We start from the raw sequence: 144,179 nt of genomic DNA, 5'->3' as shown, positions 1-144,179 counted from the left end.
AAGAAAAAAAAAATGTTAGTAATAGGAAGGATAATGATAAGGGAGTAGCTGGACAAAGATGGGCAGTTGAGGGACAGTTCCTTGTGTTCTTTACCAAGGGAAAGGCTTGAGTGTATCTAAACACTGATGATGTGAAATAACTAGGGGAGAGCAAAAGAAGACAGGAGTGCTTTCAATTGCAAATGACAGAAACCCAGCTACTAAGAGTGTCTCATTCAAGCAGACTCTCATTTTTCTCACAGCATAAGAAATTAACTTGGACAGTTGCAGGCATTGCTTCTGCAGGTTAATTCTGTCAGTGCAAGGGTTGACGTCTCTGCATTTATCTTGGCCTTTCTTTCTTAGGCTGGGATCAAGGCAAGAAAGGGGACGGGATGTTGCTGTCTAACCATGGTGCTTTGATCAGGAAATCAGGAAAATGTGTTCAGAGTACTCCAGTAGACTCGTTTTTCTTTTGTGATATTGGGGATAATCAGGGGTGCTCTGCTACTGAGTTATATCCCCAACCCTTTTTCTTTTCTTTCTTTTTCTTTTTTTCTTTCTTTCTTTTTTCTTTTCTTTTTTTTTTTTTTTTTTTTTTTTTGAGACAGGGTCTTGCTAAGTTGCTGAGCACTGGTTTCAAACTTGGAATCCTCCTGAGTCCCTGGGGTTTCAGGTGTGTGCCACCACGTGCTTGGCTCCTCCAGGAGACTTCTGCTTGTACCTCATTGGCCCAGTTCTGTATCACATAGACAACCCTGACTTTAAGGGAGACTGGAAAAGCATTTTCATCCTCATGGTGGAAGAAGTCAAAGGAGACAAGTCCTGGGAATGCAATTAGATCACTTAAATGGTAGCATATGCCTCTTTGCAAGTGAAGATAGTAATATCTAAGTTTGTAGCCTGCAGGTGAAGGATTTCCCATTGGAGATTTTGTTTTCTCTGACATTAGAAAGGAGATCATACGTGAAATGAGGTACAGAACAATTGAGAGTGGTGAAAATAGGAATTTGAGAATTTGAAAAACTGGGAACTGATAAAACTGATTTCAACAGTTAGATTAAATGAAAAATAAGAAATGAATAGGGCACATGCATACAGGTTTATGTGAATTCTCAAGGAGTAACCATTGGGCAGTAACAATCTTATTCTTCAATTTACATTATACTTTTTATGAATATAAAGTCATTTCCTATTTAATGCTTTTGACTTTCAATTCTGCTTAAATGAAATTTATGATATTCTTTAAAATTTTTTTGTTTTGGCTATAATAATCATTATTCATTTTCTAGGTAAGTCTCTTAGAGATTTATATTCTGAGTTTGTGGGAAATTTATACATATTTTTATATAGATTTTCCCATAGCTTGTATTTGGAAAAAAAATCAAATTTATAGAAAAACTAAAAAAAAAAAATACAATGAATACCCCCATGCTATTCACTCACATTCACACTTTCCTATTTTCTGCCTTTTTTCTCTGTCTCCTCTTTCTGAGTCTTTGTGTTGTCTCTCTATCTTACACAATACCGACATACACACACACACACACACACACAAACACACACACACACACTCCACAAAGACTTTTTTCCCTAACCATCTAAAACTTTAAGGTGTAGACAGTAAGATACTCCTGCCCTAAATATTTCAGGATGCAACTCCTACAAATGGAAGCATTATCCCATGTAATCACAACACCATAATTGTACTTCAAAGAATTGACATCATTTCTAATGTTTAGCATGTTTTAAGTTTTTCATTTATCTTCCATCTATCAATCCAAGAGTCTGAGGAAATTACTTGAAAACAATTTATTTTTTTAAATTAATTTTACAGATTACCCAATGCCCTTAGGAATAGGTTGAAATTTGCCCTTTATCAGGGCTTTCCCCATTTTTTCTGGATTTTTGTTTTAGATGTGAACAACAATGTATAGTATCTTATATGTATGTGTGTGTGTGTGTGTGTGTGTGTGTGTGTGTGTGTGTGTATGTGTGTATTTGCATTGGCCTTTATCTTTAGCTACATACTCATCCTTCCCAAGTTGAGAATCAGCCTTTTCATCCTGGGAAGGTTTTTGACTATGAATGAATATCGTGTGGTAGATATATGGTTATCTACATTATCTATTCAACAAACCAGTTAAAGTCTATATTTGAATTTTTAAAATAAGCTATCACTTTCATTGTTTAAATTATAAATGTGACAATATTTGCCCAAGTAGATAAAGTAGCTATTTTATGGATATATTGTAATTGTTTAATAATAAAATATAACCCAGCAATTGAGTTGAAGGTATTTCATAAAGAAATGAAGTTTAGATGAGTTAAAAATGTTAGTGATTAATGTGTCCTGGATGGAGGATACTGTAGGAAACACTGGGTGTCCTAAATACAAACATAACTCCTTATCAAGGAGCTGGAATTCTAAAACAACACTGAAAAGGGACATGTAAATAAAAGACCAGATAAAGAAACAGATGCACAATGAGGTTATTTGCCAAATGCAGGACTAGGATTAAAACTATTCAAACAGGAGCAAGTTTCTTGAAGATTTATATTGCCTCCTTTAATTTTCAAACTGATTTAATCTGCAAATAAAAAAATAGGGTAATTGTGATTTTAATAATTTTTTTTTTTTTTTTTTGTACCAGGGATTGAACTCAGAGGTACTCGACCGACCACTGAGCCACATCCCCAGCCTTTATTTAGAGACAGGGTCTCACTGAGTTGTTTAGCACCTCACTTTTGCTGAGGCTGGCTTTGAATTCAGTATCCTCCTGTCTCAGCCTCCAGAGCCCCTGGTTACAAGCATGCACCTCCCTGCCCAGCGATTTTAATAATTTTATGAGCATTTTCACAATTATACGAAAGTACACAGTTGTCAGATGCTGTGCTGTTTATTCTTGCGAAAGCACTGCTGTCTGGTGTGTTGTAGTGGACTGGCACAACCTTGGGCTCCTGCAGCTCCCCAGGTTTAAAACTGAAATTTCTCTAATTATACCTATTCTTGACAGCATCAGCTGCAGGGACCCAAGATGCACAATTTCCCCAAGATGGCCCCAGTCACGACACTGAGCTCCAGTTGTCCAAGTGGAGTGATTGGTTTCAGTGTTTGAATTATTTCTAATGAGAAACATTACAGATGTAAAACTACACTGAAAAAAAAAAAAAAGGATGTCTCATCTCCCTTTGCTGATAGATGCACTCACATTAACTCCAGTGGATTCTAAGCTGTCTGCCAACTGAGGCCTGCACTTGAGGAGCCAAACCTGGCTGAAGAAAATCATGGGGCCTTACTTAATTCATGATCAATGGCCTGAGGGCCTGATAGGTCTGGCTGTGGCTTTCAGGCCCATTTACTTTCCCTCTGTCCCCATTCCACTCATTCACAATTAGTGGTTTTACTTCCTGCTTCACTGAGAAAATGGAAGCAACAGAAGAGAATTTTCTCCCTGATGTTTTCATAAGCCACCTCTGATCTAGTGGTGATTCGTTGACTCCATCTTCCTTGTGTAGGATCTGACCTCTTCTCACCAGTTGCACACCATTCATCCAGGCTCAATTTTATGATTGTCTCACTGCTTCTACCACTTCCCATCTCACCCCCAAAACACACCCACACACACATACACACACACACACACACACACACACACACTTATCAAAACAACAGCCAGAGTGATCCTGATAAAAATATACATTAATGTTATTCTCCTTGAACTTTCCAGTAGCTTCCCAAATCAAAGTAAAGGCCAAGAGTCTTTCCAAGGCCCATAAGCCTTCATGATTTGTCCCCTATGCACTTCCATGACTGAAGGATCATGACATGGCCCTTGTTCCACCCCAACTCTTTCCTACTCTTCCTCTCATCCATGAAGCATGGTCACATCTCAAGGGCTTTGTCCTTGCTGTTCCCTCTTCTGGATAGAATGCTCTTTTTCTAAGAAGCTTGCTCCCTTATGCACTTTCCACCCTTCCACGGTACCCATCACCTTTTCCATGCCTTTTTCCCCATTGCACTTATCACAACTTGACATTTGGCTAATTAATTACATTTTATTGCCTCTCTCCACCATTAGCATGTAAGTTCCCTGCAGGAGAGAGAGAGAGAAGGGGAAGGGGAGAGAAACATCTTCTTAAAGCATATATATACATATATATGCATACATGTATATATCCATAGACGTGTGGACACATCAAAAGTGAGTAGTGGGGCTGGGGTTGTGGCTCATGGTAGAGTGCTTGCCTAGCATACGTGAGGCACTGGGTTTGATCCTCAGCACCATATAAATATAAATAAATAAAATAAAGATACTGTGTTCATCTACAACTAAAATATATTTTTAAAAAGTAAGTGGGATTGCTTCCTATTATGATTATAGTATAAATACTAATATGCCAAAATATCAAATCATTTTTTAGATTTACAAAAAAATTACAATGAATGTAATTTCATTTTCCTGGAAGACATAATTCTGTACATATGTATGTATGTGTGTATATATATATATATATATATATATATATATTTTTTTTTTTTTTTTTTTTTTTTGTCTCTTTAGATCACTGCTGTATCTTCAATGCCTGGTACCTTGAGTGCCAATAAATACCTGTTGAGTGAATAATTTATTCTATTCCTCACAGATTTTTTTGAAAATTGAATGTCTTTTTTAGAGAAATAAATTGTAAGTGCAAACATACTTTAGAAGCTATATTTTACTAAACTCTATATTCAGTATAGCATTTCCATATCCACTATTTATTTTTTCATACCAACTATTTTTCTAATGATTAAAGCTCTTATACAGGACCTTGTTTTGGGTCTCATTATGAAAAGTATTAGAACACTGAGTAAATTAATACTGGCATCCTGATAAGATAATCAAATTTCAAGTTCAGAATATCCTCTAAAAGCTTAAAATTGAAGGAAAAAATATAGATACAGTCATTCTGTTGCTATTTTAGAAGTCTAGGCTGCTCGCAGATTTATGTCTTCCAGGCAAATGAAATTACATTCATTCTCAATTTTTTTTTTGTAAACCTAAAAATCATTTGTTATTTTGACGTACTAGTATTTTTACTAAAATCATAGCAGGAGGCATTGATATTCTTTTTATTTCAGGTTTGCTGTGATTCCACCCATTCGCACTAGAGGGAAAGCAGATAATTAGACTGTTACTCTGTGGCCCTGTCATTTCTAATATTCTGTGATTAAATGGTGTCAGTGATCAGTGTGATTTGGAAAAACAGGATTGTTTACATTTATAATAAGCAGTGTGTTGTTCTTTGTTAGTTCTTATGACATCATTTTGCTAAAGTATAGAAAATTGCTAACGTATAAAAAATATTAAGCCCTTTATCTTGGGTTTTCAGGAGAGCCCTACCTGTGCTAGCTTCAGCACCAATCACTTCTTTCTATAGCTATGCTAAACTCAGATTTAATCCACTCTCCTCTCTTGCCTGGATAGTTGCAAAGCCTTTTAGCTTCTAGAGTCAGTACTTTGACAATACCTGTCACTTGTCTCAATACAGCTTCGGGTGATCTGTTGGTGGTTTCCCACTGCATTAGAGCAGAGTTTTGCAAACTCCTTCCATGCTTAGAGTCTCACCTGAGAGACATGCCCATCTCACTGGACTCCCCTCCTACCTCTCACCCCTCAGTTATAGACATTCTTCTGGCCTTTGAATATGCCAAGGCTAGGCTTCTTATACTGGTGGTTTCTTCTCCCTGGCAGCTCTGGTATCAGCTCATGATTTGGGCATCAGCTCAAATGGAAAGAGAGACCTGCTTCCAATGTTACAACTAAAATGATCCTCTCCACTCACTCTCTAGCCTTTTAGCCCTCTTCTTTTAGTCATAAAACCATGTGATTTATTATTTATGTGTTCTTGTGCTTATTGTCTGTCCCTGCCTTCTAAAATATAAGATCTCTGAGTGCAGGAATTTTTGTTTCCATTGCTACCATTCCCCAGCACTAATAGTACCAGTAGGTACTCAGTACATTGATATTTCAGGGTTAGATGAATGAACCAGATGCCAATGACAGAAAAAAATATTAACTGAGAATGTATCATACAGAAGGGCTAAAGTTCACTTTAAAGGGAACTTAATGGACTTTGAATACTGTTCCTCATTTGTCATGATTTGTATACATAATTCTAAGCCCTTACTCTTTAATACGTTGGCTAACTCTTATTATAAAATAATTCTGTTCAATTCAGTATCCTGATTTACAGGTGTGTAAATTTTCCTCAAGCTAATAACCAAAAGTTATGGAAAGAATCTCAAAGAAGCCAGAGATACATATTGAAAGAAAACAATTATTATTTACAGGTTAAAAATAAACTGAGAGGGCTAGAGCTGGGGCTCAGCATTAGCGCACTTGCCTGGCATGTGTGAGGCTCTGGGTTCGATGCTCAGCACCACATATAAATAAATAACAAATAAAATAAAGGTCTATCAACAACCTAAAAAAATTAAAATATATAAATAAGTCAAATAAGCTGAGAGCTGAATATGGTAGCATTGCCTATAATCCAAGCAGCTCTGGAGGCTGAGGCAGGAGGATGAAGAGCTCAAAGTCAGGCTCAGCAACTTGGAGAGACCTTGTCTCAAAATTTAAAAAAGTTCAAAAGCAGGGGGCTGGAGATATGACTGAATGATTAAGGGCCCCTTTGTTCAGTCCCTGGTACCAAAATAAACAAATAAATAAATAAACTGAGAGTTCACTTTAAAAATAAATAATCTAGCCTTACTTTAAAGTGCAATTTAGCAAAACATTTAAACAAGCTTTACTATATCATTTCTAGAATGAATAATAGAAAAAAGCTGTCATCTTAATTCAGTTATGTAGAGAGAATTGAAATAGTATTATGTACATATTAGAGATCAGTCTTAGAAATAAATGTGCCTCAATAATGCCAAACATGTGTAGACAGTACTGGATTGTGTATATATTTGGTTGTTGATAATGCTTTGAATATTAATTTGACACTTTTCTTCTACTAATTTTTTTTTGTTAAAAATTGTATAATTCCAGGTAATCTAGATAACAGGAATATGCAATGGAGATTTACTATTGGGGGTTTAAGTAGAGTTCAATGGCTACAAATGATTTCACTAATAGGAAAAGAATAAGACAAACCCTCTGTTGACCTTTGTTTCACATTAAAATGACCGGAGTTTGACACCAAAATGACAGCTGGTTAAAACAGCTTGAGATTTCAAAGTGCTTGAGTACATATAAATATTATGACTGATCTCATAAGTGTGTTGGAAGACGGTTTAAGAAAGGTCCTTGGTTTAACAGTTTGCTACATTCTCCCCTTTGGGTTGAAGGGAAATATCACATGCAAAAAAAAAATGTTTTTATCTTCTGGATTTTTATAGGAAATAGAATAATTAAAAACATGTAGTTGAACTTAAGAGACCCAAGATTGAATTGTGAATGTAAATTGCCACTTGGTGCACAACCCTAAGATTTAGATTACTGTAGTTTGGTGATGTGACAGATACTTCTCCAAATTAAACTCCTGCCATCTCAGGAGTAATAGTCATATAGAAAGTGCGTCACTAACATGGGTTTTTGCCACTTCCCCTTCTACAGCAGAACATGTCAGGGCAAGGTGAGTCTCTTGCACCCTGGGCTCACAGTACTGCAAAAGGCATAGCTACCATCAAGCCTGGATTCTTTAAAATGATCTCAGCTTTATTTTTGAAAGTGACTTTTCACCATAAACATTATAAGCGAGTTCTTTTTGAGTCCTTTGTGCCCTTTTCAGTGGACAAGGGAAACTTGGGATAGCTGTGTAGTAAGGATAGGAAGCTAGAGTGATAAACAAAAGTCAGAATGATATAGTTTGTTATTAGACGGAATAAAGTAAGGTTATCAGCAGGACAGAGTTCAAGCAGAAGCTTTTCCCATGAGGCTTGTAACATTTCTGAAAGGCATTAGCATCAATTAGAGAAGAATTAATTCAGAAAAGCAGAGGTTGGCTAGGGTCATGCAGTCAAGGAGTGGGGTGCAGATCTGAGGCTGGGGGCTGCACAGCAGAGAAAAGGTGACACTAGTTTTGAGCAGGCAGGTGTGAGAAGAGGAGGGCGGCGGCATATGTGGAACAAGCTGAGATGAATGGTTTTCCTCATTGACTTTCTGGTTTTCGTGTGTGTGTGTGTGTGTGTGTGTGTGTGTGTGTGTGTGTGTGCATGGTACAGAATTCAAACACTGTAAGAGGAAATCGAATGACAGTAAGATCAGCTTCCCACCCCAAATCCCGGTCCCCAGCACCCCTCCAGAACGTCAACAATACTCTCTTATAAATCCTTCCAGAGATACTCTGGCATGAACAAGCCTTTTATACAACCCTTCCCTGTTTTACACCAACAGTAGCATTCTCTCCAGTGCCTCATTTTCACCCCCATGGCCTGCAAGCCTACACCTTGGCTTCGTAACTGAGTAGATCAAGGACCTCATTCCTCTCAGGTGCCTCAGTTCCTCTTCAGAGAATGTTACATGTGGGTGTACCAATTCCCTACTCATGGAGATTTACATTTCTTGGTCTAGGATAGAGAACTGGGTGGTGGTAGGATGGGGCAGAATGGATACTCTTAATGTCTACTCTTTTATTGTTGTTTTTTTTTTATGTTTTATTTTGAGATGGGTCTCACTGTGTTGCCTAGTTGGGCCTCACACTCCTGGGTTCAGGTGATCTGCCTGCTTCAGTCTCCTGAACATCTGGGGTGACAGGCATGCACCACTGTGTCTGGCTTAACATAAACTCTTTTACTGAATTTGTTATGTATATGTCATTTACAAATGCTGGAGAAAAAAAAATTCTTTTAAAGAGTCAAAATATGAACCTACGTCCCCTCTGCATCCTCTGTACATTTCTTTGCATGTAGTTTAAAATCCAGTCCATGCTTACACAACCCTGTGTCTAGGCTGGCCTGTGTCTGCCCAGAACATTTGGGGCCTATGCTTTTGTCCCCCAACTCCAGCCCCACTTCCAGTTTCTCTTTTTCTCCTAAGCAGTGAGAAAGTATACACACCTTTGTTTAATCTTCTTCCTGATGCAAATATGCTTATTTTCTTTACACATCAGTGTAAATGAAGCTTTTCTTCATCAGTGACTTCTGCAGAGAAAACTCCAATTAGGTTCCCTTGTCTCTGTCATAAGAAAGACTCTGTCATAAGAAAATTAAATCATATATTTACTTGTCTGGATTTTAGATAATATCTACTCCATATAGCACTGCTTATTAGTCTAGGGTGGAAGAAGCAGTTTTTGAGACTTAAGACATCAATTGCATGATTATTCCCTAATATATAAATGGAATATTTGAAATCAAATATTTGAATATCAAACACTAATTGTTTTCTTGTAGCTGTTTCCTTGCCCTCTGTGTGTGTGTGTGTGTGTGTGTGTATGTATGTATGGGTGTGTTTGTGTGTTTGTGTGCTCCTGAGTATTGAACCTAGGATTCTCATGCATGCTAGGTAAGCACTCTACCACTGCACTCTACCCTTATAAAGCATTCTTTTTTATCCAGAATTTGTCATCTGAGTTATTAGATCATATAGGTCATTCTTCTTTTCTTAATTAAACCATAGAATCCACTAGAGGGTGTGAATGGACAGAGAGAAAGAAAACTTAGTTCATTTTCTACTCTATAGCTCAAGTAAGAAGGTTCTGTTTAAGAAGACTAAACATTTCTGATTATATTTTGGGCTTGAGGGAAAGAGGAAATTCACATCAAAGAATAACAATCAAAAAAGTACATTCTGGGGGCTGGGGCTGTGGCTCAGTGGTAGAGCACTTGCCTAGCACGTGCAAGGCACTGGGTTCAATCCTCAGTACCACATAAAAAATAAATAAAAATAAAAGTATTGTGCCCAATTACAACTACAAAAAAAGTACAATCTGTAATTGTTTTGGTTTCTGTTTACTCTCAAAATAGTTAATTATACAAATAGAATATTTTATTAGAAAGAATTTACCAAATCAATATTCTTTGAATCTGTAAATATGACAAGAATTGCCTTCTCAGCTCTTTAGCTTTCTCAGTTGTAAAATAATTTGCCCCTTTCCATGAGAATTTTTTACTGTCAAATTATTACTTCCTTTGCCTTCTTATTAACTGTGGAAAATGTATTAACGTGTGTTTTCTGAAGAGCCAAGAGTGCCTTATACTAAAAAAGTAATCCATTGTAATGCACCACCCTGGAGTTATAATAATTTAACAAACTCTTTTATGTTAAGAAGAAATTGTTTTATGTCTTTGTTTTTCTTGAGTACCTGGTCTAAACACAATGGTTGGAGGGCGTCCAAAACTGAGTTTTGTGATAAGCTAAAGTCATTCTTTTATATATTGTTTCTCTCAGCATTGTGTGCTGGATAAGGGTGAACGCAGAGAAGCAGAGAGAGAGCAGAGGCCTATCCTCCTTGGACCTCTCACTCACTCTCTCCTGCGCGTCACTGGGAGCTTTACCAGTATTTCTTACCAGTAAGCTTGCCTTATCGGAGAATCACCTGAGCTGATCCTGGGTGAATTGGTGGGTGAATTGAGGGTAAAGTTCTGATGTGATAAGCGACTGTTCCAGCAAAGAGCATAATAGGGAGGAGCAAATCAATTTTTCCAACCAATAATTTACAAAGGAGAAAACTCAATTCATCGACAAAGGGGACTTTTTGGGTGTCGCATAACAAATTAGAGGAAGTTGGCCACCTTGTGCAGGTGAGTACTTCTACCAGGATCCCTCGTTTGCACAGTTTCACTGGATAGATCTTTCCATTCGTAGAAAGTAGAACAAATTCTTGTACTTTAGTGGGATTGTTTAGCTGCTTTGTGTCCTATTCTTTTGGGATGAGATAACATAACGGTATGTTTAGATTTCCGGATTCCAGTATGTAATGGTGTCAGTTAATCAGGAATGCATGGACTCTCTTTCTGTTTAAGTCAGATAAAACAGAAAGGGCCTCGAAAGAGCTTTCTGTCCTGGTTATTCTTTTATCTCCTGAGCCTTGTACAAAGGTTTCACCCCCACCTCTCCTAAGAACTGCCCTTGATAAGGTCTCCCATGACCTTCATCTTGCTTAATACAGTGGTCCATTATCATCTTACTTGGATCTTGAGCACAACTTCACATGTTTAGTCACCTTTTCCCCCCTTTAAATAGTTTCTTAACTTGGCGGAAGCATAGATGTCTTCTATCTCACTGCCTGATCCTCCTCCCTCTCCTCTGCTGGGTCTTCTCTCCCTTCCTGACTTCTAAGCATTGCCATGTCTCAATACATGGCCCTTGGAGCTCTCTTCTTTTATAGTTACATTTACTCCCTGGATGTACTCATTTCATCTTTTGCCTTGAAATACCACTTGTATGTCAGAGACTCTTCAATTTATTTCTCCAGCTTCCATGTTTCCCTTTAACCCCACAAGATCTGCGGAACAACTACATTGGAATGCCCAATGAGCATCTCAAACTTAACATGACCCACCCACCCAACCCTAACCAACTGGCTCCCCCTCTTCTCAGTAAATGGCAACTCCAAATAAAAACTTTCCTATAATCCCTGACTGCTTTCTTTGTTTCATGCCCCATATCCAATCCATATGGGTGAGCTGTGCTAGTATCTTCAAAATATATCAAAGGTCTGGCTACATCTTATCACCTGTACTGCTGCCATTCTGCTTCCAACTGCCATCATCTCTGACCCGAAATATTGCAAGTCAGATAAAACTAACTGGCATCCCTGTTTCTACTTCCCCACTATCTTCTGTTCTCAAATGAGGCCATGTGTGGTGGTGCATGCCTATAATCCAAAACTATGGGGAGGCTGAGGCAGGAGGATTGCAAGTTCCAGGACAGTATGGAAACTCAGATTCTGTGTCAAAAATAAAAAATAAAAAGGGATGAGGTGTAGCACATCGTTAAGGACCCTTGGGGGTCAATCCCTAGTAGTAGGGAGGAAAAGAGGAAGAAGGGAACTATTGTTTAAGCACATAAACCAGATGATGTTACTTCTTTGTTCCAAATCCTCCACCTCAGCTGGAGGGAAAGCCAGCATCCTTAAAATGGTCTAGCAGCTCCTCCCTAACACTGACCTCCTCTCCAGGTGCCCAGTATGTCTCAACCCTCTATGCTACTACCTCCAGGGCCTTAGGAATGTTCTTCCCTCTGACTCTCATGCTTGTTGTGCTCTCACGACAGGTCTTAAAGGTCACTTCCTTAAAAAGAACAACATGACTACTTTATTTAATATTGACTAATATCTTCCAATGCTTCCAAACCCTCACCCTGCTTGAATTTTTGTATTTATCCCCACATGACCTACTAATTATTACACTTTTAAATTTTCTTTATTATCTGACCTCCCCATACACACACACATACACTCAGATGTAGTACCCTGAGGGCAGAAAACTTTTTTTTCACATTTGTTTTTGTACCCTGAACACTGGAAGAAGTCCTGCTATATAGTTAGCTCTTCGTAGATATTTGTAAAATGAATGCATGGTTTTTTAAAATGTTTGCATTTCTGGACATCCCAAGGTGTACAAAGGAGCATTCTATACTTGTCTAGGAGTCAAAACTAGTCTTTTGTATATTTGGTTGACTATTTAGCAAACTATAACTGAGCATCTACTCAGAGCCAGGCACTTTGCTTGACACTAAGAATCGAGAGGTGTGCAAAACATATCACTGCGCTTTTAGAAGCTCATGGAACTCTTTCCATTTAAATTTTTATTGTTCAGTATAGCTGCACATGGTGGTGCATGCCTATAATCCCAGTGGCTGGGGAGGTTGAGGCAGGAGGACCATGAGTTCAAATTCAGCTTCAGCAACTTAGCAAGGCCCTAAGCAACTTAGCTAGACCATGTGGCTAAATAAAATATAAAAAGGGCTGAGGATATGACTCAGTGGTTAACTGCCCCTGGGATCAATCTCCAGTACCAAAAACAACAACAACAAACCCACAACAATAACAACAAAAAGACTTGTATTAACATATAAGGAATAATGAATTCTTGTATGCTTTCTTAGACCTGAGGAAATAAAGCATTATTTAATGCAGGTACATTCATTTGCATCTACTCACCTCGCTTGGTGTTTATCATTCTCATACATTTTTAAAATTTGCTTCATATGGACCCCTAAAGCACAAATAGTATTATTTTACTTACTTAAGTGGTGTCAAATTCCACTTTTTGCTTTATTCTTTAGATATTATTTGTGAGATTCATCTGTATGGATATACATAAACATTTTAACTGCAGTATAATATGCCACTTGTCCATTCCCTGGACATATAGGTTGTTTCCAGTTTTTTGGTGTTATGAATATTATTGAAAAGGCTGCCCAATGGAACTTTCCACAATGATGTCAGTGTTTATACCTGAACTCTGCAAAACACCAGTCACATATAACTCCTGAGCATTTAAAATGTGTTGTTCAACTGAAAGATTGAAATTTTAATTTGTCTCATCAGAACTAATGTGGTTAGTGTATTGGAGAGTGCAATTCTAAACAATGTTTGTCTTTGGGTGTATGTGTGACTTTATCTTGGGCAGACTCGTCTGAGCTGGTATACACTTTTTATAACCAATAATTTGTATCTTCCTATTTACTATCTTGAAATTCAATTCACAAATAACTTATCTGCACACATTGTAAAAAAAATCTCTATGATGCTGTTACTATAAAATTAAGTAGGAATATAAGAAAAGTGATTTTAACAAAATATGGGCATTTCAATATATCGGTGACCAGAGATATACAACATACATTATAGGACATGATGAAGTGGTTTACAAATACAGACTGATAAAAGTTTGTGACATTGCTATCTCAAACATGACAAAGGATGTTGCTATTGGTGATGTGAGCAACTCTTAAAAAGGCTTTGAACAAAACAAAATTCAGTATTTTCCAGTCGTTACATCCCTGAAGTATTTGGGATACAATGAAAACTAAAAGTACTTGGTACACTCTTAGATAATTATAAATAGGTTTGTCACCCACATGAATGTTCTACTAGAACTTCTAAAGTCACAAAGGATACAGGACAATTCTTTCTTTAATGAGACCATCCTCTAAATTTCAGGACATACAGGACACCTGACCCTTATCTACTAAATGGCAGTAGCACCTTCCCCACCCCATCACTATTATAAGCACAAGTGCCCCCTCAGTTACAGTGATGGTCCTGTGGAGACCCATGACCTGTTGTATACCCAGCAGCAAAACTATTGGGTCTTAAGTTATGAGCATCTTCAACTGTACTGGATATGTACTTGTTCTTCAAAGTAACCCCCAGTTACTCCAAAGTTCACCCTGGTGTTTAGACTAATTTTCACTTACACCAACAGTATATGAAATTTACCATTTATCCATACATATGCATGTTTTACCTTTTAAATTTACATTTGTCCTAGGTTATAGCCTTCTAGTTTGCTGTTAAAAACATAACTTTGCCCAAATTCTGTGTATAACTTCCTCCCATGTTCAGTATCTCCTCTTTCTGTATAAACTCAGAACAGCACACCTGCTGACTCAAAGGCAGGTGTAGTCTCTTCTGCCATTTTTCCAAGTGTAGCTTTCGCCCAAGAAACACTGGACTGATCCCCACGTCTCTCGACTAGCCCCAAGGATATCAATCTCCACCTCCTACCCTTCCCTTTCTTCAACTATAGGGATCTGATAAGGGTTGCCTGAGTATTCAGAATTTGCTCTAAAAATGTCTTGAAATTTGAATCTTGGGTTTCATAAAACAAATGCAGAATGAGGTAAATGGAGTAAGTTCAGTACTGTTAATAGGACTGCTAATGATCTGACCTTTAAACTTAAGATAGCTATAAAAGCAATTATTGCCGCCATCTTGGCAAAATTCCCCACAACTTTGGCTCACAACAAAAGCACTTTTTCTCATACTCGGTTGACTTCAGCTGGGCTGGGCAGTTCTGCTCTAAGTTGTGAATTGGCTGGGCTTGCCTCTAAATTTTGGGTTGAGTTCAGGTGGGCTCCATATTTTTTACCCTAGCTCGATGGGCAGGGGCTACCTAGGGCCTGCACTTTTCCAGGAAGATCATTAGAGGACAAGAGCCTGAGCTCCACGCTTCACCTCATGCATATATTTGCTTTGTTATTCAAATTTACTTGATATAATTCTCTTTAATATGATTATGTGGAGATTACTTCCAGGTAAAAGAATATGCATGTTTGTACAGGAAAATTTGTGGCCTGAAATCACATTACTGGGCAGGAGTTCAGGCTGTCTTGCAAGTTATGCTTTGGTCATGAAGATTGAAGTCATTCCTGAACATAAAGGAAATACAAAGTGGATGATATTGATATTGTCTCCTCTCTTATCACTGCCTGTCTAGTGGCTGGCGCAAAATTCAGAAAGAGAAGGATATTTTACTAAGAACAATGGGAGACATATTTCTAGGCAGCACTGGAAGTGTTCATGTGCAGAAACAGATAAGTCAACAATAAAGCACACAACATGTCAATCTTTATTGAGCAACCCCCTTTGATCACACTTCAATGATTATATTTACAATATGAAAAAGACGTTTTGCATAACAATACACTGCATGATAGAAGTTTATCTCAACATATCATCGTATTTAAGGTCCTCTCTGATTCTGAGGCCAAATGAATTAACCTATTATTTCAAATTTTCCTTTCCACATAGACTGCACTTATAGATGTATATTTGATAATCAGGGTTTTTTTTTTCCCAGTGATTATGACAGAGACTGTGGACAGCAAGCCAAGAAAAAGAATCCTGACTGTGAGAAGAAAAGCAAATGATCAGTTATGAAACACAGTAGTCTGTTAGAATCAACATGATCAGGAAGAGCAAAGTTGAGCTAGTGATGCAGGAAGTCATGATGGACCCAGGTGCAAAACTGTGGTCCCAGGATTTCCTCTGGTATAAAATTATATGAGAAGCCTTGGTTTCCAAGTGCAGATTTTCCACAGGAGAAGTATAACACTTTACTAAAATTTTTAGTGTCAACAAAAGAAAAATAACTTGGCATGATCTATGTTATTTGGGAGAAGTTTTTCTCCAGAAATCCATGTGGACCCCTGAGATAAATGGGAATTACAATCATTCTAATCCAATTTTAAAGGTAACTTGGAGGAACAAAGGAAATGATAAAGGGGAATCTTGTGTGTGTGTGTGTGTGTGTGTGTGTGTGTGTATACATACATATACACACATTTTCTTTTCTCTTACCAACCACATTCATGCTGTCCCCATGGTCTTGGTTTCTATGTGCCACAAAGGGATCAGAGTTATTTGGTTTGAAGCATGGCCTCCAGTGTTTCCACAATGGGTTGAGAGGGGAGGACTCAATAGTCATTTCCTTCCTCATTCTCCATGACAGAGCCCTACTTTTGTTTTAGTATCTTTGCCCTCAAAGGACTCAGGTACGTACACCATCAGTGATCTAAGACAAAGTAATGCCCCATCCCCTATGCCTGAGAGATTGGAGGAGGAGAATTCTGGCTGGGTATGGGAGCAAAGTTTTAGAAAACACACACACACACACACACACACACACACACACACACACACCTTTTTGTTTTGCCTCTTTCACAAAAAAATACAGGGAGAAACAAACTTTCTCTGATTCTACAGTGTTGGTGTATACAGAATTGTGATGCTGAAGCCATTTTTTCTGCCAGGAGAAGAGCAAAAAGACCACCTTAGTTGATTTTTTTTTTCTTTTTTCTTTCTTTCTTTCTTTTTTTTTTTTTTGAAGTTACTGTTAATAGAATTGTTTCCCCAATTTCTTTCTCAGCAGATTCATTGTTGGTATATAGGAAAGGTATTGATTTTTATATATTGATTTTGTAACCTACTACATTTCCTAGAATTTATTGTAACCTACTACTCTGGGTCGAATTTCTAGCACTATATTAAATAGGAGTGATGAGAGTGGACATCCTGGTCTTGAAACCAGAACCCTAACTCTCATCTTGTGCAAAAGTCAATTCAAAGTGGATCAAAAAACTCAGAATTAGACCCAAAACACTTACAACTTCTAGAAAAAAAAAACATAGTCAACACTCCAGTATATTGGCACAGGCACTGACTTTTTTAATAAGACTCTTAAAGCTCAAGAAATAAAATTCAGGATCAATAAGTGGGATGGCATAAAATTGAAAAGCTTCTGCATAGCAAAGGAAACAATTAAAAGCATGAAAAGAAAGCCTAAGGATGGGAGAGAATCTTTGCCAACTATTCTTTTGACAGGGAATTAATATCCAGAATATATGAAGAACTCAAAAACCTTAACCCATCCTCACCTGCCCCCCCAAAAAAAAAACCCAAACTCACCCAATCAACAAATGGCCAAAAGTTCTAAACAGATATTGCTCAAAAGAAGAAACAAAAATGGACCAGTCTTCACTCAATGCAAAATAAAGGACCCGTAATAGTCAAGCAATTCTAAACCAAAAGAGCAATGCTGGAGGCATTACCAAACCTGACTTTAAATTATACTACAGAGCTATGTAACAAAAACTGCATGGTAGTGGCATAAAAACAGACCAATGGTACAGAATTGAAGACACAGAGAAAAATCTACAAATGGATGGAACTTGAGAAAATTATATTAAGCAAAATAAGCCAAACTCAGAAGTTTGAGGGGCCTCTGTTTTCTCTTATATGTGGAAGCTAAGAAGGAAAAAAAGAAAAGATCAATAGAGGAAAAGGACTAGGGGGTGGGAAATAGCAATGGAGAGGGGAGTGCTGGGAAGTGATATTGACCAAATTATATTGTTATATTTGTGTGCATTTATGAATTTGTAACAACAAATCCCATCATGATGTATAACTATAATGCACCAATTTAAAAATGTGGAAACAAACTTAAAAAAAAAAAACATCAGATCTAGTTGGTCCTTTAATAACATCAACTCTTTTTTGTTTTTCCAGAGTCATTTCATTTAGTGCTTCAACACAACAGAGTGCCTTTGAAGTGTGTGTTACTAGGTAAACTGTCCCAGGTCATTTAAAAATGGGTGTGGTGTGCTTTGAAAATAAATGGTTACATTAATTATTAACTGTAAGTATTCGGTTACATAAAGGAATTAATTTGCATGTTTCAGAGGGCTGATAAACACTGCTCTCTACAGAAAAAGTGGCAAAAAAGAAACTAAACTATGTAATTTTGAATAACATGTGGTTTGGGGTTTTCCTAGGCATTACTAAACTTTATGGCAAACCAACTGAGCTGTGCTTCAAAGGAACTTGTTTCTGTTTCTCTTTTTTCATTTTGTTACCTGCCAGACACTAATCAGCATAAACACTAAGAGTATGTTCCAAACAAGAAGCCCATTCCGCTTTGCTCATTTTAAGTTTTGTTTTTTTTCTTAGGATTAAAGCCATTCCCTCAGTTCTTACTGAAAAATCAACTTCCTCTTCTTACAGACCTACTGTTCATGAAAAGTGGGGTTCTATGAAGATTAAATATGAGGAAAATATGACCTTTCCTAAAAGGAAATTTACAGTGTGATTGTCATCTGTACCAGGGACCTACAATCAGAAGTCTTCATCTCAGAGTCACAGTTAAGAACTCTGGTACATATAAAACAGGTTTTTTCAAAACGTGACTCAGGTATTACTTCAAAACGCATCCACTGAATGAAGCACACTGGCAAAAGTTGATGGTTATCATGAATATGATCAAAGATAGTTTAATCCAATTTAAGAGCTGGATTTGTCAGATGTAGTGTCTCAAGTCATTTGGAAAAACAAATGATCTCTTTTTCCATCTGAAATTTTCTACAAGGCCCTGTTCTTAATGCCCCTTTGGTTTCTAGAATAACTAGAAGGCTTGTAGACCTGCCTTAGGGCAGAAAGAAATAAATGGATTGTTAGCAAGAAAGAGTATCTTTTCTTTCTAGTACACCTCTCTCTGAGGAAAAAGTGTTTTGTGAAGTCATGGAGTAAAATAGAAGAAAAAGCAGTGAAATTTGACACAAACCAGTTTCTCTAATACTATATCTAATTTGCAAGGTTCCTTGCCCCTGTAACACTATAGGGTAGTGGTGGGGGGGGGCTGGGGGCAGAAACAAATCTGAGTTGTGTCTTCCTCCTCAAGTTGCTAAAAATGTGCCTGAATTTTAAGTTTATTGTTCTCTTACTCTTCAGTATGGTTTCGCCACTAATCCATGTAACCCTAAACATCTACTGACTAGTTTTATGTAATTTTGAACTTTATATACATGGAATAATGTTGTTTTCTTTTTTAACTAATTTCTTACATTCAAAATTATCTACTGGGGAAAAAAATGTGGGAACCATACATTTCCTGATTTTAAATTTTGTTACAAAGGAGAACAACAGTATGGTGTTGGCACAAAACCTGACACATATACCAGTGGAACAGAGTTGGAAATAAATCCAAACACATCCAGTTAAATAATTTTTGACAAGGCACCCATAGGGGAAGGATAGTCTTTTCAATAATAGTGCTGGGAAAACCTAGCTTCCACATTGGAAAGAATGAAATTGGATCCCTATCACACCAGAGGTGAAAATCAACTCTAAATAGATAAAAGACCTAAATGTATGACTGAAACTATGAAATTTCTAGAGGAGAATAAAAGAACATGGGGGAAAACTCCCGGACCTGGAACATGCCAATGTGTCAATTGTTTTTTTTTAATTTTTATTTTTGCATGTGATATTAAAAGCTCAGGCTATGAAAGCAAAAATTTAAAAATAAGTAGGACTGCGTCAAGCTATTCTGCCCAGCAAAGATAACAACCAAATAAAACAGTCACTTATAGGCTGAGGAAAAATATTTGCAGACCATGCATCTGGCAAGGGATTAATATCCAAAATTTATAAAGAACATTTACAACTTAACAGTAAAAAAATCAAACTGATATAAAAATGGACAAAGAATCTAAATAGTACACAAAAATTACCTACAGGGGGTGCTTATTATGCACAAAGGCTTGGGTTCAGTCTCCAGAACACATCCCCAAAATTGCTGACAGGTTTATATAAAGGTGTTCCACATCATTAATTATCAGGGAAAGGCAAAGTGAAACCACTATGGGATATCACTTCACACCGATTAGGGGGTGTTATCAAAAAGTCAAAAGGTAACAAATGTTGGTAAGAGCTTGAGAAAAGGGAACCTTAGCATATTGTTGGTGGGAATGTTGACTGGGACAGCCATTATAGAATACAGCATAGAATTCTTTAGAGAAATTAAAAATAGAATGACCATATGACTCAGCCATCCCTCTTCTGGGCATATAACCAAAGAAAATGAAATCATCACCTCTTAAGGGTATCTGTATTCTCATGTTCACCACAGTATTAGTCACAATAGCCTAGGTACAGAATCAATTTGCATGTGAGAGAACAGATGAATGGATGGGGGGTTGGGAAGCAAGGAGATGTAGGTCAAAGGGTATAAAGTAGCAGATACACAGGATGAACAAGTCTAGAGATCTAATACAACATGAGGAATGTACAGGTAATAAAAGCTTGCTATTTTTGGAATTCCTTCTAAATGGGTAGATTTTAGCTGCTTTTGCCAGAAAAACAAAGAAACGGTTCACTATTTTAGATAATTAATATGTAAGTTTGCTTCCCAATAGTAACCATTTTACCATCGTGTATATATATATCCCATAATATCATTTTATATACCTTAAAATATATAAAATTTATTTTTAAAAATTGTCTTTTGAGATTTAGTTTTGAGGCATGTAACAATAGTGTATTCATTTTTCGTCACTAGAAACTACACCATCTTATGGATATGCTATAATTTACAAACTTATTTTTGTTTTGGATAAACACAAAACTTTTTACAGTTTTTTATTTATTTGTTTGTCTGCTTAACTCTTAAAACATGGCTCCCTTCATCATTCTTGTATATATTCTTTACCTAAAATTATTAGCCTTGAAATAGAATTGTTGGATCATTAGACATGCACATCTTTTACTTTGAGAAAATGGCAACTATTTTTCAAGAGTTCTAATGGATAATCACATTTGCTGTCTGAGAGTGCTTGAGAATCTCTTCAACACTTAGTATTATATAACATTTAATTATTGTTGGTATGATTGATCTGTGTGTGTTTTTTTTAAATTTCCTATATGCTTGCTGCCAGTCCTGCCCATTTATACCTTTTGCCCATTTTTTTTTTTCTATTAGATTATCTGGGGTTTTTTTTCTTAGTATTTTTAAAAATTATCTTTGGAATTCTGGGTATTATGGAAACAAATTCTTTATTAAGTATATATATGTTAAAAATAAATTCCTCTCAGCATATGATTTTACTGGGTTTATTGATGAACAGAATTATTATATTAATTTTAATGTAGTTCAATATATCAAACTTTTACAAATGATTTGCTTTAGATCTTTTTTAAAAGAAATACTTATTTATTCTGATGTTATTTATTCTCCTTGATTTTCTTTTAAAAGTTTTAAAGTTTTGCCTCTCACATTTAAGTCCTTAGCCCAACCTGAAATTCTGTAATGTATTTCCAATAAAATTTTATGATTATTTTCCACAATTGCTTACATATTGAGACAATTGCATGTTGTATTTCTTTATAGTTTGTTAAGGTAGTGTATGGAGTGAATGTTAGTATTAGATGTTATATGGAGTGAATATCAGCCAATAAGCATTAGATATTAAGTTACTATAGTGTGTGGAGTGAATATTAGTTAATAAGTATTAGGTATTAGTATTAGGTATTAAGGTACTTTAGGTAAAATGTGCTTTAAGTAAAAATGCTTTGACATTAGCTATAGCAAATGTGCTTCAGGCAAACATGCTTCTCTGTTGTAAAAACATGTTGGGACAAGTATACAGCGTGTTAGATATAGATAATATTAACTCTAGGCAAATGTGTTACAAGTGCGCAGTGTGGATAAGATAGTGATGAGTGCGAAGTGTGTTAAGTATGGATAAGGTAGTGAAAAACAAATGATGTAAAGGAAAAACCCCAATAAGATGTAAACAAGTTAAGCTTAGTATAAATATAAGGCACGGAGGACAGGCAGCACCTCTCAGGTTAGGCACTGACACCAGCCGCCTGATTGGTCCGTCCGGTCTCTGCTCCGCTGCTGCTGTGTGGACTGCTGTGAGAATAAACGAAGCATTGGAAAGACATCTCCGTGAGTCGGTGTGGTGTGTTCGCGTCGCCGGGATTCTGGTCCGGATAGGACACGGCCGGGGACCCGCCTGCGGTTGACCTCCGAGACCAAGGCCCGCTCTAGCTTCGGAGCTGCTCGCGACAGGTAGTATTAGAGAACTGAACTTGAGAACACTTAATCAACTTGCATTCCTGAAATAAAGTCAACTTGAGTATAATGTACATTTTGCAATTTAGTTTGTGAATATTTTTAAAAAATTTTTATTAGGGAGATTGACCTATAATTTTTCTTGGTTTGGGTCACAAAGTTATTTTAGCCCAACAAAAATTTGTTATTATTTATACCCATAAATATATTTTGTCAATATTAACCTATATGCATTACTTAAATTATGTTATTGTATTTGTGTAGTCATTAAACTATACTTAGTAGTTGTGCATTTTACATGTAAATTATGCCCCAATAAAGTACTGGCTTTTTTAATTGAAGAATATAGTGAGCAACCAATAATAGTGGAGTATTTCAGCTCCCACCATTAATTTTAGTAAGAAAGTTAGATAAGTAAAACCTAACAAAGATGTATGTCAAATAAAAATTTATCATTTCTTTCATTTTGAAAATAGACAACTTTCATTTTAAAAACATTTCTTTGGTGAAAGTCTGTGGATGGCAGTCTGTTTTTGTTTTTCAAAAAGTAAGTTTATGAGAAACTAGTTTCCTGCCAAAATGTATACATGGGAACATGTATGGATGGATGTCCTTTAAACATCCTACTAGAAGAACTAGCCAATACAACAAAACATGAAAGGGAAATACAAGGTACAGAGATCTGGAAGGAATAAAACTATTGGCATTTGCAGATGATGTAATTGTCTAATATAGAAAATCCAAGAGAATCAGAAACAACAAAAAACTCCTGGAACTAATAAATGATGACAGCAAAGTCGCTGTAGTGAAGGTTAATACAAAATAGTCAATTGCTTCCCCCGTACACCAGCAGAGAACAAGTGGAATTTGAAATTGAAAACACAATACCATTTACATTAGCACTGCAAAAATGAAAGACTTAGGTGTAACTCTAAAAGAATGTGCACAGGATTTATATGAAAAAAAAAACTAAAAACCTTAAATGAAAAAAGTCAAAAAAAGAGCTAAAGAAAAGAATATTTCATGTTGTTAGACAGGAAAATTCAACACTGTCATGATGTCAGTTCTCAATTTTATCGATCGATTTAATGTAATTCCAATTAAAATTCAAGCAAGTTATTTTGTGAACATTAACAAACTGATTTACAGTTTGTATATATGCAGGACAAAAGCCCGAGACTAGCTAACACAATATTGAAAGAGAAGGATAAAGTCAGAGAGCTAATAGCAACCTACTACAAAACTTACCATAAAGCTAGAGTGATCAAGACAGCATAGTATTAGCAAAAACTACATATCAATGAAACAGAATACAGAACCCAGAAATAAAGTCACACAAACATAGTCAAGTAATCTTTGACAAAGCAGAAGAAGTAACAACGGACTAAAAAAATAGTCTTTTCAACAAATGATGCTAGAACTACTGGACATTTACCCACGTGTGTGCACGCACACAGACACATACACAAAGTGAATCTAGAGAAACATTATGCTGTTTATAAAAAATAACTCAAAGGAGATCACAAATCTAAGTATTAAATGCAAAAGTATAAAATTGCTATAAGATAGCAGAGCAGTAAACCTCGATGATCTTGGGTGATGATTGTTTTAGCTATGATGCTAAAAGCAAAGCCCATGAAAGAAATAACTTATAAGCTGGACTTTATTACAACTAAAAACTTTTACTTTGGGAAAAAATAATAACAAAAGAATAAGAAGACAAGGCATAGAATGTGAGCAAAGGAATACTTGAAAAAGGACTGTCAAAATATACAAAGAACTTTTAAAACCCAACAAAAGAAAACTAACGACCCAATTTAAAAATGGGCCAAACAACTAAGAGACATGTCACCAAAGAAGATATATAGATGGAAAATAGCAAATGTTCCACATGGTGTGTTTTCAGAAAAATGCTAGTTAAAACAACAAGATAGCACTATATATCTATGAGAATAGTCCAGATCTAGAACACTGGCAATACCAAGTGCCGTTGAGAATGTGAGGAACAAGAACTCTTGGTCACTGATGATGGGAATGAAAAATGTACAGCCAGTTTTAAAAGACATTTTGGCAGTTATTTCCAAAACTAAATATACTCTTAACCTAGGATCCAGCAGTTATGCTCCTTGCTATTTACCCAAAGAAGTTGAAAGCTTATGTCCACACAAAAACCTTGCATATGTATGTTTATGGTGGCTTCATTCATAATTGCCCAAATTGGAAGCAACCAAGATACTTCAGTGAGTAAATGGATAAGTAAACTGTAGGACATAAAGGCAGCAGAATAATCCTCAGCATTGAAAAGAAATGTGTCATCAAGCCATGAAAAGACAGGGAGGAAATTTAAATTCAAATTGCTAATCAAAGAAGTCAATCTGAAAAGGCTACATACCATATAATTCCAACTCTATGACATTCTGAAAAAAGAAAAACTTCAGAGAAAGTAAAAGATCAGCCATAGCCAGGGTTTCAAAGGGAAAAGAAAGTTCACTAGGTAGAACACAGAAGATATTTAGGGCAGTGAAATTGCTCTTATGATACTACAGTGGCTGATATATGTCATGTTTTTCCACGTCTAGAGAATGTACAACACCAAGACTTGAGTCTAATGTAGACTGTGAATTCTGGGTGACAGTGATGTGTAACATAAGCTCATCAATTTTAAGAAATGTACCACTCTGGTGCTAGATATTGATACTTGGGGAGGTTGCACATTTAGTTGAGAAAAGGTCAGTGAAACTGTTCATACTTTCTGTTTATTTTTCTGTAAACCCCAAACTGTACCACCCCCAGTATCACTAGATTAAACATGTAGCTGTTTCTTCTCTGTTTCTGAGACACACTTTTCAAAAATAAGCTTCCAAGTGTTACTACATCTTTGTCAAAAGCTGTGGAAAATACATCTCATATTAGAATTTTGGGATTTTTTTCACTTAAGACCCACCTGAACGCTGATATTCTTGAAATATCTTCTGGGTTCTTGTGTTCTCTTGAAGTTAAGAGAATACAAGAACAAAATATAAGGTTTTACGTTGATGAGTTATTTGATGATATTAATGTCAAGTTGGTTCTGAGCAATAAGGATGCTAAGTTTGGGGTATCTGTGATATCATTGAAACTTTGTTCATTTATTTATTTATTTATTTGTTTGTTTGTTTGTTTGTTTATTTGTTTGTTTATTGTGTGGTATTAGATATTGAACCCAGGATTTCCTGCATCCTAGATAAGTGCTTTACTACTGAGCTACATCTCCAGCCCTTTTTATTTTATTTTGAAACAGTTTCTCACTAAGTTACCCAGGCTTGCCTCAAACGTGCAATCCTCCTGCCTCACATCCCCAAGATTACAGGCATGTGCCACTGTGCCTAGCAGCTAATACCATTGAAACTTGAGACGATTCCATCTCTTTGGTCTGGGAAAATTGTAAAAATGTTTCATGTTCCATGACAGAAAATAACTGGATAACGCCACTGATTAATGCCAACTGCATTTTCATATAGTGACTTGAAATTCAGGCCGTTACAATATAAGGAATTTCTAGGAGTACCAATGTATGGCATAGGTGTAAAGCTAATTTTTTAAAGGGACTTACAACTCAACTTTAACACTTGACTTTTAAAAGCCTTCTTTTTACCCACTTATGTAAAGAAACATTAATGTGTTCCTCAAAGGCTGCTGTGAAATCACAAACAACAGGAAATGAATGAGAGGCATATTCACACCTTCTGAGTGTGTCCATCTGCATATATTTGAAAGATAATTTCTCCAGGCAAAAATTTGAATGCCTCTTCTACAGTATTTTTTTTTACTCAGTCATATTAATTGTACAGATTAATGGGTTTTGCTTTGATTTTTCCATATATGTCTATATCATGCTTTTTCTTCCCATACATGCATATAGCAGCGTCTCTACTATCCCCTCCTGCCCTCACCCCCATCTTTTCCCTAATAGTTCATCTTCTTGGTTCCAGTCTTTTGGTTTGTTTGTTTACACATGTGAAAGAAAACATGTAATACATTTTCGTGTCTGGCTAATTTTGCTTTACATGATAAAGTTCATAATTTCCTTAACATGATCATTTCCATCCATTTTCCTTCAGGTGACATGATTTCATTCTTTGTGACTGAATAAAATGCCACAGTTTTTTAATCCATTCATCTGTTAACAGACACTAAAGCTGATTCCATACCTTGGACATTGTGAATAGCGCTGCAAAAAAACGGGTTTGCAGGCATCTTTTTTGTATGCTGACTTCATTTCCTTTGGTTATATACCCAGGAGTAGTATAGCTGGGTCATACAGGATAGGTACTTTTAGTAATTTGATGACCCTCCATACTGCTTTCCATAGTAGCTATACTAATTTACATTCCAACTGTGTACAATTCCTTTATATATATATATTCTCTCCAGCATTTGTTATTATTATTATTTTTATAATAGCCATTATGACTGGGGTGAGATAGAATCTCAGTGATATTTTGATATGCATTTCTCTGATAGCTAAAGATATGAATTTTTTTTTGGCTGGGTGAGGAGGTGGCACATGCCTGTAATCCCAGTGGCTTGGGAGGCTGAGGCAGGAGGATCGTGGGTTCAAAGCCAGCCTCAGCAATATCGAGGCACTAAGCTATTCAGTGAGACTTTGTCTCGAAATAAAATACAAAATAGGGCTGAGGATGTGGCTCAGTGGTTGAGTGCCCCTGAATTCAATCCTTAGTACCCCCCCCCAAAAAAAAAGAAGATGTGAATTTTTTCATACATTTATCACTTGTACTTCTTTTGAGAAGTGTCTGTTCAGATCATTTGCCTATTTATTGAATGAATTTTTTTTTTGGTAAATTTTTTTAGTTCTTTATGCCTTCTGGATATTAGCCCTCTGTCAGATAAATAGCTGGCAAAGATTTTCTCACATATTATAGATTGTCTCTTTCCTCTGATGATTGTTTCTTTTAATGTTCAGAAGCTTTTTAATTTGATATAATCCTATTTGTCAATTTCTGCTTTTATTTCCTAAGCTATTGGGGCCAAATAGGAAAGAGCATATCTTGAATGAGACCTTGTGAATAGGTGGCTGGTATTAGATTTCTGGATGGCTGCCTCCATTTTTGCCAGGTCACCTTGTAAAATGAGTGAAACCTATTATGCCAAGAATGTCAGGTTTCCCAGAACTTGCAATGGTAAGAAATGTGGGCAAGCTGTGAACTCCCTCTATATTAAAATGACAGCAATACAGTTCACTCAACTGCTTTTGCCATAATAACCATAAGCAAGAAAAACTAAGCAGTAGTTTTTAAGAAGGTTAGACAGTATGGAAGAAGAGTAGTGAGGATACCATTTGTGAAAATGGAATAGCTTAGAGATAAAAAAAAATACTCCTGGCATATACACAGAATAGCAAAAGGAATGAATCAATCATCAGAACCAGTATTTATTGTCTGTCTTCTTTGTGCAAAGTGGTTCCAGTTCTCATAGCACTTGCATTGGTCATGAAAATCAAAGTTAACTTCATCTCACATCCCAGCTACTCAGGAAACTGAGGCAGGAGGATGGCAAGTTCAAGTCAGTATGGGCAACTTAGCCAGACCCTGTCTTAAAATAAAAAATAAAAAGGGCTGGGGATGTAGCTCAGTAGTAGAGTGCCCCTGGGTTCAATTTCTAGTACTGGAAAAAATGAAAAATCTAGGAACTGTGGTTATAGCTCAGTGGTACTGCAGTTATCTTATCCTAGCTGGGGGAGACCTGCCACTCTAGTAAAAGTAAGAAGGGTACACAAAAGGAAATTGTCATTAAGGAAAATAGTCACAAACAGGATATTTTAAACAGAAAGAGAGGGAGAGCTCTAGAAAGCTCTCATTCTTTTTTACTACTGGGAAAAAAAAAGTTTATTGCAAGGGCTAGTCTAAGAAAATAACAAATAAAAGTCACCTAATTTACTGAAACATTTAGTGAAACATTTACTAAAACATTTACTCGTTGCAGCCACTGGTTGTCTTAAGTATTAGGACACACAAAAGAAAAACATGACTCTACCTTCGTCTAATTCTATAAACCAGTGCAGTTGAATAAATCACTTTCAAAGAATGCTATTGTACATTGCACGTCACATGTGACTTGACTGTACATGCAAGTGGAGTTGGTGTGTGAGTCAGGTTCACCACACCCTGATAAAAAGATGAAGCTGCAATTGCTTATGTCACAGAAAGCTCCATTATGAGCTCCTGGCTCCGAAGAGAAGGTGTGCCTCAGACCTGATCGAATTCTCAGAAGACAGGGCGAGGAAGTTGAAAATGCTTTTCTAGGGGATTGGACTGATGAGGCAGACAGTCACTGATCCACAAGAAACAAAGAGTCTTTGATTTCAGACCAGCCTTGAGGCCACACTTGCTAGAGCTTCTTTGACTTAGTTTGCCCTGATTAGCAGATAAAGTTCAGGTCACCTCTTCTCACCATCAGCAAGCATGCATGCAGAGACAGGAACTCCTGAAGAGTGCTTTCCCAGAAGCAGTAGAGAAGTAGGAAATAAATCATGTTTTTTATTTCATTTTTTTTATTGCACCAAGTGAATGACAAAGCAGTATTGCCCATGTAGTTTTATAATCCTTCAAAAACATCACTTCTAAGTGGGGGGTGAAGAACTGATCGATTAGTATTCCAGTTAAACTAAATTACAAAAGTTCAGACCTCTTTTTCATAAAATCTTTCATCCTTATTTCCTGGCTTAAAAAAAAAAAAGTTTTCTTTCTGATTGATTTGATATCCACATTAATGGAGAGCACCTTGAAACCTTTCACAAAGATTTCACCTTCAAAAACAAAAGAGAATAAAAATAACAGATCTCACCTCAACACACTGTCTCACACTGGAGACATTCGTTTTATCAAAATTACCTAGAATAGATGATGACTTAAGTGGATGTGAATCTTCTCTACCTGCTATTTTCTGCAAAAAAAAAAAAAAAAGAGTTTACTTATTCTTCCTTCCAGCTCATCTTTGGTACCCATAAAGATGATATGACAAATATGCACACAACTTTGTCAGAAGCACTAATGTGGTTTATCAGAGGCCGAGGCACAGAGAGAGCCTGGGTGTGGCATACATGAGCAAGCTGGGTGTCGAGTCAATGAAAGATAGTGACTAAATGAAGAATCATGGAGAAAAACCAAGAGCCTACAATTCTTCTTGACAAATGCACATATAAAAGTTACACTGGCATAAATCAAAGATAGGCCAACACAAGTGGAGGTGTAAGATTTTAGGCTAGATTTAGGGTCAAGACTTTCAGTAAAATGATCTTATCCTAGCTGGGGGAGACCTGCCAGTCTGGTAAAGGTAAGAAGGGTACACAGAAGGAAACTGTCAGTATGGAAAATAGTCACAAGCAGGAAATTTTAATCAGAAAGAGAGGGAGAGATCTGGAAAGCTCTCAGTCTTTTAGGGAGTCAACTTCAAGAAACTAAGATAAATCCACAGGTCTACTCTCTTCTACATCTGGATTAGTTCCCAACATTTTATTCTTTATGTTTGTGAAATACTGCTGAGAATTCCTTTAATGTGAGGTTTTAGTTTGGGGCTGGCATCACTTCCTTTGGGACACCTTCATCCTTGTATCACAGTCACTTTCCTGATTGATGTGGATAAACATGCATTACCTCTGGGGTCTCTCGAGCATCGTCAGTGTCCACAGTCCCACTTTCTTTTCCTTTGTTATTTCATTTTCAGTGGATTTTAATTTTTGTCTCCTTGCTGCACTGTCATTTTTCTTGGGTCATTCTCTCTTTCAGTGATCCATTTTTGTGAAATGTCACGTGGGTATTCCTCTTTCTTTCTTTCTTTCTTTTTTTTTTTTTTTTTGTAACTTGGAATTGAACTCTGGGACATCCCCAGTCCTTTTTTGTATTTTATAGAGACAGAGTCTCAATGAATTGCTAACTGCTTTGCTAAATTTCTGAGGCTGGCTTTGAACTCAAGATCCTCCTGCCTCAGCCTCCTGAGTCACTGGGCTTACAAGTGAGCACCACGGCGTCCGAATTATATGAGTTTTTCATTAGGAGACAAGGAAGCAGCACAGCTGCACTCTCTGCTGTGTGTGTGTGTGAACTGAATAATAATTATGCAGTTTATACCTGGTTAATATGTCCTGGTAACTGAAACTGAAACCTGGTGATTGTTATTCAGATAAATCGTAGTAACTGAAATTCATGCACATCACAACTGTGCAAAGGGAAGATTGCTTGTATATGCAAAGAACTTATAGTGGAACTGTCCATGTGCTCCTTGGCCTAGTTTAAGTTTTTGTATGCTTGTGAAATTTGCTTTGAGTCTCTTTTACAATTGAAGGGTTTTGTTTCCATTTGTTTGGAATGATTTTATTATTAATTCAAAATGAAGAAGAATTGCTGGCCTTACATACTCTTTATCTGGGTGAGCTAGTGTGTGTTGCATGGTTCCCTGCATTAAAGTAAATTAATCTCAGTAATTATCTAGAAAGGTTTGGTCCACCATGAAAGTAAGACTTGGATTCGGAATCTAGGCAAAAGTTTCTTATTCCTACAAAGTCCTCACAAAAAGAAAAATGTCTGAAATTTTCGGCTTCCCCTTTGTTATAGGGAAGTCTTTTTCTTTCTAGCAATTATGTAGGATCACTCAGGATCATACAAATGCCTAGCTAACATTTTACCTGCTCTCAAATTATTATTGGTTTTACACAAAAATTGGACATTTTTCTTAAACAAACATATATTTTATGCTTCAGAAATATTAAGTGTTCTTGAAAGTCTAAAAAAAGCATGTGTTCTACCTACTATCCTGAAAGATTTCCTCCAAAAAGGATTATTTAATTTTGACCAACCTAATTCCTCTGTCACTTTGACATTACAATACCCAATTCCTATGACTACCATATTGCCGCAGTCTGGCTGGGCACAAATCGCGAGCCACTGAAGTAGGAACAAACTTTATTTCTGAACTCCACCAGCACACTCCACACATGCTCTAGAGAACTTCCCCGAATCCCATGTGGCTCCTCCAGGAACCAGTAACCAGAAATATCCCTCCTCTGGCACTTCCCCAACCAATGGGAATCCCCGCAAGAGCTCAAGCGGAACTCAACGGGAACACCGCCAGAACTCAAAAGTCATCATCTTAATGGCTCACTAGCGTCACCTCTCAATCACTACTTCTGGCAAAATTGCCATGCGTCATCCTGACTTGGCTGTGGCCCTCAACACCATATAATTTTTTGTGTCTATCTCTTTGATTTTCTTTCACTTGCAGATCTTCCAAAGAGCTCACTGACGTGCTACCTACAAGATCTGGACTTTACAAGAGGAACAAAGACAACTTTGCAAACATAGGTATGTTTTTGCTTATTAAAAACATTTTTTACATCTCTAAGATTTATTTCAGTCATTTAATAGTTTTCATTGTATTCAAACAAATAAAATGTTTGTTTCATTATTGGTTTAGTTGTATTAAGTAGTTCAATACTTCCTAACAAATAAGGAAGAAATATGTACCTCTAATAAGCCATGGCTGTAGATATAATAAATTATTTTGACAAAAAAGGGAATATTTTAAATATACTTGGGGTCAGTAAATCCTTTTTCTGTGGTGTTTAATTAATTTATTTTATGAACTGGCCTTTTGTCAAGAGTCTCCTTTTAATCTTTTGTCTAAATAGTCATATGGTCATATGTCTAAATATGTTCATAATATTTCCTTATTATGACCACATTTCTAGTTTTCCTTACTCGTAAATATGTACTTTACTTATATACTATTTATTTATTTATTTTTTGCTACCAGGGATTGAACCCAGGAGTGCTTGACCACTGAGCCACATCCCTAGCCCTTTTGATGTTTTATTTTGAGACAGGGCCTCTCTAAGTTGCTTAGGGCCTCACTAAATTACTGAGGCTGGCTTAGAATCTGCCATCTGCCTGCCTCAGCCTCCTGGGATTACAGGGTCCAACCTCAACATAGCGCTTGCTTAAGTGCTTTTAAAGAACATCTCCTCACTCTCAATATCCTTCCTCTCTTTTTCCTTTCCAGAAGTTGTCAGATCTTTTCCTTACGCCCTAAAATAACTTCCTTGGTTCTTTCTCCTTTTCAACCTCTCAGAACGCCACTCATTTCTTCACTGAAATCCTAAGAATAATCAGACTCTTAACAAATGCCTTTAAGTGAGATATGAAAGCCATTGTCCTTTAGTAAAAATAGTGTATACAATCAGAAAGGACCGATATTTTCTGGTGAGTATAAACTGAAAAGAAAGTAAGTACAGACTTTTACTTGAAGGTGCCTATCTCTGGGCTTTTTTTTTTTTTTCCCTGATTAGGCCTATATGACAGCAGAATGCAGAGAGATGAAAATGTGTGCTCCATTCATCTCGGGCTTTTACAAACAATGGCTCCATTAAGCTTTGACTGTGTCTGGCTAACTATCTGGATTATGGCCACAGGCAGTTTGTGTATTTCAGCTTCACCAGGAGCTGCTTGCTATCAAGTTACTTGAGCTGAGCTCACCAGAAGAAATTGATTTTTACAACAAGTGCTGGCGAGGATGTGGGGAAAAGGGTACACTTGTACATTGCTGGTGGGACTGCAAATTGGTACAGCCAATTTGGAAAGCAGTATGGAGATTTCTTGGAAAGCTGGGAATGGAACCACCATTTGACCCAGCTATTGCCCTTCTCGGTCTATTCCCTAAAGACCTAAAAAGAGCATACTACAGGGACACTGCTACATCGATGTTCATAGCTGCACAATTCACAATAGCTAGACTGTGGAACCAACCCAGATGCCCTTCAATAGATGAATGGATAAAAAAATGTGGCATTTATACACAATGGAGTATTACTCTGCATTAAAAAATGACAAAATCGTGGAATTTGCAGGGAAATGGATGGCATTAGAGCAGATTATGCTAAGTGAAGCTAGCCAATCCCTAAAAAACAAATGCCAAATGTCTTCTTTGATATAAGGAGAGCAACTAAGAACAGAGTAGGGAGGAAGAGCATGAGAAGAAGATTAACATTAAACAGGGATGAGAGGGGGGAGGGAAAGGGAGAGAGAAGGGAAATTGCATGGAAATGGAAGGAAACCCTCATTGTTATACAAAATTATATACAAGAGGAAGAGAGGGGAAAGGGAAAAAAACAAGGGAGAGAAATGAATTATGGTAGATGGGGTAGAGAGAGAAGATGGGAGGGGAGGAGGGGGAGGGGGGATAGTAGAGGATAGGAAAGGCAGCAGAATACAACAGACACTAGTATGGCAATATGTAAAACAGTGCTTGTGTAACCGATGTGATTCTGCAATCTGTATACGGGGTAAAAATGGGAGTTCATAACCCACTTGAATCAAAGTGTGAAATATGATATGTCAAGAACTATGTAATGTTTTGAACAACCAACAATAAAAATTTAAAAAAAGAAATTGATTTTTCCAACACTTTTATTAAAATAAAATAATTTGCATTTTCAAAAAAATAATTATTAATTATACTGTTTTTTTTAACTAAAAAACAAAACAACAACTATGAAAAACACTTTAGGGAGGGTGAAGCAGGAGGATGGCTTGTGTCAAGAGTTCAAGACCAGACTGGGCACCACACTGTCCCCAAAACAAACAAAACAAAAAATCTAGCCCCTTCCATTCTCTAGAACACCAGTCAGGGTTGGGGGGTACAGCAGTGAGTATGATAGTTAAGCTCCTTGTCCTCATGAAACTTACAGTGTTTTGAAATTAATATCCTAACATTTTTCATTTGATTTTCTGTCAGTCTGTATCCTTTCTTTGTGTTACATGGTATATAATTAGTTTCAAAATTAAAGGAATGAAAATGAATGTTCTTAGAATCTCATAATACCCCTTGAGATAATTAGAGTAGGGTTGCCAGATAAGATATAGAATTTTCTGTTAAATTTAAATTTCAGGGGTGGGGATTGTAGCTAAGTGGTAGAGCATTTGCCTAGTAGGTGTGAGGCACTGGGTTTGATCAATCCTCAGCACCACATAAAAATAAATTAATAAAATAAACGTCTCATATCCATCTACAACCAAAATTAAATAATTAATAAAGTAATTTAAGTAAAATAATAAGTAAATAAATAAATAAAGATAAATTTTAGGTAGATAACAAATAACTTTTTTTATTTGTTCTAATTAGTTTTACATGACAATAGAATGCATTTTGACACATCATACATAAATGGAATATAATTTCTCATTCTTCTGGTTGTACATGATGTAGAATCCTACCTGTCATGTAGTCATATATGTACATAGGGTAATAATGTCTAATTCATTCTACTATCCTTCCTACCCTCAAGCCCCCTCCTTTGCCTTCACTCCTCTTTACCCAATATAAAGTAATTCTGTTATTCCCTAGCTCCCCACCTTATTGTCAATTAGCATCTGCATATCAGAGAAAATGTTCACCCTTTGGTTTTTTTGGGATTGGCTTGTTTCACTTAGCATGATATTTCCAGCTTCATCCGTTTATCTGCAAATGCCATCATCTCATTCTTCTTTAAGATTGAGTAATATTCCATTGTGTATATATACCACATTTTCTTTATCCATTCATCTGTTGAAGGACACTAAATTGGTTCCATAGTTTAGCTACTGTGAGTTGAGCTGCTATAATCACTGATATGTCTTTGTCATTGTAGTTTGCTAACTTTAAGTCCTTTGGGTAAAAACCGAGGAGTGGGATTGCTAGGTCAAATGGTGATTCCATTTCATGTTTTTTGATGAATCTCCACACTGCTTTCCATAATGGTTGTACCAATTTGCAGCCCCACCAGCAATGTATGAGTGTACCTTTTCCCCCACATCCTCACCAACATTTATTTTTGCTTGTATTCTTGATAATTGCCATTCTGACAGGAGTGAGATAAAATCTTAGAGTAGTTTTGGTTTGCATTTCTCTAATTACTAGAGAAGTTGAAAATTCTTTCATATTTTTGCTGATCAATTGTATTTTTTCTTCTGTGAAGCGTCGGTTCAGTTTCTTAGCCCATTTATTGATTGGGTTATTTGGTTTTTAGTGTTAAGTTTTTTGAGTTCTTTATACATCCTGGAGATTGATGCTCTATCTTAAAAACATGTGGTAAAGAATTTCTTCCATTCTGTAGGCTCTCTATTCACATTATTGATTATTTCCTTTGCTGAGAAGAAGCTTTTTAGCTTGAATCCATCCCACTTATTGATTCATTTGGAAAAATAACAGACCTAGAATAGCCAACGCAATCCTTAGCAAGAAGTGTGAAGAAGGAGGCATCACAAAACCAGACCTTAAACTATACAACCGAGCCATAATAACAAAAATGGCACAGTACTGGCACTAAAAAAGACACATAGACCAATGGAACAGAATAGAAGACACAGAGACAAACCCACAGAAATACAGTTATCTCATACTAAGACAAAGATGCCAAAAACATTCACTGGAGAAAAGACAGCCTCTTCAACGAATGGTGCTGGGTTAACAAAATGAAATCAAACCCCTATCTCTCACCCTGCATGAAACTCATCTCAAAGTGGGTCAAAGACTTAGGCATGAGAACAGAGACCCTGTGCCTAACAGAAGAAAAACTAAGCCCAAATCTTCAGTGTCAGCTGAGGATCTGACTTCCTTAAGAAGACACCTAAAGCACAAGAAGTAAAATCAAAAGAATCAATAAGTGGGATGGATTCAAACCAAAAAGCTTCTTCCCAGCGAACGAATAACTTTTCACGATATCATAAGAAATATTTAGATTTATCCTAAATTAGACATACTTAAATTTGGCCACCCTAAATTGAGAATGTCTAGACACTGACAAGGCAAGGAGAATGGTATTCAAAACACAAAGATCCAGGAATATATTTGCAAAAAGCAGATCTAGTCCACATGGGTGTTTAACTAGACAAAGGAAAGATGGCTCTGGTGGTTTATTTGAGGGGGTACATCAAATGCAGGGATAAGGTTTCAGGGGTGGAGTCTTGCTTCATGGTGTCTTGCAGTCAACAGGTTAATTGACATCCTGGCAGGTCACACCCATCTCTGGGGCTGGGTGACACACAGCAGAAAGCAATAGAAATTCACACTGTCCTTGGGCAATTGACCAGAGAAAATGTTCACTGGTCATTCCCAGACACCAGATGTTTCTATCCACGAGGTTTCGATGTGTGGGGACCCACACGTAACCCATGGATGGATCATGACAGTTGTGGGCATTGATTTTGAATTAGCAGATCAACAATTTTTATTCCAATTCTAGGACTTTCACCTCTTGCCCACATTATGAGACAGTCACTAATACTTGCAATGACACACCACATTTTTTTCTTTTAATTGGTTTGTTATTTCATTATTATCTAACTTTCTTTTGTGAAAGGCAAATTTAGAAATTTGTTCATTCCAACAGTTTCACTTAAGACCAAAGAATTAAAATAAATTAGATTATTTATTCACAGTCTAGAATCAAAAGAACATTTAAAGCTCAAGTTGATATAATAGATGCTACTGCTTCTATATAAACAGTCTTTTCTATAGTCTTTGCTCTTGGAATACTTAAACACATTCCAAGTTTTCTTTTAGTTCATTTGTGTTTTCTGCTTGACTGAAAGCAACAGTGGGCCTATACATAATCCTTGGCACTCTTTCACTCCAAAATAAAATCACTGAAAGCCTCATATTAACACTAAGCTAGGTCTTATGAAACACCTTGGCTACTTTAGACATTTGGAAATATCAGACAACGCTAAAATAGCTATTGGAGCTAAAAAGTGCTATTACACTTTGATAAACAAGAGTTATAAGACAGAGCATTGTATTTAGGTTTGTGCAAGAGTTTGGGGGAAGACAGGCAGGATCCAAAACCACACAGATTCCACCTGTGTTTTAAGTGGAAGAAGTGTATGAAGTCAGCTGAGATTTCAGCTGAAGATTCACTGGTGAAGCTTAATTGAGGGCCATAATCCAAGAGACTGGAGTTGAAAAGGGCAAAGTTATTGACAGGGTGAAGTTCATTGGCTTAGCCTTCCCTGAGGACAGGCTCAGGGAATGCTGAGAACATAGTTAGCAAGGCATACTGAAACATTCTTGGGGAAAATAACACAACCAGATAAGCAAAAACCAAGGTCTAGCTCTGAATAGTACCAAGTATCAGTCCACATGAGTTATTTTGATAAAAGGCAATGTTTACCTTAGACCTTTCCTCTGGGTGGCTGCTGGGTTTCTGTTCTCGAGACTCAAAGACTCAGGGGTCACTCTAGTTAAACTGGGCTAACTGGGCTGCAGGAAATAACCACACAAGTGACACAAATACCTTTTTCTTTGGGGTTGCTGTGACGGCTCCTCCGACCTTAAGGGTCCGCAGAAAGAGAGAGAGAGAGCACACACGCTGATCCCTTTTATTGAGGAGAAGCTATTCAAATGAGGCAAGGGGTCAGGTTTCAGGGGGCTGAGTCTATCTTCATGATGTCCACGGTCAGCAGGTTGACTGACACCTGGGTAGGCCACACCCAAGGGCACAGTAAGAGGAGGGGACACACACACAAGGCACTTCCATGGAAGATTCTATCCTAAACAGGGCAAGGGGTGATATTACAAAGGAACAGGTGAGCATAGCTTCACCCAGGGGGCTGTAGCAAGACACACCCATTTCTGTGACTGAGCGCCTCAGCACCCAGCTGGGGAGTGTAACTCAGTCACCCGTGAGGTTGGCCTCCCACAGGTGGCCAGGTTAAGTCTTCCACATTTTCCTTAGACAGCTCTGTTGCTATGTCAATATTTCCAGGACTGTGTTTGCTAAGACAGATCAGTAGCTGTATTTTCAAACTCCTAAGCCCTAATTCTTGTGTTGGATAAAGATGTTAAGCCTTGGGACCTTAGCAGGGACTCTCTTGGAGGCCAAGTGCTCTGATTTCCTTTTAGTCTCCTTAGTGGTACTTTTCTTCTGGCCCCACCCTACCCCCAACATCCTGTACAAAGGGTCAGGTTTATGATACCAGACTTCTTATCAGAGTTTAGATGCACATTGCCTTTAAAGGTGTCTCAGAATCAGCAACAATTACACTGTGCAATTGTATTTGGCTCTAAAATGCAATGTGTATTTAGGAATTGCTCTTACTGGAAATAGATCTATGGAGGTAGATTGGTGTTGATATAAACATTCTCAATCACTGGGGAAAATATCCAGGAACATTTCATTTACTGTGTCCTTATCAAAGATTTTTTTTTTAATTATTTTATTGTTGGTTGTTCAAAACATTACATAGTTCTTATTATACCATATTTCACAGATTGATTCAAGTGGGTTATGAACTCCCATTTTTACCCCGTATACAGATTGCTGTGTCACATCAGTTACATTTCCATTGATTTACAAATTGCCTTTCTAGTGACTGATGTATTCTGCTGTCTATCCCATTCTCCACTGTCCCCCCTCCCCTCCCCTCCCCTCCCCTCCTCTCTCTCCATCCCCTCTACTATAAATCGTTTCTTCCACTTATATAATTTTTCTCCTACTCCTCCTTTCCTCTTATATGTAATTGTGTATAACCCTGAGGCTCACCTTCCAGTTCCATGCAATTTCCCTTAACTCTCACTTTCCCTCCCGCCTATCATCCCTGTTTAATGTTATTCTTCTTCTCCAGCTCTTCGTCTCTACCCTGTCCTTGGTTACTCCCCTTATATCAAAGAAGACATTTGACATTTGTTTTTTTAAGGATTGGCTCTTATCAAAGATTTTTAAACTGCTGAAATCTAATCTTAGGTTCCTAAGCATTCCTAGGGTAAGCCATATACAAGTGTAATTTAATTCTGCTGTATTATCAGGCTATCTAATGTCAGCTAAGTGATTCTCAACCTGGAAATTTGTAAATTAGTGAGAGGTGTTTTTGCTTTTGCTTTTGGGCTATTACAATGGCAGAGGAGCAATATTGGTATTGAATGGACAAGAGCCAGTGATGCTGAACTTCCTACAATACACAGGACAAGATCCTTGCACAACCAAATTTCACAGGATTCCCCCAGAACTAGAATGATTGACAATACATGTGGTGATCTGTTTTTGACATCCCAGTTGTAATTCCATTAGTAACTGTGCCAAACTTGTTTCTGTTCTTCTCAAATTCACTGTTACTACAGATCATATCCTTGCTTCCTCTGATTCTTCACGTTAGTCAGCAAAAACAAATTCCCTCCTTCTCTCCCTTATTATCTTTATTTTTGCCTACACCATTTTCCTTCCTGCCCTCTAAAAGGAGTCCTTCATCTTCTTTCTAAAGATAACAACAGCTCCACCCAAGTCTTTAGTTCAATTCCACCCTATCCCATCCATCCCATCCTATCCCATGTGTTGTATTCTGCATCTTCAGTGTACCCCAAGTCTTATGTGTGAAAGACTAGGTTTCCAGCTTCTGGCACTACTGAGAAATGGTGGAATCTTTAGGAGGTAGAACCAGTGGGAGGAAGTCTGTGGAGGTGGGGGGTGCTCTTGAAGGGGATGCTGGGATTCCAGCCACATTCTCTCTCTTTGCTTTGCAACCTAATCTTCCATGTGCTTCTGTCATTGATGTTCAGCTTCAGCACAGGCCCAAAGCATGAACCAAAATAATCCTTTCCTTATTTTAAGCTGTTATCTCACGTATTTGGTCACAGCAATAGAATGCTGACTAGCACATCATACCATGGCATTCCATCGCCAGCTCTCTCACATCTTTAATGCTTTGCCAGTGTTTGAGTACTCCTGTCCCACATATAAAATGAAAGCAAAAAACAAAACAAAACAAAAAAAACCTCTTAAATCAGCTACTTACCCTGTCAAATTAATGTTCCCTGTAATTTCTTCAGTGTAGGACTCAACATTTGTTTTTTCATCATCCACTAGCCCCCAAATTCCTTCTAATCTGGGTTCCACCCCCTATTTCTGCTCTTTTCAATGACCAGTCACCAGAAGTACTTAGTCTTTGTCACTCTTCAGATTCCTTGAATTTCTCTGCAAAATTAGATCCTTGCTAACCCCCTCATTAAAGATCATTCCTCGTCCCTTTGCTTTATTTTACTCGGGATAAGCTCCTTCATTTAGCTACCTCCAGTTTAGTATTTCCCTATTTGAATATACCCACATTCTGGTTATTCCATTGATGGAGTTCATTTTTCTCATCCTCTTCCCATGTACTGGATACGGGAGTTGGCTGACCTTCACTGACCAGCCTTAGCCTTCATTTCAACTAAGTGAATGTTTGTCAAATCTACAAACTGGGCTAGCCGTAACCCCTGTCTTGAACTTCAAGCCAGACTGCCAACTGCATGACAGATTTTTCCATCTGGATGGCCTGCTGCCATTTCTTTGATTCAACAAAATGAAATCCAAGGCCTTTTGGTGTATTTTTCTTCTTCCTTTTTGCTTTTGCCTTGCTGGGAATTGAACTGAGGGCTTTGTGCCTACCAGGCAAGTGCATGCCCTATCACTAAGCACCACCACCCCCAGTCCTGGCATATTTTTTAATAGCACTTTAAGTTTGGTGAACACTTTTATACATGACTGTCTCCACTATCTGGCTGAGAACTCCTTAAAAACATGGACGGTTTCTTATGTATTCTTTTGACTCTGGCATCTAGCCTAGTGCTTTAAAAATGTTACTTGAAGGATAAATGAGAATGAGTGAAGATTTGAAATTCCTTTTGTAAATAGACTGTGCCTTTCATAACTGAGGCCCAGTGCCTAGCACAGTGCTTGGCCAAACCATAGGCATCAATCCGCAAGTATTTCTTGAGTGAATCTGTCTTCTTTTCTTTCAAAACCAGCATCTTGTTTTTGTCCCTGTTACTGTCAGTGGTACTACCATTTTTGTAATAACCCAGGTTGCAAACCTGGTTCTTCTCCAATTCTTCCCTGGACACAAAAATCAATGAATCTCTGTGTCTACCTCACAGACTTTAAATATTCCCCTTCTATTTCATTTTCACTATGACCATGCTAATATGTATTTTCATTTACATCACTGAGTCTTCCCACTAAAAATTCACCAGAGATTCAAAGAAGATATTTAAAGAAAAAAATAAATAAAATAAAGACCTCTCCAGGTGAAATAAGATTAAGACATGTATACTGGATCAGATTAAGATCAGTTCTTTTAATGAGTATCCTCTGCAAACCTTTAGTTAAAATATATTGTAAGGTGTCATTTTAAAAGGAGATATAATATGTAAGGTTTTCCAAATTTATTTTACAATGGAATGCTACATCAGTTAACATATCCTGAAGGAAAGTTCCATAGAAATCAAGTTTGGGAAATTTTAGAGCTAGTCTCTATAATAGCATGTGAGTTGTTTGCCCTAGCTTCAGCAACCTTCCCCCCCCCCCAAATCTGTCATTAATAAGAATGCTTAATCTGTTTTCCTTAAATTCAGCTCTGTTATATTTGTATTCCTTTGCCAGCTCCCAGCAAAAGAAAATCTTTAATCATTTTTTAGCAACTTACTTTCCAAATGTCTACTCTTTTTAGCATGGTGCAATACATAAGGACGCATTAGCAAACAACTTACAAATCTCAGTGAATTAAGCCTCAAGTATCTACTTCTTGCTCATATTATGTTCCATCAAATGTCAGAAGGGAGACTCTGCTCATATTAAATGACTCAGGGACTCAAGCTAATGGAGTCTTCCCAGACTGAAGAGAAAGTTCTAGAATATCTTGCACTGACAGTTAAATATGTTTAATAGGAAGTGACACATGTGTTAAATAAGCCTGGTCCCAAAGACCATAAAACTGACAGGAGATGGTGGAACCTTTAAGACTTAGTAGGAGGAAGCGAGGTCACCGGGGGCATGTCTGTGAAAGGATATTATGACTGTGGTCCCTCCTCTTCCTCTCTCTCTTTCACTTACTAGCTTCTATGCAGTGAAGAGCTTCCTTTGCCACATACTCTGCCATGATGTACTGTGCTGCCACAGTTCCCAAAGCAGTAGACAATCTAACCCTGGACTGAAACCATGAGCCGGAATAAATCTTTTTTCCTTATAAATTGATTATCTCAGGTCTTTTGTCATAGTGGGAAACTGGACTAGCACACACACATGTCACTTCTGCTCAAAACAGTTTAGAACTAATCATATGACTCCATCCCATCATAAGAGAGTCAGGAAATACAATTATATCTTATAATATTTGTCAAACAGTACTACTAACTGTGTACTAAGTGTCCATGGACTTTATGATCATCTCCCATCTACCTTTCCTCATTTATTCTTTTATCAGACACCCTGAACTTCAGTCAACCTAGCTCATTCTACCATTCTTTAGTAACCAGTAAATAGACATTGTTTACCTACTATATATTAGGCATTGTGATGAGACTAGGAAAAAACAACTAATCAACCCAGGAAGAGAAATAGATAATGAACAGTCAACTTTATTACAGAGTGATGAGGGCCACCTTGATACCAAACCTGGCTATATGTGTGAGAGAAGGGGAATCATGGAGCAGATGGAAGGAAAGGTGGGAGATACTAAATTGAATCTTGAAAAATAGGTGTAATTTTGCTGCAACAGAGGTAAGAGGATGTTTCAGAGAGGAGGGGATGAAAGAGCATCTCAAGGTCAGGGGACACACAGATAATTTGTAAATGGGAAAATAGGAACAGATGAGACTGAGAAAGCGTGCCTTGGTCAGAACATGGAAGGCCTGTTTGCCAAATTAGAGCCTGGACTTTACACTACTTTACTACTCTCAGATTATAATTTCCCTAACTCCATGTCTTTGATCTATTTATTTCAAAAAAAAAAAAAAACTCCCCCTTCTTCCCATCTGTCTTTTCACAATGAAATACTTATATCTACCTTACAATCCTAGCTATATAAATGTTTGAATGTATTTTTACACCCACATAAAATATAATTTAACAAGCAAACCTTTAGGAACTAAGACATCTTAATATAATCCTTGTAGTTGCCACAAAAATAAAAGGTTCTAACTTTTCCTCAAAAACTTGTACTTTCCGTTAATATTCATTCTAATTCCATGCAAAGAAAATGGACCATACATTATCTAGTTTAATAACTGAAAGTACTTTTAAATGCTCCTGAACAAAAATTCTCTCCAAAAATGGCTATATTTAATGATTTCCTTGACAGAAGATATTTTTTTACTGAGAAAAGACACCCCTCTTTATTACTAAATACTTAGTTACAAATATAAACTGATGAAAGCCCAACAGACCAGGTTTAGCCACTTGGCCCAAAAAGCCAGAAGAAGAGATAAGCATTGGTGAAGGCAGGAAAGGAGCTTTATTTTCAGCCCCCTGGGAATAAACAGGTCTAGCGTTTTAACATCTGTCTTCCAGGAGCTGATAAGGTAGCTCTCTCTACCAGTAGTTACCTACTTAGGAGTCCAGGTGTCTCAGGGAAAAAAGGCCATCACCCTGGACTGGAAACAGTTAATTTGAAATCTGCCCACTCCACTCACCAAGGAAGATATTCTCTCTTTCCTGGGGCTGGCGGGATACTTCCGAGCCTGGATCCCCAATTTTTCCCTTTTAGCTGCCCCACTATACAATACAGCCAAAGAAAATCATTGGCGACCACTCCCAAGGCCATCCGAGTCCCAGTCCACAAACTTCGGCAGGCCCTCCTCGGGGCCTGCACTCCACTTACCTGATATGCATAGACCCTTTGTTCTACAAGTCCATGAAAACAAGGGCCTAGCCTTGGAGTGCTAGGCCACCAGCAGGGACCGACATTTGCTCCAGTAGCCTGTCTATCCGAACAACTGGACCCTATGGTCTGGGGATGGGCTCCCTGTCTCAGAGCTCTGGCAGCCATCTGTGTCCTAGTCCAGGAGGCCAAAAAACTTACTTTCAGAGAAGAAATCACCATCTCTTCACCCCATCACTTGAAGGAATTACTGACCTATAAGGGCTTAAAAACTCTTCCCCTTGCCATGTTCTCTCTCTCTCTTGGTATCTTTTATACACGACCTACCATTTCTTTCCAGGCTTGCTCCTCTTTACACCCCGTGTCTCTCCTCCCTGTCTCTGCTGGACCCGCCATTCCATCAGTGGACTGAATCCATAGAGAACCTTCTCCCATGTCCCTCCCACATTAAGGAGGGACCATTAACAAACCCCACCCACACCTGGTTCACCAGGTGGGAGTTCTTTCCTGACAGAGAATGGCAGACAGGCAGGATGTGCCATCGTCTCCCTCTCAGAGGTCATAGAAGCCAAACTTCTACCATCTCACAGGACTCACCAGCAGGCAGAACTCATGGCGGTCACCCATACCTTTCAACTATCCGCAGATTGTTCCCTCACCCTATATACTGATTCCAAGTATGTCCTTCACATTCTCCTCTCGCATTCAGCCATATGGAAAGAGAGGGGACTATTGACCACCAAAGGCGCCTCCATAACTAATACAAGATTCTTCACTGATCTTTTTGGGCATCTACACTTCCTTCAGAGATTAGGATTCATTGCTGATCCCATCAGACTGACTCCTCACCCATACTATGGGTAATTCTACAGCAGACTAAGCTGCTTGGCAGGCAGCCATGTTACCATGCCCCACTATTGCTGTCCTAACTTTAAGTACACTCCTTACCCCATCCCTGTCTAAACAGGACCTCGTCTATTTACAGTCCCTGTTCCATACTAGCCCTCAGAACCTCAAACTCTTCTTATAGACATTCTTCCCACTCACCTCAGATGATGCTAGGTTCATCCACGGCCTCACCACTGAAAGCACCATTTGTCAAAGAACCAATCCTAATACCCCTCTCAAGCCAGGCTCCTTTCCCACCCACCAAGCTTGAGGACAATTCCCAGGAGCCGACTGGCAATTGGATTTCACACACATGCCCAGGGTCAAGAGGTATCTCTATCTCCTCATCCTTGTAGACACCTTCTTGGGATGGGTGGAAGATTTTCCTACCACCAATAAAAGGGCATCCACGGTCACCTCTGTTTTGCGCTTGGATATCATCCGGAGATTCTGGGTCCCTACCTCCTTGCAATCAGACAATGGCCCTGAATTTACCTCTCAAATCACACAATGCATTGCTGGGGCTCTCCACATTCCCTGGAATCTACACACCCCCTATCATCCCACCTCTTCAGGCAAGGTAGAACACCTTAACCACACCCTAAAGGAGACCCTCACCAAGCTCTCCCTTGAACTTCATCTCAACTGGGTCAAACTTCTCCCAGTCGCCCTGTTTCGCCTTTGGGCGCTCCCCAAAGGCCAACTCAAACATCTCCTTTTGAGGTGATGTATGGACGCCCACCCCTACCACCTGGGATGATTTCTTCACCCTGCATGCTTCCAGAACATCTCAGTCATCCCCTTCTTAGTTTTATCCAAACACAGATTTGGAAACACCAGGAAACTCTATTACCTCCTCTCCTTCTGGTGACATGCCTACCCTGACACCTACATGGAAGGGCCCCTAAGGGTTACCTTGTGCACTCCCACCACTGCCCGCCGACAGGAATCCCCAGACAAACTGACTTCATGGATTCACATTTCCAGGCTGAAACTGGCCCCACCTCTGACCAAGGGAGCCCAGGCTGACTGTCCACTGTCGTCCTCCCACAAACATGTCTGCTCCACCACTCCTGAGAATCCTTTAAAGCTCCACATCTCACGTCTGAGGGTTCCTTCCCCCCTTTCCGAGGAGGACCTTCCTCAACCTGAGAAATCCTCACAACAACACGCCTCACTCTAGTTCCACCCTTCTGTCATCCTCCTGGCATCCACTTCCCTCATACTGACTTCGTCTGCTTCGTCAGACATCCCAGATCTCCCCCATAATTGGAATTTTCTCGTTTTGTGCCTTTCTACCATGTATCATAAAATTCCTTCAGAATCAAATAGGCAAAATATCTAATCAGATCTTTAACCAGCTTCTCCTCAGGGATTACCAGCTACTTGCTACCTTGGAGGACACCTGTCCCTTACATGAAGGCCTCACCAATGGCTGAGGAACTTCACCATCATGGATATGGAGTTACAAAACGGAAACATGACTGGGGAACTTGACTAGCCTGTCACCCAGGGTTTCTAGGTCCATTCGCTTTCGTGTGCCTCCTCCTGACCGCTGGTCTTTTCTCAGCCAGTCCCTCTCATGGGACCTCTGGCCAGAAGCTAGTGTGATGTCTCCTCTTCCCTCTTCTTCTCCTTGCCTTCAGGTGTCTTTGGTGTTTTTAGGTTCATCATGTGGCACATCTGGTTTGTGGAGTTTGTGGAGACCCTCCAACAGGACAGCTGGCTGACTCCCCCCATTTGCAGGGACAAGGATTGGATGGAGACTATCCATGACCTGTGGCTTCGAGGAGCTTTCATCGATTTCAGCCCCAAGGAAATCCCCATCTTCAGCATCCTGGCCTTTATAGCTATGCTTCTCTTGTCCTCCTGCCCTGACCATTCCTCCCTTCCTTCACACTGGTCATCCCTCTCCAGCAGGAAGTAGCCAGACAATCTTGATGCCCTGCTTCCAACACAAGAACAAAAGGAGAGGAATGTTGGGTGTGTGGGAGACCTTGCCTTTTGGGTTTATTTCCCCCATTGGGTTTCTCCCCAGCCAAAGTTAAGTTTCTGTCTCTCGAGAAGAACATCGTGTAATCCCTTACCCCTCGCCAAAGGGCGCCAAGGTCAAAAGTTTTCTCAACCAATTCCCAAGGGACACAGTGTCTGCTCACCCATTCCTGAGTCACCCTGACAATCAGCACCCGCCACATTACCAAAGCCACCCTTCTTAAGCTGAAGCTTGCAGGCTCATGCTGTTGCTGCTCTTCTTCTTCACCTTTTCTTCCCCTTCGGGCACCACCCCCCCAATAAACTCTCTTGGTTGAATTTCCATCTCAGGTGAGTCACTCGCCTGCATTTCATTTGCCACCTATGGTTGCAGTTTATGCACAGTGACTCACTTAACTTCCAACAGAGATAAACTAACAGGTCTCCCATCACCCCCTCACATATGCCAAATTCTCTTTGCTTTCTTTCCCTTGCTTCTCATTTAACCCAATTCCGACTTTATTTATTTAGGTGGTGCAGGTACATGCTAAGCTTATGCTGAGCCAATGAGCTGTACCCATCCAACTTTGACTAAGTAAGCTCACAGTACCTTTCTTTTTCTATACTCATTTTTCATACTTCTTATACTTATTTTTTCTGATCTATTCCCCCATTTTTGTCCTTGTTTTTGTTTCCTTCCTATCGTTATATTTCTAGTAGTTGTACTTCTCCTAATGTTGATGGTCTTTGCAGAGCAGTGAACTCTCAGGGTGAGTAGTATGAGTGCAAGGTGGGTGGGTTGAATGAACAACACTTCCGTAAAAGGAATATACACTTGGCTCTAGTTTGGGTTCTGAGAAAAACCACTTTATTATTTATGTTGCTATTCAGGTTATTAATCTTGGAGAAATAAAGGCCTAACCTTCCCTGATAAGTACTGACCATCCACTCTTCCTTCGCAGGCAAAAGCCTTTAGGGCAGTGGTGCAAGAGCTTGAGCTTACATCAGAGTCACCTGGAGGACTCATTAAATGCCACCAGAGAGTCTGATTCTGTGTTTCTACGGTGGGGATTGTGAATTTGCAGTTGAAACTGGCTCTCAGCTCTACAGATCCACCTGCCCACTGACCACTGTTTGAGTAGCACCACCTTACATTTTTTTTTCCATTTTCCTAATCTCTGGTTTAAGTAATTCTAGTTGCAGTTCAAGGGCAATGATCTATTATCCTTTCAGTGGACATAATCTTGCAGGCATCTCCCTTCAATAACATTTACTCATTTCACTCATTAAACTCTTTGTTTATGGCTAAATAACAGCGAGGTATTATCCCTCCCCACCCCCACTGTGCTGTGGACCAAACCCAAGACTTCTGGCATGCCAGGCAAGAGTTCTATCACTAAGAGACATGCATAGCCCTTTTTTTTAGCTTTCTACAGATCTATTCTGTAAACCTTTCATCACTCTTAACTTCTTTCTTCTTTTCCTTCTACCAGTTGTGTACATCTTCTTTCAATGTGGCTATGTAAACTGAACTTAATAGACTATATATATTTTAAATGGAAAGAGACTTATCTATTTCAGACTTTGTTATGCAGATTAACTTTTGTTTTCTACATATTTATTAAATACATGTAACGTATTATGCAAGAGAAATGGAGACAGAAAAAAATTTAAAAATCCATAACTCAAGTTGCTTTGAAGCGTTGTAGGAAGATAAAACAAAGATGAAAAAAAAGAAAATCATAAGAGAAATTGAACTTATGATTAGAACTAGAGTGGATCAATTAAACACCAAGCATTAAGAAGCAATATAAAACCCAATAGAAGTTCAGGGAAAAATAATTGTCAGTCATGCTTAACTAAAAAAGAATGACACAGACAATAATTGTTCATTTGTTTATCAACACCTATAGAAATATACTTGCTATCCCTGCCATTATTACTTGACACATGTCCCCTTTTGCATCATATGTTATGTCCTATCTCCTCTACTACAATTTAATCTCCTCAGGTCAACGTCTCACACCTTGTATTACCAGCACTGGATATAGCAGGAGATATATTTCCATTTACTATTGATTAAATAGTGAAATTGAACACATAAGACATAAGGTCATTGGGAAATAAAATAGACATTGAATCAGAGTTTATTAAAACTTACCAGGTAATTTCACATCAGCCTTATTAAAGAGCTTTGTGGGAAGTAATATCTAAGCCCAAGTACAATGTCCAGCATGTAGAAGGACCTTAGCATATACTAAGCACGTCAATTCATCCCACTGATATCATTTTTTGAAGGTATATTTGACTCAGTTTTGTTTTTTCACTTGTTTTTTTTTTGAGAGAGAGAGAGAGAGAGAGAGAGAGAGAGAGAGAATTTTTAATATTTATCTTTTAGTTTTCGGCGGACACAACATCTTTGTTGGTATGTGGTGCTGAGGATCGAACCCAGGCCACACGCATGCCAGGCTAGCGAGCTACCGCTTGAGCCACATCCCCAGCCCCTGTTAATTGTTTTAGTCAGCTTTTTATCACTGCAACTGAAAGCCCAGCCAGAACAACTGTGGAAGAGGAAAGATTTATTTAGGGACTCATGGTTTCAGAGGTCTCAGTCCCTAAGAGGCTGGCTCCATTCCTTAGGCCTTAAGGTGAGGGGACATCATGGCAGAAGAGTATGGCACGATGATCAGAAAGCAGAGAGAGACTCCACTTACCATATACAAAATATATACCCACAATCCACTGGTTCCTCCTCACAACATACGTATGATCCTGGGTGGGAAGTACAGTACACAACAATGAAATAATTGCCTACAGTTATAGTGGTTGATCTGGGATTCCAACCCAGATACTCCAGCTCCCATGTCAGTGGTCTCAAATCTACACTACACCACCTTTCCTCAACAAGGGAATAGTTGTCACCATCTCCCTTCAAGTAGGTGATGCTCTCCCCCTTGTGTTATTCCTTTTGTAAAGTATTATGTTAATGCTTTTAAGTCATTGATGGTATGAGTCTTATGTATGGGTTTGGGGCTTTGCTGTGATCTAGCACTGATCAGTATAAAGGGTTACAAATTTTAATAGTGAAAATATCATAGCTTAGTTTGATGCTAGTTGAACAGGATATTGGAATTGTGTTAGTCAAGCCTCTGGTAAAATATTTTTATGATTTTTAAGTATTAATTTCAGTGTTTTAATTCTTCCTGGTCTGATGTTTGGTTGTGAGTTTTTGTAAATAAATTATTATCCGTACTCAGTTCTTCTCTCTACAGCTAAATAACTCTCTCTCTCTCTCTCTCTTTCTCTCTCTCTCTCTCTCTCTCTCTCTCTCTCTCTCTCTCTCTCTCTCTGTCTTTCTTGCGTGCATGGTTGATTGATTGATTGATTGATTGCAAGTTGGACACTGATGTTTCCAGGGTTTAAATAGGATGGATGATACACGTATGTTTGGGACTTAACCCTGATCTAGCATGGATATACTTAAAGCAATTCAACTTTACCTAACATGCATCCACCTCTGCCAGCATTTTCCTGTCATACCTTTCCCTGGAAGGTTGGCGTATATCCAGCGCTGTGAAACAGAGAGATTTGTTCAGTAAATGAAAAAATGAATAAAAATAAGTCTGAGGAGGAGTCTGCATCACCAAGAAGAGTCTACATTGCCAGAAATTCATAAGCAGGCTTGTCTTTGGCAATATAATCATAGTCATTGCTTATATTGCATCAATAATACCTCTCATACAATTTTCAGTCTCCTAATTGAGCCTACCTCCAACTGGTTATATATTAAAAGAAAAATCTGGGCCAAGTTTTTATGAATAATCATCAGTTTATATAGGAAATAGTAACGTAGGGCAGTTCTCTTATTTAAAATTAATTTATGCTTAAAATATTTAGGAATTGCTCTTAAACATGGCCTTTATTCATTTGAGTAATAATAAGCATATTTGGTACTAAGTAGAATTGAACAGTAGGGAATAAAATCAAAGACTCCTTGTAGATAAAAAGGCTGAGGGGAAAAAATCCTGCATCCTGTAGTTTTTGTAAATAAGTTATGTTTATGATTAATACAACATATTCATCAAAACATAATGAACATATTATTATGTATGTGTGTGTATATATTTACCAATAGCTACTTCCTCCTCTGTCTGCTGAGAAGGCCTAGAAGCAATGGCACCTGGTAATACTGAACATACAATGTACCTAGATTTTTATTTCTAAATATAATTCTACACTAAAAGGAAAAAGGACTACATGAAGAAATGGTTGCTGGTAGAATTGGAACTGAGAAAGAAAAAGATGAGTCTGCAATATCTTGTGTCAGCAAGAGTCCTCAAAAAAACAATAATGAAAAATCAAAACAACACCTGGGCCAGCTTGAAGGAGCTCCCTTGGTACAAATTTGGAACAATTTGATCATAAGATAAATATAATGTCACTGGATTGCCATCCACTGGATAAGGTAAGAATATAGTGAAATCCACAACAATGTTAAGAAGCAGAGGAGAATGGAAAGCTTTTCCTGGTGATAGAGATATAATTCACTGCTATAGAAAGAATGCTGAGAACAGCCAAATTGCCGTATGGCAACTATCATAGTAATAGCTGGATCAGGCAAGAATCATCCATGGGAGCTAAAACCAATGGTAGAAAATTGGAGGAGTACCAGCATATATACATTGTCCAAGTGTTTTCCTACAAGATGCATGTTCGTTACAAAAGGAAAATAATAATTTTTCAGTGGACAAACCTGGGACAGGTCAATTAGTTAACTAATTGGTCAACATCACCATTGGTAGTGTCAATACCTTGCAGCCCAAGTCCCTCAAGAATACATATGTAATTGAACAAGCCAAGTTTATGAAATTTTTCAGTGAGGAGGAATAAACACCACAATAAACAATGGGGTGTCCCAGTAAAAGATAGTTAAAAGGACTTGTAGAATTTGGGCAGGTGTTAGGTTATTTGGGGGAGGCAGCAGCAATTGGTTCTAGATTTTGTGGATAGGAAGGAGGGGTAAGTCTGTAACTGGATATCTTATTCAATAGTATGTAGAAGCAAAGATGAGACAAAAACTAGAACTGTATATTCAACAAAAGAAACTCAAACCGCAGCTCAAGTAATGGCAGTCAATGTTTATTACCAGGACCTGGCTGGTGATCTCCTAAGATTCCAGATATCACTATCAAATCAACATCATGTGGTTACTAATATGGTGTGTTGAAAGGGAAATGCATAATTTCCATTTCTTGCCCTAAAATTGCACAATCTGGATCTAATCATGAGGAAACATTGGATGGACAAACAAAACAGAAGGGCCATATTCCTCTAAATTTCAATGTCATGAAAAAAGAGACTAAAGAATTGTCCTAGATTTAAAAAGATCAACAATACATAAACAACTGATTGCAATTCATGATCTGGAATTTTCTTTTGCTATAAAGGACATTACTTGAACAATTGGCTAATATTCTGAATAAGCCTGGAGATTAGATATAGTGTCGCTGTTAGCTTTTCCAGATAACTTTAACACATTCATAGGATTTACATACTAAATTTGGAGATACAAAAAATAAATGTGTTCTCAGTAGGAAAGAGTTTTTAAAAGTGAATAGTACAGTGATTAACACTTGGAACTTGAATTAAGTTTGAGTTTTGTATATACAGTTATTTTTGCATTTTAGTACAGGGAACATTAGGCCACTTTTAGTTAGCTGTAAATATTTTTCTATTCTATAGTAAATAGTATAATAATGATATTACAAGATTTCATAAAATAAAAATATGACTGAAAATTTTAATGAATTACTCTGAAAGCATGATTTCGCTACTATTATTAATTTGATTCCCTAACTAGCTCCTCACCATATTCATAATTCAACACTAAATATTGACATCACTAAGGGAGGACCTGTTGTTACTTAACAAATTATAAGATGGGGAAGGGGAAAGAGCAAGGTCCTAGCAACCTATATGTAAAATTTTCTATAGATAAGTGCTCCAAAAAGAATTAAATTTTAAAAAATAAATTTTCATTAAGGTTCACAACATAAGCAAATGACCTATTGTTATTCTATCAATCTATTAAATACTAGTAACTTCCATGAATTTCCCTGTTCACTCAAACCTGGAGGCTCCTCGGCAGACTACTCGTCATTCCCAACTGGTAAGTTTGGAAGCTTACTTCTTCAGAATCTGCAGGGTAAATTAAAGGGTGTGAAAAACAAAATAATCTTTTTTTCTTTTTTCTCCTTTTTTTTTTTTCTTGTGTGTGTGTGTCCTTGGTGTTGAACCCAGGGCTTTGCCCATGCTAAATATACCCTACCACTGAGCTACACCCCCAGACCCAATTGCTTTTTGACTTCCACTTCTAAACACTTCTATACTTCTTACCTCCTTCCTCCTTTCCTGTCTCAATGGAACGCGAGCCCTTACTCCTCAACAGTTGTAACTCTCCCACCTGTAGCTGTGACCTCATGACTTTCTATTTCCTCTGGGACCTGTTTCTATTAGCTATCCCATGTTCCCTTGCCATGTATCTTTCTTCTCCCCAAATTTCTCTTTTTATGTACAAATGTCTTCACACGTGTTCCCCATTTGAACAGAAACCAATAAAACAATAAAATTCTTCCATTTGAATCTCCTTTTTCTCCTTTCCTTTCTGCAAAATTTTCCAGAAGAATCCTCTAGAATCCTCTCTCTCCTTTGCTTTTCCTTTCCTTTTGCCTCTTAACTCAACCCTCAACTGTCAGACTCCTATGGAACTCCTTCAGCACATCAATCCTTCCCTTCTTGCCTCCTTCAATGGTTTCCTGATCCTTTAGCCAACTCTCCTACATTTGACACTTACCAACTGTATCCCTCCAAAGAAGGCTTGCTTCCATGTGGGTATCTACAGTGCATTTCTCAGGCACCTTGGCCAGCTTCTTGGTACAGACTTCTATGTGGAGCTGTCCTGGCTGCCTTCCCTTCTCATTGTGTGGGCTATCCCTGGGTAGTTTCATATACTCCAAAGATTTCACTACCATCCAGGCACTTCTGACTACCGAATCTCTATCTTTTGACAAGACATCTCTCTCCAGAGATCTTGTTTCACCCACTTACCTTTCTACTTGGGAAGTTAGAGAGCCCTGGGGGACTCAACATGCCCAACATTGACCTCTTATTGCTGCCTTCCTCGTCTTGGTGAGGGGTTATCATTATGTGTCCAGTTGCTCTAGCAGGAAACTCCAGACTCACCTCTGGCCTTCTTTATTCCTCTTACCACCCCTTCCACCACTGTCACATGCAATTGATGACCAAATCTGGTCTGAAACAGTCAGTAATACTAACTTTCCCTTTTCTCCATCTTATTTTTCACCTCTTCCTGGGACTGCTAAATGGCTTTCTATCTGGTCATGGACCAAGGGTTGCCTTGAATCATATCATCCCCCTGCTTGGAAGTTTCTCAGGGCAAAGTCTGAGCTCCTAGTTTGGCCTTGAAGGCCCTGGCACACAAAGACTGCCTAGCTGGAGCTCTTCCCTCTGCTTTCAAAGACTCATGTACCTTACATTCTGGTGGAACTGGACTGTTTTAACTTTGATTGTATTCATGCTGTCTCCTTTGCCTGGCCTCTCAGTACCCACCTCCTGCCAGCCATGCACCTAGCAAACTCTGATTCCTCATAGTTCTTCTTGGGTGCTACTCTTTCCTTGTCTTCCCTGCTCCCATTTGAATAAACCATTCACCTTTAGCATATGCTTTTTTTTTTCTCTTCCATCCACCAAGTTCTATGTTCCATTAGAGAGAGGACGGCATCCCAATCTTGGTTGTATTTCTGTGTGCCTGCACAGAAGTTGAGATTAAATGTTCAATAAATATTTGTGGAGGCAGATTAGAGATTATAATTCTCCTATTCCCACTTACAGCATTTCCTTCTGCCCTGTGGATCTTTACCACCTTTTGCAAATGTACATGAAAGTTATAGACAATGACTAGATTGTTAAGTCTGTTCCAGAAAAAAAAAATAATACATAGCCATCATTTCTTCAGTTCTTATCAGATGTTGCTCTTAAATGATATATGCAAATTAATTGATTTAATCCTTACAACAAATTTATGAGGTAGGCATCCTCTCTGTCGTCAATCTCTTTATAAAGAGGATATAAACATATGTGTTGGGTAACTTAACTAGTGTCACAAAGCTAGGAAGTAGATCCAGAACTTGAAACTTGGCCACTTGGCTATCTTCATCCAGTACTGTTTCCATTAACAGCACACTATTCCTGCCTATCCTTTTATCTTTATTTATTCAGGAATAAGCAAATAGTATACTTTTTTCTTTAACTATATAAGTTTGATGCTTTGCTATAAACATTTTATATATAATGTGTAATTTAAAACAGCTAAACTGGGATTGGTGACTCATATCTGTAATCCTAGCTACTTGGGAGGCTGAGGCAGGAGGATCACTTGAGCCCACCAGTTCAAGACCATCCTGGGCAACATAGTGAGACTATGTGTCAAAAAAAAAAGTTAAATAAAATGTTAATTATATTTCTTTCTTTGGTGTAAGTGTCTTACTCTGTTGCCGAGGCTGGCCCTGAACTCCTGGGCTCAAGCGATCCTCTTGCCTCAGCCTCCCCACATGCAGGAACTACCGGTCTGTACCACTGTTCCTGGCTTATGCTCACATTTTATTTTATGACTTGTTTTACAATTTGTAAATTTAAATTTTGGCTAAGGGGATAATACTCAAATGTGTTACTTTATTCTTTTTTGAAGAAGTGTAGGAAAATTAAAAAAATGAAGTATAGAATTTTAGAGTCAAAAGGAACTTTGAGGTCACCTCAGAAAGATGACCTTTATTTACCCAAGGTAATACCTTCTAAATTTTTAAATAGAAATAATTTAGGAACACAAGCCAACAGATTTGAGATTCATAACTAATCCAATTAAGTGCAACTTACAATAAAAAAGTACAAATGTAATTTATAAATGTTAGATGAAATTGTAAGTAGGACTTTTATTGAATGACCACTGTGAACTCAGAACAATTATGAAAACATTATTTTAGCTAAGAAGATGTATTTCTAGATCATATTACTAAAATTAGCTTTTAAAAGGCACATTTTGATCAAACACATTATTAATATAGCTTCTTGGTAATAAATCAGTTTTCTAAGATTAATAATTACTTTTCTTGAATTTGTTTTTTCTGAAAAAAAAATAAACTTCTATACAATTTGCACTGAGGATACCTAAGCAAGTAGAGAGAAATTTCAATCTATTCTTTAATCTATAAAATAAATATTTGGTTAAATTATCATTAAGCCTCACCTAATATTTTTTTCAATAACAAAAAACAAATTGTTATTTGAAAATCCAATATGCCTAAAAGGCATATAAGAAAATTTAGTCTATTTCAAAAGAAGTAAAAACAAATGCAGGAGGAGCCACAGATTAAGGAAACAGAAAGGAGGTTTAGATTTTGTCATCTGATATTTGAGTTGCAGTGAGGTGTGCAGAATAAACTACTTAAAAGCTCTTACTAGATTGAGTTACAGAATGGTCAGGAACTGAAGAGACTCAAAAGTCATGGGGTGGGGATGGAGGGATTAAGTGATAGATACTATCACTCCTGTAGACAGTGGACCAAATGTGAAGAGTTTAGCCAATTAGAATCAGGAAGTGACTGTGACAATATTCTGGGTGGCATAGGACTGGAATTAGGAAATCTAATGTCAATGTTGAGGATGCCTGAGTTGAGCTAAAACTTGGGCCTAGTTCCAGACCTCCCTTTAACTCTGATTTTTCTATTGGTAGGTGAAGGCCTACTGAGTCTTCTTTGGTAGTCTGAAAAATTCAGCATGATCACTCAGTTCCTTACTCTGCTGTGGGAGGAGGTCATTACTGGATGACACAGGTATTCTAAGAGACTCTTATGCTGACTATGAGCCTGAGTTCTCCAGTTCAAGAATGCATTTGAGACTGATTTTCTAGATGCCGCCTGGCCCCCAAGGGTTAAAGCCAGTAGGAATGGTGACCTTAGAGGGTATCACAAAAGGAAGAGTGCTCCATTCCAGATATCAACCCTCTACAATTAAATAAGAGATAAAAGAATTGAGGATAGAAAAATACAAACTGTTAAACATTGTCACAACACGAAATAATTAGGCCAAAGGGTAGATAGCCTGCTTTATTCTTTTAATTAAAACTAATTAAACATTAGAAAATGGGTATGGCTCAGAGGTAGACCATATGCTTAGCATGCCGTGGGGTTCAATCCCCAGCACCAACAAATCAAAACAAAACCCAACAAAACAAAACAACCCCCTCCAAAACAAAAGACACTGAATATTGAAATTACTGTGATTTCTGATTTAAACTCTTAGGCAGAGGAACATAATTTTACAGCTTTTTGGTGGGGGGGTTGGTACTGGAGATTTATTGATCTCAGAGGCACTCGACCACTGAGCCTCATCCCCAGTCCTATTTTGTATTTTATAGAGAGACAAGGTCTCACTGAGTTACTTAGCATCTCGCTTTGAACTCTCAATCCTCCTGTCTCAGCCTCCTGAGCCTCTGGGATTACAGGCGTGTGCCACCGTGCCTGGCACATTACAGCTTTTAAAATCATCTTCAAGAAAAAAAGTTACTGGATTTTTTTTTTTCAAAATCTTGTCAATAGTATATGGTGCTCTAAAACATTGATGATCCCTTGTGTTTATATCACTTAATATTTCTGTGCAATTGAAGATATATTCTGAAAAGATCCATTGATTTCAACACCAGTTGCTGGCAAACTCCTGCTCAATGTCTTCTCATTTCTCAGTAATTTCTACTTTACTGGAATACTTTGCTGATTTCTTTTTCTTTTAGAATGGTTATTATGGATCCTGTTTAGATTTTCTAAGTGTGAGACAGTGATTTATCTTTCTTTTTCTCTAATACATTCCTTTTAAAAATTCATCAGGAGATGGTCCCAAATAGCACTATAGATCATTCCCACTTGGAGGGATTTAGAGAGCATCTCATTCTAATCCACCTGAGGACACGTTATAGATGAACACTGTTTAGTTTCAAGCATCAGTGACCTCACCTCTGATGAGATTTGAATATCTAAATCAAATATTAACAAGAGTTTTGCATTCAGTTATCTGTCATATTTTTAGGATGTCTATATACATTTAGAAAGGATTTTAGAAATATGTATTAATGACATGCTGTTCTTACTACATATTTCTCGTGCTTGCTAATGCTATTCTGTTTGGAGGACAGCAATACTCAATTTCCCTGTAAATTTTTTGTATGAATACAGTGGCACTGAAATTGTCTTTTGACTATGTAGCCAAAGGTTATTGTCACGTTCTTTTTTATTAACAATCCTGGGTCACCCAATATTTTTACCATAGGGACTCATAATTAGAATTGTTGTTATTATTGTTGTTATATCCATTCCAAGTTCTTTATTTATTTTAGTTATTGAGAGACCTTAATTTTTTTATATGTGGTGCTGAGACTCAAACCCAGTGCCTCACTCACGTTAGGTGAGTGCTCTACCACTTAGCCACAATCACAGCCCCCATTCCAAGTTCTTAAGAAGAAACAGGACAGCCAGATCTTAAAATCAGGTTTTTGCTCCTTTCCTCTACATCACAGCTGCCTCAACCTGCTGTAAATTTTATATTAAACTATATTCGTTTGGATTAGTATTTTGCATAATGCTAAATATAAATTCTTTTTCTCAAAGTCTGACTTTGTGGTTGGCAAACAACAAATTATCAAATGCAACTGTAGTCTTTAAGCTTTCTAAAGCCAATAGGCAGGAGTGAGGCCCTCCTAATAGGGTGCGAGCCAGCCAGGAAGGAAGCTGGGGAAAGTTTCCTCCTAGGAGGTAATTAATTCCTATTGTCCTAACACTCCAAGTAACCCTGAGTTAGGAGGTCCCAGGAAAAAGGTGTCTGCTCTTTTTCCTCTGCTTCCCTGGAGAATTTCACAAAAGCTTTTATTCTCATCACCCCTGTAGAGTAAGCTAGTTAGGCCCTCTGCTTGTGTCCAGAGGACCAGATCTGAACATATGTAAATGAACTGAAAGTCGATGGACAGCCCAGAAGGAAAACAAATGAAGATTATCATCATTTATGAGCCCAGTGATTAGTAACCTAAATAAGATCTAAAAACCACAACAACAAATCTTAGAGGATAAGAATTTAAATGAGCCCAGTGGTTTAGTAATTTGAAAAAAGATCTAAGAAGAACAACAAAATAATCTTAAAGGAGGACAAGAATTTAAAATGATGCCATTTAGACCCAAATTTATCAGGCTGACACTCAGGAAAAAAAAAAAAAAATGGGCTAAGACATAAAAAATCAGTAAGACTGGATCTAGGTTCTGCTCTTGACTCTTTGCTTCTGGGAAAGACACTGAACTTTCTGCCTAGAAGCATGTGCCTAAGGAGAATAAAAGACTAGTGTCATTTACCCAATGACATTCAAATGAAGGCCTTTCTGGTGAGGATATTCTATTAAGCAAAACCTTTACCAGCCCTTTCTTACTATCCCAGTACAATAACTGATGCCAGAAATTGGGTACCATGGCTCTAGAGAGGTGGAGAAATGAAGCCCAAAGACAAAAGGATCTATGTTTAAGGGTTAATTGTAATGAATTTCTAGGGCTGGACATAGTGCCTGGCATACAGCAGGTACTCAGAAAATGAATATATGGTAGATAGACAGATGGAAGATCAGGCTTTCCCCAGTGGTGGTTAAGAACCTCTGGGCAAATGAGACCTGTGGTTGAGTTCTTATCAACCAATTAGCACTGTGACCTAGACAGATAATGCTATAAGCCTTGATTTCTGTGTAAAAAAGAAAATGAGAAATTAAATGAGAGATTAAATGAGAAAGTGCTCAGTTCAGAGTCTAGCACATAAGATGCATACAATAATCATCAGTTATTTTTAGTACTAACATTATGACCACATCCCTCCTCTCCAGACACAAAACAGGGCCGCTCCGAGGTAAGGACCCCACAGGTGAGATTATCTGTTAGCCTCCTAGAGCCTTCGGCCTCTTTGGACTCTACACTTCCTCTTCATCCTGGTTCCCCACAGCAGAAACTGGAGACTCTTCATGAGGTCACAGGCCTTAAAGTGATAACTAGGAGAGTCCATTTTTCTGCTTCCTTTGTGCTGAGACCTAACCTAATCTTGGCCTGTACAGTTGGGGAAAAGGCTTGACAGGCTTGAGCACTGCAGCTGATAGACTCTGGCTTGGCCAACCTACAGCTAGGAACATCATAGCTGTCATTCTTTCTGTAGCCTAGAGGGAGGTTGTGGCCCTCACAAGGGTGGAAGGCTCAGATCTGGCTATGTATTGACCAGGAAAGTTGAGGGTATTTCTACATTGCCTCACTGGATCTGCATGTATTTAAGACATAGATGGACCTTTAATTTATTCATTTTTTATATGTGGTGCTGAGGATAGAACCCAGTGCGTCACACAAGCTAGGCAAGTGCTCAACCACTGAGCCACAACTGCAGCCCCTGCACATAGAACTTTTTACTTAGGATCTAGGAGAGAAAGATCTTTATAGTGACCTTTATTGGCGTGAAGGTGGAGCAGACTGGTTACTCTTGTCTCCCAAAGGCCCTTTCAAATTTAGGGGACCTGCTAATATCAGATTTCTTTTGGGCTTTCCTAACAGTGACCGGTTTCCCTTCATGCAGCTTTGATGCAGCAGGAAAGTCTGAAAATGTGACCCTGTTAGCGAGTAATTGTATTTGTATTGTTTGTCTCTAAAGACAAACTGACTGTCAAAAAGTGACAGCCACAGAAATATATGCAACTCTTGAGAAAATGTCAAGAAGTTGCCTTTTGCAAGGTAAGGTTATAATAATGATCCTTGACCAAGAAGTGAGGGACATAAAGCAGTCTAGCCAATGTATGCTCATTCTACTTTACATTTTTCAATTGAAAATCATGGGGTGACGCCTCCCCTCTACATTAAGGGCTTGGAAGACTTCAGAAGTGTCATAAAAGACATTTGGCTGCCTGCTTCGGGTTACCCAAAGCTGAATTTCCTGCAGGTGGGGCAGGCAGTTCCATTGAAAAAAAATGTATTTAATGATATTATATTATGGCTTAATAATCGGTATTTATCACAGGCAAAACCAATAATCTTCCAGAAACTTCATTTCCCAAGCTGCAGAATACCTGCAATATTAAATTACACCAATTCCCCCTTGCAGAAAAAAAGGCAGTCCAAAACTTGACCCCAACAGGCAAGAGAAAAAATAACTTCAAATGCAAAACAGCGAGGCACTACCTGCCTCTCCCAAAAACGCTCTGTGGGTGAGGCTGAGAATCTGTAGATTCTTCCCTCTCAATATATTTTCATCTAGAAAAAATCTCTATGCAACCCCATGCTTTTGTCTCCTTCAAGTTTATAAGAAGCGTTAGTGACCACCAGAGACGGAAACTGCTAATTACCAAGACTCTTTTGATCTCTGGGGCCATTTGGCCCGGACACAAGCTCCAGTATAGTTTCCAGCGAGTCCAGAGCCTGCGAGTCGGACGATGAATCTACAGTTAACATACCAGCCCAGATCTGGATCAGACATTCTAAATTTTCCACGGACCTTCCCCCATTTTAAGGAAGTACGAACTGTTGGTACTGCTGCCTTAGTGTGCTGCTAAAAGAAAACAAGCGCGCCCCCCTTGTGCAGAAGTGTTTGATTAATTTCAGAAACTCTCTAGCCCCGCACTTTTCTTTGAATTCAGGGGACAGATTAGGGAAATAAGTTTTTAAAACTGTCCATGTCCACTGACTCTCTCCCTTCCCCACCTTCTTCCTTTGATTCGTTTGTGCAAGTTTCTTCTTTTTTCCTGACACCATAATGGGATTCGCAGTGGTTTGTGTAATGAACAAAAGTCACTGCCAAGAGACAGATCACTAAAAGCAGACGGAGAGGGGTGGGTAAGAGGTGGCCTCGGAGGAGGATAATGGGAAGCCGGTCTCCTTCCCATCTGGTCTCCAAAGCCCCCTTCATCTTCCAGGTAAAATGAATGTCCCTTCATCCATCATCAGCAGTGAACGCCCTCCCCCAGGCGAGCCGACAATCTTCTCTCTGATTAAACCTATTAGCCCCGAGCTAGGCGGCTTTGTCGAGCCAACTGAGGCTCTCCATTGTGGCCTTTGTCCGCGGAATTTAAGCATTTACATAATGCATTAGCACGGAACTCAGCACTGGGTCGGGACACCGCGTGGCCAGTTTATCAGCAGCTCCCTCACATGGCGACTCCCGGGGACCACCCTCGCGGATGCGCCTAGTTCAGGCTGCAGACGCATAGTGTTTAGCCTCCCGTAGGCACTTCAGGATCGCTGCGCTTTAAGAGAAATCGGTAACGTTTCCGTGAGTAAACCGAAGCTTGGGCCGTGTGACCCTAACGCCAGAAAAAAAAAAAAAAAAAAAAAAAACAACTAGACATGAATCCTCCTTTCCTGGTGGACGTTGGGGCCTCACGGTTTTTCATGCTGACGGTTGGACTGCCGCGCGCTCAACGGCCACTGGTACTGTGGAGCGCAGAGGGTCCTCGAGTTCCAGTCGCTTGCGCTGGGATCCTGATTCGAGGGTAACAACCCCATCCACCCGTGTTCTTCCTGAAAGCACCAGGGATTCGGGACACTTAAGGGGGCGGGGGAGTTATCATTTTGAGAAAGAATTTGCAGGCTTTCCAGGAGCGCACACTTGGCAGAGTGAATGCAAACTCTTTAGGAAACCAACGTCTCTGGGTATCCATCCCTTCGGAAGGAGTGGTCCTACTCAGAAATCGCGCCCAAGGAAACTTTCCACTGAAGAAGATTCAGAAGTTTTGAGAACGCGCCCGAGTCTCGACAGGTGCAGGATCTGTCGCGTGGCCACGCCTTCGGCCTCTAAATCAGCCGCCTAAAGGCCAGAGTACTTCGGGCTTCAGTGCAAGACAGAGCCCACGGCGAAAGGGGGACAAGGTGCAGAACGTGAGAGCTCTGACTCTGCCCGCGGGCTTCCAAAGAACCCTGGGTCCGGCTACCTCCGGGCGAGTGCTCTCACCAGCACCCAATCAGTGCTCTCCCCGAGTCAATGACAGCGTTCGTCCCGCCCCCTCGACAGTGATAAAAGCCGCAGCGAAAGCAGTACTCTGGACTAAGGCGCGTGGTTCTGCACCTCAGCACCTTCCGCTAGGTGTGCTTCTTCTCTCGCTCCTCAGAGTCGCAGCTACACCAATTCCTCACCCTCTTCAGCCCGCAGTCAGAATTGGCAGAACTGCTTTCCAGGCTTCTCTCCCTCCCCTCCTTTTCTGTCTCCCTCCTTAGCAGTCGCTTTACCTCGCGGCTTTGGGTCGCTGGCGGGCCTGCAGGTGAGCAGCAGCGCAGCGCCACTGTCTGGCGAGTTTACCTTGCACAGCCGGACTCGGGCCAGAGCAGCTGCAGCAGCACCGCTCCCAAGACTCACTCCTTCCTTGCAGAATGAAGAACCCGATGCTGGAGGTGGTGTCCCTACTGTTGGAGAAGCTGGTCCTCTTCTCCAACTTCAGGTTTTTCAGTTTAGACATCCCGGGAGAAGAGAAAGGATGGAAAAAATTCTATGAGGTCAACTGTTTCCTCCGCGGCGACTTACTGGAAGTGCCCCGGACCCACCTGACTCACTATGGCATCTACCTGGGCGACAACCGTGTCGCACACCTAATGCCCGACATTTTGTTGGCTCTGACCAATGACAAGAAGCGCACGCAGAAAGTGGTCTCCAACAAGCGTCTCATTCTGGGCGTCATTGGTAAGGTGGCCAGCATCCGCGTGGACACAGTGGAGGACTTCGCCTATGGAGCCGACATCCTTGTCAATCACCTGGACCAGTACGTCAAAAAGAAGGCTCTGCTCAACGAGGAGGTGGCCCGGAGGGCTGAGAAACTGTTGGGTCTGACCTCCTACAGCCTATTGTGGAACAATTGCGAACACTTTGTAACTTACTGCAGATACGGTTCCGCGATCAGCCCCCAGGTCGACAAGGTAGGATGTGTGACTCTAGGGAGTTGGGCTCGGTGGGGACGCCCCCTACCATCTCTGACCTTTTCTCTTCCCTGGTAGCAGGAATCTTGTGTACCTCCCCCACTATTTCCACACCATTCACCATTCTTAAGAGTTCTAGATTAAGTACGGAAAGCTCTGATGTTTCTAAGGGAGACAAAGTAAGTAAAATAAATGTCGAAGAGCCTTGCAGGATATGCTCAGGAAAAGGCTGTAGCCATGCAGGACCGCTTCCAGCAAATCCAGAGAGCAGCCCTGTTATTGCTGCAGAAGTCATCAGATATATACACAACCATAGTAATTCAAATGACAAAGAGCAAGTGGTTGAGGGGTCTCAGGAAATCTTTTGCAGGAACTTGCAACTTTTCCCAAGAATTGCAATTGGAAGGAAGGTGTGTATTGTATTTATTTAATCCATAATATTATAAACAAATTGTGTGCCTTTAAAATAAGGAAGTGTGCATATTTCTCCCTCTGTAAGCTCCCTGGAGTGAATTCCCTTAGCTTAATATAAACTACCAAAATGTCCTGCTATTAAGAAGACATCCCTGATAAATCCTTTATTTCTGTTTTTTTTTTTTTTTTTTTGCTTCAGAGAAGTTTTCTCCTTGTACTGTGAATCTTTTCCTGTATTGACTTTAATCCCCATCTAACTCCCTCATTGTTAACCTTCCTTTATCCATTAGCTCCAAAGATAGTTAAGGCATTTACAAGTTCCCCAGGGATCAAATCTATTGATTTTTCAAAAAAAGCTCTTTTTTTTTTAATGAATGAATTTTTTTTTAAGTGAGAGAGGGGAGAGAGAGAGAGAGAGAGAGAGAGAGAGAGAGAGAGAGAGAGAGAGAGAGAATTTTTTTAATATTTATTTTTTAGTTCTCGGCGGACACAACATCTTCGTTGGTATGTGGTGCTGAGGATCGAACCGGGCCGCACGCATGCCAGGGGAGCGCACTACCGCTTGAGCCACATCCCCAGCCCAAAGCTCTTTTTTTTTTTTTTTTTATTGTTGGTCGTTCAAAACATTACATAGTTCTTAATATATCATATTTCACAGTTTGATTCAAGTGATAAAAAGCTCTTTTAATGTTAGAAGGTAATTTTACAGGAACTTTGAAAAAACAGTATTACAATTTAAGATTCTTAAATGAGCCACAAATCCAAGGGCGTGGGCAGATTGTTTTCTTTTGGAATCTCTTAACTTTTAAAGATAGTCAACATTTTAAGCCTGCCACTTCATTTGCAATTGGAAGCTTTCTCAGCCTTCACTGTAGTTGTTAAAGAGGTATTGTTAATATTCACTCTTCTTAATGGAAACCTGGGTGAACACACAATGAGCTTTAATATTCCTGTTCACATTTAGATGAAGAATCTGAGTAAATATAATCAAATCTTAGATTTTTAATTGTTCCACATCTTACTGATTTTTTTTACCCAAATGGGAACTCCCTGCCCCACAAAGCATGAAAGTATTATGTTTTTATACATTGGTGTATGAAACCCCTGTAGACTTTTTATAGAGCTCAGCCTCAATCTAGGAATTCTTTCCCAAGCAAAATTTAAAAAAAAGTTAGAACACTGTGAAATGATTCAAGAATCACAGCTCCAGTCCAGGCCTGTTTAGAAATGAACTTGCCCACATTTACAAACACTGTCTCTAAAAGTATACAAAAGGAAACACGTCAGATTTACTTAAGAACCAAGCAAATCATTTCTCCAAGGAAAAACAGTATTTCTATCTAGTAATCAGGAGTTACTTCTTCATGGAACACATGGAGCGCTGTATTATATGTTTCTACAGAAACAGAGTACAAGTGCTTTTTAAAGCTAGTAAAATAATCTGCATAAATAACTAGTTGTACTAGATTTTCATCTTTGGAAACTTTGTCAGGTTTAGCAGCAGTAGAGAAGTGTTTTAATTACTGTTGCTGCATAGCACCTCTTGTGAAACTGAGTTTTTGTCTTCACTTTGAATGGTCTAACAAACAATTTTGGCCACAGACTAGATTTCCTCAGGGGGGAAAAAAATCTTCATCCCCAAATTTTCTAATTCTAAGAACTGTTTTTTTGAACTTTCCCAGAGAGAAGTAGGCCATTCATAATAAAGAAGTTCTACTTTTTAGAAATATAAGGAATTATTTGATTCTGGATTCGATTGTTGAAATCTCCATATTCAAAGCTATTATCATCTTAACATGAGCGTGTTAAAGTGGTCTCTTACTTAAATTCATGTTGGAAAAAAAAAAAAAAAACCACATAACTCTCCCAAAGGTTTTCCCTCAGAAAAACACTGCAGTTAGTTTGAAAACGAACTGGGAAAGAACCTTTTAGTTCTTTGTGATAAATTCTTTTTACAAGTTTAGAAGCCATAAAACTAAGAGATTTTGATATTGCTTTTGATCATCAGGATTTTGTAAATCATAATTTTATAATTATACTTTATAAATCCTTTTATTACAACGCCTTATGCTTTTTCTACTATGATCTTTTTTTCTGACTTTGCTAATACTGTTTTTTTCTTTGCCAAAATGAATGTGAACAGAAAATTGCTCTACATCTTACTAATATTTTACCCAGTGGAAACAGAAAATTTTTCATTTTCTGTGAATTCAGCACTCACAAAAGTGTCCCTACAGGCTTCTTGATCCCTTTCTAGAAACTTCCTACTGTTCAGTACCTCTAGAGATGCCTCCTGGGCTGATGGCCAACTGAACAAGAACTGGAACATTAGAAATGAAATGCTCTTTGAGAGAAACTGCTTCAGGGGAGGATTCGCCCCAATTCTTAGTTTGCCTTCACTAGTAGGATGAAGAAGAAGCAAACATAACTGTATCAGGACAACTTACTTACCTAAATATGCCTTCTGGTATTTCCAACCTCCTTTTCTAACTGTCCTGAAAACTTCATTCATTTTGATCATCACCACTTTTAAGACAATGTACTTATTAACTAATGTTTTAGTTTAGTAGAAAAGAAACAAATCAGGGCTGAGGTTGTGGCTCAATGGCAGAGTGCTCGCCTAGCATGCATGAGGCACTGGGTTCGATCCTCAGCACCACATAAATATAAAATAAAGATATTGTGTCCATCTAAAACTAAAAAAATAAATACTAAAAAAAGAAACAAATCAAATGCTTGACCTATAAATAGATCAACATCTGGATGATTAACATGATGTTTCTCTCTTAAATAATATGTAAAAGTATGAACAGGGATAACTATGCACAGTTAAGATAGTATGTTAAAATATACAGTCATTCACTGAGAACAAATTTTGAATGGATCCACTCCTGTGAGGACAGAGGATATGGCAGTAATGTATCTGTTCACCACAGACTTTATTTCCACCAGAAGTAAAATTTAGCAGTTTTATGCCTCATCAGTTCTGTGTTTAGGAAATATATCTTGAAGGAAACATAAATCTAGAAAACTACCCTGTTTTCTAGTTGACATCTTTCTTGACTTATTTATTTTTATGTTTTATTTTTTTAAAGAGAGAGTGAGAGAGGAGAGAGAGAGAGAGAGAGAGAGAGAGAGAGAGAGAGAGAGAGAGAGAGAATTTTTAATATTTATTTTTTAGTTCTCGGCGGACACAACATCTTTGTTGGTATGTGGTGCTGAGGATCGAACCCGGGCCGCACGCATGCCAGGCGAGCGCGCTTATCGCTTGAGCCACATCCCCAGCCCTCTTGACTTATTTAAAAGAAATGAAAATCAATAAACATTTTTTCTCATTGCTTACAGTCTAAAGTGGAAATTATTTTTTACTAGTATTGACTATTAATATCTTTTGCTATCTTATGAGCAATTTAACAGAAGACTTAATGATTATTAAATATGAACCTTATAAAATTCAGCATAACTATGATATAAATTATAAGAAAGAAACTTCACATTAGTTTTGTAGAAAAGAAATACTTAAAATGTAATTCATTATTATAAAACTTGATTAAGGAGCATCTCAAAATCCCATGTAATGTGAATTTTATCAATAAAGGTCAACTAGGAAAAAATTTTTAAAAATATACAGTCATGCATCCTTAATGACATGAGAAATGCACACTTGGGAGATGTCATCATTGTATGAACATGATAGAGTATACTTACATAAGCATTATCATTTTACTGGGCTATGTTCTATGTGTGGTCAGTTGTCAATGAAATGTCACTATTGTGACTCATGACTATATTGAACTTGTTTATTCTCTCCTTTAAGAACTTGGAAACCAGCTGGGCAAGGTGTGCACACTTGTTTTAATCCCAGCAGCTTGAGAGGCTGAGGCAGGAGGATGGAGAGTTTTTGAACTCAGCAAAAGTATGGTGCTAAGCAACTCAGTGAGATCCTGTCTCTAAATAAAATACAAAATAGGCCTGGAGATATGGCTCAATGGCCGAGGGCCCCTGAGTTCAATCCCTGGTGAAAGAACTTGGAAACCCAGCTGTGGATACAGCTCAGTGGTACAGTATTTGCCTAGCATGTGCCAGATCCTGAACTTGAGCCTCAGCACTGCAAAATAAATAAATTAATTAATATGGAAATATTCCCAAGGCTTTTGGAAGCTAAAGCAGGAGGATTTTTTTTTTTTTAAAGCCTCAATGTTCTAAGCCATCTTGGTCAATATAACAAGAAGAAAAACTTTGGAAACCTCGCTGTCCAATACTCTATAAGACACTATAAAAGAACTTAAAATCATATACAATGCCATGTTCTGGAACAAGAGCTTAAATCTAGTATGAACAGAAAAACTTAAAAAATGATAATCGTTAAATTCTGGCAGTGACAATGATGAGGTAGAGATTCTCAACAGTGATAATAATCATTATAATACTTCACATTTATATAACTTGTAGAAGAATATAAAATACACTGTTGCATAGAAGATCTCATTTGATCCCCACAGTCACCATGGTATTTCTATGAAGAGGAGTTGACAGGTTAAGTGACTTATTTGAGATCACACAGTCAATAAGAGGTGGATTCAGGAATTCAACAGAAGCCATTGCTTCCAAGTAAAATGGTTTTTCTAAGAAAAAACTACACGTTAAGAGAATGCATTACTGAAGGTTATTTCCAGTAACCAATTTATGTGTGCATATAATTGATGGTGAATATAATATATTTAGACAGGGAATGGGATATGACAACAAAATGAGACTAATTTTATGCCTTCAGATTTTAAGCCTTATATAAAGTTATTATTGACATTGAGCATATTTAGAATGGTGAATTAGAAAAACTGAATTCCCCCTAACAATAAACTTAATTCTGTTTTTTTACACAGTATTAGAGATCTTTCTTATGTAATTTTAGAATATGCTATTAATACTAACAAGTATTTGAATATTTTTAACCTTTCATCCTGAATAACTTTTAGCTCTCTGTAAAATTCTGTATTTTAAAATTTATTAACCTAGTTGTTTGTTGTATTATTTCACCTATTCAGGATATAGAATCAAGAAACTGAGTTATCTACATTTTAAATTTTTTCACAAATCACAAAGGAATTTCTAGTTCTCCTGCTAGAGAGAAAATAGTTGTAAAAACTGTTTTGCTATTTGGTATATGTGATTCTTTTAGGTTTAGCTACCTTTCCTAATATTCTTAACTTTTATTTTCCAGTTTTTTGAGATGCTGAAGATAATTATTCGTGATCAGAGAAGTGTTCTTGCTTCAGCGATCTTGGGATTGGTGTCTATAGTCTGCATGGGCCTGGCATCATATACTACCTTTCCTGCAATTATTATTCCATTCTGCTTATGGATGGTTGCCTAATTACATGTCCCCACATTAGTGTGGTATGTATTCTGCATGTAAATGTATTTATATTTATAGAGCACAAATCACTATAAGCCTTGTTAACAAAAAATGTGACCTGTAACCCTGTGTTCTGGATAAAAATGTGATTAAGAATCACACCAAGTGCTTACCATGTAAGCCCAAGAACAAAGGCTTTCTGAATCTTCTCAGGCAGTTCTGTTGCAAAGCACTATCCAAACCTTGGAAAAGTGACAGCTTGTGATAGAATTTGACAGTACAAGAAAATCAGCCCCTAAGGTGATGGCCAGAGGAGATTATTTGTGTTATGTTTTTCTTCTGCAATCATGGTTGTGAGTCTTGAATTTGAAGATTGGAAGACTTAACAACTGTAATAACCAATTTAATGTAAGTTTATTTTGTTTTATTGAAAAACAACATTAAACTGAAAGCATTTTCCAAATGCAGATGAAAACATGTTTGATGATTGGCTTAAAAGAACCACCACCAAAACACAACGTCCTTTTTCTTGCATATTATATATTATCCCAAGCAAGTCAAGAAATCTTATTTTCATTACTTGAAATCATTCTAGGCAAAGTTAAAGTTTAATGAACAAGTAACTGACCAGTAAGTGTGGAAGTCTGTGTTTTCCTGAAGAAATAGCTACAATAGCATTAAATCTGATTTGATTATTTAATCAGAAGCCTGGCATTGATAACTTTTTCCTTTTATGTGTCAATATTGTTATTTTAAATCTGAGAAATAAATGGATATGGATTAAAATAATTTGGATATTGGACATATATGTGTGTATATATATATATATATATATATATATATATATATATATATATACATATCTCAAATGTATTTGGAGATATCCACATATGCACCAATTAAAAGACAAATTAAGTTTATTCTTGATTGCTCTATTATACTGGTGTGGTTATTATAGGGTATCTGTTGAGGCGAATATAAAAGCAAGTCCAATCTGTTTTCTTGTGCCTTGAACCATTAGATATATGTGATTGATTGGTTATCTATTGAAGCCTTTACCAGTAACGTATGGTATAATTTTTTTACAGATTTCTTTTTCTGGTCAGTTGTCTCCATTTCATTTCTAGCCATACTTTATGTCCTTAAAATAATGATGCTACACCAGAATATAAAACCCAAATAAGTAGGACCAAAGGAAATTACTGGGTGAAATAATTTTGAAGTGTCTCCATGCTACCTAGCATGTAAGTTGACTTCACTGCGGCTGTTATAAAGGTGGAGACACAGCAGCATTAAAACTGTCCCGAGGCATTTTTGCAAAATTACCAGATTCAAAAAATCAATCACAAAATAGATTGTATTTCAACTATTAAAATTGCTTTATTAATATTGAGAATCACAAAACAATAAATTATCAGGACAGTGAGGTCAGTTATTGATCCAATTAGAACAAATTTAAAGAGCATATTTTAGTTTAACTGAAGTTTTATCACCCTTAATTTGCCCACATAAATTCAGTTGTATTATAATATTAACTAAACTTGTGTTTAATTATTCAATTTAAGTGTTTAATTGTTTTCAAATTTTTAAAATTAAAACACTTAATGGCAATACCAAAGAATATGGGTGTTCTGTGGGTCTATTCCATTCACTTAAAGTTATCTTAGGAATGTATGCAGAATATCAACCACTATGAGAACCATTGTGCTAGTGGTTTTTCACTTCTTACCCTTGTATTGATTGTTTAAATAAATTCATTTCTTCAAAATATAATGTCATAAATAATTAACACTCTTTTGCAGTCTTCAGTATTAAAGGCAGGAAAAAACAAACAAAAAAAACCACTGTTTGAAATTAAATCTGTGTGCAAAGATAAGGAACGTTTTATTTTATTTTATTTTTGTATCAGGGATTGAACCCCAGGGGCGCTTACCCATTAAGCCACATACCTAACACTTTTTATTTTTTATTTGGATACAGGGTCTTGCTAAGTTACTTAGGACCTCACTAAATTGCTGAAGCTCCCTTTGAACTTGTGATCCTCCTGTGTGTGTCATGTGTTCGCCATGTGCAAGGGCCAACAAGGAAATTCTTAAAGTTGGAATTAACATAATTACTCTTGACTCACTTCATACCTTTAACCAAGCTTTAATCCATCATTCGAGTGCTCATTGTGTGCTAGGCACTGAACTGTTGTAACTTCATGCTCTAGAATTAATATTGTTTTAAAACTAGCTGTTACAGAGTATTCATACTACTATGGGAATAGAGGAGAAAAAGCAAGTCAATTTGCCTGAAAGGTCATCTTATTTAAAGAGGCAGTGCTAGGCATGAAGCTGAGAATAGTATGAAGTGATCTTATCACACTGATAAAGAGGGAGCAGGAAGGAAGGTTTTATTTATTTAATGTTCCACAACACCAGAATTGTTGAACTTCTTAGGAGAAAGGGAGATTCTTTGTTTCCTGTGCTAAATTTGGTTGCTTAACAAGGTAGAAAGAGAGCATGCCTTCCTGATGATGGCAATGGAAAAAACCTTGTGTCTCCTAACTTGAAGCAGTTTATGAATTTCTATGGACTTAACCACTTATGGTTCATCCTTATGATCCTACAAGGCCCTTATATTTATATATTTCTATTCTAACTTGTAAAATCATAACCGAGTAGTATCTGATGGCATTTCTCATTATTAGTTTGTTCTTTGCCCTAGATGGAAGTTGAGAGAACTCGTTGGGGCTTTGATGGGTTGATGCAAGTGTCAGGCACCAGTCATGTGTTAAGGATGAAAAGATGCAAGAGATGTGGATCTTTAAAGCTGATGGCCTAGTAGGCAGAGACTTTCAGCAGTTGACATCTGAATAGAGCCAATTGAAGGCATGGAAAGAGAAGTGGTTGGGTTTAATAACTGACAAGGCCAAAATTATCGGAACTGAGTAGTGCCTTGAAAATATGTGTTTATTTTTCCAGGAGACAGATCTTGGGCAGGACATTTTACATGCTGGGAACAGTATACGTAAATGCATGAAAACTGCAACAACGTGGCTTATGCATAGCTGTGAGGTACTCTATTTTAATGGAAAACATTAAACTGCAAAGAGAATTCAGGCAATTGTAAGTGGTTCAAGGGCCAGAGCATAAGTGTGGTGGGTAGAGATATCAGGAAAGGAAAGCAATGGTCAAGTGGTCTAAGTCTTCTGCAGACCAAGAAGTTTGGACTTTATATACAGGCAGTGGAGATTTGGAGTACAGAAAGGTAACTCCCAAAAATATGGTGGAAGGATGGGGGCTTGTGCAAGAATGGACAAGAGATTTAGCTTAAATCCTCAATCTCAAATAAGGGTCTGTAATTTCGAGGATAGAAAGCGAACAAGTCAAAGAAGTGCAAATAGACTTTAGTCAAATCTTTTCATTTTACTCATGAATAACTCTTGGTGGAGTGTTAGGGAAGAGTCCTGCACTCTCTCCAAAAAAAAAAAAAAAAAGATTCCTGAAAAATAAATTAACTTGGTCACTATGTGTATATATTGAATACTCCTGGTCTTTGCTCTGCTAGAGATGCTTCTTTCTAAGGAAAATCAAGTATGAATTTGTTGCTTCAACTTTTCTTCAGAATACAGTTATAGTTCTTATTTTTCCATTTTCCATTTCATACTATTAATGTCAAATATAAAAAAAAATGTTTTCCAGCAATATCAAGTTGTGGCAGTACAAAACTCTTTTGTTATGGATGAGAAGCATATGAGAAATAGTGGCCAATCTTTGTTTTATATGATCTATTTGGAGAGTTTTAACCCAGCCTCTGTCAGATAAACTAATTTTATATTTGATATGCATACATGTTGAATAAAATCAATTTTACATATTGTTCTCTCTTTTCTTTGGATTTGAAATACATAAAAGTAGGTCACAAATACTTTTTTTGACATGGTAGCTCTAAAGAATATTGCCTGTTCAAGCTTCCTTCTCTGTTTATTGAATATAGATTTACATGTCTGAAATAGAACTTAATGCAGATCTGCCTTCAGACGTATGTGTTATCTACATCTCAAAGCCTACCTTTATTATGAAGGCATGTGTAATATTAAACAACAAATCTCTTCTCCATTCTCCAAAATTAAGCAGTAACAACAACTAATGAGAGCTATGCTATAAACTCCGTAACCACATTTATAGTGTTACCAAAGCATCCTGCAGTGTGGGTGGCAAGGGTTGGGGTATGAGCAGGGCCATTATTGAAATGCATTTACAGGCAAGCACCAAACATTCCTGAACTGAAACCTTAAATATCTGAACATATTTACAGATGCAAAAAATCAGGCTTGGAGGAGTCAAAGTGCTTCAGAGTGAGATCAAGAACTTGGCTGCAGAGTTCTTTCCACTATACCAAATAGGTCTTGGAGGTCTCACAGGAATTGGACAAGCCTTCCACCAATCAATGTATTAATTTCTTATACATTTTCTGGGTACTCTAAACAGGACCATAGGGCCACAAGAGGATGAACTACTTAGAATCTTTTTTTTTTTTTTTTTGTTTGGCACTACTAAGAATTCAATCTAGGAGCGGTGTACTTCTGAGCCACATCCCCAGTCCTTTTATATGTTTTATTTGGAGACAGGATCTGACAATCACATAGGCTGTTCTCAGATACTCCTGCCTCAGCTTCCCAAGTAGCTGGAATTAGAGTTATGCCCAGCCAGCACTAGTTAAAATTTTAGTTGTATAGTTACTTAGTCTAATGAGAAAGAATGGCAAGCAAATAGATTTTAAAGCAGTGGTAAGCTCGTACAAGTGTCAGAAAAGCAAAGACCAGACCTTTACCTGTCTGCTGGGGTCCAGTGAGAAGAATGTTAAAGGATATAAATATTGAAAGTAAAAAAGACCTCCCTTTTCTAGGTCATTCCAGGCACTCAAGAACAGTAAATACAAAGGCCCGGAGTCATGTGAGAATCCTTAACACTGTTGGTTTGCTCCCGGTCATTGAAAACAATGGCCTGTGTTTATTTTGCTGCTTTGAGAGATGGGAGCCAGTCCAGTCAAAAGGAACTCAAGGCAAGATCACCAAGGACTTGGCACTATGAGAGTCTGCAGTTGAGAGAAAGCAATTCCCAAACTTTCTAAGTGCCTTGCCTGAGTATTCTGAATGTGCAATTGAATGAGACATGGAAAATAGAGGAGGAAAGAAAACATAAGCATTGTGAGTGAGGTTTATTTAAGGATAAACAGATGTAGGAAGTACAGAATCACTCAGTAGGTGAATGGTCACTTTTCCCTGTTCACCTCACAATTGCTCACACGTCCCAGCCCAACCCCAGCAGCATACTCTTTGGTTCTGGATGCTACTGCTGCTATTTCCACTGAATTTATAACTGCTGCTTCTATGGCTGACTACCTACTGCTATGAACTCGGTGTATCATTGTTTCTGCTGTCTCGTGGTTTTCATATACCTTCACTCTATTTCTTTTGGCCTCTACTCCACTTTCTTGCTTCTTTGCCTCTCATTTAGAATTGCCAAGGGATCTAATCAGGCTGACAAGTCATACCACAACACTGATGGTCATGGTCAAAAGTCCTCTAGCCTGGCTACCTTTTGGTCATTGGTTCCTCCCACAGCCTTGAGACCAGTGCTTTCAGGTGATATCCTTGAACTAGTTGGTTGTCACCAAGTTGCACAAGCATGTGCTCCAAGACCTGGTGACCTTATTTTTAAGGACTCACTTATGAGTAATCTTCCTTTGAAGATGGCTATCATCAGCCTTAGTCTAAATGGGAGAGTAAATATCTGATTATCATTTTAGAAAGTTCACTCTGCAACAGTGTAGAAAATGGATTGGAAGAAGAGATGTAAACTAGGGGATATAAAGTCTATTACCCAAATGTAGGTGAGAAATGATGAAGACTAGTTGTAGTCAATGGCAGTGTACATGGCACAGAAAGGAGCAGTGGGCGAATCTGAAGGGGTAAGAAAGAAGGATTTCATGCTGATTCCAACCAGGAAAGTGGCAACTGTTCTCAGTACTGTCCGGTGACATGCGTAAGAGCGTGCCTGTGTGGTACCCTGGTTTCTCCTCACCTCTCCGCCTCTGCTTCACCTTGGCCACTAGGTCAGAAACCAAGAGACAGAGCAGCCTGGGAAATAGGCTGTTGGCAAAGGTGAAAAATGTACCTGGGGGATTAAAGGTCAAAATAGGTACCTGGTAAGTATAACTGGTTGGTTTGTGGCATGATTTAGGGAGTTCGAGGAAATGGGTTTTAAGTAGGATGAACTTGGGCTGAGTTCATGAAGTTTGAGTAGCCTAGAGTCTCATAGTTAGAAATATAAAAGAGACAGCTGAAAATTGGAGTCTCACATACAAGATAGTTCAGGGATGAGGAGATATTTGGGTATAACAGAGGTAGTTAAGGCGAAGGATGTGAATTAGACCATCCTGGGAGAGTTCATGAAGTTTTTTGTTTTCTTTTTAAATATAAAGATGAAAGACTAGCAAACAGGAGAAGGAAGAATGATCAAGAATAATTCCAGAAGAAGATTGAGGCCTAATGGTACAAAAGGTTAGAACAGACCAGGAGAGACTGTGAAGAAGCCAAAGAGAAGAAAGTCTTAGAAAGTAAGAGTGTGCATTTGACCCAGCTATCGCCCTTCTCGGTCTATTCCCTGAGGACCTTAAAAGAGCATACTATAGGGATACTGCCACATCAATGATCATAGCAGCACAATTCACAATAGCTAGACTTTGGAATCAACCTAGATGCCCTTCAATAGATGAATGGATTAAAAAACTGTGGCATTTATACACAATGGAGTATTACGCAGCACTAAAAAATGACAAAATCATGGATTTTGCAGGGAAATGGATGGCATTAGAGCAGATAATGCTAAGTGAAGCTAGCCAATCCTTAAAAAACAAATGCCAAATGTCTTCTTTGATATAAAGAGAGCAACTAAGATCAGAACACGGAAGAAGAGCATGAGGAAAAGACTAACATTAAACAGAGACGAGTGGGGTGGGAGAAAGGGAGAGAGAAGGGAAACTGTATGGAAATGGAAGGAGACCCTCATTGTTACACAAAATTACATATAAGAGTTTGTGAGGGGAAAGGGGAAAAAAAAAACAAGGGAGAGAATTAAACAACAGCAGATGGGATAGAGAGGGAAAATGAGAGGGAAGGGGAGGGGGGATAGTGGGGGATAGTAGGGGATAGGAAAGGTAGCAGAATACAACAGTCACTAATATGGTATTATGTAAAAATGTGGATGTGTAACCGATGTGATTCTGCAACTTGTATTTGGGGTAAAAATGGGAGTTCATAACCATCTTGAACCAAGTGTATGGAAGATGATATGTCATGAGCTTTGTAATGTTTTGAACAACCAATAAAAAAAAAAGAAAGTAAGAGTGTGAATAGCATCAAGATATAGGACGAATCTGACAAGTCAGTCTGATCATCTTGATCAGAAGCACTACACTAACGCCAGGAGTAGGGGTGTCAAGGAGTTCAGAGGGAGAAAGCAGACTGTAGGTAGAGATGTAAAGGGGAAACAACGGTGGGCCTCTTTTTCCTTGTACTTTGGTAGGGGGAGAAAGAAAATGAATAAAGCCCACAGACCCAGAAAACAGACCATAATACCTGACTTGTCTTTTCACTTCAGCATGCTTTGAAACAAAAACGTATCATTACCTGCTTTATTCTTCAATTAGGAAGCATAAATCAGGGGCTGAGATTGTGGTTCAGCAGTTTAGCATCCATAATCTCCAGCACACGCACATGTATACACACACGTGCACGCACACACACACACACAAGAGCATAAATCACAATGTTCATAATTCTTTTCTGAGGAACATTCTGTGATATAATCATAACTGATGACTATCAGAGGTTTAGTTAGATCAATAAACAGCTTCTTTAAAAAACCCCATATATTCATATTCAAATTCTCGTCAGAGGAATTGAGGTGGGGTAGAAATAAACGCTGTATGGGACTCCAGAGCCTTAACTCTCATCCTTTAACAGAAGAATGGAGTAGAGGGATCAAGACTGTGCAAGATTCACATTCAAACTTTTTGGAAAGTTTCTGAGCAGCATGATCTTATAAATATTCAGATTCTCTACAATTAAGATATTCATGGGAAAACATAATGGAAGATTAAAGAAATCCAAGTGGGTCACATATCCAAAGACAACTGGACAGAGCAATGGTTTCTTATCCCTTTGTCTTATTCTGACCCAACATGTAAACTTTGAGACCACTTTTATCTCATGCTTAACTGAATCCCCTATCCTTTGAAGAAGAATGTGTCAGTTTTTCTGACAAAATCTTTTTGTTTATATTGAGCTAAATAATGAACCCAAATTCCAAAATTTATCAGATTAACAACACTTGTCTGCTAATCCTGTCTCAGCCTGCAGTTGCCCCAGAGGATCTGCTCAGGCTGAAGGACTGGAGCTCCGTAAGCTTTACATTGGTTTAGACACGACCAGGTGTCTCACTGCTGGGTGGAAACCAAAAAGATAGCAGTTGCTATGTGCTCCATCGAGGTTGAGATTTCTCTCCTCTCCAAGCCTCCTGACTCTTTTTTCCACACACTCTTTCCACTTCACCTCTAGCAAGTCACACACAAATGACTGCCAGGGGCTTTAACAATGGCAAATTCTTTTCACGCTCATTTTTTTCTGGATGGGGACTTAAGATGACCCCGAACTTCATGACAATGATTTGTAAAAACATAATGGAGTTGAAGGCATAAGACAAGATGGGAGAAAATCTGAAAATGAGATTTAAAGAAATGAGATAAGGATTTACAGTGCCTTAGTATGTTTCAGTGTCTAGATTCTCTGCTGAATGATGCTTCCTGTGACTATTAGGGCTTCTGTCAAGGCTGCTGCCGCTGCTGCTAGGGTTCAGTAAGATTTCTCCACTTTGTAAATACTCATTTTCTTGACCACTCTGGAACCACCTGAAATGAGGATCTTAAAGTATTTTTTTTTTTTTTTTGGCATTGGGGATTAAACCCAGAGCCTACAAGGCCTTAGGGCCTTGTGCATACTTTTGAGGGGACTGGAGGTATATAGCTCAGTAGTAGAGTGCTCATGGTGCTAGTAACTGGGTTCAGTCACCTATATCACCAAAAAAAAAAAAAAAAAGATTTTTGAGAAAATGTACTTATTGCATTTATTCTTGACAGACTTCAACTATAGGATTTGTGGACTTCTGAGATGAGGAAACTAAGAATTTCTTTTAGAGTAGTGATCTTCAAAATGTGTTTCTTTACTTGGTTTTCAAACTCAAACTTATCCCCTCCCCCCAAGGTAAGTCAATTCTTTGATTCATAATTATTTTCTTAGAGGAAAAAAAGATTCAATTTTCATTCTTGGAACTTGATTTCTATTTTTTCCATGTTTTCATCTTCCCATCAGGTCTAATGTCAGGTGCCTCTCCTCTCAAGAGCTTCATCTGGTCATCCGGGCTTTTCTAGGCAAGGTGAACAGATGCAGCATGCAGAATGAACATTTAGTAAGAGATCAAAACTAGAAAGTTTTAAGTTTTATTTAATTAAACTGAACTTATAGAATGCTACCATATCCCACTAACCTGATTTACAATCAAATCACAATGAAATTGCAATGTTGTATTTTGGGTGACTAATAATTAATACCATTAGTAATAGCAGAGTACGAAATCACAAGTGTGTAGGCAGCTTTCCATTTCTGTAACAAATACCTGAGATCAACTTACAGAGAGAAAAGGGTTATTTTGACTCACAGTTTTGAAGGTGACCAATCTTTCCCTGACCAATGGACCCCATTGCTTTTGGCCTGTGGTGGCATTTCACTTGGGGGCATGTATTGGAGCAAAGCTTTTCACCTTATAGTGTGGAAGTGAAAGAGTGAGGGAGGAAGACATCAGGGTCCCGCTGACCCCTCCTAATAACCTGAAATTTCCTACTAGGCCCACCTCTCACACTTTCCACTACTTCCCAATAGCACCAAGCTGGGACTAAGGTTTAATGTATGGGCCTTTGGAGGCATTCCAGATCCCAACTGTAGTGATGAGTTTCTTGGGGAGCCAGAGATGTAAAGGATAAGAGAAAATCTTCAGGTCATAGATGCTCCTGAACTCTAATAAAGCATCATGAATCAGAAGCAGGTGGCCATGGCAACTTTTGGCAGGATAGTCTAGCAAATTAGAGATGATGGCATGTTCAGAGCTCCCAGACAATAGGGCTAGTGAGTCATAGCAGAGGGCAATCCAGTCTCCTCACTTTATATGCAAATTTTAGGTCCAAAAGAACTTGGACTCCAAGGAGACTTTGTGATAGAACCAGAAGAAAAATTGATTCTTCTGACACTTATTTACTCTTTTGCTCTGGTGATTCTATATTGATGCCTTGTTTGCAAGTTCCCCAGCTGGTAAGGGAATTCTTTCACATTGCAACCATTATTTGATTATTGTGGGAGAGGGGACTCTAATCCTAAAGTTATCTTCCTACCTAGACAGTTGCACAAATTTTTAGAAAAATAGGAAAAGTCAACTTTATCCCTCCCAGGTCATATTTAAATTGCTTGCCTCTGTCTGTATTAAGCTCAGAGAACTTTAACTGATGTGTCCAAAGCACAAATTTTGCCTGATATGTTTTTGGGGACTGAACCTAGGGCCTTGTGCATGTTAGGCAAGTGTTCTATCACTGAGTGTATCCCCAGCAGATTTTGCCTAATCTGAAGGAGAACTGGTGGAGCCTCCTTTTTTTGGTCTCTTAAGAACACACAGCCTATGGGGCTCACTTACCAACCACTCCATATTGTAGTTATGGGCTTGTGTGATACTAACTTTTCTTGCAAGTTGAGACAGCCAAATTATTTCCATGACAAAGAATTCAGATTCTGATTCATTCCTTTAATTCACCTTACACATACTGATGTCACCAAGATGCTAGGTATTAAACTTGGCTGAGTCTACATAGCTAAAAAACAGAGTTTCTGCTGTCAAAAAAAAATAAAAAAGGTATGTTGCTATCATGACATTATGACTGAGTTGAAAGTTGCTTTAAAAATTATCTAACATGGGCTAGGGTTGTGGCTCAGAGGTAGAGTGCTTGCCTACCATGTGTGAGGCACTGGGTTCGATCCTCAGCATCACATAAAAACACAATAAAGATATTGTGTCCACCTATAACTAAAAAACAAATATTAAAAAATTATCCAACATTTTAGCATTTAGTATTTTATAAAGCACTTTCACATTGACCTGGGTTCAATTCCTGGTACCCACACATACACAAAAAAAGAATTCTAGCCAGTGATGTAACATTAGGACTCAATCCTTGGTGTCTTTACTCCAAATGTTATATTACACTATCCTACTGGGGACTAACGAAGTAAATAAAGTCATTAATTTCTTTTCACAATCATATTACCACATCTAGCCCATGATAATTTTGCACAAGAAGGCAACATGTTTATTTATATAATTTTTAAAAGATGTTGACGAACCTTTATTTTATTTCATTTATTTATATGTGGTGCTGAGAATTGAACTCAGTGCCTCACACATGCTAGGCAAGCGCTCTACCATTGAGCCACAACCCAGGCCCTATTTATATAATCTTTACCTGTGATTTTCAGCTGCAGAGTTTACAGTTGAATATGATGCAATATTACAATCTTCAGTTTTCACCCAGGGAACTTGTAGGGAAAGATGAGGCAGTTCCTGCCCCTGGAACCTGAAAATTAAGTTGACACAAATGATGTCTGGTTTTAGTTTTACAAGTGTATCTGTTATGAGCAGAATGTTAACTTCTCCCTCAAAATACATGTTCAGTACCCAACTCCCAATGTGATGGTATTTGCAGGTGGGGCCTGTGGGAGGTAATTAGGTTTAGATGACATTATGAAGGTGGATCTACTTTGCCTCAGTCTGGCTGGGCACAAATCATTGAGCCGCCACAAAGCACTTGTATCTTCAAACAGGAAACTTTATTGCCTGAACTCCAACAGCACTCCATGCACACTCCCCACCCGGAACTCTCCCGAACACCACCCACGTGGTCCCCAGGATCACCACACACCAACCGAAACTCCCTCCACTGGGCTGCATGCATTCACTCTCGGAACTCCTGGAGAAGGGGAACTTCAAAGTAGCAGGCCCCCAAGGCAGCAAGAGCCGCCCTATTACTGGTGTAAAGGTCTAAAATACAATTGAATCAATCCAGCATCATCTTAATGGCTCGCCTCTCAACCAGTACTTCTGGCAAAATGCCAGGGGCCATTCTGACTCTGCTGTGGCTCTCAACACTACTTCATGGGAATAGCGTCCTTATGAGAAGACAAAGAAACCAGGCTGCGCTATTTCTTTCTCCTGCCATGTGGGAGCACAGTTAAAAGGCTTCCTTTTGGAAATCTGGAAGAGGGCCCTACCAGGAAAAGAATTTGTCCACAACATGATATTGGACTTCCCAGCCTCCAGAACTGTGAGAAATCAGTGTCAGTTGTTTTAAGTCACCTTATCTATGGCATTTTTTATATGAACCCATGTGGACAAAGATGGTGTCCATGCAACTTGTACCTAGTTACATTGATCCTGTTCTAACTCTGCAGTCCTCCTGTGAGGGCAATATGAAATTTATGAGTTGACACCATGGCGAACATTCTATATTCCATAGAAAACTGCTTACAAAGCAACTTCCTTATGGGAAGCAATGCCACAGCAGATATTAAAATAAAACCAAGGCCTGTAACAATAACATCTGTCTGTTGGTATACCCACAGATGCACTTATGATTCCCTAAACTTGGAATCTTGGTATTTGGGAATTATACTCTAGGTATATGAAGATAACATTTTCTGGAAATGAAATTCATATTCTAAATGACAGTGCAGGAAATGGGAAGCTGAGATAACAGAAGAAGCAATTGGACCATCCTGACTCCTCATCCCAATTGAGAACTGTGCAATTCTTCTCAAGCCTATTGCAATGGCAGGCCCAGGCTATAAATCAAAAGATATAGGTCACATGTGATATATCTAATGATGTTGACTCAGAGAAATCTGTCCTGGCCATTTCCTAAAAGCAGACAGGCTGGAATATATATCTATACTTCTAAACTCCTCTGATTTTCATAACTTGTGGGTAAAGCCCTGAAATCCCTATTAATGCTGTTGATAAGCATCAATAATATATATCAATATGATAGTCACCTAAGAGATGGGAAAATATGTCAGAAGACACAGTAGAAGACAAGTAGGACAAGTCTGTCTTGTAAGGACAGGCTTTCCTTCTTCATCTGGCCCATCCAGGCATTTTTAAATCAACAGCCTGAATGTCTGCAGCAATACTGGAAAACAAAAGAGACCAAAACCACACCTTGAGTGCCTTCTGCAGAGTGGGTTATCTGGGGGATGGATGCAGGCCCAGTACCTTTTGTCTACCTGTGATTCTAAATGCACTGGGGGAAGGCATAGCTCATGATACTAAGACAACCTGGAAACACCACGGGCTGTGAGTTGGAAATTAATGGGTATGTTTGTTTACAGTGGATTGTCTTACTCCTTAATAAAATTATAAGTTATCCTTTTTTTAAAAAAAATATTTTGCTACTGGGGATTGAACCCAGGGGCACTCTACCCGTGAGCTACATCACCAGTCTTTTTAAAATTTTTAAACTTTTGATATTAGGTTTTGCTAAGTTTCTGAAGCTGGTTTTGAACTTACAATCCTCCTGTCTCATTCACACAAGTAGCTAGGATTACAGGTGTGTGCACTACTCCTGGATCATAAATTCTAATAAGGAGTTTTTAAGTGTCAATACTCATAGTATATACAGAACTCATAAATTCTAAAGAATAAGTACAATTTCACTGTCCCCAGAGTTGTCATTATTTTTTTTTATTTCTATCAACAGGTAGTCAAAGAAGCTCTTTCCTTTCTTGTTCCTTAGTAGACGTATATTTAAAAATCTAATTATTCATTTTTTTTTCTTTTTCCTTACTACTTTCCTCTCTGCAACAAATTTATTTTGAGGACCTAACTGTAATGCTGGACCTCTTTATTTGTTCTGAATGTGGAAGATGAACTAACTACCAGATCTTCCCAGCAGAAGGCAGAGGGTGGCCCCATGTAGACTCTCTTATCTGTTGTCTGCAGTACTAACAGTGATATTACTGTGGTTTGTGTGCATAAACAAAGTACTTATGGCCATGCATTATAAATTTCCTCTTTAATCCCTTGTTTATCTCTATACCACTGCAATTCATAGTGTTGAAGCCTTACTCCTAGGACTGGCTATGACTTTAAGGTACAAAATGTTTCTCCTCTCTTTGTAAATTTCTTCTGGTGCTCAGTGGACTATCTCATAATAAAAACTTTTGGACTATATTAATTTGAAGGGGGGATGAACACAGCTGTTTTCCAGGGCATGAATTCTACTGTTGCCTTCTTCCACAGGGGTCATTGCCAGAACTGCCCCGGGACATCCAGGTTGGCTATGTTATTCATTTCCATCACTACTGTGATCATTTTCAAAAAAAAGCCTGTTTCTTCTTACATCATTTCTTTTTTTGTGTACTATTAAGAAAGAATAAAGTCTGCCTGGTCAAGAATAAAGAATATCACATTTATTTGGAAATAATTAGGATCACAACTGGGAGACAAAAATTCAAACATATTTGAAATGTGATCTAAGACATGATAAAATGGCAGCTGTACCTAAAACCAAAATTTAAGGAGTTGGTAGTTTTATCATTTGTTACTCAGGAGTTAGGTTTGGTGCTGGTTAAAAAAACAAAAAGAAAGACAAAAGTTAAGCAGTCCTGTAAGAAAGGGCTTGGGTGTAGTCTCAGTCTCTGGGTCTTTGAGGAAGGGGTCCCTTGTATAGAAGGTCTGCAGAAGTCAACAGGGTTTCACTAAACTCTGCCTTTAAGCCAGTCCAAAGGTTAACACATCAAGGGGGATGTGAATGGGGGTGTCTGCTTCCCAGTTCAGAGGTCGACTTGTATGTAAAAGATCATTTCTGAAATTTCATCCAACTGACTCCATTTTAAGTCCTCAGAACAAATACCATTTTGATTTTCCTCCTTGATATTACCATCTAATTTAATGAACTTAAAAATAATTTTATTTATTTATTTTTATGTGGTGCTAAGGATTGAATCCAGTGCCTCATGGGAGTGAGGCAAGTCCTCTATCACTGAGCCATAACTCCATTCCCATAATTTTTTATTTCTAGATTTAATAAAATCTATTTGAATTCAAAGTTTTGGTATTACCTAATCCTCTAATTTTTCTGTTGTTTTATGAACATTATCACATTGATTTAAAGCTTCCATCATAATTTCAGATTTCTCCCATGATTCTGTTCCATCTTCATGGAAAAATGTAGTGATAAAATGGGAAGGCTTAGCTTTGTGTCTAGCTCCTGACCAGCTGGAGCTTATGGTAAATTATGTCTTTATTTTTCACATATAAATGGGGGTGAAATTATTGTAAAAGTTAAAATATGTAGAGCCCTCTGATGAGCGTGGCACAGAGATGCACCTAGTCAAGGTCAACCACGAGACAAAGTGGCTTTGCCTCCCCCATATTGTGAGCACTGTTTCTAGGCTCACAGTTCCTCCTTGTATTTACACATCAATTTTCTGTTAATGTTTATAGAAGAGATTCTTTCCTGCCTTTAGCTTCTGCATGACTTCAGCCTCAGAACAAGGCAGGTGCTCAGCTCTCCTGCTGCCACATCTTTGAGGAAGGCAAAGTGTGTGTGGGAAGCCATTCTTGCACGTGATTGGGCACCTCCCTGACTGGGTGTGAGGCCTTCAGGCCAAGCTGTGTCAGAACCTATCCCCACCCTTTTTAGGTGCAAAAGACCCTCTGTGTGGGGGTGTGACTGACCATTGACCCTGAGCTTCATACTAGAGGTCCTAAGCATAGAAGATAACTAGTGAGATCAAAATAAACACACATAAACTCAATTTACCTTTCTCTTGACCAGGTCAGAGACGGTCCCCCCTGGCTCCTGCCTGGAGCCACCTGGTGGGGTAGTGAGGTTTACACAAGAGACTAGCAGGAGAGAAGAAGAGCACGCCAGAGAGTGGCCTTTTATTGGGGAACAAGAAATTCAGGGGAAAATTTCATCCAATGAAGGTCGAGGGGGACAGCATTCCAAGGTCAGGGTCAGTGATTGGTCTCAGGGTCAATGGTCAGTCACACCCCCACACGGATGGGCTCTTGCACCTAAAAGGGGTGGGGATAGGTTTTGACACAGCTTGGCTGGAATGCCTCACACCCAGTCAGGGAGGTGCCCAATCAGTGAGAGAACGGCTCCCCACAGTGGGGATTAGGGTAGCTGTGTCCCAGGTGGCTGCTTAGACCATGTGGCCATTTCCACTGATGTGACCCAGCTTCTGGTGTCTTAAGAATCCCAGTATGGACAGACTGGCTCTGCTTACAGCAACAGGATGAGATTCTTTCAAAGCAATGACTTTATAAAGAGAAAGGGCCACTGGCAGTGAAGTGCTTTTTTACATGGGATTTGGGTAATAGGAAAGCTTGTTTGGAAGCAGTCAGGGAAAGGAAGATGGAGGTAAAAAGAAAGGACAGACTTGCCACAGAAGGCATGGATGCGACTCAAAGCTTGTATGGATGCATGCATGTTTGCATTTATTTGTATACACTGAACTATATAACTAAGCCCAAAGCTTGCACTATGCATGAACACCTCTTATTCTAAAATCAGAACCTAGGAAAATTCAATGGCTGTTCAGTTATAATTAGCAATCACATTGATAACTGAGGTTTTATATCATTCAAGAGTCCACCTGAGGAATTCAATGCAATCAATCGTGTGCATGTGTACAAGTTCCCATGTGTGCACTCAGTGTGTATTTTAGATGTTCAGAAATAATAATCCATATATAATAATGTGGTAATACTAAGCCAATTAAAAATTTAATACTAATACCCAATTTTTTAACATTCTTTATAAACAGGAGGTGGTTTTTAAAGGTATACGTTTTCTTTGTTATCTCCATCAATTGGACTGCTTAAAAAAAACATTGGTCAATTATAATTTCCCCCTTATTCTTATTTCCTATAGTACTGTTATTGTGCACCCCATGGGCCACCTCCATTAGAGTCACACAGACCACCTGTTAAACATTCCTGGCTCCTGGGCAACAGTCTACATGCAGTGGAGCACAGATGACTAACTGTCCCCTTCCTTTTTAGTGACATGATCCTGATTTAGTTGGGATTAGCAATACAGCTATTGTGATACTATATTTACTGGCTTCTTTTCCATGTGACAAAGTTCTGAAAAATCAAATGAAAGCAGAAATGTCACATAAAAGACACCTGGAAAGGGAAGGAACACACATTTTTTCCATGCCTGGAAGTAGACACCCAGAAGCCCTGTAGATCAAGAGGTAGAGCCAGGCACCTTGGGTGGTGAAGAAGGAAGAATCTTGGGTCCCCATGATGCCAATATATCAGGGTTGGGCTATTTCCCTCCAGAGGAAATAAGCTGCTAATTTATTTAAGTGTTTAGGTTATTTTAGATTATTCTCTTCTTTGCAGCAGACTTAATCCTATTTACCAAAATCTAGTGATTTAAAATGTAAGGTTTGGAAATCTGTCTTTTTGACAATCCCCTAGGATAACTCTTGAATACAATAGAATTTAGGAGTAACTACCATCCTTTACTAAAACCATTTTATAATTTTTTCCTGGACACAGACCTGCAAAAGGAATTGTATAAATTATGCCTTCACTTAGAGCAAATTATGCTAAGTGAAGTTAGCCAATCCCCCCCCCCCCAAAAAAAAAATGCCGAATGTCTTCTCTAAGGGAGGTGACTCAAAATGGGGTAAGGAGGAAGAGCATGAAAAGAAAATTACCTCTAGATAGGGAAGAGAGGTGGGAGGGAAAAGGAGGGAGAAGGGGAATTGCACAGAAGATGGAAGATCAAGAGGTAGAGCAGAGGTGGAGCAGAGACCACCTTCATTATACAGAATACAGTATGATGATGTAAGGGGAAAGAAAAGAATCACATTAGATTGGGTAGAGAGAAGTGATGGGAGGGGAGGGGAAATTAAGGGGGGAATGGAAGGACAGCAGAATAAAATAGACATTATTATTGCTGTGGGTATATACGTGACTGAATGACCAATGTAATTCTGCTACCTGTACACTCAGAAAAATGAGAAATTATATCCCATCTGATTCAACTGTATATGTCAAGATCATTGTACTGTCATGTGTAACTAATTAAAACAAATAAAAAAAATATGCCTTCACTTTTAGGGTACAGGGTTTAGTACCATAACAAAGGATTCATCTAAGCCTTCATTATGAACTACACCCATTTCTCCTTCTTTAGCTACCAGAGAAAATAATTCTCCATTGTAAACAATTTTTTTTTGGTACCAGGAATTGAACTCAGGGCCGCTCAACAACTGAGCCATATCCCCAGACCTATTTTGTATTTTATTTAGAGACAGGGTCTCACTGAGTTGCTTAGTGCCGTGTACCTTTGCTGAGTCTGGCTTTGAACTTGTGATCCTCTTATCTCAGCCTCCTGAACCACTGGGATTATAGGTGTGCACCACCACGCCTGGCTTCATTGTGAATAATTTTTAAAAACACTTGAAATATAATTTTTCTATTCCTTTGAAAGTTTTGACTATATTATTAAACTACAATGTGATGAACAGTGATGATACAGTTTCTCAAATGTGGTGGCTATTCTACTTCCAAAGTCTCTTCCAGAGTGTTCTACCAGGACAGCATGAGTTTAGCAGGCTTACTTACTTCCATACTGTTAGTCTCCTTGGAAGTAGAATAAAATCTAGTCTCTCACATAAAGCAATTAAATGTAACAATATTCCTTTTATGATACATATTTTAATATACAAATATATACAAATGAATATCTGTGGGTAAACACACACATACATGTACACATCACTTTATAAACAAACTTTCAATTTTTCAGGTATTATATGTCCTCCAAAATTATGGCAAGTAATAACTCTGATAATTATGCTAATGAAAATAACATTTTTTGGATTGGAAGTTGTTAGTGGTGTTTAGAAGTCAAGGATGATACACGTTGATGATTTAAGAAATTCCCACTAAATTTTTTTTAGAAAAAAAATTCACCTGTATGTTTCAGGATATTGATTAGCCAACATTTCTAAAGTAGTGAAAAATTTTGGCACTTTCCCTGTATTTCCAGATTCACTATAACATGGAATCTATCATCTTACTTGTATTTTCCTTTTATTGTGTGAGGACTGGAATATGCTTCTGAGAAAGAATTCAAGAGGGAAGATCAACAGCAGAATAGAAACAATCAATAAATTATCTAGTGGCTGGAAGAACAGGTCAAATACCTACCAGTAGTAACAGGAATGAAGATAAGCAACATGGTATATTGGCTAAAATTAAGATGCTTTGGGTTTGTATCTCATGTCTGCAACTTAATAGTTGAGAAACTTTAAACAAATCACTTAACTATCTTAACCATTTCCTCATGTAAAATAGGTAATCATACCTATATAGTTTTGTAATGAGGATTAAATTAGTTAAAAGATGCAAAATGTACATCAGAGTCTTTAGCAAATAGCTAATGCTGCATAAATGTAAGGTCGTTTTATTATATCTGGTAAATATGTGTATGTGTATGTGTTTGGGGTCAAATCCAGGGTTTGAGCATACCAGGCAACTGTTCTATCACTGAGCTACACTGTCAGATCAAGATATTCTTATTATAAAGAATTAGGAACTATAAAAAGAGTAATTCATAGGAAATGTAGGAGAGAAGCATCTATCATTCAACTAACATGAGTTCTTAAAGAGGGAAACAAGATGAAAGGAGGAAACAATTAAGAGGAAGACTATTTAAAGACTGTTATATTCCAGAATCAAATAAAGACGAAATCTCTCTGAAAGTCATAGAGATTTAAAAGCGATGAGGAAAAGAAAACTATACCTAGACACACTGCCATAAAATTTAAGATCAGAGACAGCATGCTCATGTGTGTGTGCATGAGCAAGAGAGAAAGCTGCGTGAGAAAACAGAAAATCATGAAAAGAACAAGAGTAGGTTGACATCACATTCCTCTACAATAACACTGGACACAAGAAGATAGTGAGTACTATTTCAGGTGAACTAATATAATTGAAAAAATAGGGTTTTATACCCAGAAACACTATTTCCATATGTCATGGAGCAAAAAAGAAGGGTCAGACATTGAGGAGTCAGAAAAGAGTATTAGAGAGGGAAAAAAAAACCTGAGAAAAATAAACCGAGACAGCTGTGGAAATGAGAGGTAAGTAGGTGACTGATTAAAGCATTTAATTTACAAAAATTGTAGGTCTGTTTGTGTGAGATAATCCCATGCCACAGCAAGAAAGCAGTTGTGTATAGTGTGGTCAGGAGAGCAGGTGAAGGAAAGAAGAAACAAAGTTCTAAAGGCCTTGTCTTAATCATAAAAAACAAAACAAACAGAAGTAAAGAAGTAAAAGTCTTAGCAAATTAGACATAAAATATATAGTTTTCATATCAGCAGAAAAAAACAAATCTTTTCATATAAAGTGAGAAAGGGAAAAACAAAAAGAACCTCATGCTTCAACTTCCCCCACTGCATCAAAGCCCTACTTCTTGTATTCTTAATTTCATTATGTTTAAATCTGCAACCTCATTATGAGTTACCACTTATCCAACAGTCTGTATCAGATAATACAGTGGCTTTAAATTATGTACTTATATGCCTAGAAAATCATTTATTCAGACATCAACAAGTTATATCTTATGACATTGCTGTCAGGTTTGGTCGAGGCTTAATTTTACAAGAATTTTAAGAAATTAGTATCAAACCCAAGACTACAAGAGAGAATAAATTACTTTAGATATAATTTAAGGGATTCCTAATACTTTTTTGGGAGGGGTACCAGGGATTGAACCCAAGGTGCTTAACCACTGAGACACATCAGTTGTTGAGGTTTGTCTCAAACTTGCCATCCTCTTGCCTCAGCCTCCCACCTCAGCCTCTTAAACCACTGGGATTACAGGTGTGTGCCACCATGCCCAGTAAGGATCCTAAATATTTTTAAAGTAGCCATTTACTTACATCCATTTATTTGCAAATTTGGAAATAGGTATCAATCACTCTCATGTACTCATTAAGTTGTTTTCAAAGAATACTTTTTGTCAGTATTATTGCTCAAATGTTTGTTTAAAATAAATACTTAAGGTGTTGGGGCTATAGTTCAGTGTCACAGCACTTGCCTAGCAAGGTGAGGCACTGGGTTTAATGAACACTGGGTTCAATCCTTAGCACCACATAAACAAATAAAGGCATGCTGTCTATCTACAACTACAAAAGAACAAAATTTAAAAAATAAATGCTTAAGATAAAATCCTCCTTTCTCCTTTTGATTGGAATTAGCAAAGTAAGTGTGTACTGTAAAAAAGAATCTAGTATAAAATATTAAGTACCACACAATTCCCAGGCTGACCTCTTGTTAACCATCCTGACAGTACTCAACCCATAGGGAGAAGCTGACCTATCCATGGTGATTCTAGGTCTTGGTCTAAGCAGTCCTAAGAACTGTTTTTTTTTTTTTTTTTTTTACCTTGTGCATATATATACTACCAGGGTGTGTTCAGCCAAGATAAACTGTGCATAACCAATTTATCATCTAATCCTTATTAAAATTAAACTCAACACTTATTTTCTTTGGCTAATTATAAAATTATTTTTTTCTTAGCTTTATGGCAGATAAAGGCAGATAAAGGCTTGTTTTATTGAGTTATTGATGTATATAAATGCCTAAACCACTATTGTACAAATAAGAGAGGATGATCATGATCTTCATGATCTTTTCCTCCTTGGCCAAAACCTTGATTATCTCTTCCTTAGCCTGGGATGGCTCTTCAGGATGATCTGGGATTCCTTGCTCTTAGTCCCACAGGCTACAGTCTGGTCAGCAGGGAGCTTCCTGGAGGCTTTCTCTGCCTTCAGTTTGTGGATGTGTTCCAGGTGAATCTCTTTGATATCTATCTGCTTGAAAGATAATGTAATGTTTAAGATAAAAATCATCTAAGTTGCTTTTCTTTGGGCACTTCAGCCCCAACCACATGTATTGCTTCAGGCCTCTGAATAGGCTGGCTTCCAGCATCCTCTGCTGTGACATGAATGCTTGGTAGGATCCAAATGGGACCAATCCAACAGTCAATGCCAGCTCCAGTCACCGGATCTGGAAGCAGATCAAAGAAGAGTGGATCATTTGCCAGCCTACGATTATCTATTCCTAGGAAAAGGGGCAGGCATGTTAGGTGTAGGTAAGCATGCAGATCCTTCAGATGCTGAAATGTCTGAAAAAGTAACATGCATGAAGAGGATGAGGACTCTATTCTGGCTTCTTAAAAAGATAATGCAATCAAAGACTGATCACCACCTGTATCACAGCATGTACCTGGAAAACACATGTGTCAGTTTAGAATCTAGCAGGTAATTGCCCACATCGGATCTTCTAGAGTCTCCTTTTTGTTTACCATAGTAATTTGCAATGTAATAAAAAGTAGTGCTCCATCAGTCTGGGTTCCTGATTAAAGAGCTAAAGGAAGACTGTGCAATAGCAGAGCCACCGTTACTACAGATCAAGAGAGAAATAAGCTTTTATTGTTTTAAGCTTAGATTTTGTAGAATTGTTGGTTATTACAACATAACCCAGAATATACTGACTGAAAGAGTACCTTATTTGCTCCAGACAACAAACATACAAGGTATGTAATATTTCTATAAATTTAATTAATGTGTAAATGGAGACTTTGGGAGGTTACTTATTTCCAAAGCCAGCATTTGGATGATCTCATGCAAAATTCCTGTGTATTTACACCTTGTCTTTCTGACTCAAAGAAAGTTTTGAAGTAAAATTCATTAGACTCCCTCGCATGCTTAGAAATATGTAGATGATACACAAAATTGTGTTGAACAATGTTGCACATGCCTTTGGATCACTCTTCCAGTGATCTTGAGATTAGTAAAAAAATAGTCCTCTACAGTACCAGCGAAGAACACTTCTAGAGACTAGAGAGAAGGCTGGCTTTGGAATCTGCAGGAATTTAAGCTTCAACATAATATCAATTAAGAGGTAAATGAACAAATATAGCATAAATTGTCTAAAACCTAATTTTAAAGTCATACAGCCCAAATTTTCAAAATACTTCAGCCATAACTTATCTAAATCATGGTTACTGTTAGAATCATCACGTACAGTTTTAAAATAAATATTCTATATTTTTTTTTGTAGAAGCAGGGAGATAGAAAAGATATCTATGTTTTCAATTTGGGAGACCATATAGCAATCACACTTTCATTTATTAGGTCATTTTAGGCATTAAAATTTAAGAAGAAAATATATGTTCTAATTTTTATCTTTTATTTATTCATTCATTTGAAAAATAATTATTATTATGGTAGGTACTGTACGTAAAGCAATTAATAACTTAGACAAAGATCTCTGCCCTTTTGGAATCTATATTTTAGTTGGGGAGACAGATAATAACAAGGTAAAAATACAGAGTTAGAAGCACAATGGAGAAAAATGCTATAACAGGAAAAAAAAAGAATGCAATTAACATACTATGCCAGGCTGGGGATGTGGCTCAAGCAGTAACACGCTCGCCTGGCATTCGTGGGGCGCTGGTTCGATTCTCAGCACCACATACAAACAAATTTGTTGTGTCCGCCAAAAAAACTAGAAAATAAATATCAAAAAATTCTCTCTCTCTCTCTCTCTCTCTCTCTCTCTCTTAAAAAAAAAAAAAACATACTATGCCCACAAGTGAGGCACATTGTTGTAATTTCCAAAATGACAGGTCTGATTGAGAAAGTGCAAGATCTTACTGAGAAAGTGAAATTTGAACAAAACCTTATATATGGTGAACTAGCCAGCTACTTAGCTATCTGGAGGAAGAATGTTACAGAATCATGGAATGCCAACATTAATGGCCCTAGGGTGGCAGTATAGCTCAGGAGATAACATGCTCAGCATGCAGTAGACTCTGGGTTCAATTTTCAATCAACAAAATGAAACAAAAAACAACAATGACAACAAAAAACCCACAATAACTCTGAGGCAGCATTGTGCCTGGTATAATTAGGAAAAAAAAAAAAAAGCTAGATCATTGTAGCTAGTAGAAAGTGAGGACAAGGCCTTCTATCTTGTTCACCATAAATCTCCATCCTAGCAATTAACATAAGTGCCTGGTACTTAGTACGCTCTGTAAATATATGTCAAATAAAGGAACCAACCTATGGACAAAGGGAGTGAATGGCTTTAGGGCTGCCTGGTCAAAGAGGATGCTAACTGTATTGTATGTATGTATACAGTTTTCTTTAAATTGAAAAGAATTAAGTCAATGTGACTAAATGCTAAGAGTGACAATTTTGTGTTGTAAGAAAGCACACTGCACTTTGTTTGGTTAATTTCCAAAATGATGGTGATCATCCAACTCAAGAGATGGTACCAAAAATTCCACACCCTACAAATGAAGTGGCTAGACGGGGTGTAACATTTCCACTTGCTGTTTCGTGTTATCCTACACATCTCTGAGAGTAGATGCTACTCTCTCCTTTTTTCATCTGTGGAAACTAAATCTCAGAAAGCTTATGTGAGTTGACTAAGGTTTTGTACAACTAGGAAAAATAAGAGATAAAATTTCTTTATAGGCTTTTCCGACTCTAATTCCAGCATTTGTTTTTCATATAACACTATCAGGCATCTCACATGGGAACCAACAGGAATGATAAAATATATTTAACCTGTTTGTTACATCTAGTAAGTCATAAGAAAAGAAAATCAAGCTGGGTACAATTTTAGTATCATTTTATGCTATTAATATTTTTTATTAATCACTTAGAATTTACAACTTATAATAATTCTACTCCCTTCTTGCCTCTCATACCTCCAACTGACTTATTCCCTGCTCATGCAATTCTTCACCAACTGTGTTAGTTTTCCAATGCTATGTCAAAATAACTTGATAAAATCAACTTAAAGTAAGGAAGGTTTATTTTGGCTCATAGTTTGAGAGGTTTTAGTCCATGGTCAGCTGGCTCCATTGCTTTTAGGCCTGAGGCAAGAAAGGGAATCATGGAGGAAAGTTGCTCAGATCAAGGCAGCCAAGAAGGAAAGACAGAGAAGGGGTGGGGTCGGGGGAGAGAGAGAAAGCGAGAGCAAGCATGTTCATGCCGAGGGGTAGTAGGAGACACATACCAGGGTCAAGATACACGCTTACAGGGCACACCTCTAGGGACCTCCTTTCTCTAAGTAGGCTCCAATTCCTATGGTTTCTGCCACCTACCAGTAGTCCATTTAATTATGAACCTATGAATGAATGAATGAATGAATGAATGATCCTATTGATGGGATTAGAGACCTCATGATCCAATCACCTCCCAGAAGCCCCAACTCAATACTGCTGTACTGGGGACCAAGCTTTCATTACATAAGCCTTTGAGGGCACACCCCAGATCTAAATCATAACACCATCTAAGCACATACTTACTCTACTCATATCTATTTATGGAACCAAGGACCTATATCTGGGTTACACAGAGCTACTAGACTGAACTAGAGAGGAAGGCCTAATTCAGTCTAGTTAGCCTGTCCTATAAACACAGGAACAAAAAATAGTCCTGATGAAAATCAGAATTACAGATTATAGCTATTCTGACAAATTTACATTTAAATAAATTATTTTGACAGAATGAGATTGCCTCTTTTTTTTTTTTTTTTTTGTCACTGGGCTTAGTAATTCAGTAGTATTAGGATACAAGTTGACCAAAAATGTATCTTGTCTACAATGACAATTATAATTGAGACAATGACAATTGTAGAATAAGAAGTTTGAAATGGTATATGTAAAAGCTGGCAAAAGACAGTGATTTCAGGAATGCCCCAGAGATTGTGCATACAAGCTGACTGATGCAAATTGAGCTGGATTTTAAATATTTATAAGGACTTCCCATTGTTTTTCTTCCATTTGGGGGAAGGTATTTATAGAAGGTATAGAAAGATCAAATACCTTAATTTAAGAACAAATTGTATGGTGGAGAATAATGGCACTCTTTCCTGTTTCAGAGTTTCATGAACTTTATGTCCTGAATTGAGAAAATGGAAGCAAAGCACAGTGACAAATGACAGAATTGGACAGTCAGAGCCGGAATCATCTAGGACTTCACCCATATAATGCAAAGAAAAAAATGTCATTATCAAGAAACTGCCTCACCTCAAACATTCTTTATGGTAAATTGCACTATGAACTAAAGCTGACCCTGCTGTCCTTAGCCAAAATAATTTTTCTCATCAGATATATTTATGATAGCTTCAAAAAAACAACAATTTGCCAGTCAGAGTGTTTCATGCCTCTAATCCCAGTGATTTGGGAAGCTGAGGTAGGAGGATCACAAGTTCACACCAGTCTCAGGAGCTTGGCAAGACCTTGTCTGAAAATAAAAAATAAAAAGGGCTGGGGATGTGCTCAGTAGTTAAGTGCCCTCAGATAAATCCTCAGTACCAAAAGAAACAAAAAAAACCCATCACCACCAAAACCATCCAACCTGAAATACAATTCAAAACCTTCTGAGAAAGCCACAGGAGCAAATTAGAAGAAAGGAGTTGGAGACTCAGACTAGTTGCTAACTGGCTCTGTGATTTGGGGCAAATTATTTCATCTTTCCAAGCTAACTGGCTGTTAAGGTATGTTTCAGCTCTAATTTCATTGTAACTTATTACCCAGGGAAGCATACTATGAAGTTCTCCAGTGATATAAGACAGAAAATATTTAATAACAGCAAAATATTAAATTTTTAATCAGTCTTCATGATCAGAAAGGTATTTTTTATAACATATGTTAGTTTTCCCCATGTTTTAGGTAAAGCCTAATCATCTCAGAGGAGAAAAAAAAACCCCTTATTTCCAGTATCCCCTAATGCTATCACCAATATTGTAGTTTATTACTTTTAATAACTGGGTGACTGAACTCTGATGATAAATACCAACTAACACAAAGAAAAAGGCTGGCTTCATCGATACTCCCTTTAGTTTGTACTTATGTTAAGGCCTGGGCCATGGGTTGGATTCCTATATAGGACTCTAGGCTACATACAAAAATCTCCATATTTGTTTTGTTGTCCTGTAAAATGATGTTGTTAATTGAAGATACAATGATGGTTCATCAATACAACTAAGAAAGCAAAGCTAAAGTGCCTCTCTTACCTTAGAGTCATCTTGGTACTGATGCTCACTGTCCATCAAAATAAAAAGTTCAAAAGAATCTGTTGAAGAAAGTGGCAAACCACAGTGAGAAAGAAAGGGTCAGTAGATTGGAATAAAACATATTTACTATCAGCATAAAAAAACAAAACCCAAGACTCCTTACTTTGGAAGGATATGACACGTAAATTCTACTGGAGTCACCATGTCAAAGAGCTATGTACTGTATCCTGAGCTCTGTGCCATAAATTATTAATTCTATAGGCACACAAGTAGCTGTCACGTTTTGGGTAGATCTGTGTGGTCATTGCCAGATTATGAAAAAAAGAAGCTCCAACACGTGGAAAATAAACTAGACTACAATACACTGTTCTTTTATGGGGAACATTTCATATCTCATTATTTTTATGAAGTGTAAGCTGGATTTTCAACATTTATAAGGACTTTCCATTGCTTTTCTTCCCTTTTGGGGGGTTTGTATTTTACAGAAGGCATATGACACTAATTTCCACATAATCCAAAAAGCTTGTGTTTCATATGGGAAAAAACGCTGTTTTAACCAACTATATTTTGCATAGCACTTCCATTGTTTAATTGCTAACTTTTCTTCCCATGTCTTAAAGACAGTATTATTTCCCTTTCTGGTATTCATAGAGCTCTCCCTCACCAACAAAAGTCCCCAAGTCGTCTTTTCACTTAAAAACAGTTCTACATCACTTATCTTCAATCTTATTCATTTGGTTCTCCTTTTTCTATAAACCTGTAACAAATCCTAATTTAGTGTCTATTCCTGAAGAAGGATGCTAGCTGGCAAAACTCTCTTAGATTTCTTTTTCTAGGAGCCTTGAGCAACAAATATACTACTTACAGTAACTTTTAAGCAGAAAATGTAATTTTTATACAATTTGAAAAATATGCCTGTAAAAAAACTTTGAATAATAAAAACCTCAGAAGGAATCTGACCTAAAGGACAAAGAATTTAAGTGGGGGAAGAGTCTTTAAACAATACTGTCTCATCTAATGAAAGGTTCTATGACCTGACTCTCATGCTTATTAAGAAACCCTTGTTTTTTCAGTTTTCCTTATATTTGGGGGAAATGGCCAGGCAAAGGGAAAAATCAAGGAAATTAAAAATGTTAAATAACAACTCCTCAGTCTGCTTTTAAGAACTTTCACACCTCAAAAGCTATCTCCACCCAATGACTGAAGGATCCTACAGCAATTTTTTGAAATTCTTATTTGTTTTAGCACCATTTTAGTTAGTTTAATCTTAAACACACTTGTATTTAAAATTAACTACTAGGAACTGAGAAGACATCAAGAAAATGAAGAATGTGGTGAGTCCTTTTCTGGAGAAATAAAAAAAACCAAAACAAATATTAATCAATATGATATAACTGTTATTAACCCCAGTTCTTGAGGTAGAGGATGGCATGTTTAAAAAAAAAAGGTTTGGAGTTATAGCTCAGTAGTAGAGCACTTGCCTATCATGTGTGAGGCACTGGGTTCGATCCTCAGCACCACATAAAACTAAATAAATAAAATAAAGGTATTGTGTTATACTTTTATTTTATTTATTTAGAAAAAAAAATTAAAAAAGAAAAGACAGCCAAGTAGTTCTACCACTGTAGTTGCTTTATTTTGTATGATGCATATAGCCTTCATAAAATGAGACTGGTATTCACTGACCAAAGGGCAGAGAGCTCAAGAAAAAATATTTGTTGAGCTTCCAATGTGCTTATCTTCAATCTTGTTTTTTTTTTTTTTTTTGCCAAGTGTTCTTGTTTCTGGAAATATAGTGGTTATATCTGCAGGTTTTAGAGCTAAACTGGGTTCACTTTTGCTGTAAAATCTTAGGCAGGGGCTGGGGATGTGGCTCAAGCGGTAGCGTGCTCGCCTGGCATGCGTGCGGCCCGGGTTGGATCCTCAGCACCACATACCAACAAAGATGTTGTGTCCGCCGAGAACTAAAAAATAAATATGAAAAATTCTAAAAAAAAAAAAAAGAAAGAAAGAAAGAAAAAAAACATCTTAGGCAAATTGCTTAATCCATTAAGGCCCATTGTTCTAGACACAGGGCAACTATAAAAACTTAAATTGAGCAGCAAATATACTACTTACAGTAACTTTCAAAATAATCATTGTTTGTAAGAGTTCTATTCTATTGAAAAAATAGGTGAATGACTAGAGCTTTTAAAAATATACATTTCACACATATATATATATATAAAAGCATATATAAAGGCTATATAAACTCTAGATTATGATTTCCAACCTAGTTTAGAGCTCCCGCGTCAATTCTGTTGAAATTCTCAAAGAATTGAAAGCTTAAGACTTAATGAATTAAGCTTTCTAAATCTCAATTTCCCAAACTGTGGGGATAGTACTTTTATCAAATTTTGGTATTATTCATTATCGGATCCTCACAATCTCTATTTTGAACAGGTTCAAGTAAGTAAAGTAGCTTTTTTTTATTATTTATATGAGGAAGCGGAATGCATTACAATTCTTTTTACATATATAGAGCACAATTTTTCATATCTCTGGTTGTATACAAAGTATATTCATACCAATTTGTTTCTTTATAAATGTACTTGGATAATAATGATCATCACATTCCACCATCATTTCTAACCTCATGCCCCCTCTCTTTCCCTCCCACCCCTCTACCCTATCTAGAGTTGTCTATTCTTCCCAATCCCACTATGAATCAACTTCCTTATAAGCCACCTACTCCAGCCCTTCTTTTAAAAGGTCCACAGTTAAATATATGACGTTTCCGACAAGCTAGTAATTTAAGACTTATAAATTCCTTCAAACAAGAAAAAGAAACTTCATGAAGTATCTATATTTCCCTAAGTAAGCAAGGTATATAAATTCAAATTACAAACTTTTTAGTGCGTTTAGATATGTGAGACTTTCATTTGTCATTGCCCCAGGCCCGTCCACACCCTAAATATTGCTTTTCTTGCCTCAATTGACTGCAGTGCCTGTCACTCCAAACACTCACACCTCTCCCAAGAACCTCCTAATTGATTTAAGCCTTGATCCAGCCCACTCCTCCTTGCTCCTCCCCGAGGAGCTGCTGATTGGTCGAAGCACCCCGCCGCGTGGGGCTGTCTAGGCCACCTCGCGCAGCGCCCGCTGGGAGCCTAGCCAAGGCGCGAGGACTAGCGCGAGCTCCTCCTGGTGGGCCCCCTCCCCCTGAGACGACCCCCGCCCCTCCGCCCGACTGGTCCCCGAAACGGTGGTGGTGGCGGCGGTTTGTGGTCGTTGGTCCCAGGGATTTAGGACCAACCTTTGAAGACCCAAAGGGGTGAGGAAAGGATGGGGACAGTGGGTTTACTGCCAAGTAACTTACCGCAACTAACGGCTGGAGACCCTGCCCCTTGGCCGCAAAAAGTCCGGTCCCACTCACTGTCACGCTGAACCGGCAGCAGGGATCTTGCCCCGCCGAAGGCGGTCGCTGTGGGCTCATCCCGCCCCCCCCCCCCCCAGTGCCACCCAGCGCCACCCAGCAGCCCAAGTCAGCTGTTGGAGAAGTCCCTCCCTGGCCCAGGGGCATCTTGAGGCCAGACAGTGTCTGGAGCCCGCTCTCGCGCCGCCGTCCCCGCCGTCGGGCCTCTGCTGCTCCTTCCGCCCAGCGGCGCCCTGCCCTCTCTCCGCCTTATTTCCGCTCTCCCTGGCCGCCTTCCGGCTGCTTCCCGTCTGCTGCCTTCCATATTCTCTCCTTGACCCTCTTCCTGCGTCGACTGCAGCAGGTCTGGGCCGCCCGCCTTCCCGTCCGGCAGTTGTCGCGCCCGCGCGTCTCTTCCAGAGCCTTTGAGACGACGCCTAGGGGCGTCCAGACTGCTGGGTGAGATTTAGCAATCACGTCGTGCCTCCCTCGAGTACTGAGAATGAGCCTCGAACTTTCCTCTTGCTGTAACTCCTTCCTGTCTCTTCCCCAAGCCCTCTCTTGCGTGTTGAGTAGTGGAAGGTTGCGGGTGGACCTGGAAGACAAGTGACCCCTCTCACCCGCGTACGCCTTGGGTAGCGGGACGCGCCACAGTACCATCATGGTTTCCTTACACTTGATGGCTTTAATGGCTAATTTTAAAATGTTTCCTGGAGGAGAACTAGGGAGTTCCTAGAATCTGGAAATTGGGGGTTTTACCTTAGCGTTAATACAAATGCTGAGATCCTCGGGCAAACCTTGGATTGGCTCGGGCACCGCCTTCCTCCTCTGTAGATTTAACTTGGCTCACGTTGAAGTTCCTTTAAGCTTTGACTCTCTTTACACTCGTGGTAAATAGGCTCTACTCTTTACGTTATGTAAAGCGTGTCTTTAAAAAAAATCTGCCCCACGTTGTTTCGGAATGGCGTTATAAAGCAGGAAGCAGGATGCCCTGCAAGTAGACGTTAATTCACGTGTGGGCAGAGATTTGTTTATTGAAGTGATCGGAAGGTATTTTCAAGAATGAACAAAACAGAAAGTTGAGGAATTAGACATATTTGGAGCTTTTCAGATTTAAATTTCTTATGAACCGTGATGATAGACTTATTCAAACCATTCCATTTTAATACTTATTTGCAACTGTGTGTCTTTATAGACGTAAAGGTGACTGCAGTTCCTGCATATTAACAGTGCCTTGTGTTCTGCTTAAGATACTGCTTTAAATGCCGATTTCCACGTCAGGGGGAAGTAGTAAACTTGAATATTGCTAAAGATAATAATGTAGTTTAATACTTAAAACGTAAACATGTATTATGGAATATATTATGACTTAAAGATTAAGAATATACCCAATTTATGGATTGAAATTTAAGCCTCATGTTTCACAGTGTCATTTTGTTGTCTGATGACACCAGACATACTTAAGAAAGAGTTGTAAATAGAAATCAGTGAGTTGGCTTAAAAAGTTGGACATTTTAATGCTGGCTATTGTTTACCATTTTATTTTAACTACCTAGTGGTTGGTTAGGTTAGATAAGGAAATGTGGGAAGAAAATATGGTCTCCGTTATAGAAGAAATTTAAGAATAGAGGTATACTTAATTTGGACAATAATATGTGGATATATTTGTCCTGCATTCAAAGGGTGTATATACTTTTGTGTTCAAAAATATTTTAAAAGTTTCTTAAAAGTTGTAAATTATTTTTTAAATTTTTATTTTATGCAAAATTTAAATCTCTCTGCAGTAATTCTAGGTGCATGAAACACTACATTACGTTTATTTTACTTTTTGCAACAAAATGTGCTGATTCTTTAAAATTTTAAATGGAATTCAGCTGATCCATCCGTGCACTTTTATTTTGAAATAATCTTAGATGCACCTATCTTCACAGGTCTTATTAATCCTTCTTATTTTCCAAACAAGTTGCTCTAGTGCATTCTGTCACTAAAATGAATTGCTGCTGAAAATCTCCACTGAATTGGAAGCCATGGTCTCACTATACCGTAGTGTATAACTGAACTGTAACGTATCAGGAATTTAACATCTACTTTTAAGAATTCCATAAATATCTAATTGCTTCCTTTAAAAGTTTTGATATCTTAAAATGTTTTCATTATTACATTTAATTTTTAAAATCGCAAAAGATGGGACTGGAGGTATGACTCAGTGTAATGCACTTGCCTAGCATGTGTGAGGCACTGGGTTTGATTCTCAGCACCACATACAAATAAATAAAATAAAGGTACAGAAACAACTAAAAAATATTTTTAAAAAATCGCAAAAGACCTGTTCACTTTCAAATTACTACTTGTTTTGTAGAAATTTGGAAGAAGTTTTAATTTAAATTGATGAAACCAACTTTCTTAGATAAATTGTGTTGTCCATTTATATTTTACTAAAATTGTATTTGTCTATTTTTTATTAATATGTTTAATATATTTCCTTTTTTGCAAGACAATGAAAATCTGAAAAACATGTATTTGTTAACGAAAGATGCTTGAAATTAAGATGTAGTTAACAAAGCTAAAGATTTGGTGGAATTGTTGTATATCTGTTCTGTGATTAGCTATGTTGTCCCGACCTTTTCATAATTTATTGAGTTTTTTCATTTTTTCAAAATTAAACTAGAGGTAAAAATATTTATCTCTGAAAGTATGGTGAATATGGCAAAAGAACATTTATTTTTTTAGGGAGTATTTATTGGTTATTTTTTTCATATTTTTCATTGGTGCATTGGGTAAAACAACTTTTAATCTACTATTTCTACTTTTTTTCTTTCTTTTTCATAAACCATTTGTGTCATTCTCTTGCCCAGGAACCCTCCTTTTCCTACGCTATTCCTTGGGTCTGCAGAATAAAGAAAAAAATTGGTAGAATACTTTGGAGTGTGAATCCATAGCTGAAAGTAAAGAGGAAAGAGTGAGCCTGGAACCCTCAATTGGTATGTCAGCTTTGTCTTGATGATTAGGGCTGCTATGCTTCCTTAGACATTTAGGTTAGATCTCAGATTGATTCTGGAATGTTTTAGAATGAATATTTTAGATCTGAGTATAATTCTCTGGCTCTGAATCTTGAATTTTGGTTCTTTTAGAGATATAATTTGGTTAATAGTGTGTTAAATTTAGGCACTTGTAAAATTTCTTAATTGTGCATTATACATATATATTTGTGTGTGTGTGTGTGTGTGTGTGTGTGTGTGTGTGTATATATATATATATATATATATATATATATATTGTTTTGGAAATTTTAAGAACAGATACCTTTTTAGGAGCTCCAGTGGCGCAATCTGTTAGCGCGCGGTACTTATAAGAACAGATACCTTTTTAAAGAGATGATGGGATTGGTGACTCTCCTGTGTGTCTTAAATTTCTGTAATTTCAAGTTTTTGCAATATTTTGATTGAAATTTCTTGAACTGTACAAAGTCTTGCATATATTTCTTGTCATTCTCTAGTAAAAGGAGTGGGTGAAGATTAGATGGTAGGTAGGGAGAACTGGCAGTCAAATCTAATAAGATAAAATTCAGCTGATTGTAAAATCTGGTTACTTAGTATATAGGTCAGGACAGATTTCTTTTTTTTTTTTGATAGATATAACTCATTTGAACCAATAATTTTATGCAACTCTATTGGACACTAATATGATCTTTCTCTGCACTAGTAACTTTTTAATTTTGGCTACCACACTTTTAAAGGAAATAGGATAGTGAGAGAATATGATGGTACAGCATATAAGAAACAGTTAAAGTAGCATTTTTCCAAATGGTTCTATAGGAAATAAATAGTTTGCCAAGGGAAATTAGGAGATCATGCTGAAATAAATTTGGTAAACAGTGGAATTAAACAAAGATGAAAAGTTCATTTTAACTGAAACTTTTAATGGCCTTAAATATGCTTATGTTCATTATTATAGTTTGAGGAGGGAGGTAAAGTGATTCTTTGAGACGTAATTAGATGTGGAATACTTATACCCTGGAAAAGTGTTCTGAGGAACAGAACATCTTTCTCCCTTAAAAAAAAAAAAAGCTGTTTTTACTATATTTACCATACTTTAGGAAACCAGTTTGGGAAATGTTGTTTTAAAGAAACTGAATATTTAGCCTGGAGAAGAGGAGAATTATCTTTTAGATGCAACTGTATGAAATTGGATAGGAGGGTAAATCAGGATCAATATTGAAATTTATAGAGAAAAAGATTATAATGCATTGAAAGAAAGATCTCAGTTAACCAAAGATACAGTGCTCTAGATGATAGTCCATGTAAGAATCATGAATAAAATGGGTATCTGCTCTCTATGGGTGTTACAAAAGAGGATGTAGATTTCACATGGGTAAATTTGATATTTAAGGTCTCTAATAATTCTGAAATTATTTTACTAGAGGTTTTTCCAAGAAGCTTTTGTTGCTAGACTTTCTCCTTAATGTAGTTTTGAGTGTTTTTTAATCATGGTATAAGTTTTCAAAGTCAATGAATAACTGACTAGATGTTTTACTTTTTTAATTTTTTAAATATTTATTTTTTTAGTTGTAGTTGGACACAATACTTTTATTTTATTTATTTATTTTCATGTGGTGCTGAGGATCTAACCCAGGGCCCCACCCTTGCTAGGCAAGGGCTCTACCACTGGGCCACAACCCCAGCCCTTGACTAGATGTTTTAATCGTTTGAAAAAAACTTCTGTAATGAAAAAATCTGAATTCAGGTATTGGTACCACCATGTTATATGATTGCAGGTAAATCACATTTTTTTTCATAATTTTTAGCTTTTAAAATATTTAAAGTGAAGGTAATATAAAATAAAGGTTAGGAGCCCAACATTTGGGCAGACACACCTCTGAATTGAATATATGCCTCTCCAATTCTATGATTTTTATCTCAGACTCACTTTGTTTTTCAAATGGAAAAGAATAGTATTAATCTCACAGGATTGTTGCAAGTACTATATACTGTGTTTGTCATTCTGTATGGCATTTAATTATGTTAAATATATACAGAAGTAAGCATAAACTGGAATTTCACTAATTAAGAAAGTAAAGGTCAGAGTTATAAAGTGATTTGACAGAAGTGTTGACCAGTGACTGAAATTCAGGTCTTTTCTCATACAAGTTCATTATTTTCATTTCAATAATGATGTACCTCCTGTCCTGAATCATTCATTTAACATTTATCATAGGCCAAGGAGTTTACATGGTGTTAGAGATATAAAAGACTAGACTCTCTTGAATGTCTCGTGGGTTTGAGGAAGGGAACAAGTGGAGGTGTAGGTGAAGAAGAGGGAGACTGACCTTCTTAGGTTCTGTGATTGTAGTGGATACAAAGGAATACCTAAAATTTAGAATTGAGAGAAGGAGAGTGGGGGTGGAGAAGGATTCCCAGAGAATACTAGGAATGAAAAACGCTAAAAAAAGTAGGGAGGAAATGTGTAAAAAAAATCTAGGTAAAGTCTAGTATATGAGAAGATGCGTATTTGAGAATTTATAAATAGGTACCTGCTGTTGGCATATAATAATAAATGAATAATAAGTAGACTGATTAAAAAAATATATATATGTGTGTGTGTATGTGTGTATGTGTGTGTGTGTGTGTGTGTGTGTGTGTGTGTGTGTGTATAAAGTGCTTATATGCAATGGAATTCTTCAGATCTTTGTGATCAGTTAGCCATAAGTCAAAGGAAAGCCTCTGGGATAACTCCTAGATTTCTAGCTTTGACACTTTGAAGAAGAAATATATTTGTTTTGGTGCCCTGTATTCATTGAAAGAGTTGAGATAAGATAAAGTAACAAGCAACAGGTTTGGAAGATAGAATGGCATTCAGTTTTTTTTAATATTTATTTTTTAGTTTTAGGTGGACACAATATCTTTATTTTACATTTATGTGGTTCTGAGGATTGAACCCAGAGCCTCATGCATACTAGGCGAACACTCTACCATTGAGCCACGACCCCAGCCCTGGCATTCAGTTTTTGATATGTTGAATTTGAGATGCCTAATAATATCTAATTTTCAGCACATATCCATTAGGCTGTTTGGTAAATGAATCTTAGCTTAGGAAAGAAGGCTGGTCCCCAAAGAGTAACTTTAAGGAAATAAGATAGATAGCACATAGAAACTATGAAGTGCATGAGTTACTTTCCTGGAAAGCAACTTTAAAAGGAGAGTGTGCGTACATATATGCATGTGCATGGAGAGAGGAGAGAGATGCTATGCCATCATTCATCACTCAGAAAAATTTAGATAATATAAAAGTACTTAAGAAGTACTTAAGAAGTACTTAAGAAGTACTTAAGAGTTCACAAAATTTAGCTATGTCAATTTCTGAATATTTCATTTGCATGAAAGTCAATTTAGGGGTCTTCCTTGTTTTTCAGGGGACTTAAGGTAAAATTGTGGCAGAAAGTATAACAGAATAATTTTCTTGGCAGGAAGGGGTAGTGTTTGAGATCAAACAGACCTGGTTATGAATCTGTCTATGCCACTTTCTGGCTCTTATGATCTTGGGTAGTATAATTCTCTCTCAATCTGTTAAGTAGAAATAATAGTTTTCTTTTAGTAAGGTTGATACTTGCCTCTAATAGTTGTAGTGATCAGCAGTAACATGTAGAAATTTCCTGATATTTATAGTACACCCACAGAATTAAACCAAACCTCTTATGATTTTATTATCAGATTATTATTCTGTTTCTGTCTGGTATCACAGTTTTGTTTTGAAGCCAATTATTCTATAGATAATTGAATAATGGGATTTCAGGCTATAGTTATTTGCAGATGCCTAGTGGTTTGAAAGTTTTCAATATATGCATAAAAATTTGTGGTTGAGTAGTATTTTTATTGTTTAAAGCCAAAAAATGAATCCTAAAGGCTTTTTTAACATTGATTTATTCTTCATAAAAATTTGTGAGACTAGGAAGTATTATTTCTGCATATGATAGAAGAGGAAATTGAGATACACTGGAGCTAATAAATAACTTAAAATTATATAGTTAGTAAGTGAAAAGAAAGGTTATGAGTCCAGGTAATACTAGGGAGGATGGATTCAGGGACAGTTCAATGCTCTGGAGCAGATCCTTTGGTGATACCACTTCAATCCCATCCCACTTACTGTAGAGATGTGGATATTCTTCTGTAGCTATGTGTCTGTCATATCACACTCACTTCTTACTTTTGAGAAAATGAAATATGTTTCTGAAAAAAAGCATGTCTGTGTCAGCAGAGTTGGTGCAAAAAAAAGTAAGATGTACTGTTAGTCTCGTATTTATCAAAGCTAGCCTTTATTTGATATTGTGGAATTTTGGTAATCTTTTTACATACCTTGTCTTATTCAGTCTTAAAAGCAACCATGTTATAAGGTTATCCCATTTTTAAGTGAAGAGACTGAAGTGTGAAGAAATTGAATAAATTGTCTAAGATTGCACAATAAGGAAACCTGAAATTGAGGTGCTGTGGCTCAGAATTTCATATTTTAAAATGCTTTGCCCCAGTGACTTTGTTTCCATTTATAATTAGGAAGGTTCTATTGGAAAGTGAAAAAGCTTTCACAGTGTATTCTTTCTCCATGCTGTGAATTTTAATTTTTGTATTTATTCATGATAACATTGAATGAACAACATAAAATTAATTAATAAGCCACAGCATTGATATTAGGAAAAATCCTAAAGAATATGGTAATTAAAGTACATTTTTAGTGATAAGTGAGTTCTCGGCTCTTTTGCCTTAGCTCCTGCCCACCTGTTTTATTTCTTAAGCTGCGGCTAGTAGGAAATTATAGTAGCTCTTGTTTTTGCTCAGATGACCAGAGGTTGTATTCTCTCATCTCTCTAGTAACTTCTAGTAGATAGGTTCAGGGACTGACTTGAATCTCTTATTCCAGTTATCGGGTTTTGGATTCTGGTGAAGCTGTTTGGGATTGCTGACAAAATAAGCAATATTGGCAGAAGCCTACTTATACTTGGTCACAGAAAGATTGAGTGGCCTATATAATAAAGTGATTTAAATCTTGGGCTATGAAGATTAACAATGATTATGTATTCTTTGATAGCAGTATGTTTTGTTTTCTTGCTCCTTTTGCTGTGTGTGTGTGTGTGTGTGTGTGTGTGTGTGTGTGTGTGTTGTTGGGGATTGAACCCAGGACCTTATGTATGGGACACAAGCGTTCTACCAACTGAGCTATGCCCCCAGCCCTTGTTTTATTTTTTTCCTTCTCTCTCTTGTTCTTTTTTTTTTTTTAATCATTACTGGTTTTATTTATCTTTTTTCACTTTTTCTGTCCCTTTAGAAGGCTCAGGCTTTCTAAAGATACTGCTTAATTAAACAGTAATAAAAGAAGTTTCCAGTTTCTATTGTAGGGAAGAACTCTTGATGCAGAACTAAGGGAACAAACAGCAAAGATTAATCACCCAACACGGCAGCCACAACCGTCCTTGGTTTCTTGTACAAAGGAATGCTTCATAGATTATGGGTTCTATGACATAAATTTAAGCATTTTTAAATTTAACTTCATTTTAGGTATTACAGCCATGAATGAAGAAAATATAGATGGAACAAATGGATGTGGTAAAGTTCGAACTGGCACTCAGAATGAAGCAGCATTACTTGCTTTGATGGAAAAGACTGGTTACAACATGGTTCAAGAAAATGGGCAAAGGAAATTTGGTGGTCCACCTCCAGGTGGGGATTTGTTTATATTCTTTTAAATTAGATCTTTAGTCATTTAGATGATGTGTATGTTTCTGCAAGTATCCCAAATAGTAGCTCTCTCCTTGTAACTGCTTTAAGACCTCACCAGTCATTTTAAGGGGAAGGGATATATGCTGTGCTCATCTTACTCTCCCACCTCCCTTTTCCCCCAGCTCTGCTCTTGGTTTGAGAAGTAGTTGAGAAAGAAGTCTGGATTGGTACAATGTGAAAAAGTGTACTTTTGGTATTAAAGGGGAAGTTGTTTGGGAGAGAATTTGAGAGCAATGAGTAGAAAATTGCTATTTATAGAAGAAAATCAGATTCAAACAGATATAGTATTTTATTTTCCTATCAGTGGCAGTGCAGCTACTTTGTTCAGAGCCCTCCAGTTAGCTTTATTATATCTAAAGTTCTTGCTTCCAATGACCTCAGTGACTGTATCACTAAATACTTTGCTTGACCCTCAAGCATGCTGTAGCCATATAGACCTTTATGCTATTTTGCTCTAACATCTAAAACTCTTGTTTTTTTCTTCTTCCCGAATGCTCTTCTCTGAGAGATTCCTCATGGCTCATTCCCTTATTTGTACTTAAACATCACAAGCTCAGAGCTTTACCATGTCACTATTGAATGCATCATCCCTTTCATGGCTTGCTTTTTCCTTCATAACACTTACCATTCACTTATTGTCTTTCTTGTCTTTTGAATATCAGCCATTGTATCTCCAATACCTAGAATAGTGCTTGGCACATAAGAGGCTCACAGCAAGTTTGTTGAATGAATAAATGATTCAGTAATGAATAAATGTTTTTAGATTTTTTTTTTTTTTTTTTTTGGTCTTTCAGGTTGGGAAGGTCCACCTCCACCAAGAGGCTGTGAAGTTTTTGTAGGAAAAATACCTCGTGATATGTATGAAGATGAGTTAGTTCCTGTATTTGAAAGAGCTGGAAAGATATATGAATTTCGACTTATGATGGAATTTAGTGGTGAAAATCGAGGTTATGCTTTTGTGATGTACACTACAAAAGAAGAAGCCCAGTTAGCCATCAGAATTCTTAATAATTATGAGATTAGACCAGGGAAGTTTATTGGTGTGTGTGTGAGCTTGGATAATTGCAGATTATTTATTGGAGCTATTCCTAAGGAAAAGAAGAAAGAAGAAATTTTGGATGAAATGAAGAAAGTTACTGAAGGAGTTGTAGATGTCATTGTCTATCCAAGTGCAACTGATAAGACCAAAAATCGTGGTTTTGCATTTGTTGAATATGAATCTCACAGAGCTGCTGCTATGGCTAGGAGAAAACTAATTCCAGGTAAACTGATCTTTTAAAGGTTATTTTTCCATATTAACTTTATTATTACAAATATGGAAAAATAACAGTACGTCATAGATCATTATTAACAAAATATGTAATGCCGCTTAACAGGAATAAAGAATTGTTTGAGTAAGGGAAGTAAAATAAATGATTCTAAAAGACAAGAAATTATTCCTATAAAAATTTATCATGTTTATGATAATTATCAATTACTGAATTGTATACTTTAATTGAGGTGTTAATTATTAATAAAAATCCAAAGAGAATTAATTCTTCTAATGGAGACCTAGTTTTAAAGAATATTTGTCATATTTACTTAAATAAATTTCATTGTCAGGTGCTTGCCTGTAATCCAAGCTACTTGAGAGGCTGAGGTAGTAGGATCCCAAGTTTGAGGCCTTTTTGGTCAACTTAGCAAGACCCTGTCTCAAAATTAAAAATGGTCTGGGGATATAGCTAAGTGCTAAAGCATCCCTGTGTTCAGTTCCCAGTATCAGGTACAGAGGGGATTCCGCTAAATTCTGATTATGTTTGCTTTAATAAAAAGTATTTATGTGAGTAGGAAATGAAGGCTTAACCAAATATAATGATATGTGCTTGAGTTTCTGCTTCTTTGAAGAAATAGTTTTACTTAATATTTTAAACTTTTGTTTTTTGTTCTGATTGTCTTCAAATTAATATAATTCTTTTATACAGGAACATTCCAACTATGGGGCCACACCATACAGGTAGATTGGGCTGATCCAGAGAAAGAAGTTGATGAGGAAACCATGCAGAGAGTTAAAGTTCTCTATGTAAGAAATTTAATGATATCAACTACAGAGGAAACTATTAAAGCAGAATTCAATAAATTCAAGCCTGGTGCAGTTGAACGAGTAAAGAAACTTAGAGACTATGCTTTTGTTCACTTTTTCAATCGAGAAGATGCAGTGGCTGCTATGTCTGTTATGAATGGAAAATGCATTGATGGAGCAAGTATTGAGGTAACACTGGCAAAACCAGTAAATAAAGAAAACACTTGGCGACAGCATCTTAATGGTCAGATTAGCCCCAATTCTGAAAACCTGATTGTGTATGCTAACAAAGAAGAGAGCCACCCAAAAACTCTAGGCAAGCCACCAACTCTTCCTTCTCGTCTTAATGGTCAGCATAGTCCAAGCCCCCCTGAAATTGAGAGATGCACTTACCCCTTTTTTCCTGGAACAAAGCTTACTCCAATTAGTATGTATTCTTTAAAATCCAATCATTTTAATTCTGCAGTAATGCATTTGGATTATTACTGCAACAAGAATAATTGGGCACCACCAGAATATTATTTATATTCAACAACCAGTCAGGATGGGAAAGTACTCTTGGTATATAAAATAGTTATTCCTGCTATTGCAAATGGATCCCAGAGTTACTTCATGCCAGACAAACTCTGTACTACGTTAGAAGATGCGAAGGAACTGGCAGCCCAGTTTACATTACTTCATTTGGGTAAGTTTAAAAATATTTAAATAATATTGAATATGAAGTTAGGAATATAATGAAAGACTGTTTATAAATGTGTTTATTTTGAATTCTTAACATTAGTGCAGAGCATTTAATATTAATTTTATCTGTTTTATGAATTCATGATAAACTGTTGAAAGTTGTCTCCTATATAATATTCCTACATATAGCTTTTTAAGCATTTCTTGCTTAGAAGAAAATTTGGTTTTGATTTAGACCCTGTTTCATTTACTTTATTATTTTTATAATGACAAATCCTAATTTGATAAAAATTTGTTAGTTACAGAATTTATGATGTAAACCAACTTATAATTCTACCCCTACATCTTTGGTAAAGTCTACACAGTGATCTTTTTGAGGTACAGGAGTAGGGAGTTCTTTGAGAGACATTTCATGTGGGTTATGTATTGATCCAGCCTTATGCTCACCAATCTGGAAATTTGTCATTATTACTCATGAAAGGAAAAAAAAAAGCATCATTAAGAGGTGTTTATTACCATCCTCTCTTAATAATTTGTACATTTATAAAGTAAGTTTACAGTGTTTGAGGGATAATTAATAAGGCTATGGTGCTCATATAAAGATATTCTACCTAAATATTTGACATTTGTAAAGGAAGACATGTCACTCTGATGGTGTCCTTCTTCTTTCATTTGTGTAATTTTTTAATGCATCTATGGAATTCAATTGGTGATTCCTCTCCGTCCAGAATAATATTTACTAGAAGAGTAGTGGTTTCTTGGTCAGCAATAAGAGAGAAAGATCTACTACTGAGGATTACAGTTTTTTCTTGATTATAATTGTCAAACTTTTAGCTTATATGATTTCAGAACCATACTAATGAAGCTTTTATCAATATAAAATTAGTATTCTCAAATTTACTCAAGAGAAGGAATCAAGAAGGAAAATATTATAATGGAGAGTAATTTTTATACATTGTGAAACTTACCCATACTTCTGTTTTGAATATTTTCGGGAGAGTTTGGTTTGTATATCTCATCAAAACTTTAGGGCTAAATATAGGAGTCTCCTTCAAAGAAACTTTTCAGTAGTGTCCTTCATTAATAGTTTGGAAATGTTAGGAATTTAATAGTCACACAAGATAAATTCTTAGATATTACTCTGTTTACACAAAATAAAAACTTTCTTTTTCTTTAAACAAAGATCATCTAAATTTATTAGGTGAATAGCAAATCATTCAAAATTCAAATTCTTAGACTAAAATGGGTTAAATTTTTTTGGAGTTGGGTATAGGTAATTAGCTGCTGAACAAGGATTTCCCTTGTGTCTGATCTACCATGGTAATGCTGACACATTTTAAAATTTTTGTCCCTATTCATTCCCTTACAAATTTACTTAAATGTCTAAGATTCTTGGAACGCGGCAGGTTTTTACGTAGACATGGTTTGCCCATATGTTTATCCCATAAAGAAGATTAGATTTGGAGGTTTTTCATCAATTTTTAACTTTCTTATTAGGATACTTTTAACTTGAGTCTTAGGGCCTTAGTTAACTGTTATTGACCTGGAGTTCCTAAGAAAACTCTTGCAGATATGTATTGCTAACTTGATTTTGGTTAATTAATGATAAAATTAGCTTTAAGAAAATAAATACTTAGAGGGTTACATGCGGTTTCCTTTTTATCAACTTTGTATCAAAGCTGCTGTTAATAAAAAGTTGAATGATTTTATTTTATGTATTTACTCAGTGTATTATCAGGGAGAAGAACTAATAAATTTAAGCAAGATCCAGATATAAAAATATTTAAAAAATTAGATTAAATCCTAGGGCCTATTTGAGCACAATACCCAAGACGTAGGCCTTGACTAGAGACAGTAATAGAAAAATCCATATTACACTTGAATAATAAATATAACTGAAGTTTGCTCAGGTAGAGATAGGACCTATTACATTTAGGCAAATGAAGAGTAGGAAAGAAAGAATTTAGGGAAGCAAAAAAGCCAGAGATCCAAGAAACTTCGATCCTAAAAAAAAAGCAAATATCAGGCCTTCAGAGGTCATTGAAGCAGGGTCAGGAGCTATGGACAGCCAGGAGGTTACATGTTACCACATAGTGGATTAGGAATAGATTGAATATTGCTTGAGCAGTGTTTTAGTTCACTTTTTTTCTTTTAAAAATATTGGAGCCTCTGATTACAACATTTAAAGTGTTGATCCTATTTTAGATGCACCTCCTGTAGAGTTTCATTGGGTAGTTCAGGGTTGAAATAAATTAATGGTAGTAGTATGTTTTTGGAGGGGAAGGGGTAGTGTATTTATATTCTGCTAAATGTTTCAAGGATCGAGTTTTTCTGAAGTCTTACAAGGTTGTTATTGGCTCTTGGATTCTCTCAAATAGAATTCCTTGTGTGTTAAATCATCTTTTGGCTCCATTTAAAAAAATAGAAACTAATTTTTTAGTTCATTTTTTAACTGCTATTTTAAGATATTTTCTTTGAATGTGATAATTTTTTAAAATTTTTGTCTGGATATTCTTCTGTGAATCCTTTCAGTTTCATTCTTTCTTCAGGTATTGTTATCTGATCTTACTTTAATTAGTTTTGCTATTGTATGTAATACATATAATCATTTACCTTTTTATTTCATCTCATTTTGAAGGTATTTCTGATACCTTCTAATCCACATAATTTTGGAATTACCATCCCCATATTTTGAGTTTGAAAACTAAAAGAGGAAAAGAAAATTAGACTTTATGTACTTAAATGATCATCATTAATGTTATGAAAAACAGATATACCTTTTGAGAACTAACAAGCAACTAAATGAATATTAGAAATATGGGAGTTTAATTCTGGTGACCATTTAGAGATCTTACACGAATCCAAAAAGTTCTTGTTTTAAAGCATATAAACTTTTAGAATCAATCTCTGTCTCTCCTCCCAACCTCTCTCCCCCTCCCTCCTCCTGTCCCCCCTCCCCTCCCCCACTTTCTCTCTTTCTCTCTCACAGGTTCCTTCCAAAATGAGTTCTATTTTAAGCCAAATACCCTTAAATAGAAGTAAAGCTGAAAGTATATTTTTTACTTCAAAATTATAAACTGTCTCCATTTTCATAATATCAGAGAATAACCTTCCTTTATGTCATCTGGAGATGATCGCCTGTCCACCAGGATAAGAAATTGTGTATTTGCCTGGCTATTTTTTAGGAACCTGTAATAAATATGATCTTCAGTGAGTCTAATAGGTGTAGACTTGAGGGTTAGGATGGATAGGTTCTGTACTAAATGTATAGTTTATAGAGACAGATCATTCACTATCACTTTTAAATAAGTTTTTTTTTTTGTAATTTTGCATCTCTTTAGTAGTGGGTCAGAATGATCATGTGAGTAAGAATCCTGCTTTTCTTAAAAGATTAATTCTGTTTTGGATCTGGACCTTTCAGTAGTTATTACTGCTTTTCTCTGGGGGACTCTCTTGTAGGAGTGGAATAAACAAAATCAAGGAGATAAAGGAAAGTTCTGAGGAGTTAAAAAATTGAAAAGTCCTGGAGAATACTTGGTGGAAGGGAAGAAGGAGTCTTCTTTGTGTTGATATGAATTTTCCTTATTAAATAATTTATTAACAATAAGTGTAGGCAAGGCATTCCTGCTTATTACTGTGTAATGCTCACTGATGGTAGTGGTTGTTTTTTCTTGACCACGTGAAACTTTAGTTTTTAAAAACAGGGATGAGAACCTCTCTATCACAAACTAGCTTGTGCTTTTGATTTAATTATACCTGATTTGTGTACTGTTGTTCTGGCCATGGTATGATGAAGTTTAACTAAAGAAGACATCTTTTTTGAATACCTCTTTTGAGATAAATGTGCTTTCTTAAGCACTTCAGAGATAAAGATAAATAAAACTTGTTTTTCTCTTAAGAAGTCATGGGCTAATGAAGGCAGCACAAATGTATGCATAGGCAATTTTGGTAGTATGAGGGAGGGGCTAGCTTTCTACCTGATCCAAGCTGTAAATCTTGAGAGAATATAATTAAAGAGAGGCACACAACACCAGCAAACTTCTTTAAGAAAATAGTATTGTGGTGGGTTAGTGACTGGCAGTTGTATATAGTGTTTGCTTTGGAAATTTCAGTCAGATTTTAAGAATTAAAAAAGTTGAAAAGATGTGGATGTTAACTGAACTTTTATTAGTCCTTCTGTTTAAAACTTTCCAAGTATTGTTTTTAGTACTACTGTGTTGGATGTACTTGGGGTTTCCTTGATGCATTTAGTTTTTCAAGATTAACCTATCCTGATTTCTGTGGACCACTTTATATATAAGTGTCATTTTTACTGGCTTTTTTTGTCTGACTTGTATGTTGCTTATCATTTGATTTGAAACAGCATCAGCATACTCTTTATTTTTTCTAGTCATTTATTTGTTAAAATATTTAGTGTATGTATTTGTATTGTTTGCTATCAGTATCATTAAATTTAGTCTTTTATTTTCTGTTTTCACTTGTAACTTTCAAGAATTATGAAATAGCAAGGTGAAAGTCATGTTGAGAAGTTTTCATCTTAAAACTAATTGGTGCTTTTTTCTTATGAACTATTATTATTTCCAGATTGATGGGCAGAAGTGCAAAAATAAAAAAAAATTAGATTTAAAATTTTGGCAATAAATTGTTTTGAAATAAAGAGAAACTTTTTCCCAGAGTTTTAAATTTTAATAAGTAATTTTAGTAGATATTTGAGTTAAATATAAAATGATGGTTACTTTAATTATAAGTAGAAGAAAATACTTTTAGAAAGCTATTCTTTCCAGTTTTAATTGCACCTGTGATGATGCTGTCTCAAACTGATACTTCAAAGAATAAAAATAATTTGATTTAAAAATCACCTAGTTAAGTGTTAGGTTTTGTATGATGACATATACTTGCTTTTTCATTATTTTCTTCTGAATTAGTCAAAACCAAGATTTTTAAGATTCCTATAAAACAAATTTTACACATTTGTTTTCATATGATCAAATGGTGAGACCAAAATTCCATTAACTCAACTATGTGTCTTTGACCCTCCCAAGAGGGTACAGTCCTCATGAAAGTGCATATATATTCCTTTTGACATTTTTTTCTCAAGACCTTCTGAATGATCATCTAGTATTATTCATAATTCTCATTAATACTTGTATTAATGGACCATAAATAATATAGCATTAGTTCTATAAGAGAAGCAGCTTAATAGAGTAATGAGTACTAAAATAAAAATATAAGAATCCGCAGTTTTAGCCACCAACAAAAGGTGTGACCTAAGTTGGCAAATGAATTGGTCTTTGTGTGGACTTCAGAGCCTTTACCTGTAAAATGTGACAATTTTATTTGGTGAGCTCTGAGGAGTCTTTTGTCTCAAAAATTGGTGGTTTTGTTTAAAGTACATGTTCAAAAATCACAAAAATGATATTTTAATATATTTTCTGTTTGCCAAAATACATTTGAATTCAAGTAATTTAAAATCAAGAACTTTTTCTAATAATTAATTCTACATCAGTTTATCATTCCTTTCATTGTAAAATTCAAAGCTTATTTTTGCCTTTTACATAGCAGAACAACTGGATATAATATTAAAAATTTAGTCAGCCAACTGTTTTGTGTGATGACATATACTTGCTTTTTTATTATTTTCTTCTCTGAATTAGTCAAAAAACAAGATTTTAAGATTCTTAAGAAATAAGTTTATCACTTCAAAGTTTTTAAACTAGTTTTTTTATTTTTTTAACAGAGGATCAAGGAAAACAATGATGGTATTAAAACATATGACCAGTATTTGTTCCATAGTTATATTTACTAGCTAAAGTGATAAATTCTGATTTTATTTATTTTATAATAAATAAAATTAATAAATACTTATTTAATCATGCTTAATTCTTTACCCTATAATTTATTAATCTTTGGCTAATACATTCCTAAAATACTTGTTCTAATACAATGACTTTAACAGTAGCTATTGTTGTATCAATAAATTTAATGTCTCATTGTGTCAATTAATTCATGATTTTAAAAAAATGGTTTTAAAATTTTTCTCTCCTATCAAATGCATATAAGTTCCATTCTGAGATATCAGCAGCAGTTCATAATTTTGCCACATGGTGTCGCCTAAATATATTTTTTAATGTGGCTTTAAAAGGAATTTTAATGTTATATTGATTTTTAGCTCCTTTGTTGCTTACCTTCTTTTTTGTTTTTGTTTTTGAATCAGGAAAATCTGTGTGAGAAGCTGAACTCAGTCTTCTTCAACCTGTCATGCCTTCATTTCTGCTTCATATTTAGTATTTAGTATAGACAATAATAGTTTATGCTGTAGCAATGTAAGTTAGTGAATGGAGACAGATATTCTACATTGATGACTTTACTGCAATGAAGTTATTTGTGCTTTTAATCACTTTAAAATTATTCCATGTCCGTTGCTTCCAGACTTTTTGTTTAAAATCAAATGTACTCTTACCAGTTAATATCTGACATATCAACAATCCTAGAGTAATTCATTCTCTATCCTAGAGCATCACATCTTCTATCCAGGACCTTATGGTATGTTACCTCCAAGAATGGTACACTTCCCTGTGGATTTTTAAAACAAAAGGAAACAAAAACATTAGTCTCCCCAACTAATTAGAAGTTTTAAGCTACCAGAATATTAGTAATTACTTGAATTCTCTTGCTCCTTAAATTGATAGTTTTTAGGTAGAGAATATTAATTATATGTGGACCATTATTTTTCTGCAAGTGATATTTGAGCTGTACCAATGACCTGCATGTGGATTTTTATATACATATTTTAAAAGTAAGAAAATAATGTTTGGGTAAAAAATTTTAGTTTATTTCTGCATTACTTTGATTCAGTAAATGTAGTCTTTATGCCACACTGATAGTATAATGATTTATATTGCTATTCTGTCTGTAAGTTTAGTTTAAAAAGTACATAGGAAGGTGTGGGGAGAGGACCCTGGGGGTGTATCTCAGTGGTTAGAGCACATGCCTGATAATGTGCAAGGCCCTGGGCTCAGTCCCCAGCAAACACACACACACACACACACACACACACACACACACACACACAGTTTGCAGGCCTGAAATCATTAGATTATAAGTCTTTTGTAATTATATTGCCTGATAATTTTGTGCGTATACTCTGGAACTACTCTTGGTTGTGCTTTTAAACAGTAAAACTTAATCCTCGTATAATAATTAATTCAAGGGATTGGCACTTTAATAAATAATAAAAAAATGTAAACCAAGATAGAAAACTCCAGCTTCTTTTATAAAGATCTATGCTAACCTTTACTTTTTCTTTTGCACATTTTGATTGTCCCTTGTTATGTTTTATAAAGATGTTAATACTACTTTTCTTCTTTAAACTTTTTTTGTAATCCTGTTTTGTTTGTGAATTGTTACAACTTTATAATCCTGTTAACTTAATTTTCTTCTTGTTAACTTTGTTTCAGTCTGCTTGTTTACTGCCCAGACTCTGGGATAAACAAATGTCCATAAATTTGCAACATGTATGCTATATATGGATACCTCCCCCCTTTTTTTTTTCTTGTGCTGCTCTGTTAATTTTTGGTTCTGGGGTGATCAAAGTTGTAGTTACAATTTTATAAAAATATTGGATTATTTGGAGCATAAAATTTATAAGTTTCACTGTGAGTCATAATGAATCTTTAAAAAACAAATTTAAAATTGATTTCTGTACTATAAGGTTATAACTTTTGCCAGAAGTAAAAACAAATAATTCAAGTAGAAAAATGTTCATTAACTTGAAGGAGTCTTATTTTTATGATGTGTTTACACATGTTTCATTGAGAAATTAAAAATCCTTGAAGGATTCCTTGATATGAAATTTTGGTATACAAGTATGGAAGTAAGTGTTGATACCAAGTATTGGAATTTTTTTTTCTCTTAAGAATCAGAATAGTCTAAGCAGAAAAATACAATGACTTACTCTATGTAAAACTACTCATTTGGCTTCTGAGGATGATTTATAAACAGGATGAAATTTTCCCACTTTATTTCTTAATTTTTTCTTTTGTAATAGTCTTAAGATTTTTAAGTTTTTCTCTTAAAATATAGGTAGTTTGCTGCTCACTTCTCTTGATTTTTAAGTCATCATAGTTTTATTTATTCTTATGGTTTATATTTACAAGCAGAGAGCTGCTACATTAAATAATATGACTCGGAAAGAGAGATTGCTGGACTTCTCTTCAGTCTTCTGTGGGGCAGTGTGTGCGCCAGGGATTGAACTCGGGCACTCAACCACTGAGGCACATTCCCCAGGCGAATTTTGTACTTTATTTAGAGGCAGAGTCTCACTGAGGTGCTTAGCACCTCACTTGTTACTGAAGTTGGCTTTGAACTCAAGATCCTCCTGCTTCAGCATCCCGAGCTGCTGGGATTACAGGCATGTGCCACTGCACCCAACTTCATCAGTCTTTTGAAGTCTCAAAGTAGCTTAGCAGTGTGAAGTATGCTTTCATTTGAATTAGAATTATTTCATTGCCTTAAGATTGCATTTGAATTTTTATATAATAGTAATGATTTTTATTCTCAGTTCAATTTGAAACTTTATGATAGGAGTTTTCTATGACAAGAAAGATTTCTATAGTTCAACTTGCAAGTATATATACTTAGGTCTGAAGCATAAATACATTGAAACTAAATAATCAAATATAACTGGCTTATTTATTATATTTTTTCATGCAACCTGGGATGCTTTTTAATTGTATGGTATCTCAATTCAGGGAATTTACATAATACTAAAAACCCTATTGTAAAACACAACTTTTAGGAGAGGTTGGAAAGATGTTCAATTTCCCCTTGGCCCATTTTCTTACCGAAGAGAGATGACAATCTCTTATATTGATGCATTGCAGTGTGACCTAAGAATATTAATATGCCCTCTTATCTTTTCTGTATCCTTTTTACTGGCAATGGATTCACTTTAATCTCTGCCTTATTCCACAAAACATTTGCAGTGCTTTTTATAAAGATGTAAAAACAAAAGAATGAAATTTTTAAATTGTAGGAATTCAGGAAGTGGGAAATTATGATTAAGAAAATAAAACCAAGCAAAACTTAACAATATATTGTTTATGGGTATATAAATATAAAACTTTAAAAATGTAGGGAATGATTAACATCTGAAAAATTAGAATTGTGTTTACTTTAAAGCTTAGAGGAAGAATTTAGGAAGAATGCAAAATAAACTTCTAAGGCAATTTTCTATTTTTACACATGGGTGGTGAATACATGTTTTTATTTTTTAAAAATTAGTTAGCTGTCCATCTGTATTATGTACATTCCTCAGTTTGTATATTTTTGTTATATAAATAAGCTGGCATAGAATGAAAGCCAGCAAACCAAGAGTAAGAATTTAAAAGTAATTCTACTCTTATAAAGATTCTTAATTTAATATAATTCAAGGCAAAATAGGAAAGTTACATAGTGTCCGGGACAAATAATTCTATTCTGCTCAGACTCAGATGTTTGCTTTTTGGTACTACAGTTTAATTAAGACTTGACAACTAGGGAAGGCTTGGAAATACTGTAATATGAAGTATGGCAGTGAACACATGAAATGTTTGGGGCTTCATAACCTGTAAATACGAATAAGTATACTGAGGGATCATGATCGCTGGTTTCAAATGTCTGAAGGGCTGGCACATAAAACAAAGCCTAGGAAGCGCCAGGAAATAGAAGTATGTCTGATGGGAATGTTTTAGGGAGGTACATTATGACAGCAAACCAGGACTATCTAAGCCCAAACTCCATATCCTTCAGTGAAAACCAAACAATTTTGTACTTTATTTAGAGGCACAGTCTCACTGAGGTGCTTAGCACCTCACTTGTTACTGAAGCTGGCTTGATTTTTTAAGATTTATTTAAAATCTGTATTTGCAAAGGATAAATGTATAAGGAAGGAGAGTTTTTTCTAGACTCTTGGCAGGTCAGAATGATTTTCCCTAGCAGTACTTCCATTGCCATTTGGAAGCCCACTGAAAAATTTAACAAAATATGATTCAGGGTGCCACAGTCTGGCTGGGCACAAATAACCGAGCCGCCACAAAGCCTTGTGGGTTCAAACAGCAATTCTTTATTCCTCAACTCTCACCGGCACTGCACACACACTACTCGGGAACACACTCCTTCCACCAGGCTCCGTGCGCCCAATCTCCCTGAACCACTGCGAGACCTGCACAGGAACTCCAAAGTAGCGGGTGCCCGAGGCAGATTCCCAGAGCCTGCCCTATTCCTGGAGCAGGGTCCATATACAACTCAATCCAGCATCACAGCAATTATATACAGCTTAACTCAAATCATCATCTCAATGGTTTGCTGGCATCACCTTTCAACCATTGCCTCTGGCAATATGCCAGGCGTCATTCTGACTTGGCTGTGGCTCTCAACATCAGGAAACATTGATTTGGGCATCCTTGTTCTTCTTGTATAAATACTACTTTGTTTATTATCATTCATTGCTTTAGGCCTTCTGTTTTCATTTTGTTTATTAACTGGCAGCAAACTGTTTAATTAATTCTTGTTAAAATGGGTTTACTTAGTAAATACTTATTCAATACTGTGCTTTGTATGAAGATCACTAGTGAATCAGATACACTTGCTGCAGTTATAAAGCTTTCCTTCTGTTGACGGGGACTGCTATTCAGTTACAGTTCCCATAAATGCTCTGAAGAAGTACAGGGTGTTATGAAAATATATGATTGGTGACTCTACCTAATCTGGAATGATAAGTCAAGACATGGTACATTGCATTTTAGAAAGAATTTCAGCAAAAGGAAACCCAGTACTTAAAATTTAGTATAGCATATAGACAATGCATATAGACAAAAGAGTATAAGAGCATAGCTTTTGAAGCTGGATGTTCTGTGTTCACATTCCAGCTTTGTTGCTTGGAAAATTTTTTTCTCTGTACTTGCATCTCTCTCATCTGTAAAATGGGAGTGAGAACATTTTATGTCATAGGGAAATTACAAGTATTAAGTGAGTTTAAGTTATTTATAATTTATATTTATAATTTATAAATTTATATTATGCTCATAATTATTCAGAAAACATCCATTTCCCATCACATGTAACAACACATATTAGTAATGATAAGAGTTAAGATTCTTTGAGCACTTATTATGTATTAGGTATTCTGCTAAATGCCTTTATAGTTCATTGTTCTCACAACTTACTGAGGTAGATATTATTTTAATATTGACACTTTATTTTTAATAGATGAAGAAACAGACATTGGCAGGTGAACTTGCTTCAGATTCCAGTTAGCTAAGAAGCTGTGCTCTTAACTGTTACTCTTTGTACCTTCTTCACATAATTTCAATTTCAGTTTTAACATTTGTCTAATGTTAAACATTTGATAACAGACTGTGAACTTAACCGAATATTATTGAAAGTTATTCTTCTAAAAATTAAAATATTATGAGACAGGCTTTTTGTCTCTGCTTTATTTACTCTTCAGAGACCATTTTGACCTTATCAGTCCAAATCAGAGTTATTCATGAGTATCTCTATTATTATTCTTCCTTTAGGCTTTATGTTCTCATTTTCTGTTTATTAACTGTCATCATCTGTCAACTTGACACACATGATATTGGTTGGCAATGATTATCCTACAATAAAGTTTAAAATCCCAAAGGTATTTACAAGATGCCTACAAAGGTATCTTATAAACAAGATCTTTTCAACTTATTAAAATGATTTCCTTAGGATTTAGCCAGATGTCCCAGGTCCACACTACACTGAAGTGATCTGGTATTAGGGCTTGTAGGACGGCAAAATTTCAAATAGGCAAGGTTTGTTTTTATTTATCTCCTGGTCCCTTGTTTCTTGGTACTCTCAGTTTACTCTGATTATATTCAAAACATTTCAACACACAGTTCAGCCATGTTTTAATCATGATAATTTATCAGTCCAGATATGTTTTTTTCATTATTTTCTTGCTTAGGGATCTACAGTAGCTTGCTGTTGTAGTATAATCAAATACACTGAACTCCATATTCTGAATGCTCTATTGTTCCCGTCTTACCTAACCTTAGGTATGTATCTTCTGCTTTGATCATCTGTACATATCCTGTTCATAGATAGTTACAGACACTTCTTGGTGCTCTTCATTCTGCTTAGAATATTGTTTTCTTGGGAAAACAAGAGTAATCCTAAATGACTTGTTCTTTATAAAATTACTCAATGGTTTAGTATTTTTTATGTTCTTTATTAGAACAATTTTTTATATCTTTGTTTCTTACGTGGTGCTGAGGATTGAAACCAGTGTGTCACATATGCTAAGCAAGTACTCTGCCACTGAGCTGCAATCCCAGCCCTTAGCACAATTTTTAATCCATCAAGATTTATAAAACCAAGGGACTTTGTATACATATAATTTGTTGTTGCTATGCCCTGCATTATATTATGTGAGTACCATGTCCTTTAGTACTCCTTTAGTAGTAGTTTTAGATAAAGTGATCTGCTTGCTATAAGGTTAAGAGAGGTGAAGGAAAAATAAATTTTGACTGTGCTTTGAGCAGAAAGAAGAAAGGATTGGAAAGGATGTAAGTTATGGAGTTGGCAGGTTGGCAGGAACAATTAAATTGTAAATGGTGGTTAATGGCATGAGATGTACATCTATTTCAAGGAAGTAGAAATTAACTAATGTATAATTTTCAAGATTCTCATGAAATGGAAGTTTTAAAATGGTAGAAACTCTGGAAGCATAGACTGAGGTATACGAAGGAATTTATATTGGATAAGTATGCGTTGTATATGTATGTATATATTTATAAAATAGAATAAGAGATTATGATTGTAGTAGTTTTTATTTTTGTTTATATATTCTGTTTTTGTGGTACTGGGGATGGAGTACAAGTCCTCACACATCTTAGGCAAGTGCTCTACCATTGAGCTATATCCTCAGCCCGTAGTAGTTGTTTTTAAAGCATTAGAGGAAGACTTGTTTTTATCTGTGTCAATAAAATATAATGTAGAGTGTAACGGATCATATTATATATGTTTTATAATTTTTCTTAAATTCATATCCACAGTTTTATAGTTGGAATACTGACATCTGTAATATTAAAGCTTCACAAATGGGAAGTATTTGGCAATAGCTTATGTTATTTCTTTCTAATTTAAGTTTATACTAGCATTGCATTTCTTCAGGGTGTTCTTCTACACAGGTACAGGACTGAGAAGATAGTATTGTACCTTTCAGTTTAGTATGCCAATCTGGCAGGTTTATTTGGGATACACTGGAATCCTATACATTCAATTATTTTTTTGTCCTCAAGAGAATAAATAGATGTGTAACATATCTGAGAGTCTGTAAAATAGTTTTCATTTATCATACCAATTACTTTAAAAATTATATGGATTTTTTCCTCTGATCAAAGAGCAGTAAAATCTTCAAATATACAGAATGTGTTTGTACAGTTTTAAATGACTTAAAATTTCTTGTTATACTTTCATAAAAGTCATATCTGCAATATTACTATATCTCATGGAAATTAATGAATTAAGATCCTAATTAGGAATTTTTACCTAGTTCATCTTTCTGTTTTTCTCTTATTCCTACATAATAGAAAACTAAAAATAATACATAAAGTGATTCCCATTTTATAGAAAGCAGGTTAAAATCCTGTTTCTGATCTTTGTGAAGTGTAATTTATTCTTATTCTGGACTTTTTGACAAGCCTTTCCCTAGTTTTCTTTTTTTCATTCTCTTGATTAAACCCTTATTGTCTGAACAATCCCTTTTGAAATAATTTCTCATAATATATTGTGAGAAATTGGTATATTTTAAAAATAAATGACATTAGTAAAATGGCTAATTAAATTGTACCAACATACTTTTACTAACCTTGTGTTTGACACTACAGTGAGACTCTGCTTATAGTTTTGCCTTTGCTCTGACAATTATCACCATTTCTTATATGCTCAATATTACTAAATAAGATATTAAATTATAATCTTAATGAAGTTTAGTTATCATAAATGGATCATTTAAATTCCAGCATTGTTCCCTGTTAAACTTGATAACATTCAGATTAAAAATTAACAGGAAAACTAAGTGGTAGGTAGTGAAGACATTATGAAGAAAAGACCTGTTCCATATTTAAGAGTATTTCCATTTAATATCTCTACTGAAAAGTCACTATCATAGTTTAAAAATTAGTTTAAATTGTTTTTATTTTTGTATATTTTTCTGTTATGATAGTAACTGTAATAATCAGGGATTTTGTATTTTATTGTATTATATATTATCCTCTTCTTCATCATGTGTATCCTTGGCAGGTGTTTTAGTCCACTTTTTTACCCCTCATTTTTACTTCTTAAGTTATAACATCATGTGTAAACAAGAAGTGCACAAATCACAAGTGTCAGCCAATGAATTACCACAAAGGACTGTATCTGGTAGTCCCAGATGAAGACAAAATACCGCCCTCCAAGAAGGCCTTTGTGTATTTCCTGCTAGACGTTAGCCTACCTCCTTTCCAAATGAAGCCATTTTTTTCACTAATTCTGTGTACTTTTGAAATTTCATAACCTTTTATATACTCTTCTGGCTTCTTTCAACATTGTAAGAGTGATCCATGTTGTTTCTTTGTTCCATTCAAATGAAATAATTTATTTGCTGTTTCTGTTGATGGAAATACAAAGTGCTTTAGTTCGGGACTATTTTAATAATGAGGTTATGCAGATTCTTATACTTTCTTGGTTTTTGTTTTTATGTTAATTTTTATGCATTTTATTGCATTTCAGTACATTTGGTAGGGTTTTATTTTTAAAACTTAAGTATATAGTGCCAAACAGTTTTCCGAAGTAATTAATTTATGCCTCTGTAGCAATATATGGGAGTTGTAGTTGTTCTTTATTCTTGCTGATACTTAGGTAGCAATATTTTTAGATGTGGACATTCTGGCTGCCATATATTGCTGTCTCATTAAGATTATAATTTCATATCACTGTTTTCTAATATTGAACATCTTCTAATGGTGCATTAGACTCTTTTTGAAGAACTGTGTTATCTTAAGTCTCTTGTCCCGTTATTCTAATGCTTTGTCTGGGTTTTTTCCTTTCTTTCTTAATATACACAAAGAATCACAACTTCTTTGTGTGATTATATTTTGCAAATACTTTTCTTTTTCCCCTTTTTTTTTCTTTTTACTGTCTTCATGGTATTTCTGTCAAAATTTTAATTTTAATGTGACTTAATTTGTTAATGTTTTAGTGCCATTTGTGTCCTGCATAAGAAATCTTCATTTACTTCAAGGTCATGAAGTATTCTCCTATATTATCTTTTAGAAACTTTTAAAAATCTTCTAAATTTAGTGAAGGTTTAAGTAAAGCAAAAGTCAAAGCTTTCCCCCACCAATATGTACGTTCACTTACTTTGCGCTACTTATTGAAGACTCATTTTCCCATGGCTCTGCAGTTCTACTTTAGCATAAACCAAGTGTATTTGTTTACACACAACATACATATATGTACATACATATCTTATGGATTCTCTATTGTATTGCTCCAGTCCTTACATTAATGCTCCATTATCTTATTGCAAATTTTATGAAATGTTTGATATTTGGAAAGGAATGTTTTCCTACTTTAATTTCCTTCACATTTATTTTAGCTGCTCTTAGTTCTTCCATTTTAATAGGAATTTTAGAGTCATCTTTATAAAAAGCAGTCCTACTGGAATTTTGAATGCAAGTGAATTCTGTAGATTGGTTTGGAAACTAATACTATTTTAATAGTATCAGGCCCTGTGATTAATGAACATGATTCATGATCCATTTATTTAGGCTTTCTTAAATTTCTCTCAAACATTCAGTAGTTTATTGTATAAATATCTTTCTTCATTTTTCATTATTTTATTCCTAGTATTTTTCAGTGCCATTGTAAAAGATACCTACTTTTGATTTCTGATTGTTTCTACTTTATATAAATATAATTTATTTTTTAACATTAAATAAAACTATTTATTTGATTCTAATGGTTTGACTCTATAGTGTCAGCTATATCAGTTGAGTTTTTTCTTCTTTTCTGTTCATATACTTTTTGCACTGGCTAGAACTGCTGTCCAGACATCCTTATAAACTTTTAAAATATTTCTTCATTAAGGTAGGATGTCTGCTATAGCTTTTATTTATAGAAGCCTTTTATCACTTAATAGATATTTCCTTCTGTTCTCAGGTTTTATTTTTTATCATTAATGGATGAAGAATTTTATCATACTTTTTTGTATGTATTTAGATTGTTATAACATTATTGTTATGTTTTTTTTTAATTTTTAGTTGTTGATAAACCTTTATTTTATTTATTTATTTATATGTGGTGCTCAGGATTGAGCCCAGTGCCTCACACATGCCAGACAAGCACTCTACCACTGAGTCACAACCCCAAATGTAGCAAATTGCCATTGATACCAGAATGTTCAACTTTGTACTTCGTACTTAGGAATAAACCAACTTTGGTCATAGTGCATTATCTCTTTTATATTTCCTATATTTTATTTTTCATATTGTCTTTAGAATTTTTATTATCTATGTTTATAAGTGAGATTGGCCCATAGTTTCCTCATAAAAATAGTTCAGAAATTTCTTCTCTTTATCTCTGGAAGAGTTTGTGTATGTCTGATATTATATCTCCTTTGATTTTATATACATATTGCTTAAGGAGCCGTCCAAGTTTAACATTTTTAGCCTTTTAAAAAATCATACTATGTGCATTTAAAGGCTGTAAATTTTCCTCTTAAGTGTGGTTAAAAACTATTTCTATAACTGTTTTATGTGTTTCATTTTTATCAGCATTTTAAAATATTTTGTTTTGATTTTTTTCTTGACCCATGGGTATTAATTTCTACATATGAAAACTGTTGTAGTCATAATTTTGGTACTCATTTTGCAATAATTAGAAGGTTTATTCTGTATTGTTTCATTTATTTTTTTAAAAAATGTATTTGCAACCGGTGATTGCAGTATTATCAATATCCTCATGGCTGCTGGGGCAAATTACCACAAACTGAATGGCTTATAAACAACAGAAATTAATTTTCCCATGTTCTGGAGGCTACAAATCATAAGTCAAGGTGTTCAATGATCATGTTCCTTCTGAAGCCTACAGGAGAGCTTGTAGTATTTGCCAGCAGTCCTTGAATTCCCTTTGTCTATACATGAATCATTCTGGTCTCCATCTCTGTAATAATATGGCTCTTTCCTCTTTGTGTCTTTGTGTCTGCACATGAAATTCTCTTATTTCTCTACTCTTATCTATCATTCACATTAGATTAAGGGTTTACCCCACTTCTGTGTGACCTCATTTAAATTAATTACATCTATAGTGCATTTATTTCCAAAGAGGAGGGTTACATTCTGAGGTACTGTGTGTTTAGATTTCGACATAACTTTTTGGGAACACAATTTAGCCTATAACCACTACATGTACTATTTAGGTGAAGTTTGTTAGTCCAAATTTCTTTTTCATTGTTTTACAAAAGAAATCATTCTTAGTGCTGGAGATATAGCTCAGTTGTTAGAGTGCTTGCCTCTTATGCACAAGGCCCTGGGTTCAATCCCCAGCACCACCAAAAAACAAAACAAAACAAAAAAAAACATTCCTTTTCTTTAGAGAGGGTTATGAAAATCACCCATTGTAAATAAAGACTTATTTTTCTCTCTTTAAGTTCTGTCAATTTTTGCTTTATATATTTTGAGGTTATGCATTAGGTACATAGAAATTTAGAATTTTGTTTTTGGTGAAGTGAACCCTTTATCTTATTTTGTGTTACACTGTCTCTGTAATGTATTTCTTCCTTAAGGGCTACTTTCTCTGATATTGTAATAACTTTTTTTGCTGAAAGTTTGTATATTATATATTTTCCCATCTTTTCAGATTTCCTGTTTCTTAGCATTGAGATGCCCCCAATATGCGGTTAGGATTTGTTGTTGTTGTTTGTTCACAGTCTATCCTTGCAGTATTTGGTCAGCTTGCATTTGTTGATGTGTTTGGGATTAAGTCTCTCATCTTGCCATTTTTTTATATTTTTTCATATTGTCTCTTTGCATTCTTTTCTTTAGTATTACTAATTCTATCTGGACGGTTCTTTTAGTGATTACTCTGTAAATTACAACATTAATTCTTTAAAGAACTTTTTTTTAGTTGTAGATGGACACAATACTTTTATTTGTTTTTATGTGGTGCTGTGAGGGTTGAACTCAATGCCTCACTACAACCTCAACCCCACAACATGCATTCTTAACTTATTTAAGTTTAATATTAGTACTTTTCTTATAGTGTAGACAATACAAGGAACTTAAGTTCTTTTCATTTTTTCTTCCAATTTAAATATTTTAATTGATATTTCTATGTAGTTTACCCCTTACGTATTTTAAACCCCACAATAACTAATTTATAGTAGTTTTTGGACTTAATATATGTTTATATTTATTTATGCATTTATTATTTCCTTTGCCCTTCATTTCTTTCTATGTCTCCATGCTTCTACCAGAATGGTTTATTTACTTTGCCTCAAGAACATGTGCCCATATTTTCTTTTAAATGGGGATGCTGATGATAAATTATCTTAGTTTTTGGTTGTCTGGTTGTATTTTTTGATTGAAAGGATATTTTTGCTAGGTTAGCAGTCCTTTTTTTGTTTGTTTTAGAAAGGTAAATTTTTTCTGTTTTCAAATATTGCTTTTGTCCCATTTCCTTTTTTCTTTCTTTACAGTATCCCAGTTATGCATATGTTAGACCTACTTACTCTGTCCCACATAATGGATTATATTCATTCTATATTTTCTATTCATAATTTAGTCTGTCTTCTTATATGTTATTTTGTTCATGAATTTTTTTTTCATCTGTGTCTAACATGCTGACAAAACCATTTATTTGGATTTGTTTTTCAGTTCTATGATTTCATTCAACTCTTTATGATTTCCATTGTCTTCCAAAATTTTTAGTCTTTTATTCCCTGAGTATATTAGGCACAGTTTTTTAAAAAATATTTTTTTTAATTGTAGATGGACACAATATTTATGTGTTTATTTTTATGTGGTGCTGAGGATCAAACCCAGTGCCTCACACATGCTACTTGAGCACTCTACTACTGAGCCAAAGCCCCCACCCCTAGGCACAATTCTTTTAATAATTAGTTATAAAACTTTGTTATCTATACACCTTGGAGGTCTTTTACCAGTGACAGCTGTGTTTAGTGCAGGTTTTCTTTCCTGATATACTTGATCATTTTTTTTATTGAATGCCAGATACTGGATGTGAAAAATTATAGAGATGATTTGAAGGTGAACCTAATGTTATCTTTATTCAGAAAGCATTTATTTCGGCTTAAGACTGACAATCCTATATTCTAGGCAGAAATTAAGAAGATACAAAGTTGAATTTAGTATGTTAAAGTGGGACAACTTCTGACTTAGTTTTATACTCTGGGTTCTAGTCATGCCTCATCATAGCTCTTTAGCTCTTTTTTTTGTCATCCTAGCCTTAAAAACTTGTCTTTTGTCACCTTTTGCTTTTAATCTCCCTCTTGGGACTTGGCCAACCCTTGAAGGGAAAACCTGCAGCACCCTTCAAGTCATGACCCTGTAAATTGTCACAGGCTTGCTTTCAAACAGATGCTGTTTTTAATGATTAAAAACAAAGTTTATTAATGTAATCTAGTTCATTGTATGAAAACAAGATATTGTTAATTTTTTGTGCTGATTATAATCTTTAAATGGTTCCTTAAAATCTACAAAAGTTTTTTGTAGAACTTCAAACATTTTCACTTGTTTATGTTTATGCATGCACATTATTTTTTAAAATTTATTTATTTATTCTAATTAGGTATATATGACTGCAGAATGCATTTTGATTCATCATACACAATTGCAGCACATCTTTTCATTTCTTTGGTTATAAACAATGTATCGTCACACCATATATGCAGTCACACATGTACCTAGAGCAATAATGTCCATCTCATTCTAACATCTTTCTTTCGTCATGCCCCCTTGCCTCCCTCCCCTTTGCCCAATCACTGTTCCTCCATTTTTTCCATGTCCCTGCTCCCATTATGGATCAGTATCCACTTATTAGAACATTCAGCCTTTGGATTTTGGGGATTGGCTTAGTTCGCTTACCATGATATCCTCCAACTCCATCCATTTACCTGCAAATGCCATAATTTTATTCTCTTTTAATACTGAGTAATATTCCATTGTGTATATATACCACAATTTCTTTATCCATTCATCTACTGAAGGGCATTTAAGTTGGTTCCATAGTTTAGCTATTTCGAATTGAGCTGCTATAAACATTGATGTGGCTGTGTTACTATAGTATATATAGTATGCTGATTTTAAGTCCTTTAGATATCAACCGAGGAGTCAAATGGTTGTTCCATTTCAAGTATTCTGAGGAGTCTCCATACTGCTTTCCAGATTTGTTGCACCAATTTGCAGTCCCACCAGCAATGTATGAGTGTGCCTTTTCCCCCACATCCTCGCCAACACTTATTATTTGTATTTTAATAACTTATGCACAGTATTTTTTTAGCATGTAATTCGATGTATATCCTTGACAGAAAGCTTTAAGGAATATAAAAAAGAAATAACCACTAAAATAGATGGATGCCCACAGTGTGCTATATATGGTTAACTTAGGTTTTAAGAAAATTTTGCTTAGATTCGTTGGCTCTTATAAATTAGGTAATCTCATTTATTTTTAAAATCCTTTCTTTACCTGAATAGAGTAGTATTTCTTGGAAAGTCCAAGAAATTAAGTTCTAGTAAGAACTTAATTCACTTAGAAAGATAAATATATTTTGATATATTAGCTGTAATTTTCATTTAGATATAAAAATAGTGTTCTCTGCTCATCTTTACAAAACTTCAGAAGTTATAACTATTTGCCACTTGTTTCTTTTTCTCTAAATTTATTTTCTTATATAATGATCAAAAGTTTTTAACTAAAGCTATCAAGGATTCCATGCACTTCCAAGATAGGGATACCATCACTCTAAAGACAATTCTTTTCTGTCTCCACTGCTTACAGACAGGGAACACAATCTCTTCAGCCTGGACCTGTGTAGAAGAATATGGAGAAAATAAACAGGTAAGAGAAAGTCTCTTAGGATTATTATGATATATCTAGTTTTCAGAAAACCAGTTTTAAGTTGTTCTTTTGGATATAAGAAATATTCAGAATTGTCTAATAAAACCTTGTAGGCTGTTTTGTTTTTACTAGTTCTATTACTTGCTGGTTCATTAATCAAAATTTTAAAGTTAAACTTTTATTTTCAAAACTTTGAACTTATTGTGTACACTAAACCACTGAGATCATAAACATTATTGTAAATTAGAGATGGAGTGAGCCTGTTATATTTTTATGTTATATTTTATATATTATCTAGTATTTCTCAAAATTGTCAGAAAATGGGAGTCTAATATTTTTCAATCTTATCAAGCCAAAATCTTATTAGCTCAATTTACAATAAAATTAATATTTATTAGAATTCACCAAGCTACTGGGAAAGATAAACTGCAGTAGGAAATTAAAGGTAATTTGTGGCTTGAGTGAGGATTATTACTGTTGAGACTCCTTTATATATGTAGAGGCAAAGAAAATAGTATCCTGGTAAACAATGCATGTGCTGTTTCTGTGTGCTTGTGTAAGTTAATTCTCCTTTTTGTACTTCCATTTTCTCATTGTCAAAGGGGTTGAGAAAGAGTATTTATGAATCTATGTAAGGATTCAGTTGTACTGATCTAGTATGGTTATTTTGGCACTTATTAAGTCCTCATTAACTATTAATTATTATAATTAATATAATCTAGAGATATATACTACAAAAAGAAATATATTATTATTTTTGAGACTTGTAAATTTATTTTTATAAATATTAAATTTTAGCTCAAGATTCAAATATATGATACTGGTCTCAGAACTACTTTCTTTACAACTTTTTATAGTTTAAATTTTGATTTATGAGGACTGATTTTGCTGACAGAAATGAAACTTGAAAAGTTTCTAAGGCTTTCTATCTTCTCCTCATTTGTGCCCATAATTTATTTAGTGAGTCACAATTTGTTCTGAGTTTTAAAGCCTAGATTGCCATTGCACAAGTCATGATTTTTCCTCTCCTAAGCTGCTTGTACTATTCTCTTTCTATATGTTTAGAAACTAACATTAAAAGGAGTTTGCCTTAATTATCTCAGTACAAAGGTATCAAACTTGAAACTCTAGACATGATTTGTTTGGTGTCTTTAGTTATTTGAAAGGAAAGCAGTTAGACTTAGTTTCAATAGAAATAGTCATTTTTTGTTTCATATTTGGCCCTCTTTGATTCTTGTTGTTGTTGTTGAGGTGTCAAGTCTTGACCTCTATAGAGTGATTTGAGTTTGTAATTGCTATGTCTTAACATATTTGAAGAATTTTTCAATTTTATTTTTAATGTTTTCTCATTATACATTAATCCCCATTAGAGTTCTTCCCATGTTGATTTTCCAAGTTGTTCAGTGAAATAACTGTAAGGTCAAAGAAGTTTGGGGAAAGCTATACTACATATGCCCCTTGGAAAATTATCATGAGTATTATCATATTAAATAATTAAGGTAGAAACCTTTTCTTTTTTCAAGTTTTTTTTTTCTCTTAAACTTTTCCCAAGATGATTTTGCTGAGGGATTTTTCTTTTAGGGATGCTTATTCTTGAATTGTATGGGATGTAATTTGGAAACAGTGAAACTAACCCAAAATACTTTGGGTTTTGTTTCTTTGTGTGTTTGTAACTTTATTGAGGTTTAATTGAAATACAATAAAATGTACCTAATTGAAGTATACACTTTGGTTCTTTTTGATTAATGTATATATGTCTGTAAAATGACAATACAATCAATAAAATAAACATTTCCATCTTCCTTAAAAGGTACTGCAAGCCCATTTGTATTCTATTCTTCCTTCTTGTCAACCACTTAGTTTGCATTTTTTAGAATTTCACACCTTGCTTTTAAAGATTTAAATTTTAATCCTTAGATAACTTAGAATAAAATAGCTGTAATTCTTAAAATAGAGGTACAATATCTGACAAATATGTGTGTTTATGCTAGTTGTTACACACTGGCAAAATTTCACAGGAAGATTTTAAAGCTGAAATCATTACTTTTGAATATATTGTAAATTGAAAAAGTAATTTTGGTTTAAAAACAAAAGCCAATGATTTTTTTCCACTAAAACAATTTGAAAACTAATAGAGAATAAGCAGAACTTTATAAGGAAGCAGTTAGGTATGGTTAACTTTATTTCCTCTTCAGCCATTTATTACTAAGATTACACTATTCAGTCACTTTTAAAATCATCTTAAACAGAAATTCATAAGCTACTCTGTGAGTCTAGTCTTAGAAAAATGTATTGGTCCCTTCAAGTCTGCTACTTGCCTTTTGCTGTTAGTAGCCTGATAGGGAACATTAAGTAGAGAGTAAATTTTAAAAAAAGTTGATTGTAATAGGGCAAATGAGATTTTTTAAATGCCAGTAAATTTGGTATATATATTTCCCAGCCAAAAGTATACTTAAAATTTTCTAATTCATGATTTTCAAAATCTTACAGGTTATAAAATGCTTAAAAATCAGCAACCTGGAGAAATGTTTTTCTGGGCTTTATAGTTAGCTCTTGGTTTTCTATACTAGAATGGGAAGTACAAAATATTTTTTAAAATGTGATTTGTATTCCAATATAGAATTTTTTATCTCTGTATTTTTCCACAATATTTAGTATTTCAGTGAAAGAAAGTTATTCAGTTATAATTATTGAGTGTTAGAAATTGAAATTATAAAATGGTAAAATGAGGAAGTTTTTAAAAATTTCAATACAGAGCCACAGAAATTTAAAAGAAATGTTTAACATGTATTAAAGGCCTGAGAAATGTATTTCATAGACAAAAGAACGTAGTTGAGTTTTTGGAAAATATAGGATTTGAAATTTTGGTCTTTAATATGTGTACATAGTTATTACAGTCATCCTCATACATGCTGGTAAGAGTGCAAAATGGTTTAACCACATTGGAAAAATTTGGTAGTTCTTAAAAATTTGAGACAGATTTATCAATACAACTTAGCAGTTCTGTGCCTATGTATTTACTCAAGAAAATTGAAAACAAATCCACATAGAAATTTATACATACTACTCCTTAATAGCATTATTTTTAATAGCCCAAAGGTAGAAGAAACAACATAAATATCTATCAAATAATGAAAGGATGAATTAAATGTGGTCTATCCATACAATGGAATATTATTCAACCATAAAAGGGATTGAAATACTGATAACATCCTATAATATGGATGAACCTTGAAAACATTATTCTAAGAGGCTATTTCCAGAGACTATGGAAGTTGTATGGTTTCACATAAATTTATGTGAAAAGTCCAGAATAGGCAAATATATAAATTAGTGTTTGCTCAAAAAGAGGGAATGGGGACTGACTGCTAATGGGTACTGAGTTTCTGTTTAGGATGATAAAAATGTTCTGGAATTAGAATGGTGGTAGTTGTACAAACTTTGTGAATATATTGACAGTTGCTGAATTGTATACTAATGGTGCATCCAAAAGAGGGTGGATGTGGTGGTAGCACTAAGGTAGATAAACTAGAAGAAGAAAGAAACCAATTAAGAAATATAGGGCTGAGGATGTGGCTCAAGTGGTAGCGCGCTCGCCTAGCGTGCGTGAGGCACTGGGTTAAATTCTCAGCACCACATAAAAATAAAACAAAGATGTTGTGTCCACCTAAAACTAAAAAATAAATATTTAAAAAAGAAATATACTTTTTAATGGAAAATCAGTCTGAAGTGTAGTTAGAAATAAAAGATGAAGATAGCCAAAATTAATATGAGAGGACCCTTTGAATTCATGATTAAGGTTTTTTTGTTCGTTTTTAAAATACTTTTTTAGTTGTCACTGTACATTTTGTTTATTTTTTATTATATGTGGTGTTGAGAATTGAACTCGGTGCCTCAAACATGCTAGCTACACTGAGCTACAACCCCAGCCCTCATGTTCAAGTTTTTATTAAGGGGTTTCCTCATTTTTAATACAGAGAAGCAGCTCCAGAAATAATGCTTTGGTCCAAACGTGCAGTATGGAATTAGATATAAACTGAGAAACATTGAATAAATTAGTATGTCTGTTCCTTATATTTTCACTGAGAAACACATTGGTGATACTCACTACCAGATGGTCTTCATGCTGGATGGAGAATACAATAGACCCAAATTGTAATAACTACATAAACAGTTATGTGTTAATGTACTGCCAGTCTCTACACTTGCTCCTGTGTCAGTTGTGGCTGCTTTCCTGTTCATTCCACATTCATCAACTGAAGCTCTGAATCCAGGGCTCTTATGAGCCATTACTGCTGGAATTGAATTGGAACTTAAGGTTAAGCCTATATATTGTTATTCTTTTCCCATATATTGTTATTGGTGCATTGTAATTCTATATAAAGGTGTAATTCTATATAATAAAAATTCATTATTACATATTCATATATGCATAGGATATAACAATAATTTGGTCAGTGTCAATCCTCTGTATATTTTCCCTTTCCCTCTTCTTCCTCCCCCTTCCCTATTTTCTACTCCAGTTCTGATCTGCCTCAGATTTTTATGAGACCCCCCCTGCCCCACATCTTTTCTTTTACTTATTCCTCTTTAGCTTCCACATATGAGAAAAAAAACATGACATTTGACTTTCTGAGTTTGGCTTGTTTAGTCTTTATGTACATCAGAGTTGTTCTTTGAAAGTATTTGTATTCATTCAGAATATAAATATGAAATTGTAGAAAATTTGATTACAATACCATCTCTAACATAATATTAGAGCAGTTGTTCTTACATCTTTTCTTCAAATGAAATATTACACAAATTTAGCATATAAAACAAGGAAATGCAGGAGCTTCATGGGTTGAAATGGGAGGTGTGGAATGGGTAGGTAGGTGCAAGTAAAATCCAATTAGAGTAGCACTATCTGCTTTACTTCTGTTCTCCTGCCTATAATAATCTAAAATACTTTATTTTGAAAATCCTGTTTAAGAATATTGCCCAAGTGAAAAAGCTTGATCAAATGGAAATAATACTTCCTAGGAATCAGGATGCCTGATTTTATACTTACTCTTTCTCCATTCAGCTGTGGGAATATAAATCAGTCACTCAGTCATCTTCTGTCTCTTGTCATTCATATGGAAGAGGTCATTTGACTTAGAGACTTCTACTATCTCAGCCTATTTCTGGTCTGTTATTTAGGATCAAAGAATTTGATTATATCCTCAATAAAAAGACAAAGCCAATAAAATTGAGCAAAAGGCTTGAGCAGATAACTTTACCAAAGATGTCCAAGTGCTCAATAGCCACATTACTAGTCATAAGGGAAATCAAAATTAGAATTACAATGAGATAAAATTTCACATGCACTAGAATGACTATAATTAAAAATGCTGGCAATGCCAAATGTTAGGATATGGAGTAATTAACTAGAGGTCTTACATTTTGCTAGTGTGTATATAAAATGGGCACAGTGGGGAATTCTTAAAACATTTTCTTTTATGTGACCCAGCAGTCCCATTCCCAGTTATTTACCCAAAACATATATTCATAAAAAGAAATGAAAACATATATCTATGAAATATTTGTATAAGAAGGTTCATAGCAGCTTTATTCATAATACTCAAAAACAACCCAAGTATTCTATCAATAAAAACAACTCAAGTATTCTATCAATAGGTGAACAAAGAAATTGTTATATATTCATACAATGGAATAATAACAAAAGAAAGCAAATTACTATATGACATGAATGAATGTTAGAGATTATATTGAAAAAATCTAGGATAAAAAACTTTAAAATTAATAAAATCCAAAACCAATAAAGCTAATCTGTGATGATAGAAATCAGAAAGTGGTTGCTTCCTATAGAAAGGTTCTTGACTGAAGAGGGGCACAGGAAACTTCTGGATTGATGGATATGTTTTATAATTTTGGGGGGGTTTGGATTACATGATTTATACAGTTATCAAAACTCATTGAAATGAACACATAGGGTTTATGCATCTTATTTTGTGCCAGTTGTACCTCAGTTTGAAGCATTAAGACAGTTGAATAATATGAAGTATAAGTTAAATTCTGAAGTTGGCTCTGTGTCATTCCTTAAGAAGGGGCAAAGGGAATACAGATCCCTTTCTGAGGCAGAAACAGTGGGAAGAGTTAAGGATGTTAATTGGGAAGAAAAACCAGGGTGGGCAAATATGTGCTAGGAATTTTAACTCACATTAGTTTTTCCATAAACATTAAAGGGATTTTCTGCTGTTTTCTGTAATGTGCAAATTATATGTTAGAGCTAAATAAAATGTGATTCTACTTCTAGGTTTAGGCCACTAGTTAAGTATTTTGAGTTTATATTTCATCCATTATCTTATTTGATATGTATTTTATTTTCTGATCACCCAGAAGTTTTTCTGAATATATTTAGATTCTTAGTGGTTTTAGGAGTAAAATTTATTTTTGATCTGCTTATAAAACTTTATCCAACTTTTTTGTTGCCTAATTTTTGTAGGATTTGGAGGGAAAATTTTTTTCTCGACTTATTCTTTTTTTAAAAATCAAGTTGGCATTTTTATTGATTTTTTAAAAATAAATGACAGTGGAATGCATTACAGTTCTTGTTACACATATAGAGCTCATTTTTTCATATCTCTGGTTGTATGTAAAGTATATTCACATCAATTCATGTCTTCATACATGTATTTTTTTGGATAATGATGTCCATTACATTCTACCATCCTTGCTAACTCCCTGCCGCCTCCTTTCCCCTTCCACCCCTCTGCCCTATCTAGAGTTTGTCTATTCCTCCCATGCTCCCCCTCCTTATCCCTGCAAATGCCATAATTTTATTCTCTTTTATTGCTGAGTAAAATTCCATTGTGTATATATGCCACATTTTTTTTATCCATGAGTGAAGGGCATCTAGGTTGGTTCCACAGTTTAACTATTGTGAATTGTGCTGCTATAAACATTGATGTGGCTGTGTCCCTGTAGTATGCTGTTTTTAAATCCTTTGGGTATAGACCCAGGAGAGGGATAGCTGGGTCAAATGGTGGTTCAATTCCCAGATTTACAAGAAATCTCCATACTGCTTTCCATATTGGCTGCACCAGTTTGCAGTCCTACCAGCAATGTATAGAGTGTACCCTTTTCCCCACATCCTCGTCAACATTTATTGTTGTTTGTCTTCATAATAGCTGCCATTTTGACTGGAATGAGATGATATCTTAGAATAGTTTTGATTTGCATTTCTCTAATTGCTAGAGATGATGAACATTTTTTTGTTATATTTGTTGATTGATTGTATATCCTATTCTGAGAAGTGTCTGTTTAGGTCTTTGTCCCATTTATTGATTGGGTTATTTATTTATTTATTTATTTATTTATTTTGGTGATTAGCTTCTTCACTTATTCTATATGAATTAATACATGAGAATCAACATATAATTTTATATTTAATTTAGTTTCCCTAAAAATATGGGAATACACCAGTTGATTAGTGTTTAAGTTAAAGATTTACAGTAGCAGACTGTCAAATGCAGATATGCTAATAAGCATTGTGCTAGTAGCCAGCTATTTGTTTAGCTTCTTTTTGAGTCTTCTGAAAACATCTCTGTGTGCATATTTCATGAATAGGCTGCAATACCTACCTCTTGAATAGATGTAAACCTAAAACAAAAGTGGTTTCTCTTTGAAAACTACATTTCCCTATCTGCAGAAGTCTTCTCTTTTGATTTATGTTGTAGATGACCTCATTGGTAAAATTTAAAGAGCTAGGTGCATCATAGTATGTGGCTAGTAAGGAACTGACTGATTTAGTACTTTTCAAAAATGCAGTTACAATATAGGAACATTGTTTCAGTATTTTAAATACTCCTGCATAGTGAATTCTTTAAAAAAAAAAGAAAAAAGAAAAAAAATATTTGAAACCTGGAGTCATGCTACTTCAGAGGGTGATGAAACAAAGTAATTCCTTATCCAGTTTCAAAATACTGAAAATATTTTGAACTGTATATGTTATATGTATTCATGTTTTTCTCAAGCTGCTTATTGATCTTTTTATAAAATTTAAAAGGTTATGAAAGTATTTTGAGTTTTACAATGCTAGAAGTTAAACCTGTATTTAACTGATTTTTATTTTTTCCATTTTTTCTTAACTAGGTCCTTTCTGATGTTGCTTGAGCTTATTCTTCTGCAGTTGATCTCATTCCTGTTGGCTAAACATTAAGTCCCCTGACAACATTAAGTTAATGCTCATGTGTTTTAGGCCTCATTTATAGTACCACGATAGTATTATAGAAAAGAAAAACTTTACATTTTAGATGACCTAATTCCTTTTTTTCTATTTCTAGAAACATAGCTTTTATAAATAGTCATTGTCACACTTTGGCTTATCTACACTAAAGAACATAGTTGAGTTTTTGGAAACTACAGGATTTGAAAATTTGGTCTTTAGTATACACATATAATTATTACAATTAATGAAGCAGGAAATTATTGGTGCATAAGATGGATATTTATTGTGTAACAATAATATTTCAAATATAATTGTTTTTTAAATAATTTGGGTTAATTTTTGGATATTTTCTATATTATAAGTTGATAATGGTTTCTTAAAAGTTTATTTTATCAACATGATTCATTTTACTATTTTGTGGTACCAGTAGGACTCTAATGTTAAATTGATATGTTGAGTTTATAAATGTTTATATTAGCATTTAAATAATGAAATATTGGACAGTTAGTTTCTACCAAATGTTTCTGAAATCCAGAGGTAAATGTTTCTACTGGTTTGATGCCTAATACAGTTTCAAAAAAAGCAACTATGAATTTTCTGTTTTTTTATCTTTTCTTCATGAACTGCCCCTTAGTGTCAGAACAGGAGAAGAGAAATCAGAGGTTCTCTTTTTCTAAGTTAAAAAAATTATATAAATAAAGACAAGGAGTACATTCTAGTAAGATCTCTGAAATGCACTGTGTCAGTGAAGGCAACATTAATACTGACTTGATAAAACTAAGAACTTGAATTGCAGTGAATATGGAAATAATCTTTACCACCAGTACAGTATCATCAGGATTTTAAAATGTTAGAACATTATGTTAAAATGTGATTATAATTTTAATGCTTTATCTCTTTGAATTAAATTTGTGTCCATAAAGATGTGCAGCATAATTGTTCATGTATTTATTTACAGACTACAATTTCCGTCGCAGCTCAATAAATAGTCTTTCCCCTGTTAGTGCTACCCTCTCTTCTGGGACTCCCAGCGTGCTTCCTTATACTTCAAGGCCTTATTCTTATCCAAGTTATCCCTTGTCACCAACAATATCTCTTGCTAATGGCAGCCATGTTGGACAACGACTATATATCTCCAATCAGGCCTCATTCTTCTGAAGAAAATCTGTAAACATTAGTATGAAAATTTCTTGTGAAAAGCATGCAAATTAAAATATTGTTTTATTTTAGAATCGGGTTTGCACATTTGGCTTCAAAAGTGATATGTTTATGCCAACATAATAAACATCTGCTATAATTCAAAGAATAACATAGAGTTGCAAAATTTATAAAAATGGAAAGTTTAAAAAGTTATTCAGTGGTTTAGCAAGCTACTATTCTTTTTAAACTTTTGAGATTTTCTTAATTCCTTAGTGGGTAATAGATCCCAGTAATTTGTTAATTTTTTTTTGTATAACTTTGCAGTATAGCATTTCACAAATGTAAACCACTTGAAGACAATGTTATACTAGATTGATGACCAAGGATCTCTATCTGTATTGGAAATTGGAACACTTATATAACCAGAAGCATCTAGCTATTATGTAGAAAGAAATGATGAGGCAAAAAGATTAATATGCAAATTTTATGCAGTACTAAAGAAAAAGCAATCTAACATTGTGGTCCTTGAAAATAACTAAATATTTTAGTTAATAATTATTTGTTACAAAAATTGTAATTTTGCTGTTAATATATTTAAGGTTTTTATAGTTATGCTTCATTTGTGTTTTTGATATTCGCTGTATTGTTTGAATAAGAAGTGTTATGGTTTTTTAATGTTGAAATCATGTGTTGTTTAATTTTTGTACTTGAATTCAAACTTTGACATTAAATATGTGATGCTTCTCATACATGTGTTTTATTTTAATTAGAATGCACATACACAAAAATTAGGTCTCACAATCATTGTGATCTTGGAGAACAGTTTTCCTTACTTGGTTATATATAGTTATAGGGTCATTGGTGCAGTGTCTTTATGAAACCAAATCATGGAATATTATATAGGGAGAAAATTGTTAGCTTTGTGATACAGTAACAAAAACATTTTCAGGGGCAATAGAAATATTGTTTAGACTCACTGAAGTTTCTCCCATTTACTTAAAAATAATTCAGTGAATTCAGATCATTTTGACTATTCATTGGTTTAGTAATGTACATTCATAATGATTTATAATGACATTTTCATAATTGATGTCAATGATGAAAATCTTAGATATCAGACATTACCTTTGTTGATTAGCTCACTCCATCTGTACAGACCTAACATATGCATATAATTTGAAATGGTTGCAGATAACTTTTCTACCAACTTGAGTTTGTAATAGAAGGTATGTGAATAGTAAATTCGTCTTTTAATTCTCTAAAGGTGGTTTATTACACATAAGTCATACTTAACTTTTTTACAATTTAAATGAGCATGGGCACTAAATCAGCACTATTTTTTCCCTACACAGCTGTGTCTGAATTGCATAGATTTTGCCGTTTAATTGCCATATGTTTACAGTTCACAGTTGCATATCATTCAGCAGACATACGGTGTTCTATTTTTTTGTTGGCTGGTGATAGCCTTGTCATACACAGGTGACTCAGGCTTTAAGACAGAAGAAAATCAGACACAATTAGTTTTTTATAAAAATGTTTGGAATGACCCAAATGACAAGTTTCCACATATTTTTTTTTTTCATTTTGGAAAAAAAATTTTGAGCGAGCTTACCAACAACACCAAGTGTTTGGTGATCTGTGTTAAAACAGTGGAAAATGTGTAACTAAGCTTTGGTATCACATTGAATTACCACTTCTGCCATTAACAGCTCTTTGAACTTGGATTTTTTTTTTTAAGTGTTGAGGATGGAACTTGCAATCTGTGCAAATGCTCTACCACTGAGCCATACCCACAATCCCTGGCTTTGACAGTTCTTAATCTGTTTCATACCTTTCACCTTTGTAAAATTGTGATACATTCATTATAAAGTTAAAACATCTGGCAAATGAAATGTACTCAAATGATAGCTGATGTTTGGGTATATAT

At 36.3% G+C, this 144,179-nt stretch overlaps 2 protein-coding genes across 2 annotated transcripts; both read left to right on the top strand.

The window, feature by feature from the left end:
* Window positions 1–63,284: 63,284 nt before the first annotated feature.
* Window positions 63,285–69,612, top strand: LRAT (lecithin retinol acyltransferase; the record flags this gene model as incomplete). The annotated part of the gene is made up of 2 exons (XM_081304181.1): window positions 63,285–63,824; window positions 69,460–69,612. 2 exons carry the CDS (start codon window positions 63,285–63,287, stop codon window positions 69,610–69,612), a joined length of 693 nt encoding a protein of 230 aa, XP_081160307.1.
* A 30,993-nt stretch (window positions 69,613–100,605) lies between these two features.
* RBM46 (RNA binding motif protein 46) lies at window positions 100,606–142,291 on the top strand. Its single transcript, XM_081303825.1, has 6 exons — window positions 100,606–100,725; window positions 103,122–103,247; window positions 108,810–108,971; window positions 109,826–110,293; window positions 110,993–111,775; window positions 142,071–142,291. Exons 3-6 carry the CDS (start codon window positions 108,821–108,823, stop codon window positions 142,268–142,270), a joined length of 1,602 nt encoding a protein of 533 aa, XP_081159951.1. The 5' UTR covers window positions 100,606–100,725; window positions 103,122–103,247; window positions 108,810–108,820; the 3' UTR covers window positions 142,271–142,291.
* Window positions 142,292–144,179: the final 1,888 nt, after the last annotated feature.

The sequence above is a fragment of the Spermophilus citellus genome (genome assembly GCF_964194105.1).
Source record: "Spermophilus citellus genome assembly, chromosome: 8".
In the NCBI taxonomy this organism is placed as follows: Eukaryota; Metazoa; Chordata; class Mammalia; order Rodentia; family Sciuridae; genus Spermophilus; species Spermophilus citellus.
The sequence above is the reverse complement of the archived record's forward strand: the minus strand, read 5'-3'. Positions and strand labels throughout refer to the sequence as shown.

What these genes read in the sequence shown, in the direction of transcription:
- RBM46 (XM_081303825.1), top strand. Translation starts at nt 108,821, where the DNA reads ATGAATGAAGAAAATATAGATGGAACAAATGGATGTGGTAAAGTTCGA. An exon ending in TAGGAGAAAACTAATTCCAG is followed by an intron (nt 110,294 to 110,992) that starts GTAAACTGATCT and finishes TCTTTTATACAG; the next exon opens with GAACATTCCAACTATGGGGC. An exon ending in GTTTACATTACTTCATTTGG is followed by an intron (nt 111,776 to 142,070) that starts GTAAGTTTAAAA and finishes ATTTATTTACAG; the next exon opens with ACTACAATTTCCGTCGCAGC.